This window comes from Giraffa tippelskirchi, chromosome 8, assembly GCF_054371585.1.
Source record: "Giraffa tippelskirchi isolate mGirTip1 chromosome 8, T2T-mGirTip1v1.2.pri, whole genome shotgun sequence".
In the NCBI taxonomy this organism is placed as follows: Eukaryota; Metazoa; Chordata; class Mammalia; order Artiodactyla; family Giraffidae; genus Giraffa; species Giraffa tippelskirchi.
The window spans coordinates 154,855,898-155,000,076 of NC_137282.1; the positions used below are offsets into that span (position 1 = coordinate 154,855,898).

A 144,179-nucleotide genomic window follows, 5' to 3' on the forward strand; every position below is an offset into this window, starting at 1 on the left:
AAATGAATTGGGATATAGAAACTGAACATATCAATAGCTTCATTTATAAATATTTAAAAAATCATTATTTGAAATATGCTTTTTGAGGCATTGAGTTCATCTTTAGGCCAGAAAGTAGGTATCCCCTCTCTCTTGTTTTTATATATGAGGTTAAAACAGGACTAACCTTGAGACAATTTGCATTTGGGCAGAAGTAAAATGACAGATTATTTTGTCAGTAGTAAGCTGTTAACATTGAATTCAGTAGATATTTAAAAGGAATTCACTAGAGTGTCTCTATGAAACACTACCTGAGTTTCACAGAATCAACTCAGAGACCATTTCATAATAAGCCCTTTTTACAACCTCAATACGTAAACACCTTTGGATGATGTGCAAGATACCTTCTTACAGAAAATCCCACCCTTTCAGGAACACTAATATAGTGAAGATTGAGTAAAGTTAAGAATTTCTCTTGCAATAACACAATTCTAGGGATATTTATAATGTCCAAAAATAAGAAAAGATTTATTCCACATTATATACTTTGGTTGTAGCCTGGAACTCTTGTCACAAGAAATCGGAACCAAGCATATCCTAGTTTCAAACATAATTTGGCATTATTTTATTATATGTGGTTCCAATTTCTTGGACTGAAATAAGCCCATCTTGTTTCCCATAAATCCATTCAGAGTTATCTTTCCCAAGGAGTTTGGCATTAGGGAGAAGGTTGAGGAAAACATGAGGCTGGGGGTATGTAAAGGGGGGATTGGTCATTAGTACCGACTTCATGACAGTGGATATAGAGGAGTTGCAAGTCATTTTCATTACAACCCAATTGCAGGTTTTTTTAACTTTGTGAAAACTACTTGTTCAGGTGTCTAAAAGGTATAAATCTAAAAGCAAGACCTAAAATAATTACCCCCTCCCCCCCATTTTTTGATGTCAGCATAAAATATGAATGGTAGGAACATTTGGGAAAACTCCTATTAAGCAGAGTCTTCTTATGAGGAATAGACAAAGATGCACTTTTACCAAATGTCAAAATTACATGGTCAGATTTGATATGCAATGCCACAAAATGAATCTATTGCATAGATTTCCATGGTAGCGGTTCTCTGTGGGAAGGAGTATATATTTGGTTAGAGAAATAGTTTGCAATCCAAGTATTATTGCTTTGGGGGCAAGGAAGATGTCATTCAGAATAATATAGCAGCAAAACATGCTGATAAATTTTTAGATACTTACCTCACTGTTAATAGAAAGTTATGTGTGTTAGAGTATCAACCATAATTAGCATCCTGTTAGAAACTTCAGCTTTAGACTCATGGAACTGGAGGGAAATGTAAGAATTGAGCAGGACCAAAGCAAAATCATAGATTCATGGATCTTCTGTAAAATTAGCATTACCCATAGTGTCTGAGTTTTAGTTACCAGAGATGAACCAGCAACAATGAAAACTACTTTTCCACTCTGGTTAAAACCTCTGATCTTTTAGTCTTAGGCATCCTTTACCAGACTATCAAAGCTAGGGTAACCCAAATCCCACCACCAACCTCTGGTTAGCATTTCTATTTGCTTTCCATAACTTTGTGCCAAGATCATGGACTCTGAACTGAACGGAGCCGGCTTTAAACCCTAGCTCTCCCGCTTACTACCTGGATTGTTTTAGACAAGCCACTTGATCTTTCCAAGCCTCAGTTTTTTCATCTGTAGAAGGGGGATACTCGCTCTTACCTTTTACAATTATAATATTAATTATTTATAATATTTATTATTATAATATTTATTATGTATTTATTTATATTTATTATAAATTATTAATAATTTATTTATTATAATATTTAATATTATTGTTATAATATTTATTATTTATTTATTTGGCTACTCTGGATCTTAGTTGTGGCATGTGGCCTCTTAGTTGTGGCATATGAGATCTACTTACCTGATCAGGGGTTGAACCTGGGCCCCCTGAGTTGGAAGCTCAGAGTCTTAGCCACTAAACCACAAGGAAGTCCCACTTTTTACATGCTATTATTGAAAAATTTCATGACACATTGTTCAGCAGGTTCTCAATGAATAGTAGTTGTTGTTGTGGTGATAGTTATTTGCTTTTCCTCTTAGGGTGATGGTGGCCATTTTTTGCAAATGGCCTGGGAGTGAGTATGAATTTGGGGAACTGAGTTTTGTCATGAAGACCAGATGTTTTGACATTCCATCTTTCACTGCTCCTAGAATCCCTATGGGGCTGCCCTATTTCTTTCTGCTTTCCTCACCAACAACCCTTGTGAGGTTGCATGTCCAGAACCAGGAGAAAAAGTTGTAGCTACAACTACACAGGGGTGAGGAGCTTTTATAGAAGCTTCGTTTAGAGAGGACACCAGGACTTCTATTTAAAACAGTAAAATACTCCTCTGTGGGGCGGTGAACAGCAGCCACCTCAAATCCCCCGAATGACCCCCTTTCCTGCTGCCTCCATGCCCACTGGTTTGTCTCATATGTCACCTTGGTTAGGCTGTTGTTAGTATCAGTTACTCAATCAAACATTCGTCTGGGTGTTGCTGTGGGGCATTCTGTAGGCTCACATCTACTCTCAGTTGACTTTAGGGAAGGAGATTTCCCTTGATAATGTGAGCGGGCTCATCTCATCAGCTGACAGCCTTAAGAGTGAAAATAGACTTTCCGGAGAAGAAACTCTGCCTCAAGGCTGCAGCCTCAAATCCAGCCTGGCCTGCTGGCCCGTCTGACAGATTTCAGACAAGTCAGCTGCTTGAAACTGCAGTCTCTCTGTCTCCATCTCATTGTCTCTCTCTTCCTTTCTGTCTGTCTCTGTCTTTGTCTGTCTCTCTCCATATGTACACAGGCATACCTTAGAGATATTGTGGGTTTTGTTCCAGACCACCGCACCAGAGCAAGTATTGCGATAAAGTTACACAAATTTTTGGTTTCCCAGTGCATATAAAAGTTACATTCACATTGCACTGTAGTCTGTTAAGTGTTAATAGCATTATATCTAAAAATGTACATACCTTAATTAAAAAATACTTTATTGCCAACCATCATCTGACTATGTAAGGCTGCCTTCAGTTTGTTAAAAAAAATACACTATCTGTGAAGCACAGCAAAGTAAAGCATAATAAAATGTGGTATGCCTGTATATGCTTGTATATGAGTGTATATACCGATATATATGTATATCTTGTTCTGTTTTTCTGGAGAACCCTGCATAACACACCACCTGCTATGCCTTCCTAAAAACCCTCTCTCCTCCATCCAGAAGTGAAAGAGTTAAAGCCGGCCCAACAGCAATGCAGCCAGGGACCTTTTCTGTTCTGATTGGTCAGTGTCCGGCTGCAGTGGTTGTTACACATTTTGAAAGTGCTCTTGGCTAGACTCAGAGTGCCTTGCCCAGCTAGGGTCATGCAGCGCAGAGCCTGTAGAAAGGTTCTCTTCTCTTTCCCTTAAGCTTTTTTTGGTGTCTGTCTATCATCCTAGCTCTGGTGTTCTTTTCCTTTCTATGTCAAGGGGGTTTCAATTTCTTGCAAAAGAAATTGCACTGCTGATAAACATTAGTTATGGAAAGGTTTTCTTTCAAACCCGAGGGAAGGAACAAGATAATTTCCCCTGGTTCAGGAAAGTCAGAGTAGAATAAAAGCTTCTTGAAATATGAGCTTGATAAAAATAATATTGTCAGTATGAAATAAAAATGAGGACTTGGAGACAGTTTCATTCAAACTCACTTGATCATATATAATAAAGCCAAAAGCCAAGAGAAACTGGGTATTGTGTGGGGGAGGGATTTTTAACATCCTGAATTGAATCAAGCTGAGCTCTTAGCTTGTAAATTTAGCTTTCCCCGGCAGAATGTTGGAAGGGTCACTTGGGCAAGCCCTGTTTTGTTGATCTCAGGGGTCCGGGTGGACAAAGGAAACTGTTGAGTTCCTTCTCTGAGTTCAGCTTAACTTTGCTCGCTCCCATTCCCCCAAACAAAACATTTCTAATCTGTTTTATTAGAGTTGGTCCCTGCAACATAGGACATTTATACAGATAAAGTCTGTGGTAGCCAGAAGAACCTACTTAACTAGTTTAGAAAATAAAATAAGGTCACACTTCTTGTAATGGTCTATCCACAGTCACTGTGAAAGCTCTATTATATCCAGAAGCAAGAAGTTCAGTGACTCTTGCAGGGTTCCTCTTATAGACTGTGGGTATCCCCAGTGACTGCCAGCTTGTTCCACAAATTCTCCTGATGGGATCTTGTCACTTAAACCTGACACATGAATCAACCCTTGTTGGTTCTGCTGCCCTGCTCTATTGGTCTCTCTCTCTCTATCATAAAGTTTTTCATACCTGTGGAGGGGTCTTGGGGCCCTTTTAGTGGGCCTTCTGCCCTGGGGAGCAGAGATGGTCCTCCCCCCGGCAAGGACCCCACCACTTTGACCAAACTTTAGTCAGGCTCGTTTGAACACTTTTCTGGATTAAGCCCTGTCCTTGGCCTGCTGAGCCCAGTTTAGTGAGAATCCCCCTACCCTTGATATCTAATCAAGTTCCTCTTAGTGACTTTCTAACCACTGACTCCCTCACTCTGCCCACTGGCTATAAATCCCTAGCTGTCTTTGCTGTATTCAGAGTTTAGCTGACTTCTACACTGAAATCTCTTTCCTCTACTGCAATAGCTCAAATAAAATCTGTCTTGCCATTTTAAATTGATGTTGGGTGAAGTTTCTCTTTATACCTTTATAACTTCCCCAAGTCCAAAACCTCTCATTTTCTCTTTATGGCCCAACATGGTTGATAACAATGAATGACAACATTCATTTGCTTAAGAAGAAAGTGCCACTTTCACCCACAAGATGAGTCTGGCTTCCAAGGTCAAGAAACCAACTTAGTAATAACATTTGGATCCCCAGCAACTCAGTCAAGTCGTTCTTCAGAACCCAGTGGGAGGGACTATGTGATCCACCTTATTGTCCCTTGCAGTGTCTAATCCAATGCCTGGCACACACCATCTTCACTCCCCTCCCCCTTTCCTTTATACTGCAGGACCCAGTTCAGGCTCTCATCAGCCTTTGTCTATCCTATTACAATGGCACCCAGGCTTGTTGCCCTTAGTTTACCCTCTGCAGAGTCATCTCTCCGAGCTAAAGGACTCAAGACTCCCTTCCTTTACTCCATAATGACTCCGCATTTCTTTTTCTTTGGCTGTGCTGAGTCTTTGTTGCTTTAGGGGCTTTCTCTAGTGGTGAGCAGGGGTTTCTCTTCCTTGCATTGTGTGGGCTTCTCATTGCAGTGGCTTCTCATTGGAGAGCACAGGCCCTAGGGAGCTTAGGTTTCAGTAATTGCGGCATGCAGGCTCAGTAGTTGCGTTACAGGAGCTTAGTTGCTCCAAGGCATGTGGGATCTTCCCCGATTAGGAATCAAACCCGTGTTTCCTGCATTGGTAGGCGGATCCTTAACCACTGAAATGCCAGGGAAGTCCAGACTCCCCACTGCTTACAGAATTAAGCCTCTTAAGTGACTTGTATGGCTCCTCTCCAACCAGCTCCTTTTAGCTTTACAATCAGAATAACAATCCTGAACTGCTTGTCTCCCCCTCCGTCCTCATAGTGCCTTGAATACCTACTATGAACCTACCCTTTATTAAAAAGCAAGAAAGTTTGCAAAAGAATAAGAGACCTTCTTTCCTTACCATGGAGGTTCAAAATGTGTGTATTTTTGTGTGGATGGAATGACAGTTGAATAAAGAGGAAGATGGCCTTTTGGCCACTGGGTTTATGCTTGAAATCCCCAAATCAGCCCAAGGCGGGTCTTCCTAAGAGAAGTAAGATTGGCCAGTATGCAGCTTGGAATTTAGCCCCTTGCATTTATAGTTTATTACTCTGAATTCTGATGTCACTTCAGAACAGCTCATTTGGATTGTGGATATTACCTGAACACTCTGCAAACTATCTTCTTTAGAGAGGAAAAAGATGAGCTAGTCAGTATTTTTCTTCCAACTATTTCAGGTTTCTTCATAAAGTGGATTTGATGAGAAATCAACTGGTGAACAGTTAGTTACAATTTTAGACGTCTTGGTGCTAGGGCCAAAGCATTTGGGGCTAGATGAGGCTGTGAACGTTTACATGATTTCTGATTCCTGACAGTCTTATGAGTCTCTATTTCCTGACGTTAGGAAACTTTGATCCTATAAGAAGAGATAGGCATTTTGTCTTTTTATTTCGATTTCTTCTCTTTACTCACTCCCCAGCCCAGTGCTTACGGTGTCAGGCTCCTAGTTCCACTAGAATATTTCTGGAGGTCTTGCCCATTACCACGATCCTCTTTCCTTCTGAGGTTGCAGCTTTAGGATATGCGTATTTCATTTCCCCTGAGTCCTCCTTCTTTTCTGGTTCGTCCCAACCTCTGGTTGTTGTTGTTCAGGCACTGAGTTGTGTCCGACTCTGTGACTGCATGGACTGCAGTATGCCAGGCTTCCCTGTCCTTCACTATCTCAGTTAGTTACCATAGTTAGAAACTCCGTCTTTTCATTCCTTTACCTACAGACAATTTTATTAAGCTTTCATTATGCTGTGTGGTGGAGATAAAGATAAATGAGACGAAGTTCTCATTCCTGAATCAAACAATGGTGAAAAAAAAAATCCAGAAAATGAGATAATAGAAATTTGAACAAAAGGCACAAAGGAAAAGAAGCAATTCCCTCCAGCCGGGCTTTAGGAGAGCCCTCTCAGAGGAGGCAACTTTTAGCCTGTTTTATGATTTAGGATCATCCTAATGGAGCCATCAAGAGGCCAGTCCACCCTCAACACCATCCCAAGCCAGATTCTGGCAGCATGCATGGGGTTGGGATTTTCTTTCTCGCACGTGATCTCAAGGCAGAGCAGGGGATTCCAGTTCAAGTTTCAAGCGTGTCCATCCTCTGGGCCTCCTGCCCTCTCCTTCCCCTAGGACCTCTCCTGGACTGACCCTGGCCCGTGATCTTTGGATGGGACCCTTCTCCTTTCCTTGACTCTTGGCAGCCATGTCCATTTGTGCTTCTTGGCATGGAGACCCCATGTGTCTCTTTGGCCTGAAGGGATTGGTCAGGAAAAGTTTCCAAGGAGCCTTTCCATTCTGCCCGGACCATGACCTATAAAATGCAACCAATGCCTCGTTAATTTTAAATGAAGCTCCCCATGTAACCACTCATCTCTGACGGCCACAATTAACCTCTCCTCCACACTCCTCTCCTTTTATTTTGGCTGGCTGGTTCCTTGCCCATTTGCCTTTTCTTAACTTGAACCCTGGGAGGTTGCAGACTGTTCAGTAAAACTCCAGGAGGTACTCTCAAGTTTATGGCCCATTCTCTTTCAGCAGCCCTTCAGACCGCCCTCCCCACCACCTTCATTCTGCTCCTGTTCCTTCCAGACCATCTAAGAATTCTTTAAACGTGTCAGGTCATCAGACTTCCCTAGGTGGTCACTTTGACCTTGCAATTTCCTCTCATACCTTCCTCCTCTGACTCTCAGGCTGGTGTCTTCCGCTCTGTGATGTGTGGGGGTAATCGGTGATGGGATGGGATTCATTAATGATGCATTCCCACAGCAGGAAGGAGGAAATTCAAGAGTTGGTCTTTTCTTCACAGCTAACAAGCAACCGTGTTGTTTGCTGCTGGGACCCCTGGGTTTCTTTGTCCTGTACTACTCCTGGGTTCAGCTTCCCAGGCCTATGTTTATTGAAGCGGGGAGGTCTGAACATGCCACAAAGAGTGGGACATTTCCCTGTGGCCTAGAGAACTGAAGGCTGGGGTTTTTCAAATCAACCTTGTCCACGATGTATTCGTTTGTACTTTGCTCTTGCAAGGGTCCAAGGCCGTCTCCTGTTTGTCCATCAGCCCAGGACTATGGACCCTCGAGAGAAGGCCTCATTGCTCTGATATTATTTTCTTCGCCTCCCACACCCTCCTCAGCTTAGCCTGCACGCCAGGCTTGGGGAGAGAGGAACTGCTGCTGACAGTTTGCAAATGTGGTGTGTACCTTGGATGATGGGAGGACCAGCCCAGGACCTGATGATGTTGTGGTGGTAGTAGTGTGTGTGTGTGTGTGTGTGTGTGTGTGTTACGTATATCCTCAGGTGGGAAGAGACATAGCAATTAGGGTAAATGCAATAAGGTGTCTAGAGAAAAGCAATCATCTGAGTGCGGAAACCCCAGCTTCTTGCTGTGGAACCTAAGCTGCGTCCCGGTTCCCTGGGATGCTTAGTGATGCTGCAATGATGATGAAACCTGGTCCTTAACTCCCTGCCTGCTGGAAAGGACTCATGGAAGACAGACTCTCCACTCCTTAGGCACTGGATTCTGCCTGGGAATGGTGGTGGTGGTGGTGGGGGTCGCAGCATTCTGGAGTCAATGTGTGCAAAGTGGATGGGGGGCTCCCTGAACTTCTCTTTTTCTGACTTTCCAAACAATTTTTGGATCTCTTTCCAAATTGTTTTGGTGGACTGGATGATCAGGGTTGCCGGATTTAGCAAATAAAAATGCAGGATGCATAGGGATATTTGAATTTCAGATAAACAGCAAATACATTTTTCGTATAAATATATTAGGGATATGTGCTTCCCCAGTGGCTCAGCAGTAAAGAATCTGCCTGCCAATGCAGGAGACACAGGTTTGATTCCTGGGTTGGGAAGATTCCCTGGAGAAGGAAATGGCAACCCAGTCTAGTATTCTTGCCTGGGAAATCCCATGGAGCCTGGCAGGCTACAGTCCCTGGGGTTGCAAAAGTGTCAGGTACAACTTAGTGACTAAACAACAACAACAAATATTTGGCATATACTTATACTAAAAACTATTCCTTGTTTACCTGTAATTCAAAGGTACCTAGGCGTCCTGTACATTGGCGACTCCCTGCATAGTCAGGACCCACTGCTGGTGTGCCAGTAGGCTGTCAGCTATCACCCCCTCTCATTATATCATCTAGCCTTCTTGACCAGGGACAACCTACTTCTTTTTCTTAGCTATTTTATTTTCTTCTCATTCTTAACTTCAGCACAGTCAGTATAGCCAATGGATTCTCAGCCCTATTGACCCCACATGTCAGGGTTTGGGGGGATCAACTCAGGCCATGCAGTACAGGAGTGACCCCCATGAATTGAGTCCCAATTCAGTGGCGGCCTTATGCCAGGCACTTTGGATAAAGGGCCTCCTGTCAGGTGCACAGCAAGTCCTGGATATAGTTATTCCAACCCTATTTATCCTTTTTTTTTTTTTGGCACACTGTGAGTCATGTGGGATCTTAATTCCCTGACCAGGGATTGAACCTGCATCCCCTGCATTGGAAGGTGGAATCTTAACCCCTGGACCACCTGGGACATCCTCCAATCCCATTTAACAGGTCAGACACAGAGTTTAAGTTACTTGCTTAAAGACAGACTGCATTTGAACCCTATGTTTCATTTTTTTTCTGGATTCCACACCTCTTCACCCTGTGGTTATATACACTCATGTCTGCTAAAGAAACTGTAAAGAAAACCGTTATCTACACTCGTGCATGAGTGCTAAGCAGCTTGAGTCATGTCCAACCCTTTATGACCTTATGGACTGTAGCCCACCAGGCTCCTCTGTCCATGGGATTTCCCAGGCAAGAATCCTGGAATGGGTTGCCATTTCCTTCTCCAGGGGACCTTCCCGACCCAAGGATTGAACCCACATCTCTTATGTCTCCTGCATTGGCAGGCAGATTTTTTACCACTCTCGGCACCTGGGAAGCCCATCTACACTCATTTCTCTCTTAATATCCAGCCATGTCCGGAGTCCTAAAATGCGCTAACTCCCAAAAGATTAATCCTGTTTGGAGACCATGTCTGTCTTAGGAGGAAAAGGAGTCCTGTGCCCCTGCATTGGGGGTATCTGTTTTGGTTGGAAGAACTAAGGCAAACCTGTTAGAAGCTCTCCAGGTTTGGGGAGAAGGCTCAGAGGGTTCCTGCTCCAGTACCCTCTGAGAATCTCTCCTGGGGTGGAGACTGTGGGGAGGAAGCATAGAGTTCCTTTCTAGGCAGTTCCTCTGAAAGTCTGCTCACCAGGCAAGTTTCTCTCTCTTCCAGACGCCTTTTCTATCTTTCTATTCTTTTATTTCCCAGATCCTCCCGCAATCTCTTGGAACTACACTCTCTCCGGGTAATGTCAGGAAAGTGTCCTCTTAGACGCCGGCTTATCTTACAGTGTTGTTTTAGCTGTAATGCTCGACAGCTCCCTCAGATAGAAGAACTTAATACTATTTTACATCGTCTGTCTCCAGCAAGGTTAGGTCATGGCGTTCTGTGACTCAAAATTATATTAGCATTTTCCTCTTTTGTGCCAGAGGTATCTTCCTGTAAGCTGTAAATGCCGGGCTCAAGATCTCAATGGATATGAAACTACTTAAGAGAAAAAAAGAAAGTGTTCAGTCTTTGTCCTTATCATGGTGAAAGTTTGTTTTCCTAATGGGGAATTTTCCAAGAGCTCTCAGCGCTGTGACTTTATGGAATCAATGTGGTGGAAAAGGGCACACTTCTCGTGCCGAATATCCTTTTTACTCTCTTCTGCTCCTCTGAGCTTTGCTTCTGAATACACAAAACCAGTATTTGTGGCTGCCAGGAGGCCTTCTACTGTGAGAGAGAATGCATTGTAAATCACTCTTTCACAGCCAGTTAACAGGCAGTGTCTTTCTCACCAATAATTATGGTTTTGCTTTGAGTTGAGAAGGTTGTTTTTGGGGCAATAAATTGTGATGTCAGTTATCCTTCACTCTCTTTGCATGTGATTCATCAGTCGGAAATTGGTGTTCTTAACAGTTGAACCTCTGGGGTCTCCAAGGCTTTGCAGCTGAAAATCTTGGAGTCCTCTGCTTTGGAAAGAAGAAAGAGAGAGAGAGAGAGAAAGCCTTTTTGCCTTTGATAGGAGATTTGAAAGCAGGGCAAGGGGACTTGGTTCCTTTTATTAAAACTATCTCATGTTAGAGAATTTTAACAAGGCTTTAAATTAATAAGAAAAGTGGTTTTTGGTTTTTTTTATAATTTAAAAACTGAGTGTGTCAAGGTCATGACCACCTGATAACTTCCAGTGATATATTCTTCTGTGTCAGGGCTTTTGTAGAGACAAATTTCTTCTAAGAAGCACCCCCACGAATACATTTGGATCATCACTGGATCACAGTGTAAATGTTGATGAGCCAGAAAATTCCCAGTCAAGTAAGAGAATCAAACCTCTCCAACTCATGGAAATTTTTAGTGGAAACCTTCCTTCCCAACCTCACATTTTAATTTACTGAGTGGCAGGTGATGATAAAATTATTTGAACATGTAAAAACATACGGTTTTGTGAGTCTCCTCTAGGACTGTTTTACCACGTTGTCATTCATTCTGATCTCTGTAAGTCATCAGCTGTGAGGAAATGTTTTGTTGCTGCCTCAAGAGAGAAGAACCATTCACCTATAGAGTTTAGGCAATCCTGGGGAATAGGTCATGCCTGCTGTGGCTGGGGCCAAGAGCTTGTCCATGGCTATGAGTCTTTTCACATCAAGGGCACTGTGCTCCTTCAACAACCTGCTGAACAGATGTGGCATTTGGCTATTTCTATTTTATGTGTGGATAGGGCAGGTTAGAGTTGGGACAGTTTGACCCATGAAATTTCTGACTTAGAAAGCTCAGAGGTTTTTTTTTTTTTTTTTAATTTTTAATAATTTTTAAATTTTTTGGCCATACTGCTTAGCATGTAGGATTTTAGTTCCCTGACCAGGAATCAAACCCGCACTCTCTTCATTGGAAGGGCAGAGCCTTAACAACTGTACCACCAGGGAAGTCCCAGCTCAGAGGTTTTATCAGGCAGTAGGTCAGCGTACTCAGTAGATGCTGAAGCTGAAGCTCCAATACTTTGGCTACCTGATGTGAAGAACTGACTCATTGGAAAAGATCCTGATGCTGGGAAAGATTGAAGGCAGGAGGAGAAGGGGACAACAGAGGATGAGACAGTTGGATGGCATCACTGACTTGATGGACATGAGTTTGAGCAAGGTTTGGGAGTTGTGATGGACAGGGAAGACTGGAATGCTGCAGTCCATGGGGTTGCAAAGAGACACAACCGAGTGACTGAACTGAACTGAGGCCAGCGTGGTGAAGAGGACAAGCTCTTGAAGTCAAACCTGCATTGAATTCTGACTCCAGGTGTACCAGCTATATCATCTTGGGCAGGTTATTCTACCTTTGGTTTCCTCATTTGTGAAACAGGCATAATCATGCTAACAGTAATAAGTCTCTCTCTGCTTTCCAGATATTTCTGGAAGCTTTCTGTTTCTTACCATGTACTCAGCTGCCACCTTGGTCCAAGTCACCATCTATTATTATTATTACCTTAGTTTCCTAACTAGTCCCTCCTTACCCCACCATATGGTAGACAGAGTGATTCTTTAAAGAGCTGAGCTCAAAACTCTTCCTGCCTTCCCAGCTCAGGAAGCCAATGTCCTTGTCATGGATTAGAAGGTCCTACTTGATTTGACTTCCCAGGTGGCTCAGTGGTAAAGAATCTGCCTGCCAATGCAGGAGACGCAACAGATCCAGGTTCAATCCCTGGGTCGGGAGGATCCCCTGGAGTAGAAAATGCCAACCTGCTCCAGAAGGTCTCTCATCATTCAGTAAGTAGTCTAGCCTAAGCTTCTTTACTTGATGGCTGGTTTCCAAGAGAGCAAATAGAAGCAGCAGTGGCTCTTAAGGTCTAGACCTGTAATTCACCAAATGCTACTTTGTTGCATTTTATTGGTTAAAGCAAGTCATAAGGGGAGGGAAGCATTGTCTGCCTCTTGCTGTGAGCAGTAGGGTGCACATGTGTGGATGGAGTTGAGAGGGTGGTTTGCTGCCATCTTTGTAGATGACCCACTGTCCTTCTAAACTTACACCAAATGATGCCTCTTGTTTTGGATCCCCATCAATCTTTACTACCTATGGGGGAGCTGGACTTCACAGCCCTAATGCTGCAAGACCAACGGCCTCAGCATCCAGACCTACACAGAAGATCCTTACACTTGTTGTGGAGGGCACCGTTTTTCTCTCTGCTTAAACGAGGAGATTGTTAATTATGGATTAAAAGTCAGTGGCTTGGGAGTTGTTTGCCCTGTGGTCGAGATTTAGTTTTTAGATTTCACAAGCATTTATCAAGCCCCATCCAACATATCAGACACTGGTCAGACACTTTAATGTATTTATATCATTAAATCCTCACAGCAACCCCAGTGGGGATTTTGGATGATTCCAATGGAAATAATTCACCCTACTTTTTTGAATACAGGATGTCATTTATTCAGGACTATGTGGCTAAAAAAGGGCAGAGATGAGAGGTAACTTCTCATACAGCACATTGCACGCACATTCCATGACACACTCTGCCTCTCTTTTATTTGGGTAAAGAAAGTCACAAAAGAACAAGGATGGGGAAAGACAATAATAAATACTATCGTGGTCTATTTTGTTGACATGAGCCATGGATCCATTTAGTATGCAAAAAAAGGTGGGGATGGTATGTACATGGAATTTGGAAGCAAAGCTGTGTATATGTATACTGGGCAGAGTTTTGTTTTGGAAATTTTGGATTGAGTTATAAGTTTTGATTCTCAAGTTGGTGTATCAGTTAGGAGCATAACAGAAAACCTCAAATAAAAATGACTTAAATAGTTATCTGTACTCTCTTATGAAATGAACTCTGGAGTCAGGTATTGCAAGATTAGTGTGTCTGTTCTACAAAAATCAAGGGCCAGGTTCCCCATCCTCACACGTGCTTCCACTCATGGGCCAGCAGGTTTGTAGGGTCCAAGTTATTCATCTACATTTAATTATCAGGAATAAAGAGAAAGAAAGGCACTCCTTCCTTTTGGATACTTCTCAGAAGATGCACATGACATTTCTGCTTAGATCCTATTGGGCAGACGTGGTCATGGCCATGTCTAGCTGAAAGGCAGAGTGGGCAATGGCCAGATAAAAATTGGGGGTTCACCTGTTAAAGAAGGGAATGCACACTGGGGGATCATTAGCTGTTTCTGATATGGCAGATGTGGTCTACAGAGTGATACTTCAATTGATATGTGAAATAATAAAAATTTGGATTAAGATGAATAAAAAAGATACTGTTTTCATAGGTACTTCGTTTTCTCTAATAGTAAACTACACCAGTCCTGTCTTTTTTTTAAAATTCCTTTATTTATTTTTGGCTGTGTTGGGTCTTCGTTGTTGCTTGGGCTTTTCTCTAGTTGCAGCGACTGGGGGCTACTCTTCATTGTGGTGCTTGAGCTTCTCATTGCGATAACTTCTCTTGTGGCGGAGCACAGGCTCTTGGGCCCATGGGCTTTAGTAGTTGTGGCACATGGACTCAGTCGTTGCAGTCCCGGGCTCTAGGACACAGGCTCAATAGCTGTGGCACAGAGGCTAAGTTGCTCCGAGGCATGTGGGATCTTCCTGGACCAGGAATCAAACCTGTTTCCCCTAGATTGGCAGGTGGATTCTTATTCACTGTGCCACCAGGGAAGTTCCCAGGGTTGTCTTTTAAACATAGTGTTTGATGTAATGTTACTAGATATTTACAATTAGATGCTTTAACAAAGAGCTCTATTTTGTAAAATAGGAAAAGTCTGCTTATCACTATTTCAGATAAACTACGTTGATGGCAAAGCCATCCACTTAAGCCGCACAGTTAAGTGTGACACACTGCACTCGCTAATGACCGCTTACCCTAATCTCAAGAAGTAGGGGAAACAAATAGGTCTATTTAGCACTGAATTTGTCAACCTAAACTTATGAAATGAAAACTTTAATGTATCATGATAGACTTTATGATCACTGTAAGCAATATTTGAGGAAAAACTGTGCCCTTCATTTTGCTTGTTGCTCTGATAATCAAGACAAAAGGATGCATAAATTAAATATATTTATTAAATTCATTGACTAAATATATTTATTAAATAAGTTGTTTATTGCCATTTTTGGTTTGGCTTTGGACTCTGTATGTCTGCCTTAGATTTGAGGGGATTTATAAGACTAAAGATACTTTCCTGGTTTTCTGTGCATTAATAATAGTGATACAAGTGAGACAAGATGAGAGTTTAGCTAGACTTTGAAATAGGAATAAAATTTTGATAGAAGAGATGTGGTCCACGTAGGAGACCAACAGCCTGGTTGGAGATAGATGGGCTGTGTAGAGTCACATGGAAGACCTCAAAGGCTAGGATAATAAATTGGTGTTTTGTCCTATTTGCAGTGAGGATCAATGGGTTACTTCAGAGAAGGTGAATGATGAGAAAAGTACAAGGTTGAGGAATAATATGAGGCTTGGGAATGGATGGTCCTCCTGTTCCCACCTTTGGAAGAGGGGACTTATAAAGAAGTCAGAAGGGAAACACCCAGAGGGTTACACACAGGAGGGCAGAGTGTCGCAGAAATCAAAATGGGGGACACCTGAGAAGTAGCGTGGAGGTGGTGGTTACCAAACTCTGCCTGTTTCAGAGAATTAAAGGTGAATGAGAAATGAGAAAAGGTTGTTGTTAGATGTGGTCTAGGATTACTGCTGACATTTGAGAGCTCATGGTTTCAGGGGTGCCTTGTGGTGTGGGCCAGACTGCCTAGGGTAAGGAAGAAATGAGTGCTAAAGAAACGTAAGGAAGGAGAGATTACTTGAGCTGAAGTTTGGCTGAGGAGGGAGGTGAAGCAGTTCAAAGGGAACTCCCCATGCTCATACCCTGGGAGGTATGAGGTATGATACCTTTTAGGGCAAAAAGGCAGCAACTGTAGAAAAGGCCAGAATAAAGGTATGGAGAAAGAATGGTCGTGGATGTGAAGTCCTTTGGGTGTTAGAGGGCTAAAGCATAAGAGGAGGGGTTGTTGTCTTAGAGTGGAGGAAATCTGTACTTCTTGGGCCGGAGAGACACAAGACAAGAGGGACACAAGACAAGATTGGTATGCTCAGCAGAGAGAAAAACAGGCTGGAGCAGGAGGCAAGGGTAAAATGTGTGGAAGGAGCTTTGGAGCCCTCGGGGGGATGTGTGGGGTGTGGGGTTGGGGGGAGGTGGGCAGGAATCAAGGATTGTAAGGCAGCAGAGAGGTGTTTTTTGTTGTTGTTGTTGAGTGTGAATTTTGCATTGGGAGCAGAGCTGCGCGTGACTATTTCTCCCTTAGGGCCCTCTGACTTCTGTTGGAGCCGAGCAGATAAGCCCTGGTGATGGGCTTCCAGTGGTGACTGGAAGCTGGACTTGGCAGTAACCTGGAGGCAAAAAGGTCTCTTGGAGATGTGGAGGTTCCCATCCCCATCTCTTCTTTAGAAAGAACTTCATGATGCATTTTTAGCCATCTTTTAGTAGATGTTTCTGGGCGACCATTTTATTTCCCAAGAACAGATGGTGAAAGAAAGGTTTCCTTTGGTCGCTGGGCTCCTGCGTTTTATGATACATGTTAAGAACTAAAGAAATTCTGAAGTACTAAATGTGGAGGTGGGGGGCGATAAATTGCTTGCTCTAACTGTAATAATGTCCCTTATGATCTGTGTGTTTGAGGGGTAACTGGAGCCTCTGTTCTTTCTTTGCATTCCATTTGAGACCTTGACTTGCAGCAGCTCATGGGCATTTTTACTTGGTCGAGGTGTTACCGGCTTCAGGCAAAAACAATGCTCATTGATACAGGAGCCGCCATTTAAAAGCAGCACGGTTCTTAGCACTTCCGGTCCTGCCGGGAAAGAGCTGGGCACCCAACATCGTGAGGGGCGGGGCTCTGGATACCGGGCCTCTTGTTGACTGTGAGGAGGAACCTCTACACAGAGCCGGCACGGCACGGAGAAAACGCTAGAGGGCGGGCTCTCCAGGTGAGTGCAGATACCTGCCATCACCCCTGGCCCTTCCTGCCCTCTCTCAGCTGTTCTCTTGACAGGAGAGAATCGGAATGTTTGTGGGCCCTTATTAAATAGTTACTGGGCAGCCACCCAGGGCAAACCTTCCCCGGGGAGTGGTGGGGGGGTGGGCAGGTAGGTTAGAGTTCATAGGCTAAGTCAGAGTTCATGGACTGGTCAGAGTTCAAGGGCAAGTCAGTTAGTTCAGGGGCTGGTCAGAATTCAAGGTCAGGTCAGAATTCATGGGCAGGTCAGTCAGAGTTCACGGGCTGGTAAATGAGAGTTCAAGGGCAAGTCAGAGTTCACAGAATTGGGGGGGCTGGTCAGAATTCAAGGTCAGGTCAGAGTTCATGGGCAGGTCAAACTTCACAGGACTAGTAAAAGTTAGAGTTCAAGGGCAGGTCAGTCAGTTCACAGCTTGCCTGGGACAGTTCCTCCCACCGTCCCACTGGGTAGCAGTCCGGCCTGTCTCCCTTTCCTTGCACTGAGCCATCCTCTTCTGGGCAGAACTTCACTTGGTTTGGGTTTTTGCAGGGCATCCTGGTCATAAACAGAGCGGGGAGTGCTGGAGGGGCGCTCCTCCTAACCTCCCCATTAAGCCCCCAGGGTGCCAAGGGGCTCTTTGGAGCAAAGCACCGATCCCCTTCTCTGGAGACTTGCTCCCTGAGATCTGAAGTTACCCCAAAGCCGAGTGATGACAGCATCTCGGACTCCTTAGAAGCGTGTAGCTTTCTGGTTTCTATTGCGTGTTCAATTCATGTTGTCTCTGGGAATCTGGAGTTAGTTTATTCCATGCAGCTAGAAGGTGGGATGTTGGAAACCTAAGTGATTAGGTTTGGAAAATATGATCTTTCCCCCTTAAACCCTGTGTTAGGTCCTCTGAGACCTCTGGGTTGGTCCCACAAAGGATGACCTTGAACACTCTTGGAAAAGAACTCTTTTCGTGCTATTTCCCTGGAAGCAGCAGGTTGAGTTGAAGAGAGCCGTGATAGATAAGACACAAGGTTAGGGGTGAGTATCACCTAAGGCTTGGCCTCCATCTGCTGGGTGACCTTGAGTAAATCCTTCTCCCACACACCCTGGGGTTGGAATGTGGGCTGCTAATACAGTCTGGCTGCTGGTGGGGCTCACTGAGGTATGCGAGAGGCTGATGGAGGTCACTTCTGGAAAGGGCTGTGGGCTCCTTGGGCAGGAAAGCATAATAAATGATGCCCAGTGGTGAATACAGAGTGGTGCAGTTGTTTTTTTAGTCTTATGCCTCACAGCACCTGAACTCCAGTCACGGTACCGAGCTGCACCCCAGACGGCCCCCTCCCCACACCCACAGAGGCTGTATAGTCGCTCCTAGGATCACACAGGCTCTGAGTTTTGTGTCAGTGGACATTTAATTTGATTTATCTTGGTCTGGCATAGGCCGGATGAAGTCAACTAGCCAACAAATCTGCAATTGTTTCTGAGGAGCAGAGGCTCAATGGCAGCTCTCTAACCACTTAATTACCCTCAGTTGCAGGAAAAGCGAAGCTGGGTTTGAATAGGGTATTTGCATATCTGCACAGCTTTCCTTCTGTTCACTTTCTCCCCACACCCTGCGACAGCTCTCACTGCACAGCTCGTTGGATTTCAGGAGCCTCCCCCCAACCCAGCACCCCCCTACCCCTTGCTTTGGCTCTAAAAGAATGGTTATTAAGAAACCCAAACTTTGTCTATTTTTGTTTTAGTTATGTTCTGTGTTAAGTAATTGTTGGGTCTGTGCTGCTATTTTCTTGAATTTTGTTTCTGTCTCTCATATGCACATTCTTTTTTTTTTTTTTAAAGCATCTGATGTTTCAGATATCAACTGCTATTAATAGTATTCAATGTTGACTCAGAAAAAGATTAGGTTAAATAACTTTTATTAAATAACTTTTATTGCACTGAGGTCCTCTCACATCTGTGCAAGTAAAGGTCTATCTGGAGCAGGTATCTGGGAGACTCTATCTTCCCCATGCTGGTGCTGCTGCTGCTGCTAAGTCGCTTCAGTCGTGTCCAACTCTGTGCGACCCCATTTACGGCAGCCCACCAGGCTCCCCCGTCCCTGGGATTCTCCAGGCAAGAACACTGGAGTAGATTGCCATTTCCTTCTCCAATGCATGAAAGTGAAAAGTGAAAATGAAGTTGCTCAGTCGTGTCTGACTCTTAGCGACCCCATGGACTGCAGCCCACCAGGCTGCTCCGTCCATGGGATTTTCCAGGCAAGAGTACTGGAGTGGTGTGTCATTGCCTTCCCCGTAGAGGAGGAGAATTCCTTTTATGGTCGTTTCTATAATCAGCTGTCCATAAAGAGTGGAAATCATGGGCTAACTCCACAGTCAGCCCATTATCTGTTTTATTCCAAACGATAGTTATTTTTTCAGAAGAAAAGAATCCCCCGGCATTGACTTGCCTCTTTTTCCCTGCAATTCTGCCTCTGAGGCTGTACAGATCTTCACGATCTGCCTACACTAGTAAAAACAGTGCTAATAACTCCGTGTCCGGATTTACTGCCCTTTGTTCATGTTGCGGGGACTACTCCAGCAGTGATTTAGCCTCGTTCCTAACGTTACTTTTTGGGTCACAAGGAGAGGGCATGTCCTATTTCTATATCCCCTGGACATTTCTTCTCCTTCGTGCTACTCCAAGCCTTTTCATCCTTTTGGCCACAAAAACATCTGAGAAGAGGAGCCTATAACCATACTCTTCCTCTTCTCTTCTTTCATTCGTTTGTCACTGAATTTTCACTCTGGCTTTTACCCCCTCACTTGCCTGAAACGGCTAAGGCAAAGGTCAGCTAGGACCTCATTGCCAATTCAGTGACTTGGTTGAAGTCTATCAATTTTGGTTGGGAAAATACTAACCATTAGCTGAAATTTAGCGTTTCTTTCAAAGATGAGTATAGGCCACAAACCACAGAAGTATTAATACTATCCCTAGGTATTTCAGTCTCACATTACATTTGTGGTAGATATCATGAAGTACTGTTTTTTTTTTTTCATTGAGAAGTTGCAGTGGTTGTTGGACCTACTGCTGGATCTTGTTACTTAATGCATTAATAAAGAAGCATATATATGACCATGGTGTAATGTTTTAATATTTCAATAACTGTATTCCAATATAAGTAATTTATCATATGTAATGTATTTTATATATCTAACTGTATTATTTTGAGAAGGGGCCCATAGGTTTTACCATACTGCCAAGGAGGTCCATGGGACATAGAAAGGGCAAAGAACCTAGTTTTAAATCATTAGTTACCTGATTTCACTAGAGTGTTTCTCGTACAATAAGAAGGGCCAGGGACTTCCCTGGTGGCCCAGTGGGTAAGACTCTGCACTCTCAGTACAGAGGACCCGGTTCTATCCCTGGTTGGGAAACTGATCCCACATGCCACAATGAAGAAGCCCAGATCTCCAGAAGATCCTGCAACTAAGACAAGTGCAGCCAAAATAAGTAAATATTAAAAAAGAGAAGAGTCTCTTACTGAAAGTTCTCTTTTCCTTTACTTTCATGTCATCAGTCTTTCTACCCATCTTTCTTATTACTTTTTCCTCGACTCTTAGTTCTTCTTTAGTTTACGTCTTACATTTGAAATTTCTCTAGGGTCCTATCTTCCTTTCCTCTCACCCTCCCTCCTTTCTCTCTTCTACAAATATTTATTGAGTGCTTACCCTTAAGTAGAGGATTCCCAGGTAACTCAGTGGTAAAAAACCCATCTGCCAAAGCAGGAGATGCAGCAGACACGGGTTTGATCCCTGGGTTGGGAAGATCCCCTGGAGGAGGAAATGGCAACCCACTCCAGTATTCATGCCTGGAAAATCCCATGGACAGAGGAGCCTGGTGCGTTAACAATCCAGAGGTTCGCAGAGAGTTGGGCATGACTGAATGACTTACTAACTGACAGTCCTGTGCTTGTGTGTGTGGGTGGGGGGGTACAAACATCACAACACAGCAGTCTGATGTGTGCTACAGGGCACTCAGGGACACTTGAGAAAAAGCTAAACCAGCCTTGGGAGTGAAGAAAGACATCTTGCTGGGGGCACCCTTTAACATGAAGAATGGATCGGAGGGGGGACGTCTAGGGTTGGGGAATAGGAGGCTGAGAAACGCTAACCTTGCTTTTACTTGAATGCATCACATGTGTCCATCTCGTGGGCACACTTCCCTCCTTTAGAAGATGCTCTTCTATGGTACCCAGTGCTCCTGGAGAAGCACGTGTGCTCTACCTTTCAGGCAACATCCTCTCCTTAGAGCTTCTTGACTCCCTTGCCCCATTCTTGGAAGACCTTCAGAGTTATTTTTTAATGTATTTTTCCTTCCTCTTCTTTGAGTTACATGAGGACAAGAACTGCGCCTTGCTCACCTATATATCTCTAGCACTTAACATTGCTGGGCCTCTAGTAGATTTCTAAATTGAGCCAAATTAAGGAATAGAAATTTAGAGAATTTGTCCACGTTATATAGCAGAAAGAGCCTATGAAATCCTTCAGAAAAATCCATAGAATCATGAAACTTCAGAGTGAGAAGGTCATGCAGCTGTCCTTTAGCTTTTTAAATGTAAGCACTTTTTTTTCCAGAGGAGGAAGCTGCTAGGATTATACCTCCTGTGACACTCTCTGCCACCACCAGCCCATTAGTGGGTGTTGCCAAAATTCAAAAGTGCTGTAACAGGACTTGAGTTTTTTTTTACTTTTGGTAAAATGGATTTAATGATCTTCCTTTGTTTTCAGTGTAAAAGAGAGGTTTTTCCCTAGCATGACACAGTAGCAAGTACCTAAATAAAGTGGGCTAATCTCAACCAAGGGAAATTGTAAGTTGAAAACCAGAATATCCAAAATCCTGACCCTGTGGTAAAAGGTATTTGTGTGTGGCCCACTCTCTTGGGTGAGGGTGGAATGCAACAGCAGCTTTAATTGTAGAAATTTCCCCATGAAACTGGACAAAGCCCTTAGCTGCCTCAGTAGTTGGCAGAGATTACCCCTCACATAGTTTGCACCTTGGATTTCAGGTTCTTGATGGAGGTTCTAGGGACAAACAGGGCACAGACTATATGTATTTTTTTTTTTTTCCTGCAGGCACTTGCTCTGTATCCCAGTTTTCCCCCATGATCAAAATGGAAAAAATGTTAATGGTTTAGGTTCATTGCTCTTTATGCAGGCAACAGCCAGACACCAGGGAAACCCAGTTAGTTGGAAAGAACATCATAAAGATTTCAGGTCACTTTTTAAACTTACTGTGTCTGCAGGTCAAGTGGAGAAGGAGCTGCTCATTGGCAGGGAGGATCTTGTAATGGGCTGTTATTCCCTGGCAAGGAGAATGTTGATCAGTATCAGATCCAGGCTTCTTTCCATTCCTTCCAAAAGCAGGAATAAATTGAAGTTAACCACTGAAGAGACAAAATAAGAACTTCTCCTAAAGGCTCTAAAAATAAAACAGATACTCCTGATGATGAATTAGGGAACCCCACTTTACATTTGACAAATACTTCAATAAGGTTTTTGTATAAACCTTAGGCAATATCTTGCCTTAGTGAGAATTTGGCAGGGAAAATCCATCCAGTTCTTGTCGGGACCCATTGGTATTGGGAGTTTTGTCAAGTAAGTTGCTGAACTTTGTGGATCAGAAAAATTGAAAGGTACCTCAAAATTTTGAGGTAAAGAGAAAGGGATAAAAGAAGTTGTGCTTTAAGAAAATCTTGGAATCAGATTGGACACCTGCAATGGACAGAATGTTTATGTCCTATCTCTCCCTCTCTACCCAAATTTGTATGTTGAAACCCTAATCCCTAGTGGGATGGTATTTGGAGGTGGGCCTTTGGGAGATGATTAGGTCATGAGGGTGGATACCTCATAAGTGGCATTAGCGCCCCTGTAAGAAAAGACTGCAGAGCGCTCTCTCACTCCACCACATGAAGACAATATGAGAAGTGGGCCATCTGCAGCCTGGGAGAGAGCTCTCAGCACCTGTGCTAACACTCTGATTTTGAACTTCCAGCCTCTGAAACTGTGAGAATTACATTTTTGTTGTTTACAAGTCACCCCGACTGTGGGACTTTGTTTAGCAGCCTGAGTGGACTAAGGCAGCACTGCATTCCTTTCTTATAATAGCTGTTGAAAACCCAGCTTTGCGAAGATATGACTTCATTGAAAGGAATGTGGCTCTTTCTAATGATGACGCTGCAAGCCAGTTGTTGTGTGTAAACTATCGGATAGATGTTGAGCTAGTATTCATTTGCATAGGTAGACAAATACTGAGTATGGTGTGGTTCTTCAAATTTAAAATATTCTGTAGCATTCCTTGAGTTTGTTAGGGCACCTTGGATTACCTCCCTGCCCGGTTTGGAATTTAGCATTAGAATGGGTATGGCAGACTAAAGACATGGTGGAAACTAGAGAAGAGAAAGTCAGTGCAGTCCAAGGTAATCAGTGAGGGCAAAACCTTCAACACCTGTCCACATCTGCTAGCTTCATAAAACAGAAGCTCTTGAAGGCAGTGACCTGTGGAACCAAAAAGTATTAGGGCTTAAAGGAGGGAAGGAAAGGTCTGAAGCTGTGTGTAGCTGCTAGCCATGTGTGCCTGTTTAAATTAATTGAAATGAAGTAAGACTAACAATCCAATTCTCCTATCACCCTAGCCACATTGCAAGTGTTCCATAGCCACGGTGCAGATAGAAAATGTCTCCATCATCACAGAAAGTTCTGTTGGGCGGCACTGATCTGATCTAAAGAAGGGTCAGCACACTACACCCCAACGGCCAAATCCAGTCTCTGCCTGTTTTTGTACAGCCCGTGAACTAAAAATGGTTTTTACATTTTCAAACGGTTGAAAAAAGTTGTGGACATTAACTTGCTTTCATGTTATAACAAGTACCTACAAATATCCTTGGTTTTGCCTCTTGACACATTAAGGCTAAAATATTTACGATCTGGATCTTTCTAGAAATATCTGCCAACCTCTGGCCTACAACATCTAACTCCAGTTGAGGAAACTGAAGCCTGGAGACAGAATGTCACTTGGGGCAGATCACACAGCCCAGAAGGACAGTCTGAACCGTGGCTTTGGTTTAACCTGCTTCTTTACTCTGTCTGGGCCTCTTTCCTTCCTAGGGCCTCTGTTGCTCTTCATCCAGAAGATAAAACAATAGCTTTCTTTAACTGCATTGTGGACTAGAGAGGGAATAATGGACTCCTTGAAGAGACCTGGATCATATTCAGTTATGAGCCCATCATGGGGAGCATTGGGAAAATCACGTGCTGGAGCCACATGTTCACCAAGGAGTTCAAATATAGACATTGGACTCTCTCCAGATGAGGTTACAGACACAGAAAGATCCAGATGAAGTAAAAGATGATTGACATATAACTCTAAAAACTTGCATTTCTCCTCCAGACCATACTACCTGTGATGATCTATGAATTGATATTAAAAAATTATCTTATGATTAATGCCAGTTGCATTGCATTATATCCATGTTGTGAGTTTTAAAAGGCTTTAATTTGTCAAACAAAACCATTTAAAATAGACTACATTAAAAAAATAACCCTGTTGATCATTTCTTCATTTTTGTTTTTGTTTTAAAGAATATTTTAATACTAAAATTCCCTCCCCCAAGTGAAAGTGGCTTGAATGACTCTGAAGATGAACTTAAGTGGTGATATGTTTAAACATATAGCCAAGATTCCCTGTAAAATAGCTGGGTTACTGGTAAGGGTTACAGTACAACCTACAGTTGATCCTCGTTATTCACAGATTTGTATCTGTGAATTCACCTACTGGCTAAAATTTATAACCACCAAATCAGTAATTACAGTACTTTTACAGTCATTTGTGGACATGTACAGAGTGGTGAAAAATTTGAGTTGCACAATGCACAGATTTCTAGCTGAGGCCCTGCTCTGCCTTCTGGTTTCGGCTCTCATGTTGTGAACAAGTGTCCTTCTCGTGGTCTGTTTAGTGCCACATTTCCCACAGTTTGGTGCTCTTTTTGTTGTTGATTTCACTATTTAAAATGGCCCCCTTGTGTAGTGTTGATATGATGTCTAGTGTTCTGAGTGCAAGAAGGCTGTGATTGTGATTTACATATGTCTATTAGAGAACCTCATTCAGGCATGAGTAATAGGGCTGTTGGTTAAGAGTTCAGAGTTAACAAATCAGCACTGTATATTAAGGACTTCCCTTGTAGCTCAGCTGGCAAAGAATCTGCCTGCAACGTGGGAGCCCTGGGTTTGATCTCTGGGTTGGGAAGATCCCCTGGAGAAGCGAATGGATACCCACTCCAGTATTCTGGCCTGGAGACTTGCATGGACTCTTCCATGGGGTTGCAGAGAGTTGGACACTACTGAGTGACTTTCACTCAATATATATTTAATGAGGTGTCTTTGAGCAGAAACTCACATAAAGCAAAGTTCTATATTGATTGGTTGAAGACTGGTTGATGTTGGGACCAGAGGCTCTCTGGAACCTACCTTTGCATTTCCCCTAGGAGCAGTGGTTCAGTAACTTATAGACTGCAACTACCACAAATAATGAAGATCAAGTAATATTTGTAACACACAAGATCTTGTAAACCCTTCACTGTCCCACTTTCTGGGCATCTCACCTGGTCTGGCATTAGGGTCCAGTAATACCTGTATAGATTGCTCTCTTCACAGGATGGCTAGAACTCACTTCTCAAAATAACAAGGAACCCTGGCCATGATAATTGGGAATTCTTATCTCACAACAAATTTGCTGTACCATTTCGTGGAACTTGCTTATTCTCCCCGAGCCCCAGCCAGGTACTAAAATGAGACTAATAGGATAGACTTAATTTATAGGCAGATCTGGTGAAAGATCAAGGTGATCATGAAGATCCCTTTGGTGATGCTACAACCATATAGGTTTGGATCTTTTCCTGGGTTGGCAAATCTGGTGTGCTCCAGATAAGAGTGGATTCACTGAATCTGGGGCAGATTAACTGATGTGAAGGTTTAGTAAGAATTGCTTGGTTCTTAGGAAAGCCAGGGTTATAAGAAAATTATCTGAAGGGGAGGAGGTCATAAGGCAGTCTGTCTATTGATTCTTCAGGATTTCTTTAGAATTCAACAGGTAGATGTCTGGTTGGATCATCACTGTTTGTTTTAGATTGAGCAACGGAGCAGGGACTAAGGCTTTGATGATATGTGCTAAGGAGGTTTCTTTTTTAAAAAATCATTATTTCTTTTCTTCTTTAAAGGGAGAAAGGGTTCCTTAAGGTTACTGAGAGCACTGAGTTTTCTTTCTGAGCTGTTTGGAACACATAGGAGACATGGAGCTTGAACATTTCTCCCTGTTTGGAAGTCTCGCTGGAGTCTGCTTTGTCATAACCAGCTCATCAGTGTCATAACCACTTTGTAATTGTGCACTGCTCTCTGTAGCACCTTCTGCATTAGTATCAGGTTTTCCTCAAATGTGGAAATGTTCTTATCGGAGAGATGCCATCCGAAAGTTTGTGGAGGGTGTATATGTGTGTGTCTGTGTTTGCATGCGGCTGTAGAAGAACACCCCGTGCCATCCCAGGTTAGTAGAGGTCCAGCTCTCCAGGACAGATCTCCTGCCTGCCTGAGCTTTAGAACTCTAGGACCCACTCTGGATCACTCCGTCACACTATCTGTCATGGCAAAAGCAACATTCACCCTGTGAAATTCATTATTTCCTTGCCCCAGCCTGGAGTCCTTAGTGTTCTATCATTGTAGTCGAACAACCATCTCCCCAGTTACCCAAACCAGAACGATGGAAGTTATTTTAAACTTTTGTTCTCTCATCATTCACATCTAGCAGTCTCTTCAATTTTGTCTGAAGATAACCTACCTCCCAAATATCCCCATTACTCACGCGTCCCCTCTAACCCCCTGCCAGTGTCTTCATCCCAACCCCTCACATCTTCCTACTTGTCCATCTCCAAACTCTTTGAACCTGTTTTTCCCAGATCCCAGGAGGCCTGGGTTTGATCCCTGGTCAGAGAATTAGATCCCACATGCTGTAACTTAGAGTCCACGTGCTGCAGTTAAAGATTCTGCATGCCGCAACTAAGACTTGGCACAGCCAGGTAAATACACATTTTTTTTTTTTAAACAGCCTTTCTGTGCTTGGGTTTCTTATAGTCCAGTCATACAGCATTTTTTTTTCTTCTTCTTAAATTTAACTGGATTTCCTGGTGGCTCAGACATTAAAGAGTCTGCCTGCAGTACAGGAGACCTGAGTTCAATTCCTGGGTTGGGAAGATCCCCTGGAGAAGGAAATGACAACCCACTCCAGTATTCTTGCCTGGAAAATCCCATGGACGGAGGAGCCTGGCGGGCTACAGTCTATAGAGTCGCAGAGCAGACACTACTGAGTGACTTCACTTTCACTTTCTATAAGACTATGAGCTCCTTGGATGGTGGGACCAGCCCTTGCATGTCAGCATCTCTGGTACCTGCCTGGTACTGGGTGCATAGTATGCTCCGTCAGTCTTTTTTTGAATGAGGGTGTCTGGCAGGGATCCCCAGTGTCTGGACTCAAGGATCAGAATGTCAAGGTATTAAAATGGTTCAAGGGACTGATTGTCATGGGATGAAGGGTTTCCAGCAAGAGGTGTTACGTAACAATGTTTATTTATAACAGAATAACCCAGAGAAGCAGTTCATTTGTCTTCTCTGTACCTTCTAAATCAGCTTTTTCCCCCTTCTTACAGTTCTTTTTTGAATGGAATAATGTCACCCACTCATTGGCTTTATATAGCTCCTATTGAATAGAACCCAACAGAAATTGTGCTTATTAATGAAAAACACAGAATGTGGGCAGTTTTTGAACTGCTGATTAAAACTCTTACCAGTCAGGTTACTTTAGCAGTCTTAAACCATTTTTCTTTTCCTAAACCTGGAGCTTAGCTTGCCAGAGAAAATGATTTTTTCTAAGAAAGACAGTAGCCAAGAATGATAGTGTCTTGTCCCCAGCACTGTTTCCTGACTCTCCAGTGAAATCATACGGTCGGGTATCTTCCCGGTGCTTTGGAAGCTGTGAGAGGGTCAAAGTCGTGAGGGGCTGGAGAGGACACAAGTGGCCTCCCAGGCCACTCCCTGCTGCGCTCCAGTGATGGCTCCAGCCTTGGGTCTGTAGATAGCACAGCTGGTAGGGAAGGGCCTGAAAACACTTTCCTCCTTGAGCTGGTCAAGAAGAAAAATATCAATTTCTAGGAGCTGCTGGGCAGCTCTGGCCTCTGAGGTTCAGCTCCTCCACTGCTGAGCATCACAGCTACCTGCAGTGAACTGAATTAATTCCAGGAGGGCAGAAGGATCATGAGACTCAGGAAGCGCTCCCTGGTTTGCCTCCTTTCAGGGACTGGAATTCTCTGCCGTGCCCATCAGTGCTGGTCCTGGTGGAAGAGGTGTCTCCCTGGGCGTGGTGCCAAGGAGCTCACACAGAACTCCCTGTTCAGCCCCAAACTGCGTCCTGTGCTAGCGCTGGGGAGGGGGTCTGCCCTCGAGGCTGGAGTTCAAGGTCACATGGGCTGCCTCGAGGTGGGTGTGGCGAGGGGCATGTGGCTGCTGCCACAAGTGGCCCCATTGTATCCTGAGCTGGGAGGCTGCAGAGAGGGGCTCTGTGATGGCTGCTGAGAGGTGGGAGGACCCCGGGCGTGTCTGCAGGGTTTGATTCCACTGAACCAAGGGGGCAGCCATGTGGTGAGCATGTGCTTGGGGCCACATTTGGGTCCAAGGACTGGCAATATGCTTTGAGTTTGGGCTTCCTTTCTTTTTCAGAAGGTAGTTGATTCATGCAAAATGCTTAACCATGCCTGCAATGCACAGAGCAGGGATCAGATCCCCCTTTGATGTGCAGGGTCTTTTTGGAGGTTCCAAAAAAATAGTTCAAAGGTTTAATTTGGACACCACACCTCCAGCACATGTCAAAGTCAAGGCCTGGCTCCCCAGGCAGCGTGCTGGAGCAAACATCTTGTGCTGGCTTCTTCCTCCCTCTGTTTTGTCTTGCGCTGAGCACAGATTTCCAGACTTCACAGTGTCCTGGTGGCAAAAAGGGGAGCTGGAGCAAAGGCAAATAAACAGCTCTGAGGTTTTCGAGAGTCCGGAGAGGCGAGGGTGCACCGGGGGCTCCCAGCTCTGCTGGAACTGGGTGTGAGAGTGAGGCTGGGGTTCGTATGCGGTGACAGGCGCTCTCACTGCCTTGAAGCCTGGGGCTCTCTGAGGGAACTGTGTTCCCAGGCAGAAAAAGAGCCATCTGGCCGCCCCACGGGGGTCAGAGCGTGGTTCGCCTGGGTTTGTTTTAGCTTGCTTGCTGTGGTGCTGTCTTACCTCATCTCTTCTCCTTGTGGGATTTGAGGACAGACTCCGGGAGGATGAGGTGTGAGATGCTGGGTCGGGGCAGGACTGGAGGCACATGAGAGGGAAGGACGGGTGTGTCCACCTGGAGACCGTCTGGTGGGGAAACCATGCATCACACTTCAGTGTGCTGAGAATTGCCCTGTGTCCCCAGGGCCTGGGTATGGGGAAGGTGTCCCCAGCTTTGTTCACAAGCTGGACACTGGTGGGGTGAATGGGGGAGGATTTCCGCCCCCGCCTCTTGAGAGAAAGCAAAGTAGAACCATGCCTTATGGTGGACATGGCCATGACCTTGAACTCAGGGTTTCTGGGAAGGATTTTCTTCTTTCTCTTCCTCTCTAGTTATCGGGAACTCTTGAGTCCCTTGATGGAGCCACTTCTCTGTTCTGTGGGCTATTTACCCATCAGCCAGAGGTGGGTGTTTTCACTATGATCTACTGCTGTGTACGGCTGTCCCAGTCCTTCACTCTGTTCGAAAACAGGGTTTAAAATGCACAAATCAAATGACATCACAGGATCAGGGTATGCCTGGAGACCAGAATCTGGAGTGTCACTGAAGAAGCGTGAGACCTGTAGGGGCTCCCAGGGCCTTACTCTTGTGCCCTTGGAATTAGTGTTTCTTTCTCTCCTCATACAAGTTAAGGCCTCAGCAGCTCCAGCCCCTCGCCTAAGCTGGTACCTCTGAAATAACACACACGTTCAGTCAGTGTCCAGAATGATTTACCACACCATATGGAAATCGCCTGGGGTCAAGTCTACAGCAGTTTGGCAAATTGCAGGAATATAGAATCTTATATTATTTTTAATGCAATTAATGTAGGCTTTTATCTCTCTCTCCAAGTTCCCTTTATAGGGTTTCCTTTTGCTTCTTTTCAACCTTGATCGCTGGGGAAATTCCACAAGGCCCCTCCCTCATTTGTGGTTGAAAATAACAGTTTCTGTTGGGGTCAGACTGCTCTGATCTCCTGCTCATAGAAAACTTCAGTGAATTATTCTTTTTCTTCCTTGGGTTCATGTCCTTGGAGATCCCCTCTGGTTTCAGAGCATTCCTACACATTTCTCTGTCACTTCATGCTGTGTCTTTGCCATTTTCCTCATGTTTTCTGAAGTCTTTCCATTTCAGAGGATATTGCTTTCCTCCCACAAATCAGTTTTTTAGTTTTTACATATCATTTCCTGGCAGCCCTTCCTTCCATAGCACTCTAAGTTCTTACTTTCATCTTAAGACAAATGTTAGCATTTTTTGAATGTCCAGTTCGGCTTGAGCTAAACCTAATAATTAGTTCTTCTGGGTCAGACTGTGTGTTAGGCTTTTTCATTTATCAATAACTTTAATAGAAACTCTGCATTGCCGTCCCATTTCACACATGACGTACAGTTGATAAGCTAGACTTGTATTAAGTGTTCAAGCAGCTCTTCTAACACAGAATAAATTCTCTGTGTTTCAAATGGTTTCCCTCAAAGCTAGATGGAGATGCTCTCAAATTCACCTAACATTGAGAAACTTGTCTGGTTCCCCCATGTAACTAGCTTGTGGATGTAATTAATCATAAGTCATAGATGAAACTTCATTTTACGTGTGTATTTTAATGTTGGTCAATATTGTGAACAGATGTTAATCTTGCCTTTAGTGAACAATGAGAATATTTGACTAATTTAAAAAAACAGTTCTAGACTCATTTACCAATAGCATATAATGAAAGTCAATCTATATTCCTCCTCATTTCGTTAGTCTGTCTCCTGATTTTGTTCAGGCCTAATTATTTTTTTCTTTTCTAGTTTTGGTGCCCAAGCACCCAGGACAATTTGCACAGCCACTTTTCTCCAGCTGCTGGAAAGCAGTCATTCAGCGAGTGGCAACTCATTGGCCAATACAGCAGTGCAAGGTTTGCTGTTTGGTAGCAGGCAGAGAGATGCTGAGCAATTATCTTCAACATTAACAGTGCATGGCCTAAAAACAAAACATGTGGTCGCCTGGGCCCACTTCCTTGTGCCTTTGGACAGAGAGAAAGAGGCATATTGGAGCAGTTGGGAAACCTCGAGTTGTAAAGGGGTGAAAATATGGGTAGTTACACCGGGGACTGTTTTAAAATTGGAAAATTTGAGGTGGAGGAAAATTAAGTGATCTGTAAAAGGGAAAATGGATTCGGACACCACACTCTTACTTCAAATGGGGAGGCCTCTTAGGCCGACTAGAACAGAGCGGTACTAGCGCAGGTGGAAGAAGTGTGGCTCTGTGCTCACCATTGGTGCCACTTGTGTGGAGGTTAACAATGTACAGTGACCCTTTGTAGTATTTTTGTGTCTGTATGGTCTTGGTGGCTAGATGATGAACTTCTTAAGGGCCAGATAATGTCATATCTCTGGTGCCAAGCAGAACGCTTTGAATGGAACACATACTCAGAGAATATTAACTGATTAGTAAGTTGATTAGCATAAAATTGAAAGCTCACTTGAACAAGAGAACCCAGTAAATCACAATTTAGACATATGCCCTGCTAGGTACTGTAAAATGAAGGTTCTGAGCTCCTGTAATTAATAATGTTAGAGCACAGGGTAACGTATTAAAACAGAAAGATCCCAAAATGTAGTGACATAGATGGGATTGAACTTTCTTTTTCTCTTATGTAACAGTCCAGAGGTCAGTGGGCTGGGGCTGGAGGCAAGGCAGCAGCTACAGCTGCAGTCAGCAGGAGAGAGGAAAAGAGCCAGGAGAGTGTCCAGGAAGTGGCATCTATCCTTCTGCTCATGTCCCTTTGGCTACAGCATGATCACATGGCCATATCGAGCTGCAAGGGAGGCTGGGAAATGTAGTCTCCAGCTGAGGGGCTCTGCCTAGGTACAACTTAGGAATTGCATTATTAAAATGGAGAGAAGTCTTCCCCAGTGGTCCAGTGGTTAGGAATCTGCTTTGCAATGCAAGGATACTGGTTCCATCCCTAGTCCAGAAAGATCCCACATGCCGAGGGGCAACTGAGCTTGTGTCCCACAACTAATGAGCCTGTGAGCTGCAACTACTGAGCCCACATGCCACAACTACCAAAGCCTATGCACCCTAGAGCCTGTGCTCTGCAACAAGAGAAACCAGTGCAGTTAGAAGCCCTCACACCACAAGTAGAGTAGCCCTTGCTCACTGCAACTAGAAAAGGCCCACATAGCAATGAAGACCCAGCACAGCCAAAAATAAATAAACTTTAAAAAATGTTGTTGTTTTGTTTTGTCATTGCTTAGTCGTGAAGTCATATCCAACTCTTTGTGACCCCATGGACTGTAGCCCACCAGACTCCTCTGTCAATGAGATCTCCAGGCAGGAATACTGGAGTGGGTTACCGTGTCCTTCAGAATAAAACAGAGAGAGTGAGTATCGATGGACAAGTAGCCTCTGATATAGTACCTAAGCTAAATTTTTCCTAAGAGGCTTCCTTTCCCTTCCCTTTTCCAAGGAGGTTATAGAAACAGAAGCAGCAGTTGCCAAATCCTATTTGCCAACCACCTGTAATCCAACAGATGTTGACACTATAGAGCTCTTCCCAGAATCTGACGTCTCCTCCTCTGGAGGCATATTAGAGACAGAGATGGAGTGAGATGATGAAACCCCTTATGGGGTGCAGACACAAACTGTTGGGAGAGTCAAGAGATTTTTGCCCCAGAGAACAAAAGTAATTTTGGTTGGTCATTGGGAAAACATTAAAAATGGGCATGGTATTGTGCACAGTGTTAAAGCTTAGGGAGAATGGCTGAATACATCATGTTTAGGACTTCATCCTCTTGTTTTTTATGATGCTGTTTTACCCATTTAGAAATTACTACATGTACAATTTCAAAAATATAGAATTGCTCTTTATTCAACTTATGATTTCCTGATATGTATTGTAATTGCCCTGGCACTGCTGAGATTTACGTGGCAAAACAAAAGGAGCTTTAGATTTTGATTCAGAAGACTTGAGTATGAGTCCTACTTTTCAGCTCTTTTGGCCATGGTGTTAATTTATGAAAGGGAGATAATAGTGGCCAATTTATAGAGGTGGTGGGATGAAATATGCTAGATGTGAAAGCTCTAGATTCACTCTCAAGCATGGTATAGATGCTAGATTGTATTATGGCTATTATTGTTACAAATTGTCAGTTTACTTTTAAATAACTTTGAGTGGCCTGCTATCAATCCAGGCATTCTAAAGCTCAACTACTAATTGTATAAAACTAAAAAATTATTGTAATGGTTGAACTGAGGCTTGAAAAATCTCTGCCTAGTCTCCTTTTAAGATAGCACAAGTTTTCTAAGGTGTTTGAAAGCATTCTTTAGATGTTTCCATGGTTCAATTTTTTCCTTAAGATATAAGACTTAAATAATTGACTGGTAATAAAATAAATTTTATAACTGGAATGAAAAAAAAATCTCTTCCCAGTGATGGTGAAAGTACCAGGGAAGATTCCTGGCCTACAAACAGTACCTGTGTGTGACTTTTTCCTTCTGCCTCCACAAGAAGCCACCTTAAAGTCTAGTATCTGAATGACAGTGTTTCAAATAAGATTATCATGTTATCTAGGTTTACTTACTTGAAGGAGGTGCCCAGAGCACCATTATGTTATCTATAGAATGATTCTAAGATGAAAGGAAATCCGTGATCTGTGCAAAAGTCTGTTCCTTTGAACTGTTCTTAGGGCTGTCACCCAGAGCTGGTAATGCAGAACAAAAAGTCTGAAAGCCAGAAGTATGTGTCTGGACACATGTGATCTGGACAAATGGCCCGTCTCTTCTCTGTGGTAGGTTCTTTATTTGTTGAATGGGAAGCCTACTGCTGGACTCCTACCTCACAAGGCTGCTCTGTGGGTGTGCTACAAGACATTTGAGGGTAGAAATTGTTTAAAACTATCTGGTCTTGGTTTAGTACACTCTGTTGACTGAAAGAGATGTACTCAAACACTGGAATGTATAAGAGAGTTCCTTTGCAAAAGAGTTCCTTTGCCACCCACACCTGCTAGGAAGTGATATGGACTGAAAATCAGTCATCCATATCCTACTAGGTAGAAGGCTATGCCCTGGGAGCCAGAGGAGGACTCTATTAAAGTACTGTTTCTTACCTTACAGAATACCAAGTTTTTTTTCCAGAGAGCTGACCCAGTAAGTAAAATAAAATCAGCTCTATTGTCTTTATGATGTCTGATGACAACAGACAATGATAGAGAGTGATTGCTATGAGCTATAGATGTTCTAGTTATTGTAGACACAGGACTATGGTTTTCATGGAACTGCTCAATGAAAGCATCATTCTCTTTGTAGAGTCTGTCAGTTCTACTTCTATTGACTGCTGCAGATTACAGTTTAAACAGTTGGGACCCTGAATACTCCACTGGTAGATTGCCAGAGAAGACCTGCTGTGTTCTGAATTGCAACATGGGGGAGAAAGCAGAGGATACCAGAGACAGGACTGAGGATGTGATCCATTCCTGTTTGTGGCACCAGCCCCCCTGGTAGAAAGTGGAGGCTGTATAACTGGAGTCAGGTTAGCATCAGGCTAGTCACAGGTCAGATATTTGGTTTCTGATCTGCTTGTTGAAACAAACCATTTGCTGTTAGTTCCAAGAAAACCAACCACTAAACTGGGAACCAACCGCAGGTGAAACCAACCGAATGTTGCACAGGGTCTAGTGGGATTGACCTAATTTTGCCTCTTTACTTCCTGCCTTGCTTCTTTGGCTTCTGCTCTGTCTCTCACTCTGGTACAAGGACAAATAATATCCTCTGGCTTTGAGGTCACCCCACCCATGGTTTGACACGGTCACGTCTAGTACTTGAAAATGCAAAGCACTTGTGAAAAAACATGGCAGAGGGGCACCAGTACCATCAACCCCAGGCCCACAAAGCATGGTTCCTGTTGCCTGTTTGCCAATAACTGTCCGCCTCTGCCACCTCCACCCAGAGGATGCTTGTAGAATATCAGCTCTGAAGGGAACTTAGGGACTTAGGGCCATTTTCTAGGTCACCTTCTTCACTTTTAAAGATGAGAAGAGAGAGGCCCAAGAGGTAAAGTGACTTGCTAAGGTCATGGCTGGTCAGTGGCCGAGTCGTCAGAGGAACTCGCGTCTTCTGTGGACCACGGTCCCAGAGTGCAGTGTGCGTGGTTCCCCCAGGGTCATGTTACAACCCCTAGTCTACTGCCCTTTCAAGGCTATGCCTCTGGAATTGTGGCCTCGGTCCCCTTTGTTTTGTGGGGGGGAATCATCACCTAATGTCATGGAGCCTGTTTCCACAAACCCTCAAAATAAGAATCCCTCACAAATGTATGAGGTTGGCTCATGTTCATATGAACTAAAGGATGGAAAAATGTTTGTAATTCTAAAGCAATCTGCTGACATAAGATGTGATTATATAACTATCTGCTATATAACATCACCCATCCATTCTGCCCCCCCCCCACCTTTTTTTTTGGCCTGGAGCACCTTAATCCTTTGGTTGGCCTTAATTAATTTCAGGTGTATGATTAATATGTTAATGAACCCCATTCAGCCTTCAGCACTTAATTTTTCTACAATTTCTCTGACTCCAGTTGTCCTCTCTCCTCTCAAGCTCTGTAGGCCTTTTGTGGAGAGGGTGTATCTTTGAGACATTTTGAAAATTCCCTTTCCAGTGAAAGATCAACCAAAGGATTGATCATTACTGTTGTAAAGCATTTCCAGAGAACTATTAATAGAAAGCTCTGCTACACAGACCTGTATAGAGACTGGATCCAATTATAAAAATTCAGACAAACATGCAACTTCCTAGCATTCCAACTGTTGTTTGAAATCAGGAGAAGCATGATTTTAACCTCATTACGTGGGGAATCTTAGGAATGAACGAGGGTGGGCAGTGGTACCTTGACCTGGGTAGGGGAAGCGTTCACAGTGGCCTTAGATAAGGGTAAGGACCAAGTGTGATGTTTGGCAAACAGAATATTTTCTTGTTTTATGTCCCTAGATATGTTCCAGTGTCTCCTAGTTTACAGTCTATGGGAACTTGAATAGTATTTGTATCCTACTGTTGTGTGAAAATTGCATAAATCTTAATTATGTTGAATTGGTTCACAGTGCTTTTCAGGTCTGCTATATCCTTCTACCTCTCTGTATACTCATTCTATTAATTTTTGAGAGTTTGGTATTGAAATGCCAACTAAAAATCAGTTCGGGTAATTGGGCTTCCATTGCCTAGTCCAGTCTCTTCCTTTCCTTCACGTCTCTTCTTCCTGTCAACTCCATGGCTGAGTGGAGTGGCGCGCTGTGTCTGCAGCGATTTGCCAGGGCATCTACAGGCAAAAGCAAATAAGAACATAAATAAACGTTCTTGTTTCAAGAGGTTCTTTCAGAATGTAGCCCCAAATGTCTGCTGTTGTCTTCTTTGTTTTGCTGGGTGGATTTTCTGTCTCTGCATGTCTGGCTTGATGGATAATCTTTCCAGTGTGGAAAAACAGTTCAGACTGGAAACAACAGGATCATAAGCATTAGAAAAGCTTGAAGAATTTATTTTTCATACCTGCTGCAATGTGTTAATGACCAGAGGTTACACAAAACACCCAGTATGTGAATCTCCTGATACGGAAAGTTAGCAAAAATGCTTCATGCCATTTTCCATTGCTATTCCAAGACCACATCTGTTTGGAACTGAACCGTAGCATGTGTGCTGGGGAACCTGTATGAAATTAACTTTTATAGCTGCCTTTACAAGCAGGATCTTTTATTGTCTACAACTTGGCTGGGATTCAGGAAGTTCCCAAAATGATTTATTGTCATGTGTGCCTATTCTATGGCGGCTGATGAAACTGATATATTATTGAACATATGCAGTCATTCTGGCTAGAGACAACAGATCATCTAAGCCTTTTATCCAAAAAGATCGAAGAATTCACATTGTGGAAGAGGAAAAAAAAAGTTGAGCATTTTGTTTTAAGTGAAATAATTATTTGCAGGAGCAAAACATTTGTTACTAATCCTATATTTCTGTTTGTCAACGTAGTGAAAACATTATAATCTAGAATATTTTAATTAACTAAATATTAATGTAATATTTCCCCAATAAATGTTGGATCACATTCTTACAGTATCTGGGATAGTTAGTTCTGTTTATTCGACCATGATATTAATAACAAAAGATCATGAATTTAAACCTCTTTCATGTTACTTAATGAAAAAAACCCACTCAAACTCTCTCTTCTAGTTTAACAGAGGGGCCTCTTTGTCCAACCAGTGATCTTTCATATGGTTACAAGAGGAATTTGGTGGAATGGTGGATGATAACAACAGAATCTCTCTTTTCTAATTGAAAACCTCAAGAGCATGTTTTTCTGTGGATGAATCAGAACTTATATACGTGAAAGACAGCACCATTAGCTAATCAACAACAAGAACAACACTGCACTTGATTACATTCGAATATAGGAAAGAAAAAGATTGAATATAATTCTACGATCTGCATTTATAGCATATAAAATATTTAATCCTGTGGCAAAATCTGGAGTTTCTGGATTCAGTATATACTCTCTCAGCCAGATAGCTAACTGACACATTCATATTTCAATTGGAAATGGATAGTCAAAGATCTGGGAGTTTCAGATGGATTTGGAAATGAAGCCACATGACTGTGGATCATATAAGGCTGTGTTAACCAGTGAGAAGATTTAGATGCAGTTTTCTAGTTACAGTGTCAGTTGGAAACATTTGATTTACAGTGTCGGTGGAAAACAAACAAATCCCTAGGTATTATATAAACACTGTCTACAGAGTCATTTATAAGACAAAGGTGGGGGTTGTTGCTCCAGATGGAATGAGAGACAGCTGTTTCTTTTCCTCTTGACAATGTGGATGCCCACTTTTTTGGAATGGAATTTGGATGCTGGTTTTGGGACTTCGGTCAACCAACATTAATCCTCTTTCTTCCCAGAGCATTTATTTTTCCTTTTAAATGGAAGCGATTCATGTAGTTACCACCTTACTCATCATCATAAAAAATATAGCTATCAACAGATGTCATTAACTTTCTACAAGTAGAAAAACAGACACTGAATTTAAGGGACCTAGCAGCATTGATTACAAAACTAATCCCTAAAATTCTGACATGATGTTTCTGTGTGCAAGCTGACCATGGAACCAGAATGAGTGCTAGTTGAGTTTAAGAGCCTTGATTATATTCAATTTGCTTTCCCTCACTTTAATCTGTTAGGCTTGATAGTTTGACAGTTACACATTAAAAATTTATTTCCAAAACAGGTTAGTTAACTTCACATAGTGAAATGATCTTTCATAATTGTGGACAGTTGCTGAGTGTCACGGAGAAGGCAATGGCACCTCACTCCAGTACTCTTGCCTGGAAAATCCCATGGACGGAGGATCCTGGTAGGCTATAGTCCACGGGGTCACTACGAGTTGGACACGACTGAGCGACTTCACTTTCACTTTTCACTTTCATGCATTGGAGAAGGAAATGGCAATCCACTCCAGTGTTCTTGCCTGGAGAATCCCAGGGACAGGGGAGTCTGGAGGGCTGCCGTCTATGGGGTTGCACAGAGTCGGACACAACTGAAGCGACTTAGCAGCAGCAGCTAAGTGTAAGAACAATAGGATCTTTTACCAAAATGGACCATACACTGCATACTCTTGAGCAAACAGCACAGTGCTCATCTTATTTTCGGTCACATCGTCTTGCTTCTGAACAAGGACAGCACATTTTCAAGGGACTTGGAAGCAGTTGAATGTGGGTAATGTTAATTTGGTGTAAAACTTCAAGTGGCATATTACTAATGCCAAAGAACAAAGCAATTGAGGATCTGGTAACTAATTACTAACAGCACTGTCACTATTTTATGTACGTGCGAACAAGAATCATATGTTTCTGATAGTTCATCCTTGATGTACTCAGTGTTACTGGTAAAAGTGTGATAATGAGCAGCTAGTTGATTGCTGAGAATTGCAATAGACTCCTGATAGCAGTATTTTGTACCCATGCCCAAAGGCCCCGGGGCAGTGGACATTCTTTAAATAAGCAGAACAATTTAGTAGTTGTTGTGATTTAAAGGCACTATGACAGACTTGAATTAGGAGACCTTGCCATAATCATCTGTAGCTAGTGACACTGATTTGGTGTTGCAGGAAGCTGCGGAGACTACCAAATGGAGTTGTCTAGACTCCACAATGTGGCTCTGCTTTCCCTGGGAGCTCTAGGTCCTGCAGTAGAAAGAGAAGAAATAGATATTGTTAAGTGTGGGCAACTGCATTAATTCAGGGGTTCCAGGAAAAGCCGGGTATGTTAATACTTATTCAAGATCTATCAGCAGCTGTGGATACTTGGTTTGCTTGCTTGTTTGTTTAAAAGGCTTTTATTAGAGAATCTTGAGATGATTTATCTAATACTCATGTTGGGACAAAAAGGACCCACTTCCCAAACTAAATGATTATGGATTGAAAGACACTCAGATCGGGGGCTAGGGTTAACAAATAAGGGATGCTGAAGATATAAAGGCAGAGTAATTGGAAGGAAAGAACTTAGACTCACAGAATCTTAAAGAGTGGAGCTAGAAGGGGTCTAAAGGTCTTTTCTCCTCCCTTTTAGTGAATGATGAAACTGAAGCCCAATGACAGTAAGATCTCATCGTGGGAGAGTAAGATTTAGAATCAGCCTCCTAGCTCCCAGTTCAGAATTCTCTCTAGTGCATCATTTCCTAAACAAAATCTAACTCTTCATCCTCTAAGCCCACTCTTATCTAGGAAGCATCCAACTATAATTTAATCATTGGGTAGATCTCTCTCTGGGGCTTCTCAGGTGGCTCAGAGGTAAAGAATCCATGTGCCAACGAAGGAGACGGGGGTTTATCCCTCGGTCAAGAAGATCCCCTGGAGAAGGAAATGGCAACCCACTCCAGTATTCTTGCCTGGGAAATCCCATGGACAGAGGAGCCTGGCAGGCTACAGTCCATGGGCTTGCAAAAGAGTCGGACATGACTTAGTGACTAAAACAACAACACAGATCTCTCTCTGGATAACTGGTCTTGTGCCAGACACATGTCACCCCTCATTGCAAACTGGTAAACTTACACTTGGGTAGGAATCTGTTTCATGCTCCTCTGGGAAGCTTGAGCCACTTCCTAGGGACACTGGACTGGGGATCAGGAAATCTTGGCTCCTGTGTTGTTTCTCTCAAGTCAGTTAACTTCTCAGGTCCTTTCTCTCATTTGTAAAGTTAGAAGAATGATTGAGGGATCTCTAAAGCCATCTCAGCTCCAAATTGCTAAGCCTCTAAACATTGTCTCTATTGAAGAAGAGACAATGAGGGCTATTTCCTGGACAGGATGATGGCTGTCTTTTTATATGCAAATACATATTGTGAGTTCCAAAAGGGAGGGTGGATGTGAACTGCTGGTGGAAGAGTGTGGGCCCAGGTGGCTTGACAACACCAGCAAGCAAGGTTGGGAAAGACCTAAGACGTTTAATATGAAAGTGAAAGTGAAGTCGCTCAGTCGTGTCTGACTCTTAGCGACCCCATGGACTGTAGCCTACCAGGCTCCTCCGTCCATGGGATTCTCCAGGCAAGAATACTGGAGTGGGTTGCCATTTCCTTCTCCATTAATATGAAAGGAATGACCAATAAAGCTAGAAAACAGAATCTAAGCTCATTGAGAGTCCATTGATTGAGGAATTGCTGATTTTAGAAACCAGCTCTTTGAGCTTCTCTAAGTGTTGTTTTCTAATAATGTCATAGGAACAACATTATTCTGTGATCCACCTAAGTTTTAAAAATATTGGGGCAGCAAAATTAATTTGGTTTCTTTATGGAGACCTCTCAGAGCTTTTAACATGACACAGTTCAGTTCAGTTGCTCAGTTGTGTCCGACTCTTTGTGACCCCATGGACTGCAGCACGCCAGGCCTCCTTGTCCATCACCAACTCCCAGAGTTTACTCAAACTCATGTCCATTGAGTCGGTGATGCCATCCAACCATCTTATCCTCTGTTGTCCCCTTCTCCTCCAGCCTTCAATCTTTCCCAGCATCAGGGTCTTTTCAAACGAGTCAGTTCTTCGCATCAGGTGGCCAAAGTATTAGAGTTTCAGCTTCAACATCAGTCCTTCCAATGAATATTCAGGACTGATTTCCTTTAGGATGGACTGGTTGGATCTCCTTGCAGTCCAAGGGACTCTCAAGAGTCTTCTCCAACACCACAGTTCAAAAGCATCAATTCTTTGGCACTCAGCTTTCTTTATAGTCCAACTCTTACATCTATACATGACCACTGGAAAAACCATAGCCTTGACTAGACGGACCTTTGTTGGCAAAGTAATGTCTCTGCTTTTTAATATGCTGTCTAGGTTGGTTACAACTTTTCTTCCAAATAGTAAGCATCTTTTAATTTCATGGCTGTAGTCACCATCTGCAGTGATTTTGGAGCCCCCCAAAATAAAGTCTGTCTCTGTTTCCACTGTTTCCCCATCTATTTGCCATGAACTGATGGGACCAGATGCCATGATCTTAGTTTTATGAATGTTGAGCTTTCAGCCAACTTTCTCACTCTCACTTTCATTAACGGGCTCTTTAGTTCTTCTTCACTTTCTGTCATAAGGGTGATGTCATCTGCATATCTGAGGTTATTGATATTTCTTCTGGCAGTCTTGATTCCATCCTTGTCCATCACCAACTCCCAGAGTTTACTCAAACTCATGTCCATTGAGTCGGTGATGCCATCCAACCATCTTATCCTCTGTTGTCCCCTTCTCCTCCAGCCTTCAATCTTTCCCAGCATCAGGGTCTTTTCAAATGAGTCAGTTCTTCGCATCAGGTGGCCAAAGTATTAGAGTTTCAGCTTCAACATCAGTCCTTCCAATGAATATTCAGGACTGATTTTCTGGACTGATTTCAGGACTGTGTTTCTTCCAGCCCAGCATTTCTCATGATGTACTTTGCATATAAGTTAAATAAGCAGGGTGACAATATATAGCCTTGATGTACTCCTTTTCCTATTTGGAACCAGTCTGTTGTTCCATGTCCAGTTCTAACTGTTGCTTCCTGACCTGCATACAGATTTCTCATGAGGTAGGTCAGGTGGTCTGATATTCCCATCTCTTTAAGAATTTTCCACAGTTTGTGGTGATCCACACAGTCAAAAGGCTTTGGTGTATTTAATAAAGCAAAAACAGATGTTTTTCTGGAACTCTCTTGCTTTTTCGATGGTCCATTGGATGTTGGCAATTTGATCTCTGGGTCCTCTGCCTTTTCTAAAACCAACTTGAACATCTGGAAGTTCACAGTTCACGTACTGTTGAAGCCTGGCTTGGAGAATTTTGAGCATTACTTTACTAGTGTGTGAGATGAGTGCAATTGTGGGGTAGTTTGAGCATTCTTTGGCATTGCCTTTCTTTGGGATTAGAATGAAAACTGACCTTTGCCTGTCCTGTGGCCACTGCTGAGTTTTCCAAATTTGCTGGCATATTGAGTGCAGCACTGTCACAGCATCATCTTTCAGGATTTGAAATAGCTCAACTGGAATTCCATCACCTCCACTAACTTTGTTCGTAGTGATGCTTCCTAAGGCCCACTTGACTTCACATTCCAGGATGTCTGGCTCTAGGTGAGTGATCACACCATTGTGATTATCTGGGTCGTGAAGAACTTTTTTGTACAGTTCTTCTGTGTATTCTTGCCACCTCTTCCTAATATCTTCTGCTTCTGTTAGGTCCATACAATTTCTGTCCTTTATTGACACAATGCTTTGCGAATGTCCAGGGTGCAGAATTTCCCAGATTCATTTGGCCACAGAAGACGCATTTCCAGGGGAAATACTGTCCTAGAACACACCTGGAGAGAAGGGAGAAGACAGTTCAGGGTGTGGTTTAGACCCGCTTGAGGGAAGTGGGGGAGAGTTGAAAGGTGAGAACCCAGCACACAAGCAGTACCACAGCTGGCTGAGAGCAGGTGTGAGACTGCAGCTGCGAACTGTAAGGTGGTGGGAGTCTGCCAGAGAAATCAAGACCTTGAAGAGACGGCCCAGGATAAAGTCCATGGCTTCTAAAAGGAGGGAGTGAGCACATAAGAACTCCCAGGAAATCTGATGCTTTCAAGTAGACCAAACCAGTTGTAATACTTGGGCTTCCCTGGTGGCTCAGACAGTAAAGAATCTGCTTGCAATGCAGGAGACTGAGGAGACTCGGGTTCGATTCCTGGGTGGCAAAGAGAAGGGAATGACTACTCCCTGGAGAAGGGAATGACTACCCACTCTAGTATTCTTGCCTGGAGAATTCTACAGACTGGAATTCTGGAGGGCTACGGTCCATGGGGTCACAAAGAGTTGGACACGACTGAGCAACTAACACTTTCACTTCACTTTCAGTTGTGCTACTTACACGACTTCTGGTTATATCCAGTCTTATGAATGCTATACACAACAGAATACCCTCATTCTGAAGCAAAGATTAATTTAGAAAAAAAATTTTAAATTTATTTATTCGTTTATTTATTTGGGGCTGTACTGGGTCTTTGTTGCTGTGCATGGGCTTTCTCTGGTTTTGGAGAGCAGGAGCTACTCTCTAGCTGCGGTGCTTGGGCTTCTCATTGTGATGGCTTCTCTTGTGGCAGAGCATGGGCTCTAGGGAGGGCTTCAGTAGTTGCAGCACATCGACTCAGTAGTTATAGCACATGGGCTTAGTTGCTCTGAGGCATGTGGGATCTTCCCAGACCAGGGATTGAACCTGTGTCCCTTGCATTGCAAGGCAGATTCTTAACCACTGGAGCACCAGGGAAGCCCAAAGATTATTTTTTATACAATTTTTTGGGGGCAGAGATTAATTTAGCAGTGAACAGTAAGTAAAAGAGCAGGTTAGATCCAAGAACAGGTCTTGGATAAAGAACGTAGAATCTCACTGCTGTAAAGATCTGGAGTGTTTTCACTGGAGGTCCATGGACAGGTATCAGAGGATCAGTGGATGCATGTGCACTGTTTTGTGGGATGTGTACACCTGCTATTTGGGGAACAGTGTGAATAGCATGCATGCTCAGTAGTATCGACTCTTTGCAATCCCACGGACACAGTGGGATTTTCCCAGCAGAAATACTGGAGTGGGTTGCCATTTCCTCCTTCAGGGGATCTTCCTGACCCAGGGATCCAACCTGAGTCTCCTAAGTCTCCTGCATTGCAGACGGATTCTTTACCACTGAGCCACGTGGGAAGCCTCAGTGGGAATGGCTTTCATCAAATTCTCAAATCAGTCTCTAATGTCAAAAGCAGTTAGCAGTGCCTCCCTGAGGCCCGTTTTACAGGAGAGGAAACTGAGGCATAGAGAGGTGAAATAGTTTGCTGGATATCAGCATATTGTTTTTATCTTTGATTCTGGCAGTGAGGTTCCCTGAGAGCTGGTAATCTGTAGCTGCTGCTGCTACTGCTGGGGCTGCTAAGTCACTTCAGTCGTGTCCGACTCTGTGCAACCCCATAGACGAGACGGCAGCCCACCAAGCTCCGCTGTCCCTGGGATTCTCCAGGCAAGAACACTGGAGTGGGTTGCCATTTCCTTCTCCAATGCATGAAAGTGAAAAGTGAAAGTGAAGTCGCTCAGTCGTGTCCTACTCTTCGTGACCCCATGAACTGCAGCCTACCAGGCTCCTCCGTCCGTGGGATTTTCCAGGCAAGAGCACTGGAGTGAGGTGCCATCGCCTTCTCCAGGTAAGCTGTAGGTGGAAGGGAAAATGCACTGGGGGAAACTTAACCACTAGCTTGGGGGTTGCCGTGGCCCCAGCCCAAAGTAGGCTTTGAAATACTTGTTACATTTCCCATTTTACAGGCAGAACACAGACAATACAAATTGTTAAGAGTGACCTACAACTTGAACATTTGCATTAGAAACCTTGACTCTTGACTCCCATAAGAAATTACTCGTAATTAATTTGTTACATCTAAAAAGCACCCCCAAAACAAAAATGAATTTTGGTTTTAAACATGCGATAATCATGAAAGATTTTCTCTGTGTTCAGTATCACACTGTTTTTGCCTTGAATATCACAAAGATTTTGAAATCAAAAGGGTTTTAATTTTACCTTTTAGAAACATGGTATAATTTATCTGCATGATTGCATTTTAATTAGCACTCCCATTGCCTATTTAAACATGCAAAGATATAAAAACGAGCCAACCAAATAGGAAGACATATAGCCAAGGTGTTTGCTACAGTCTGTTATGAGCACTGCCTTGGGATAAACCCCGTACCAGACTCAAGTTTAATAGTGTGAACTGGTTCAAAATAAACCCATTTGTATGCATCGAATTTTACATAAGGGTTAAGCTGCCTTAGCAATTGTTAATAATTATGGATCCTTGCATAGCTCTGAGAATCGCCAAACATTCTTTGGGAGTAAATCAGCCAGTCCCACAATTTCAAAACAAATGTGTAAAGGATTTTATAGAGGGCATTTTCTACACAAGTCTTGGGTGGTCAGGTGATGACCCTTGAAAACCTAAAACCACATCAGAGTTCTGTCTGTGTGCATGATGTTGTGGGCCGGAAGGGCAGGGTGAAGGATGCAAACCGCAGGAATGGGCTTAATTTTGAAGGGAGGTTTTAATTCTCTTTATAAAACAATACAGGACTTCCCTGGTGGCTCAGCAGTAAAGAATCTGCCTGCCAATGCAAAAGACGCAGTTTTTATCCCTGGGTTGGGAAGTTTTCCTGGAGGAGGAAATGGCAACCCACTCCAGTGTTCTTGCCTGGGAAAATCCCATGGAGAGAGGACCCTGGCGGGCTGCAGTCCCTGTGGTTGCAAAAGAGTCGAAGACAGCATAGAGACTAGAACAACACCAGCACAATATGAGGCTGGTTCATTGTGGTGTCTGCTGCTGTCTGGGAGCCTCAATGTTCCAAATTCTGAACTAGGCTGTTAAAATCAGAAATAAAGATGAAGTAAAGAGAGTTTCACTTTCTGGAGCGAACCTTGGAATCCCTAGCTTCCAACATGTAGGACCTTTTTGTGTTGAGCAAATTGGTCCTGATTCCTTCACCCTTTTCAGCAGTAGCCATAGGAGGCCAGGTGAACTGTAGCTCAGGCTAGTGGTCATATCCCTATAATTATCCACCAGCAATCAGCTTTCAAAATTAGATTGACAATTGGTTTTTCTCGATGATAAAATGAAATATTTATTGTTGCATGGCTTGCTCAGCTTCTAGCTAGTCAGCTAAAACTAGAATCCATTTGGAATGAAACACTTAAATCCTCCTCTTAAGTCACATTGTGACTAGAAACCTCTGAAGAAAAAATTTTGAAAGAAAAATTTTCTTTGAAAGAAAACCAAAAGCAAACTTAGAACTTGGAGCTTTAAAGTAACACCAGTTCTTCAGCAGTGCTGGGATCATTCTCTTGTGACATTTCATTGAATAGAATTGTTCATGGGACAGAACTATTGTTTTTGGTGGAATTCAAAATTGTGCTTCTCGCAGAACATGTTTCCATCTTTGTAATAATAATTTTATGAGTTTATAATAATTTTATGAGTTCCACTGGAAATAATCTGGTAATGATATTTCAGTTAAGAGTTTTAGATATCCCGAGCATTCTGGGCTAGAGGTGTAATAAACAGAAAGACTTGACCTCTGAACTCCTAATGCCTAAACAATGCACCTCCAACTCAATAACTGACACCGCTGATGGCAAGGGCCCCCAGTGATGGCTTACTTTCCTGTTCCATCAAATTCCTTATAAGACGAAGGAGGGTCCGTGGACAACAAAACCAGGGTAACAAACCAGAATCTTTATCCGTCTGGACTCTTCACCACGAGGCTGACAAATGAGAGTGAAAGCACAGACTTCCTGCCCTTTTTCTCTAAGCCCATTAAGCCTTCTCTGGTCAACAGGCCTGCAGTAGCTCTTTTTGTATAGTTCTGCCCCCCCCCCCCACTGCCCTCCCCCTCCCACACCATTTGTTGAGCTCGGCAAGTCCTACAACGGCTCTGGCCATCATTCTCCCCGAAAATGCCTGTACAATGGCAGGGGCACAATGGGGAGGGAGGCTGGCGCTGATTCCTTTGTGCCTCGAAGGCCTTCAGAGACACAGGAGGCCGTCCTCTTGTAGGCACTGGAGGCCAACAGGTGGAGCAGACTCTTCTGAGCTCATCTGCAGGAACACATTTTCATCTTGTCCCAGTGTCAGCCAGCATGGGTTGAGGAGGCCCTGCCAGAGTCCTCCTCAGTTCCCACAGTTCTGACTTGCCCACCGTGCGGAGTGCTCGGAGACAGAGTGCCAAGTATGACCTGCAATCTGACTTGTGGGGACCCCTAGGACTTTGTCGATGCTCAGTCTCTGCCTCCCCTTTCTTTCTTGCTGGTGAACCCCCAGGACCCCAAAACTTGGTGGTGCTTTTGGATGAAGGGTGAAGAAAGTAGTTTGTAAGACCCAGACAAGATGTCTCATACACACACACACACACACACACACACACAGATGTCTCATACATACCTATGAGCCACTAATTGAGATGGCCTTCATTTAAAAATCTTTGTAGTTCTTTTTGTTGTTGTTCAGTTGCTCAGTCATATCTGACTCTTTGCAACCCCGTGGATTGCAGCACACCAGGCTCCCCCGTCCTTCACTATCTCCTGGAGTTTGCTCAAACTCATGTCCATTGATTGAGTCAGTGATACCATCCAACCATCCCATCCTCTGTCGCCCCCTTCTGCTCCAGCCCTCAGTCTTTCCCAGCACTAGGGTCTTTTCCAGTGAGTCAACTCTTTGCATTAGATGGCCAAAGTATTGGAGCTTCAGCATCAGTCCTTCCAATGAATATTCAAGGTTGATTTCCTTTCAGATTGACTGGTTTGATCTTTCCTTTATAGTGCTTTGCTTCCCATTTACTATATTCTTTTAAAATCTGGGCTGGGTCGACAAGAATTTGTGTGATCTTACTTAAGATGCTTGCTGTGAGATAACAGAAAAAAACATATATATGTATTAGTCTCTGCCCCCAGTTCCTGGTACAGAGTTTCTAAAACGCTCTTGTCTTTTCCTGAGTGGTAAGAGGACTGGGAGCATCTTTTGTTCTCATATTTGGTCTTTGACTCCGGTTCTCGGCACAGAGTTCCTAAGTCTCTTGGAGTTTCCTGGGTGTTCACAGTATTTTTTTGTTCTAATGGAGGAGTCTTGGTGGGCTGTTGAATATGGACTAGTCACCAGAAAGACAAGGCCTTGATTAGAAGCTGCAAATTTTCAGCCCCATGCTCTCATTCTCCAGAGAGCAGAGAGGAGCTGGAAATGGAGCTAATGATTGATCATGCCTATATGAGGAAGCCTCCATAAAATTCCTCAGAGTGTGGGGTTCAGAGAACTTCCAGCTTGGTGAACATGTGAAGGTATTGTGTGTGTGTGTTGGGGTGTGTGTGTGTGTGTGTATGTTTGCTATGCTCAGGGAAAAGGATGGAAACTTGGTGGCCGTTCCTGAATATTTTGCTCTATGCATCTCTTTCATCTGGATGTTCATTCCTGTCCTTTATCATCCTTTCATCATAAACTGGTAAAGTAGGGTCTTGAATTCTGGGAGCTGCACTAGTCAATTAATCAAATCTGAAGAGGGGATTGTGGGAACCTCTGATTTATATCTAGTGGGTCAGAAGCACAAGTGACATTGCGATTGGCACTGGAAGGGGGGTAGGGAGAACCAGTTGTGTGGGACTGAGCCCTTCACCTGTGGCATCTGACAGTGTGAGAGTGAAGTTGCAGGACAAGTGTTGCAGAGTTGCTTGGTGTGGGAAAAAAACTGCACACATCTGGTGTCAGAGTGTTGTGAGCGTGGTAGTCGTGTGAGAGTAAAGGAGAAGCACAAGAGGAGAAGTATAGGTTTGCTTTCCCCCTACATTCTCTGAGTTTCAGTTTCTTCATCAGTAAAATTAGAATAGTTCAGTGGTTCTCAGATGTGGTCACCAGACCAGCAGCATCAGCTTGTCTGGGAACGCGTTAGAAATGCAAATTCTCAAACCCCAACTGAGACTGAACCAGTGCCCTGGGTGGGGCCCAGGCGTCTGCATGGTTTCAATGAGGCCTGCAAAAGACTCTGGTGCACATTCAACCCCTGGATGGTGTTTCTAGCATGGGCATTTGTATACTTCTTCAATTCAGCTCATCAAGCCAGTACAAACCCAAAGCCCTATAGACACATGATAACATTTCCAGAGTGAGGCTTGTCAAGTGTATCAGCTGCCAGCGTCCTTGCTGATATATGAATGAAGAATTATAATCATGCGATGAAAGGAAAACTCTAGAAAGGTGAACTAGCTTGGCAGATTGAAAGCCTTTCTGTTCAGAATTCTCTCTCTTGCTTCAGTGGAATTGAGACGGTTTCACAGGATAGTGATAAGCATTCATCTCCTGGTGGACGGCTCTGGGCAAAATCAACTTGGGTGTGCACATTTGCTTGCTCCTAAAAAGAGAACTGAAAGTTTTTTTGTTTTTTTTTCTCCTTAGCCAAGCATCAGTTCTTTGTTTGATAAAGAGGCCTTGAGAACACTAATAAATGCTGTGGGGCTTCGTCTGTTTAAACAACTGCGATGTTATGTCTTAAGGCTGGGAAGACAGGCCCTTCTGAAGTGAAGTTCTGACTCCAGGCCCCGGAGCATATGTGATTTCTGCTGTCTCTTATGCGCCCCCTCCCTCCCTCCTCCTTGCTTGTATAACTCTGACTTATCTTCTGGGACTCAGTCAGTCTCTTCTGGGGCGTCTTCCTGAACTTCCACAATTGTGTTAGGAGCCCCTCTTCACTGACCCCAGGCCTGATCTTTATCGTAGCCGTCAGCACAGCGTCAGCACAGCGTCATCACTGCTATTGACCCATCTATTTCCCCAGCTCAACAATACTGCAGGAGGACAGGACTGTCTCACTCCTTATTCATTTTGTTCCCAGGATCTAGCATGGTGCCTGGCGTGTCGAGAGCATCAGTCATCTTTATTTACGGAGAGTGGCTCCATGTCTCCTGGACACCCTCCATTAGATTGTCTGTGTCTTTTATTCCCCCATTTGTTTATACATCTATCAGTCAACTATCTATTGTCCAAAGAGCAGACGTGCCCCAAAGATAAGACATGGGGCTGGTTGCCGTCGGGGATTAGAAAGGGAGCCCAATGCACATTGTCTCCAAGGGCCTGAGACCCTGGTGGCATCCCTGCCCCCTTTTTGTTTGTTTCTGCAGCTCAGGTGCTGAGGCGCGGTCACAGCACACTATAGTCTCTTCTAGAAGGCCCATCTCTTGATTGATGGGATGTTTTCATTTTTCCCATTCCCCACCCCCATTTTTGTCCTCTCCATAGGCCATCCGTTTAATGTGTTTATATGTCTTTGCTTTATTTGCGTGTATTCTTGTAAAACATGTATTTCTGTTTTGTGAACATGTGTTCTACGTTTATATAAATGGCACATAAGAAACCTCACTCTGCTTCTTATTTTTTCTGTTTGGCATGTTAACAGGCAACCTCCTTGCTCTGGGCATCATCCCTGTTTCACTCATCTGTTCCCCCAGTGACTGCCTCCCACTCCCCAGTACCACCAACACCCTGGTGAAAAACACATCTCCTTGTTGACTAAGAGGAGAATCCCCGAGAATCTGTGACACAGATGCTCTAGGACTCAAGAGCAGGTTTGCTGGGTCGCAGCGTATATATATATATGTCCTTGCATTGTTTGAGTACTGCCAGATTCTCTCCAGAATGACTACCTGGATTTGCAGGTTGGCTGGAGTTAATGATATATATATTCTAGATCATCGTCCCTTGTTGGTTTTAACATTGCAAATATCTTCTTTCAAAAAGTTGTTTGTTACCTTTGTCCATGGCATCCTTTGCTTTAAAAAAAATCACTTTTTTCTTCTCCAAAATGTATTACAAAGACTAGTTTTGAATAGCCCTAAACGATCCTTTAATTATGAACAAAAGTGGGTAGCTTTTCACCCTAACATAAACTTTGCTATGTTTTCAGATGTAGCCATGGATAGCATTACCTAGATGTGGACCTTAGCATGCCTGAACGAGGTACTCAGTTGAGGCTTAATGCAGAGAAGTCCCAAAGTATTAACCATAAAATTACCTAAATGTTAGCTCCACATGTTTTGCCTTGGATGGCAGGTAGCTCATTAGAGTTAGTAATGATTCCGGGGGATGGTGGTGGTGTATATTTAATAAAAATCAGAATTCCTTTGTACATATTAAGAGCCTTTATGATATACCTCCAATAGTTTCAATCTCATCCACTCCTTCTAACCTCTTCCCACTTCTATTTGATGGTAAGTCACATCAAATTCATGCTGTAGGTCTCCTAAGCATGCTACCTGTGTGCACAGGCTGTGTCCTGATGGACTTCTACCTGTACCCAAGCTATGAGTCATCCATGAAACTCCATACTAAACCCTGTCCAGTCCCAGGTGCTTTTATTGTATCGAGTATGAACCTTAATTATTGCTTGTAGAGTGATGTCTCGTACTTGTTATGTACATGTCTGCCTGCTCTGGCTTCTTAAGGAAGGAACAGGCCATGTTCATTATGTATCAGCAATAGAATCTCAGACAAATGGTGGAGACTCAGTAATTCTCTCCAAGATGAGGGAAGTCTGCTTTCTCGCCCACTATAGATTACCATCTAATAGCTCGGATCCTCAAGCTTTTAAAAGATCAGGCAACTAATCTGAAGAGTAAATGCGTACTACTGTGTTACTGGTTTAGTGTGTAAAACCTTCCACACGCTATTTACACCTTATGAGATGATTCCTGGAAACAGAGGACTCGTAATATATAGGAATAATGATGATGATGGAATTTTCCAGTAGCAACATGCTAGTTAGAAAGGGTGGGGGATATTTGGGGTCAGCCAGTCCTTTCAGTGTCACTCAAATGACTGCGTTTCTATAAATATCAGCATTTAGGGATATGTTTGGTATGTTCACCCAAAAGTTGGCTTTTTCTTCTACACTTTCTATTTGTAGGTTTCTCAGTAAAAGTGTATTAAGTGTATTGCACATAGAACTTCTGAGTAGTTATGCTGATATGGGTTAAATTTCATCATGTCAGTGATACACTGATACTTTCACTCAGAGTAAGATGTATATGATGATACATTTTGTTGCCATAAGTTCAGTGTTAAAGAAGGTGGAAATAATAGAGGATGCAAAGGAATGTTTCTCCCAGGATGATACCCTTCTTGAGATCCTCAGTGGGATTTCCTTTCCTGCTCTCTCTTCCTTGCCATGAACATTAGTGAATGGATGCTCACTCCAGATTCAGAAATCACCTGGACAGGATGGCCCCAGAGGCAAGATGCTATGGGCCATTGGGCATCCAGGCAGCAATTTTCATACGTCTTGCTTTTCCATTTCTTTGTGTGTGCTTGCTTTATTTTTCTTCTTTCAGTAAGATGATTTCACTATTGCCTCAGTCCACATGGTGGAGAACAAAGACACACCCTGGTGTCTACCACTGAATCCCTATTCCAAAGTCCTGGGATCTGTAATTCGAGATTCTCACTGTTCTGGAATGGGTCTGGTTCTTTCTGTTGCCCCAGTCAGCTTGACTTGGGCTAAAGGACCATATTGAACAGACATGGCAATTGGGAACTCCCTGTGACCAGGGCAGGAGATTGGAGGGCAGTTCCAGAAAAAAGACTGGCACATATATTCTAATAGGTGTCTTTGATCACAGTCATCTTTATATGAGGAGAGGTTTCCTAGGCGCAGTTGGTAAAGAATCCACCTGCCAGTGCAGAAGATGCAAGAGATGTGGGTTCAATCCCTGGGTCAGGAAGATTTCCTGGAGAAGAGAATGGCCACCCACTCCAGTATTCCTGCCTGGAAAATTCCATGGAAAGAGGAGCCTGCTGGGCTACAGTCCATGAGGTCTCAAAGAGTCTAACACGACTGAGCACACACTATACTACTTCTGAGGCTCTAACCTAAGGCCCACTTTTAAGAAATAGACAATTTTTTTTCATCCCAACACAAGAAAGAAAAAAAAGAAAAGAAAGAAAAAAAAAGGACAGTACGTGATATGTGTTATGAATTCTGGTACTGTTATAACACACACACACACACATGTCTGTCGCACGTGGTACGTACATGTGTGCCCATATACAGAAATGCATACTATAATGCAAACATATGCTCTTTTGAGGATCCAGCATATGAGCTTTTCAACACATACCCCCCACACAAAAGTGTCCCAAGGAAAGCAAATAATTTCAGGTTGCAGGACAGAGCGGAGATCTGTCATGAAAATAGTGTGCAACAAGTGTAGCATTCTGCCCTCCAAGCAGCGCCTTGTGGGGAAAAGGTGCTAAAGTGGCTTGATTGGGATTTTAATGAAAAGTATTCTCCCCTTCTCCACCCTCTTCCCACCCCACCTTATTTGGTTATTTTCTCCAGCGGTTCTGTTGGAGCCCTGTGCCGGACACGGTGGAGAGAATGTTAACAATTCAACTCTCTCAATTAATTGCCAGTGCTTTCTCCATCCGGCCCAGCAGGGCCTCTTCCTCACAGGCTGCTGAAGACAGAACAATGTGCCTGTCATGTGAACATGGAATGGTTTGTTCATCAGGGGGCTTAAAAATCCTCCGGGCTATGATATCCCTCCTTGGACACCAGTAATAGAGGCTGGAGCATGTCTCCCCTACACACTGGATGTGAGTAAATCCTTATGTGACAGGAGAACGTGTTAACAGGACTCCCCACTTCAAAGAGAAAAGGTGAAACCCAGGGGATTCAGGAAACATACAGTGCACTGACTTAACTACACATACAAACACTCCCTCTGTCTCTAGTTCTTCCCCGCCCGTGAATGAAACAGCTCACCCAAGAAACTGGGTTTGAGTGGAAGGGTTGCCACCATATCCCGGATGCGCATGGAAGCTTTAGAAATTGACTGGGCCCGTTAGTCGGACATGTTTTGAGAACTCCTGAGGCTGGACCTCTGTGTGGGGAATGAGTGAAGTCACTCAGTTATGTCTGACTCTTTGAGGCCCCATGGACTGTAGCCCACCAGGTTCATCCATCCATGGAATTTTCTAGGCAAGAGTACTGGAGTGGGTTGCCATTTCCTTCTCCAGGGGATCTTCCTGACCCAGGGATTGAACCCAGGTCTCCTGCATTGCAGGTAGAGGCTTTACTGTCTGAGCCACCAGGGAATGTGTGGGGTGAGACCAGAAGAAATCAAACATATATGCATCCTCCACATGGAGCTCACTGTGGAGTTGTAGACGTAAGTGCGGAGGTGACCACAGGTGATGCGATTGGTAAAGAGTCCATGTGCCAGTGCAGGAGACACAAGAGACATGGTTTCAATCCCTGAATCTGGAAGATCTCCTGGAGGAGAAAATGGCAACACACTCCCGTATTCTTGCCTGGAAAATTCCATGGATCGAGGAGCCTTGAGGGCTACAGTCCATGGGGTCGCAGAATGGGACACAACTGAGCAGCAGAGGTGAAGTGTGAGCAGGTTTAAGGGAAGCTGTGAGGCCGAGGATAATTAAGCACCAAAATGCTATGTTGAGCCACAGTTCAGTGTAAGAGAGGAAAGAAGGAGAAGAGAATTGGGTTCCTTGAGATTCCTGGCTTTGCCTAATTGGGTATGATGGGTGTGTTTGCCCAAGGGCAGCACCAAATGATTTAGGACAGGAAGTGGTGAATTCTGTTGTGAAAACAGAGGCATATAAAGGGCCCTGAAGGGGTTGGCTTTTAAAATCCTGTTGAAATTCACTGTAAACTTTACAATTTGAAGTTTTGTCTCTTATTCAGTGGTTCTCAAACCAGTGGTGATTTCGAAGGCTGTTAAGAGCCTGATTCAAGGAAGGGAAAACAGGGAGAATGGTCTGATTGAAGGCGCAAGAGCACTGAACAGCTATGGGAATGAATGGAGCTAATGCCTTCAGCAAGGGGAATGTTCTTCAGGTTTAGAATGATCCCGGCTTACATGGTTGGATGGCATCATCGACTCAATGGACATGAGTTTGAGCAAACTCCGGGAGACAGTGAAGGACAGGGAAGCGTGGTATGTTGCAGCCCATGTGGGTCACAAAGAGTCGGACACAACTGAGTGACTGAACAACAACAACCTGGGAATTTGGTAAAACTGTGAACGATCAAGTTCCCTTGCAACTGAGCTGCATTAATGTTTCGTATTCTCACCATTGTCCCCTTGAAGCCTGTAGAAATTTATCTACAGGATGTAGTCTTTTCTAGGTTGATCTTGGAATGGCAGGGAGAAAGGAAGTCTTGGATCCCATTGTGTCCATAGCATTGCTAGGGTCAGGGGAGAGATTCTGGAAGGTTAACCTCTCCCTGCTCCTTAACAGGAGAAGGCAATGGCACCCCACTCCAGTACTCTTGCCTGGAAAATCCCATGGACGGAGGAGCCTGGTAGGCTACAGTCCACAGGGTCGCTAAGAGTCGGACACGACTGAAGTGACTTAGCAGCAGCTCCTTAACACTCAGCCCACCTAGCAGAGGGCTCTTGAGCATCAAAACAAAACAAACCAGAAACTTACTCAGAGCTAGTGCTGTCCACTGAGGATGATGGAAAGAGCCATTTATAGCTGCTGCAATGACTGTTGCAGCACATGTGGGCCCAGGAAAGAGGAACAGGTCCCCCTCCCGCCCCCGCGTTATTTTGCAAAGGGCAAGGTCACAGTCACATTACTGTGAGAATGCCCTTTCTTCACATCAAATAACACTGTGATGTCTCCAGTGTTGTCTTGTCTAGGTGTTTTTCTTTTTGCAATTACTAAGGAAACCAGCTGGGGGTTAGCCAGAGTGCTTCTTGGTGGTGATTAAGATATTAAACCGGAACTGGGCACCCAATTTTTTCCCCTTCCCAGAACTGGAGCTCATTCCTTGCCACACTCATGCCCTCCTCATGCCCTCACACTCCACTTCTATCAGCTGAAGTTGAGCTTCTGCAAGAAGCAAGAGTACAAGGGCACTTTGTAGAAGTCCTCGGCTTATTGAAAGGAGTGGACTTTTCAGAGAGAAGGAGCGAATGTTCCTTTTGGGAGACTTGAAGAAGAGGACTATGGAAAAGAAGGGGGATTGAAGAGAGAGTGAGAAATGTGGGAAGTGAAGCTTCAAGATGGGATGTTCCCTTGCTTCAGGATGACCTCCTCCCCTTCTCAGCAAGAAGGAATAACTCAGTTAGACAAAGAAGTTCTTGTTTCAGTTCCTGCTATGGCTATCCTGGTCTTTTCACAGTTAACTCATCCAGAAAATTTGTTAAAAAAGTAAGATGCCATTCCAATAGTAACAAAAACAACATAATATTTAGGAATTGATTTAGCCAAGATTACATCAGACCTCCATGGGGAAAAGCTTTAATACTCTAATAAAAGACAGAGAAAATTATATCAATAAATATCATGTTCTTGGATGAACAATTTAATATTATAAAGGTTGTAATTCTCCCCAAATTAATTTATAATCTCAATGCACTTTCAATCAGCAGTCTAGCTGGAATTTTTTGGGGGGATCTTAATAAGTTTATAAAAGAAGAAAGATTCACAAATAGCTAAGGGAATAATAAAAAAGAAATACAAAAGTAAAAAGGAGTACTTATGTATTCAGATATTGAAACATTCAACAAAGCCATAGTAAGACAAATAGTATTTACAAGCGGACATATAGACCAAATGGAACAGAAGACTCGAAGGTGGACACAGACTCAAGTGGAAGAAGATATCTGCAATGTTTCAAAATGACAAAGGATGTAGCATATACAATGTAGGTCTGCAAATCAACTCCAATGCAAAAACAAACAAAAATTATGAACAGGCATTTTAGGAAGGAGAAAAACCTAAAAGGAAATAAACATAGAGAAACACTCACATATATTAATGAGCAGAAAAATGCAAATAAGGACAATGAGATTTTTGCTTTCATGAACTTAGACTGGAAAACATTAGGAAAATAATGGCTGATGTCAGCTGATGATGGAGAATGGGAGTTGGGTTATCTAGGATTTCTCATGCACCTCTGATTGAGTGTAGATTGACTGGTAGCCATTTTAATGAGTAATTTGGCACTGCTTAGGTAAATTAAACATCTACATAAACTGTAACCCAGATATTCTGTGAATAGGTATATGCCTCCAGACTTCCCAGGGGTGCTAATGGTAAAGAACCTGCCTGCCAATACAGGAATGTAAGAGATGTGCGTTCCATCCCTGGGTTGAGAAGATGGCATGGAGGAGGGCATAGCAACCCACTTCAGTGTTCTTGACTGGAGAATCCCATGGACAGAGGAGCATGGCGGGCAACAGTCCATAGGGTTGCAAAGAGTCAGACATGACTAAAGCAACTTAGCAGGTGTGCACGCAGGTATATATCCCAGAGACATTTCCCCACTGCTCTGGACAGGGAAACAGAGTTAGAGACTGTCTCTCTGTCCCCGGGAGAATTATCAGGTAAAACATGGTAGACCTACATCATCTAAAAATACCATGCAGTGATTAGAAGCAAATCTTTACCAGCTAAGCTACCAGGTAAGCCCCAATATAAACACAGATTCTCCTAAAAACATATTGTTGGTTGAAAAAAGTAAGAAACAGATAAAAGGCTCAGTACAAATCAATTCTGTAAGTTACAAATATACTTACACCAAAGAGCAATAAGCACTGTGCTAGAGAGCACATGGACAGAAAGATGGATATTAAACACATTGGAATAATCGCCTGTGGGGAGGAGTTAATGGGGATAATAGTGACAAAGGCAAAAGACAAAAACAGAAAGATAAGAGAAAGGCCCCATATGGACCAAAGATGAAATTGTGCCCAGAACTATCAAGCATGATGATATCCATCAGCATTCCACATCTAAGGTTAGAAAAGGTTTTCCTGACCCACCAGTCAGGAATTCTTTTGCAAGCATCCGTCAGAGTTGGGTGATGACAACCCTGGGGACAGATGACCACCATTACAGTCGTCTTCAGAGGCAAAGAGAAACGCCTCTGGAGACCACTCAGGTTATCTTGGGGGCAGAAACAAGGCCACTCTTGCATACTAAAAAAATCAGAATATAGAGGAAAGAATAGGGAAATGGGGGGGGGGGCGGGAGTGAGGGGCACAGAGAAGAAAGAATTGAGAGCACCGAAGAACCATAGGCTTACGAAGGCTGGACATGGTGCTGTAGATACAGGACAAGCAGGGCATAGTCCCTGCTCTAGAGTGCCTGTCCTCCTTTTACTTTTCTGTCACACAGGATGTGAGCATTTCCCAGTAGATCTGACCTGATAAAGCCATCCTTATTGGATGCTCTTGAGTCCTGTCTAGACAGCAGGACATAGCCTGTGGGGGCCCATGTTCCAAGACAGAACCATTTAGAAGATGCAGCAAATATTCCCATGTCTGTGGAATTAGGTCTTCTCCTTCACACCCTCCTGCGACCATTTCAGAAACTTCTGAGGGCCTAGTCCACTTAGGGTTATATTTAATCTTCCCTTAGGCTCTCCATCTGTCTACATAGCAAGTCTTCTCTTTTCTTTCCCTGGAGGTCTGGGGCCTACACACACCTCACATTCTTTAGCACTTCCCTCTTCTCTAAAATTCTCTCAACATTTTTCTCCAGACCACACCTCCTCCTCCTCATACCTCCATGTTCTTCTGCAGCATGAGGGGGCCATGGCAACTGTGGTTTCCTTGTAACAGCATCCTTCACGATGCTTTTGACCTTGGGAAAGCTTAATACCTGGGGTAGCCTAGAGATACAACTCCAGGTAGTGTGGCAATGGGCCCTATTTAGGGACAGGTAGGGGGGAAGTAGTATGGACACTACATCTCAGTTTGGACCCTGTCCTTCTCACTGAACTAATTGTTGAAATGTAACTGCATTGTCAAGTGCAAGAGTTCTGTGTTGCCTGGATGCACCCAGACTGTGTATTTTCCGTGGCTCCATGTTCCCAAAACATTTCACTTCTGTAACAAAGAAGCTTGTTGTGGCTGGGAGGTTTCAAAAGTAGATCAGTGATGGAGACAAGCCCAACCAAATGCCCTCTTGTCTCTGCTGATGTGAATCAGGATGACCTTTCACCCTCTTCAAGAGGATATTTATAAGAACCAGACAGGCACACATGTTAGAAAGATAACTCCAGAGGAGGCCAAGCACATAGGGCCTATGTCCCTCTGTCTGGAATGATGTTCGGGGCAACCTGCCTGTGGCTGTTCTGTTTCTCTAGCTGGTTTTTGAAAGAGAGGCTGTTCTTTGCCTCACGTACCCACACACATACACACACACACACAGTTTTGGAAAGAGGGTGTTCTTTGTCTCATGTACACACACACACACACACACACATACACAGACACACACTTACTTTCTGTTTCTGTGTTTCCCTCCCAGAAGCCAGAAGCTCAATCCCATGATCTTCAGTGGGAAGGAAGTAGAGGTCGGTTGGGTGTGATTGAGGCAGGGATTATATTCAGCAGCGGAGGAAGGTGACCTCCTGCGGCAGCTGAATGACTGTAGCGGGAGGAACGTGTCTTAGCTCAGGCCGCTGCAGCAGTCCCACAGATGGGGCTTAAACAGCAGATGTTTCTCTCTCATGATTCTGGAGGCTGAAAGTCCAGAATCACGATGTTGGCAGATCTGGTTTCTGGTGGCTTTGTAGACAGCCACCTTCTAACTGTGTCCTCACATGGCCTTTTCTTGGTGGTTAAGGAGTGAGGGCAGGGAGGGAGAGACAGGCAGAATCTGTCTTCCTTTTCTTATAAAACCACGAATCCCACCCTCATTGCCTCCCAAATGCCCCACCTCCAAATACCGTCTCTCTGGGGGGTTAGGGTTTCAATGGATGAGCCTCAGGGCGCACACACATTCAGCTCACGTTGCCCTGGTAGAACGGGGAGTTCTCTGTGCCCAGCTTGCTCCCGCTGGGTCGGCTCCAGCCTCCAGAAATCTGGGGCCTTGTGGACTCCCCTTCCTGGTGAGGCCAGCACCCTGGGGAGGGAGATTGGAGCCGGTTGGAGATGGAGGCTGAAGTACTTTATGAGCAGTCTATCTCTATTGTTCTAAAACAAAGTGGTGGCCTTTAACTTGGAAACGGACAGCAGGAATTGGAGCTTTCCAGTTGACCAACTTCCCCCTCCCCCCCAACAAACAAAAAAGTCCCTGCACTTAAGCATTTTAAAAATGAAACTTAAAAATTATATTAACTTAAAAGTTAGATTTTAAGTCTAGTTATGATGTAATGTGATATGGACTTAAAACTTTCATTTCATTTCGAGTTTCAGAATGTAACATTCTAATTTCATCAAGGTGTTCCCCTTGACACCATCTGGGAAACTTCCCTGCCCATTTAAGCAATCCCTCTGTCTCTTTTGTTTCTTCCCCTTCTCTGTTAGCTCGGGGTACAATGCCGTCGTTGTATGGGATTGGTGTTCCTTTCACAAGGGCCATTTTGTTGCAGGAGATTTCATTTTCAGTTTCTCTTTAGAACTATATTTGGAAACAACTGGACTGTGCTTGTAGCAGGTGTTGCTTCGCTTACCTTTGAGCTCTGGCGATGAGGAGGAGGGGAAGGGGGGTCTTCTGCTGGGGAATTAGCCAGGGAGCACGGGATGTGGTGATGGAGGTGGTATGGCTCTTTTGGTGACTTGAGCCCCATGGCAGTGGCACATCTTTAGCTTGATTACCTCTCCACTTGGGAAGCTCACCCCACTGACACCAGCTAATGTGAGGAGAGGGAGGCCAGGAGCAGAGCCAGGTCATATTTTAGCAGCTGGAGAAAAAAAATCTCTTTGCTTTTTTTCTTCCTTTTATTTGGGTTCATATAAAAGTTTCAAGTCGTTTGTGACTGAGTGTCCACCGTAACCTCTTTCCATGTCCCAGTAGCTTGAACTTGGAGCCCAAACCTCACCATTTCAGAAGATACTATAGCCACGTGACAGAAGCCATCCACGCTCCTTCCACTTGAGGCCATTCTGTGCCTCGGGCCCAGACCTTACTGGCTTTAAGCAGAGACAGGGACACTTGTGGTTTTTGAGAACACATTCAGTTCACACCCTTTTCTTTGAGAGGGGATGTCCTTTTAGCCCCTTCAAAAGTTGTTCACCCCCTTTCTAACAGATTCTTACGTACAGTCTGCTGGGGAGTGCTCCCCCCAGCCCTGTCCACACTGAAAGAAGTTATAAAAATAAGCCCTTTTCTCTTCACATATTCAAACTTTACAGGAGGAAAGTGCTAAATCGTTTTCCAGAATGTTGTAAGACCCGATTTGACCGCAAATTGTACTGTGAGAAGAAACAGATGGGGAAGTAAAAGATGTCCTTTTTCAAAGGAATCCTCTCTTCTCTCCAGAGGCTTCTACAGTAGACTGTCCCCTTGTTCCCAGGAATGAGAGGTGTCCAGGAAAGCCTCACCCAGCTTGTTGGTGTAAGCAGTCCAGTGGCGGTCAGTGGGTGCTGCCCGTGCACTGGGCTGTAATTGGTTCTGAAAACACCTCTGCACAGTGGCAATGAGCCAAGCACCCCCTTCCTGGGTGACTTTCCATTTCAGAGGACTTATTCCTTACTTAAAGTAGTTTTCCTCCCTGTGTCCCCTAGACATCTTGTGAAGAGACAAAATACCCTTAGGTGTTTAGAACTGGGCCCTGGCCACAGTCAACCTGCGCATTATGAAAAGAAGACGTCAAGCTCAGGTTCGCTGGTTTTTATAGCAGGATGGAACTGACTTAGCAATTTACTTGCGTTGCCTGGAGCCAGCTCGGATATGAAACAGATTAGAACTGCTTCAGACTTTCAGTGTTGCAGTGGTGGATTCAAAATTAAAAAAAAAAACAAAACAAAACAGAGCAAAGTAAAGTTTGAAGGCACAGGAAACCTGTGCAGGCATGAGTGTGTGTGTGTTTGTGTGTGTGCCTCCTGTTACGGTGTCACTGAAGGGAGTGAAGCGGTAACTTTCGGGTTTTGTTTCCATTCTAAGGCTTTCTTTTCCCCCTGAGTATTTCTAATTCAGAAGCCAAGCTTAACGTCTCCATGTGACAAGGGGGAATCCAACGTGGAAGAGAGATTCACTTTCAGTCTTGGTGGCTGAAACTGTTGTGCTGGTTCAGACGTGGCACCATGTGTGGGCGCGGGAGAGTTTTAGTATGGCAGTGGTCTGTGGATGTGTGTGTGTGTGTGTGTGTGATAGAAAGAAGGGAAAGCAACAGAATTCAGATTCTCCGGAGTAGAAGTTTTGTCCTTTGTTGTAGATTTTGTGTTATGAAGAGTTGCACGCAGCTATAAATATGAACGTGATTGGCAAAGTCTGCAGATTAAATAAAATCTGTGAAGGGTGTAGAATATACACATCGCACATTGGCAGTATATTCATAGGATGCACGTTCTAGAATTTGTTCTCTTTCTCTCCCTCTCTCTTTGAAGCTTACTCATTCTACTTTTATGTGTATTCTTCTCCTCATCTGTCATATTTCAGAAATCTTATTTTGAGCAGCCTAACTGGAAATGTGTAAGCAAGGTAACTCTCACGATCATATCTACTTAGATCAAAGGGCAAGGCTATTTTATTCTCAAATGTTGGCAAAGGGATCATTTAACAAGAAATCCTTGTCAGTTTCAACGTGACACATGGGATGACATCACACTTGGGAAAAAGAAAGATGTAAGTCAGTATTCTCTCACAAGCTTCAAAGATGGAAATGCTTTCACATAAGATGCTTCTTATTTCTTATCTGTTGCTCCCTGATGGGAAGTGACATCTGAAAATTTTCTCCTGTTAATTTTTTATTGCTTTTACAACAAGGCTGCTCATTGGAAAACCTTGCCTACAAGGTTGCCTCCTCTAAGCAGTGGAAGCATCTACTTCTTCCCACGTGGTACCACCCGAGTCCTCCCTTTTCAGCAAGGTTTGGAAAGAGATTTGTTTTGCCACAGAATTTGGCAAGTTCAAACAATATTTGAATCCTACCTGCTGTTTATACTTTTTTGATTCAGGAGTGGCTGGAAATATTGGAAATCTACATTCCCTTTGGATTCTGCAAAACCCAACCTGTTACAGGAATTCTTGAGAGCTGGTCATAGAAGACAACCAGCCTGAGGACAAAGGGTCAAACCACAAGTGCCATGGGGTGAACTATGGAGAAATGAATGTAGCCGTTCTTGAGCAGGTCCCAGGATGGATTTTACCATTTGAAAGACTCTAAATCTGGGCTTCCCTGGGGGCCCAGTGGTAAAGAATCCTCCTGCCAGTGCAGGAGATGTGGGTTCCATCCCTCGTCTGGGGAGATCCCATGTGCTGCAGAGCAACTAAGCCCATGTACCACAACTACTGAGCCTGTGCTTTAGAGTCTGGGAGCCGCAACAGCTGAAGCCCATGTGCCCCAGAGCCCGTGCTCCACAACAAGAGAAACCACTGCAATGAGAAGTCTGCGCACCACAGCTAGAGAGAAGCGCCCCCTGCCAACCCGCCACAACTAGAGAAAAGCCCAAGCAGCAACGAAGACCCAGCACAGCCATAAATAAATAAATCAAAATTTTAAAGAAGACTGTAAATCTTACTCAGTCTTTACCATCTTCCTCCCTGGGCCTGGAAGAAACTTTGTGACTGAAGGAGGCATACTTGTGAAGAATATTTCCAGTGTTTTCCATGTCATTGCTTCTCAAACTTGAAAGTCCCCATGAATCACTTGAGCATCTCCTTAAAATGTAGATTCTGGGCCCTTTGGTTTGGGGTGGGGCCGGAGATGCTGCAGTTTTGCCAGTTTCAGAGGGTGCCCGTGAAGCCACAGTCGGAGGCCTACGTGATTGGACCTCCTTCCTAATGGGCAGTGGAGGGCACAGTTGGGGGTGGGCATGGAGCCGCCATAGTACAGAAGTCCTGGGAATTTGTTCTGACGGCTCCCAGCCCTGCCAGCAGCTGCCCTTGTGCAGGGCTTCTTCAGAAGGATATTTAAAAGGAATGGAATAACGCCATGCTCTTTCAGGAGCCAGCGTGTGGGAGACAGAATAGAGACAGGTTACAGCAGAGAATGGGATCAGGCAGATGCAGAGAAAGATAGAGACGCATGGGGCGGAAGGAGAGTCCTGTAATTTCTGTCACTCTCTATCTTCATCCTTTTCTCTGTTTCAGTTTCTTTTTTTTCCCCATCTTGGTTCCCTCATTGCTTTTCTGTTTGTTCTAAGATAACAGAATCATTTCACTCAAGTTCCGAGGTACACGGAGGCTTGCGAGAACAGTGGACTGGCTGGGAGCCAGGATGGCAACATGTGAGCCCAGCTCTGCCGCCGGAGGCAGCGGGGCCACTAACTTGGGGTTTCTGGGCCTCAGTTTACTTTTCTATAACATGAGTAAGTTTGGTTAGATCAGGGCTTCGCAACCTCCAGGATCTAATGCCTCACAGTCTGAGGTGGAGCTGATGTAGTAATAACAGAAATGAAGTGCACAATAAACGTAATGTGCTCGAATCATCCTCAAACCATTCCTTCCCACCCTGGTCCGTAGAAAAATTGTCTTCCACAAAATTGGTCCCTGGTGCCAAAATGGTTGGGGACCCCTGGAGATGATCTCTAGACTCTTCCCAGTTCTGCAGTCCTATGATATACAATCCAAGTTAATATGTTTTTCTGTTACTTGGGGCAAATGTGTTCAACTTTCGATGCAAATGAGTCAACTGTATGTCGCCAGGGTTACCAGTGTGTGTAATTCCCATTTCCACCAGGCATGTAAATATGTGCTCGGGGAAACTCTGGTGTGAGAACTGCACTGCGCCCCCCGCCCCCGCAACCTCCCTGCAACCTGCCCCTGCCGCCCCCAGCATCATTGGAGCATGCATGTGTGAGGCTACTTCAACCAACCACCCTCTGAATTTCTCAGAATTAAATATGTCTTCTTCTCCAGGGCTTTAACAGCCTTTGTCATTCTAGCAAATTTAAAAAGATTACCATTATTATTATTCATATCATTGGAGGGGCAGATTTTTATCTTACATCCCTCGGCCCCCCTGCCCCTCGCCCCAAGAGTTAAAAAAAAAGGCTTTAAAGGTTAAAAAAAAAAGTTAAAAAAAAAGGCTTGAAAGGCTTTAAAGCTTGACACAGTGGAAGCTGTTTTGTAAATAAGGCCAGTGTTATTTCTTGGGGAAGGAGGAGGGAAGAGGAGAAGGGGGTCTGTTAGCAAAGGAGATGGAGCTGGTGGCCGTGGTGGACGGAAGGGCGGTCGACCCATTAACTTGTTTTTGTTTTGCCTTGAAGTTGTTTGATTTATAAACGTAATAACCAGCAAGTAATCAGATACTGAAAACCAAGCAGAAGAGAAAACAAAGGGAAGCCATTCAGCATTGCGGAGGATACGGCCTGTCCTCAGCTCAGCGGGGGGCTGTGCTGGACGCACCAGGGTGTAAAAACAAGAGTCTGTCACCTCCAGGAATAGCGTTCATTGGCTTCTGCTCAGTTGGAAGAGAAGTTGGAGTTATTCTGAACTGTTTAATAATGATGCAGAGAATAGGGTACCCCTAAGCTGGGTAAGTTGCTTTTTATCTTTTGATAACATGATTATCGGTTATTTCTTAGGGAAGGGCAGCCAACATTTAGGGTCTTCACGGACCCGGTATTGTCAGATTCACAGGTTGGCACTGACCCACTCCCTTAGCCAGCGACGGCCCCTTGGCCAGGCCGCTCGTTGTAAAGAACATATGAGAGATGGAGCAGCTTAAGCTGGAAAGGCCTGAAACCCGTTGCCTTCTGATGGCCTGAGCGCTGCCTGATGAAGGAGACAGTCCTCTACTAACTCTGCAAAGCATTCCTGTGAGAACGGACATCAGAATCATCACTTGCCTTTGCTGGACTCTAACCTTGACCTTTGTACCTCAGATTGCACCCACAAGTGAGTGGCTGACCAAAGTAAACATGCCAATTGGGAAATCAGTTTCCCAGAACTGGTGCTTCAGAGAATTTTCAGTACATTCGTGGCAGTGGGAGATACATGTGAGGGGAGAAAACTGGTCTGGGAGGGTGCGCGCCATTGTTCGGGTGTAGTTTTGTGGTGATTTTCTCTTATTTATTTTTCCAGGAGATAAGAGGGTTTTCTGTGAGCTCCTCTGAGCGAGCTGGCCTTGCTGATAATGACTCTAATGGTCTCCAAATCCTTATCCAGATGGAGTCTATGTTTATTCATCTGATAACATGGTTTCTAGTGGGAAGGCTTGGAGATCTATTGGTTAAAGGCACTCTCCTGATTTATTTTCTTGTCCATCTGCCTTTTCTACCATCCATTTAATGCAGTGTTGAGTTGCTGTTTCTTTACTTTAAATGTGGAAGGAGACAGCAAGTCAGTTTGAGCAAAGGAACGACTCAGTATATCCGTCTCTGCCACCATGTCTCTACTCAGAGCCCAGTCTTGATTGCTGTTTGCAGTGGCTTCTTGCCTGGTCTGCCTGTTTCCACTTTTGCCCTGTTCCCAGGAAGCCTCCTCAGTGCATCCAGAGAGATTGTTTGAATTGCAAATCAGACCATGTCATCCTCTGTTATAAATTGTTTTAATGGCTTCTCATTGCAATTAAATTTTTAAAAAATATTATAAATACCTATGAATCCACTGCCCACAGAAAAATGGAACATTAACAAGAACGTTCATCTACTTATGCATTGAGCTCCATCTGATAATGCTGCCAGCTCACTCTTCTGAGCCTTGTATTTAATTATTCCCCTGCTTTATTTAACTATGGTTTTATTACCTAAATATATTCCTTAAAAGTGCCCTGTTAAATTTTAGTTACCTTAAATGTTATGAAAAGTTTATCATTCTATGTGTTATTTTCTGGGACTTGCTTTTTCCATTTAATAACACATTGCTAAGATTCACCTACAGTGTTGCACATAGGTGTAGTAGATTTAAGTCCTTTATAATATAATATTTTGTCTTATGAATATGCCATAATTTATCTGATTTACAGGAGATGGGTCTTTTGGTTGCTTCTAGAGTTTTGTTATCAGGAACAGTGCTGCTAAGAATATTCTTGTATAATTTCCCATTGTTCTTAGGGTAAAGAACACTGTTCTTAGGGTAAAATGTTCTTTAGGTAAGCAATCCTAAAGGAAATCAGTCCTGAATATTCATTGGAAGGACTGATGCTGAAGCTGGAACTCCAGTACTTTGGCCACCTGATGCGAAGAACTGACTCCTTGGAGAAGACCATGATGCTGGGAAAGATTGAAGGCAGGAGGAGAAGGGGACAACAGAGGATGAGATGGTTGGATGGCATCACTGACTCGATGGACATGAGTTTGAGCAAGCTCTGGGAGATGATGATGGACAAGGAAGCCTGGCAGGCTGCAGTCCATGGGGTCGAAACATACACAACTGAGCGACTGAACTGAACCGAACTGAACTAAACTTAGGGTAAAGACAGAATCCTTCAGAGGGCCTCAAAATGTCTGTATCACCTGGCCCTTCCCATCTCTGCATCCTCTCCCTTCCTCACTCCCCTGAATTTCTGTGTTCCACCCCAGGCAGAGGTACAGTAAAGGGCTGAGGAGAGTTAAAAGGGTGGTGTGTTCAGAAAATGGAAGTAGGGGATTTTTCTTTTTCCTGTCTCATTGTTACCATCAACATTTCCTCCACATCCCAAATGAATCATTAATCTATACTTAGCTGTGTCGTACTTGCTGTCTCAGAACAGGAGGCCAGTTCACCTATTTTCTGTAAGAGCTCCATTTACCTCCTGTCTAGAACATCTTCAGGCCATTGCATCGACACCTGCCCTCTACTGGACTCTGCGCTCTGAGAGCACAGACTGTCTGCTATTGTTCCCAATTGTACCCCCTGGACCTAGCTCAGTGCCCGGCACATAGTAGAAGCTCAATATGTATTTTCAAAGGAAAAAGCAAAACAGTAATTCACACAGAGTTAGGAGAGTGATTGAAAATATAGGGTGACCACATACTAGGATTCAGTGGGTTTCTTCCTCAAAGAAAACTTAAAAGTGGATCTTGTGACAGGTTAGGTTGCCATCCTAAAACAGCCATGTCTTCACCCCAAATTGCATAATAAAGAAACTATATGCCCTCTCACCTGGCTGTGCTCTTCGGGGTGATTTCTTTGGCCTGAATGAGGCACTGATTGCTAACATTTGCTGACACTGTTACAATGATCCGTCCAAGTCCTTATCTGGTCTCTGCATGAAGGCCGATGGTCCTCTGGTTCCCGTTTACCTGGGTGGACTTGTCCTCACTGAACAGAGGTTCTCCAGATGGTCAGGAGTCCATGTCCTGCTGCCATTCCCTTAGAAGCCACATCTAGCTAAATGCTGGGATCAGGACCCCTCTCTCAAGCCAGCATCATCTCTGGCCTGGGTTTCTGTGCTAACCAGTGTCCCTGCTTCTCCTCCTATTCCAAATAAATCACTCTCCATGTATAAACTCATGTGATCTTTTGAAAGCAGAAATCAGATCACATCACTCACTTGCTTAAAAATCCTCCAAGGGGTTACATTTAGAATAAAATCCAAATTCACTACCCTGTGTTATGGGTTGAACTGTGTCCTTCCCAAAAGGTGCCCCAGCCAGGCTGATAGAACATAGTTCATCTGCCTTTGTATGGATACAGGTGTGGGTTCACCAATATTACCGTGAAACCATGAAAACAAAGCAAAACGAAACAAAGGTTTCTGTCTTGCAGCGTTTGTTAACATAAAGCCATGTTGACACACTTTTTAATCTGTCAGCAGACAAACCTTGGAAGGTAGCCCACACTGTCCGTGAGTTAACTTGCTTTTGTTCACTGAAGTGGAGCTATTAATTCATTGGAAGGGATGTGTATCAGCACAGCTTTGAAAAGACAGTGGCGGTGTGTGGCCTTGGCAGGTACCATCGTGGACCTGAGAGTGGAATGGGGGGACGAGGAGACACGGGTGCCATTGCCTGCTCATGGCCTGGATGTCTGAAGGTGGCAGATGTAGGTCCTTGACCTGTAATGTAGAAATTGCTAGTACTGTGTACAGTTGGAAGAATGCTCAAATTACCTTTGAATTTTGCCCTTTGCACTCAGAAACCTGTCCAAGTCATTTTCTGGTCTCTACATGGGAGTTGATGGTCTTCAGACTCCTGTTGACCTCTTGGGGTGGACTGTCCCCAAAGAGCTTTCCGTTAGCAAGCAAAGGTTCTCCAGAGAGAAGTTTCTTTTTTTTTTTTTTTAATAAATTTATTTATTTTAGTTGGGGGCTAATTACTTTACAATATTGTAATAGTTTTTGCCATACATTGACATGAATCAGCCATGGGTTTACATGTGTTCCCCTTCCTGGACTCCCCATCCACCTCCCTCCCCATCCCATCCCTCTGGGTCATCCCATTGCCCCGGCCCTGAGCCCTTGTCTCATGCATCGAACATGGAATGGTGTTCTGTTTCACATATGATAATATACATGTTTCAATGCTATTCTCCCAGAACGTCCCACCCTCACCTTCTCCCTCAGAGTCCATAAAATTGTTCTATGCATCTGTGTCTCTTATTCTGTCTCGCATATAGGGTTATCGTTACCATCTTTCAAATTCCATATATATGCATTAGTATACTGTATTGTTGTTTTTCTTTCTGGCTTACTTCACTCTGTATAATGGGCTCCAGTTTCATCCATCTCAGTAGAACCGATTCAAATGTATTTTTTTTAATGGCTGAGTAATATTCCATTGTGTATATGTACCACAGCTTCCTTATCCATTCGTCTGCTGATGGACATCTAGGTTGCTTCCATGTCCTGGCTATTGTAAACAGTGCTGCGATGAACATTGGGGTACACGCGTCTCTTTCAATTCTGGTTTCCTCGGTGTATATGCCCAGCAGTGGGATTGCTGGGTCATATGGCAGTTCTATTCCCAGTTTTTTAAGGAATCTCCACACTGTTCTCCATAGTGGCTGTACTAGTTTGCATTCCCACCAACAGTGTAAGAGGGTTCCCTTTTCTCCACACCCTCTCCAGCATTTATTGCTTGTAGACTTTTGGATAGCAGCCATTCTGACTGGTGTGAAATGATACCTCATTGTGGTTTTGATTTGCATTTCTCTAATAATGAGTGATGTTGAGCATCTTTTCATGTGTTTGTTAGCCATCTGTATGTCTTCTTTGGAGAAATGTCTGTTTAGTTCTTTGGCCCATTTTTTGATTGGGTCGTTTATTTTTCTGGAATTCAGCTGCAGAAGTTGCTTGTGTATTTTTGAGATTAATTGTTTGTCTGTTGCTTCGTTTGCTATTATTTTCTCCCATTCTGAAGGCTGTCTTTTCACCTTGCTTATAGTTTCCTTTGTTGTGCAAAAGCTTTTAATTTTAATTAGGTCCCATTTGTTTATTTTTGCTTTTATTTCCAATATTCTGGGAGGTGGGTCATGGAGGATCCTGCTGTGATTTATGTCGGAGAATGTTTTGCCTATGTTTTCCTCTAGGAGTTTTATAGTTTCTGGTCTTACATTTAGATCTTTAATCCATTTTGAGTTTATTTTTGTGTACGGTGTTAGGAAGTGTTCTAGTTTCATTCTTTTACAAGTGGTTGACCAGTTTTCCCAGCACCACTTGTTAAAGAGATTGTCTTTTCTCCATTGTATATTCTTGCCTCCTTTGTCGAAGATAAGATGTCCATATGTGCGTGGGTTTATCTCTGGGCTTTCTATTTTGTTCCATTGATCTATATTTCTATCTTTGTGCCAGTACCATACTGTCTTGATGACTGTGGCTTTGTAGTAGAGCCTGAAGTCAGGCAGGTTGATTCCTCCAGTTCCATTCTTCTTCCTCAAGATTGCTTTGGCTATTCGAGGTTTCTTATATTTCCATACAAATTGTGAGATGATTTGTTCTAGTTCTGTGAAAAATACCATTGGTAGCTTGATAGGGATTGCATTGAATCTATAGATTGCTTTGGGTAGTATACTCATTTTCACTATATTAATTCTTCCAATCCATGAACACGGTATATTTCTCCATCTGTTTGTGTCCTCTTTGATTTCTTTCATCAGTGTTTTATAGTTTTCTATATATAAGTCTTTTGTTTCTTTAGGTAGATATATGCCTAAGTATTTTATTCTTTTTGTTGCAATGGCGAATGGTATTGTTTCCTTAATTTCTCTTTCTGTTTTCTCATTCTTGGAGTATAGGAATGCAAGGGATTTCTGTGTGTTAATTTTATATCCTGCAACTTTACTATATTCACTGATTAGTAATTTTCTAGTAGAGTCTTTAGGGTTTTCTATGTAGAGGATCATGTCATCTGCAAACAGTGAGAGTTTTACTTCTTCTTTTCCTATCTGTATTCCTTTTATTTCTTTTTCAGCTCTGATTGCTGTGGCCAAAACTTCCAAAACTATGTTGAATAGTAGTGGTGAAAGTGGGCATCCTTGCCTTGTTCCTGACTTTAGGGGAAATGCTTTCAATTTTTCACCATTGAGGATAATGTTTGCTGTGGGTTTGTCATATATAGCTTTTATTATGTTGAGATATGTTCCTTCTATTCCTGCTTTCTGGAGGGTTTTTATCATAAATGGATGCTGAATTTTGTCAAAGGCTTTTTCTGCATCTATTGAGATAACCATATGTTTTTTTTCTTTCAATTTGTTAATGTGGTGTATTACATTGATTGATTTGCGGATGTTAAAAAAACCTTGCATTCCTGGGATAAAGCCCACTTGGTCATGATGTATGATCTTTTTAATCTGATGTTGGATTCTGTTTGCTAGAATTTTATTAAGGATTTTTGCATCTATGTTCATCAGTGATATTGGCCTGTAGTTTTCCTTTTTTGTGACATCTTTGTCTGGTTTTGGAATTAGGGTGATGGTGGCCTCATAGAATGAGTTTGGAAGTTTACCATCTTCTGCAATTTTCTGGAAGAGTTTGAGTAGGATAGGTGTTAGCTCTTCTCTAAATTTTTGGTAGAATTCCACTGTGAAGCCGTCTGGTCCTGGGCTTTTGTTTGCTGGAAGATTTCTGATTACAGTTTCGATTTCCGTGCTTGTGATGGGTCTGTTAAGATCTTCTATTTCTTCCTGGTTCAGTTTTGGAAAGTTATACTTTTCTAAGAATTTGTCCATTTCTTCCAAGTTGTCCATTTTATTGGCATATAGCTGTTGGTAGTAGTCTCTTATGATCCTTTGTATTTCTGTGGAGTCTGTTGTGATCTCTCCATTTTCATTTCTAATTTTGTTGATCTGATTCTTCTCCCTTTGTTTCTTGATGAGTCTGGCTAATGGCTTGTCAATTTTGTTTATCTTCTCGAAAAACCAGCTTTTAGTTTTGTTGATTTTTGCTATGGTCTCTTTTGTTTCTTTTGCATTTATTTCTGCCCTAATTTTTAAGATTTCTTTCCTTCTACTGACCCTGGGGTTCTTCATTTCTTCCTTCTCTAGTTGCTTTAGGTGTATAGTTAGTTGATTTATTTGATTTTTTTCTTGTTTCTTGAGGTATGCCTGTATTGCTATGAACCTTCCCCTTAGTATTGCTTTTACAGTGTCCGATAGGTTTTGGGTTGTTGTGTTTTCATTTTCATTCGTTTCTGTGCATAATTTTATTTCTTTTTTGATTTCTTCTGTGATTTGTTGGTTATTCAGAAGCGTGTTGTTTAGCCTCCATATGTTGGAATTTTTAATAGTTTTTTTCCTGTAATTGAGGTCTAATCTTACTGCATTGTGGTCAGAGAAGATGGCTGGGATGATTTCAATTTTTTTGAATTTACCAAGGCTAGATTTATGGCCCAGGATATGATCTATCCTGGAGAAAGTTCCATGTGCACTTGAGAAAAAGGTAAAATTGATTGTTTTGGGGTGGAAAGTCCTGTAAATATCAATTAAATCTAATTTGTCTATTGTATCATTTAAAGTTTGTGTTTCCTTGTTAATTTTCTGTTTAGTTGATCTATCCATATGCGTGAGTGGAGTATTAAAGTCTCCCACTATTATTGTGTTATTGTTAATTTCCCCTTTCATGCTTGTTAGTATTTGCCTTATATATTGTGGTGCTCCTATGTTGGGTGCATATATATTTATGATTGTTACGTCTTCTTCTTGGATTGATCCTTTGATCTTTATGTAGTGTCCTTCTTTGTCCCTTTTCACATCCTTTATTTTAAAGTCTATTTTATCTGAAATGAGTATTGCGACTCCTGCTTTCTTTTGGTCTCCGTTTGCATGAAATATGTTTTTCCATCCCTTCACTTTCAGCCTGTGTGTGTCCCTAGTTTTGAGGTGGGTCTCTTGTAGACAGCATATATAGGGGTCTTGTTTTTGTATCGATTCAGCAAGCCTTTGTCTTTTGGTTGGGGCATTCAACCCATTTACATTTAAGGTAATTATTGATAAGTATGATCCCGTTGCCATTTACTTTGTTGTTTTGAGTTCGTGTTGAAACATCCTTTCTGTGTTTCCTGTTTAGAGAAGATCCTTTAGCATTTGTTGGAGAGCTGGTTTGGTGGTGCTGAATTCCCTCAGCTCTTGCTTGTCTGTAAAGCTTTTGAATTCTCCTTCATATCTGAATGAGATCCTTGCTGGGTACAGTAATCTGGGTTGTAGATTATTCTCTTTCATTACTTTAAGTATGTCCTACCATTCCCTTCTAGCCTGAAGGGTTTCTATTGAAAGATCAGCTGTTATCCTTATGGGGATCCCCTTGTGTGTTATTTGTTGTTTTTCCCTTGCTGCTTTTAATATTTGTTCTTTGTGTTTGATCTTTGTTAATTTGATTAATATGTGTCTTGGGGTGTTTCGCCTTGGGTTTATCCTGTTTGGAACTCTCTGGGTTTCTTGGACTTCTGTGACTATTTCTTTCCTCATTTTAGGGAAATTTTCAACTATTATCTCCTCGAGTATTTTTTCATGGCCTTTCCTTTTATCTTCTTCTTCTGGGACTCCTATGATTCGAATGTTGGGGCGTTTCATATTGTCCCAGAGGTCCCTGAGGTTTTCCTCATTTCTTTTGATTCTTTTTTCTTTTTTCCTCTCTGCTTCGTTTATTTCCATCATTCTATCTTCTACCTCACTTATCCTATCTTCTGCCTCCGTTATTCTACTGTTGGTTCCCTCCAGAGTGTCTTTTATCTCCTTTATTTCATTATTCATTCTATATTGACTCCTTTTTATTTCTTCTAAGTCCTTGATAAACATTTCTTGCATCTTCTCAATCTTTGTCTTCAGGCTATTTATCTGTAACTCCATTTTGCTTTCAAGATTTTGGATCATTTTTATTATCATTATTCTAAATTCTTTTTCAGATAGATTCCCTATCTCCTCCTCTTTTGTTTGGTTTTGTGGGCATTTCTCATTTTCCTTTACTTGCTGAGTATTTCTCTGCCTTTTCATCTTGTTTAGATTGCTGTGTTAGGCGTGGCCCTTCTGTATTCTGGTAGTATGAAGTTCCTCTTTATTGTGGAGGTTCCTCACTGTGGTTGGGGTTGGACAGGTGGCTTGTCAAGGCTTCCTGGTTGGGGGAGCTTGTGTCGGTGTTCTGGTGGGTGGAGCTGGATTTCTGCTCTCTAGAGTGCAATGGAGTGACCAGTATTAATTTTTGAGATGTCTATGGATTTGGTGTGTCTCTGGGCAGCCTGTATATTGATGCTCAGGTCTATGTTCCTGCATTGCTGGAGAATTTGCGTGGTATGTCTTGCTCTGGAACTTATTGGCTCTTGCGTGGAGCTTGGTTTCAGTGTATATATGGATGCTATTGGATGGTCTCTTATTAATTAATGTTTCCCCTGGCTTTCAGTCTTATTCTTGCAGTAGCCTCAAGACTTCTCCTTCCATACAGCCTCAATAATAAAACTTTTAGGTTAATGGTGAAAAGATTCTCCACAGTGAGGGATACCCAGAAAGGTTCACTGAGTTACATGGAGAGATGAGGTGGGGGGGGTTGAGGTGACCAGGAGGGGAAGAGGGGAATTCAAATGTGGAGAGAGCAATCTAGCCAGTAAGCACTTCCCTCTGTGCTTTCCACAGTTTGGAACCCTCAGAGTGGTTCACAGAGATACATAGAGAGGGGGGAGGAAGGTAATAGAGGTGAGCATGAGTAGAAAGGGAGGAATCAAGAGGGGAGAGAGAGATCTGGGCAGTATCCTCTTCCTGAAGTGTTCTCCGGTAGCCAGATCACCCTCAGAGATTCACAGAATTGGGTTGAGAAGAGAAGGAGGAGGGTGGGAGATAGAGGTTCCCTGGAGGAGAAGAAAGAGCATCAATAGGGAGAGAGAGTAATCAGGCCAGTGATCACACTCCTGAGTAAAAATGGGTCCTAAAGATTGGGTTCTTAAATGTACAAAATTGATATCAAATATGTAAAACAAAGATTAAAAATCTAGAGTAGAGGTTAGACTCTTATAAAACTTACAATATAAAAAAAAAAGAAAAAAAGGAAACAGTGTATAAAGAAAAAAAAACAGTAAAACAGTAAAAAAAAAAGTAAAACAGGAAAAAAACATTAAAAAAAGAAAACACAAAAGGTATAAGATATATGTATGTAGTTTGCTTCAAAAATAGGGTTTTTTTTTTTTGCAAGTTAATAGTGGGTTATGAAAATGAAAGTTAAAGGTGTAATAGAGGACTTGAAGAAAAAGGAAAGAAGAGAAAAAAAAATTTTTTTAATTTAAAAAAAAAATTAAAAAAAAAATAATAATAATAGTAAAAAAATATATATCCCGGACTTTCTCTGGAGCTGTTGTGAGCAGTGTGGGATCTGCTCAGTTTCAGATAGATCCTTATTCCTGCTTATACTTTTCAAGATCTGTAGGTCCTTTTCAATGCAGTCGGTATTAACTACAGGGATTTTAATCTGTTGGCCTGTCCCTTCCAAAGCGCTTCCCTCTGTTTATTCAGAGAGAAGTTTCTATTGCCTCAGTTCATTGAGAGGCCACACCTGGCTAAACGCTGTAGAGACCTGACCAACTGCAAGAATCGAGACACCTCTTCCAAGCCAGCATCATCTCTGGCCAGGATTTCTGTGCTAACTTGTATCCCACTTCCCCTCCTGTCCAGGGTAAGCTTCTCTCCACATATAAACCCATGTGGTCTTTTGCAAACAGAACTCAGATCTCATCACTCAGTTTCACTTGATGAAAGTGAAAGAGGAGAGTGAAAAAGTTGGCTTAAAGCTCAACATTCAGAAAACTAAGATCATGGCATCCAGTCCCATCACTTCATGGGAAATAGACGGAGAAACAGTGGAAACAGTGGCTGACTTTTTTTGGAGGGCTCCAAAATCACTGCATATGGTGATTGCAGCCATGAAATTAAAAGACGCTTACTCCTTGGAAGGAAAGTTTTGACCAACCTAGACAGCACATTAAAAAGCAGCGACATTACTTTGTCCACAAAGGCTAGTCAAGGCTGTGGTTTTTCCAGTAGTCATGTATGGATGTGAGAGTTGGACTATAAAGAAAGCTGAATGCCGAAGAATTGATGCTTTTGAACTATGGTGTTGGAGAAGACTCTTGAGAGTCCCTTGGACTGCAAAGAGATCCAACCAGTCCATCCTAAAGCAGATCAGTCCTGGGTGTTCATTGGAAGGACTGATGTTGAAGCTGAAACTCCAGTACTTTGGCCACCTGATGCAAAGAGCTGACTCATTGGAAAAGACCCTGATGCTGGGAAGGATTGAAGGCAGGAGGAGAAGGGGACAACAGAGGATGAGATGGTTGGATGGCATCACCGACTCAATGGAAATGGGTTTGGGTATACTCCGGCAGTTGGTGATGGACAGGGAGGCCTGGCGTGCTGCGGTTCATGGGGTCACAAAGAGTCGGACATGACTGAGTGACTGAACTGAACTAAAGGAGTTGCATTTAGAATAAAATCCAGAGTCTTTACCATGTGTTACGGGTCAAACTGTGCCCTCCCCAGAAGATATTGAAGTCCTGAGTTTCTGTGAATGTGAACTTATTCAAAATAGCGTCTTTGCAGATAAGCAAGTTAAAATGGGATAATTAAAAGGAGACTGGTGTCCTTATGAAAAGGGGAATTCAGGTACAGAAACGTACATGCATAGAGGGAAGGTGACATGAAGATGTACGGCAAAAGCCAGCGGCGAGCTCAGGAATGTCTGAGGCCCTAGAAGCAGGAGAGAGGCCTGGAAGACATTCCCCCTCATGGCCTCAGGAGGGACCAACTGTGAGACCCTTGAGCTTAGATTTCCAGCCTTTAGAGCTGTGAGACAGTTAAGTGTCTCTTCTTTAAGCCACATGGTTTGCAGTGCATTAAGGCAGTCCCCGGAAACTAATATGCCTGCTTACAAAGCCTGTGTGGTCTGCACTCTCCTTCCTGTAGGGCCCCCCATTTGAATTATGCTCATTGCTAAGTCACTGTGCTTCTTGACTGGGCAACATTGTGGCTGCCCAAATGACAACGGGAAAAGTGGGTGGGAGTGGTGGTGGTTAGAATCAGGGGCTTTATTGACATTTAATGGGAGGGGAGGCCAGGGATATTAGAAATTTCCAAATGCATGGAAAAGCTCCCCACAATATAGCCACTGATGGCCACATCATCAGAATTCCTGCACCACACTGGCCTTGAGTCCATTCTGTGAAACTGTCCCCATTCCCCCTAGCTCTCCTGGGGCCTCTGCCTAGAATGTTCCCCACTGCTCTTTTATGTGGGTTAAATTGGAACTCAAATGTGATCTCAGAGAGGCTTTCTAGATGGTAAAGAATCCACTTGTTCACTCACTGTCACATCAGTCTTTAAAAAATACCCCTGCACAAATAGCATTACTGCTATTTGATTTTTAAAAACCTGTTAGTTTATCTGTTTGTCTCCTCCCATTAGAACATGAGTTTGATGGGAGCAGGACTGTGTGGTAAGCCTGGGATCTACAGCAGAGCCTCCTGTCCTGATAGCCTCCTATCCTGGAAGCCTCCTGGGCTTCCCCGATAGCTCAGTTGGTAAAGAATCCGCCTTCAATGCAGGAGACCCCAGTTCAATTCCTGGGTCGGGAAAATCCACTGGAGTGGGTAGTCTATCCCTTCTTGGGGCTTCCTTGGTGGCTCAGCTGGTAAAGAATCCGCCTGCAGTATGGGAGACCTGGGTTTGATCCCTGGGTTAGGAAGATCCCCTAGAGAAGGGAAAGGCTACCCACTCCAGTATTCTGGCCTGGAGAATTCCACGGACTGTATAGTCCATGGAGTTGCAAAGAGTCGGACATGACTGACCGACTTTCACTTTCACTTTCAAAGCAGAGCCTGGCACAGAATAGGTTGGATAAATGAATCCTAACCCCAAAACTGGAAACTGTGAAAAGCCTGGGGTCAGGAAGAGAAGGAAGGCAGGGAGACAGGGCAGGGAGAAGGCAGAGCTGATGAAATGTGGTGGGAGAGGTGACAGGGCACTGGTAGGGCCGTGACTTTAACAGCATTTGGACTTTCCAGACTGTTCTCAGCCAACGAAACAGGAGAGGACAGGATTCCTGAAGTGCTTTTGGGGAAGCCCCCTTTCTTCATACAGTGAAGAGTAGAGTGTGGAATTCATTAAACCCAGATCAGCAGAGACTCGAAAAGAGAACTAGCTTTCCCACGGTTTAAGAGGAGCTTGTGCCTGACGGGTGGCAGGTTGCCTTTTACTGAATTATTGGATAATGGGGAGCCGAGAAGGGAAAACGCAACTGTAAAGTTGATATTAAGAAGGACAAGCCCATCTTCCATGAAGTGCCCTTGTTGTCCCCATGAGAACCAGCCACTGGGCTGCATGGGACGTGGACTTCCCCTTTCCTTGCTTTTTAGAGGACTGTCTTTTCTTTAGAAAGATACAGAACAAATGTTATGCTAGCTTCTACATGGACCCTGAAACTGAGTCATTTCAAAGGACACATAAGTATTAAAAACAGAATTTGTTGTTGTTCAGTTGCTCAGTCATGTCTGATTCTTTGCGACCCCATGGACTGCAGCACGCCAAGCTTCCCTGTCCTTCAATATCTCCTGGAGCTTGCTGAAACTCATGTCTATTGAGTCGGTGATGCCATCCAACCATCTCATCCCTGCCATCCCCTTCTCCTCCTGCCTTCAATCTTTGCCAGCATCAGGGTCTTTTCTAATGAGTCAGCTCTTCACATCAAAGAAGTGACCAAAGTATTGGAGCTTCAGCTTCAGCATCAGTCCTTCCAATGAATATTCAAAAAAGCGGAGTTAGGTTTTTCAAAACAATTGCAACCTTTATTTTTTCCTTAAAAAATTAACAGACGTCCTCTGTTTTACTTAGCTTGCTTTATATGAAGTTTCATTTTCCATCTTGGTGCAAAATTGGAACTTTGGAGGCAAGAGGCACTGTTCTCCACTGGCTGAGAGATGGCCTTCGTTGTGATTCTACCTCTGCTGCTAATTTGCTGGATGACCTTTCGTGTTTTACTTAACCTTGTAAGGGCTTCAATTATTCTACAGAAAATTCAACGGGAATACATTACACCACAGGGGACTGACTATAGTGAAAAAATGAAACAATATATGGGAAAGCACATCAAGGGACTTTCTGTCTGCCTTTCTCTACCTTCGTTTTGTTATTTCAGCTCTTTGCCTGAGGCCCCTCCCTCCAGGCAGGCCCTCATCTTTCTTGTCATTTTCCCTCCTACAGGTTTCCCAAACTTTAGTCATTCACGTACCAAATTCGCAATTTGTGGTGTATTTGAATACCAATCGCACTATTATTTGGTTAATATTTTCTTTATTGACTTACTTTTAAAATTTAAATTGGTTTACTTGAAAAGAAAAAATGTGCATTGTTATATATGACAATGAGGTCATAAGTCGGTCAAGTATATTTTCTCCAGTATATGTTTTATTACTATATGATCATTAAAATTAAAAAAATAAAAACACGGCATCTGGACTTAAGTGCCCATTCCTCCATGACACAGTCACTAGCGCCCCAGACTTAAGTCTGTTCCCCTGCCATATTGTCTGGCTTTCTCTCATAACACTCATAATAATCATACCCCATTTGTCATTATCCCCTCATATCTACCTCTTCCACAAGAATATAATCTCTATAAGGTCAGGAGCAGTGCTTATATATCCAGGGGATAGCTTCGTACTTAGAACATAAAAGATATTCAAAAAATTTTGGTGAGATTAGATAAAAAATTCATTTGTGTACTGACCTCAGACTATCTCGAGACCACCAGTGGAAAATTTCAGTGTACGACACCCTCTCTTTCTTTTTCTTCTATCCCAGGGCTTTCCAATGTGGGGACATTTGGAGTCCTGTGAGCAGTCAGGTCACAATTGACTTGTAGAAAGCTGTGGGTTACATAGATAGGAGTCCAGGCACTTCGTTGTTTATTGATCCAAATTTTAAGAATTGGTATGTGCAGGGAGTAAAGAACTGACAGCTGTGGAGTTTTCAAAGCTATGAATTCTTGGGATGTATAATTAATGACAACTCATTCTTATATCCCAACAGACTTCTTCCCTCATAAGATATATTGATTTATTCCCCCCAGGAGTGTTGTGTTGTTGAGGATGCCTGGGCAATACTTAAATCTCCATGAAGTCCCCAAAGGAGGCCCTGAATGTTATTTGTACCTGTGTTTGTTTGACCTCTCACCTCTGCTTCTAAGTTTCCACAAGTTTCTGAGCATCTGAGAAAGCGACCGTGCAGACATGGTGGATGTCTTGGCAGGTGTCTGGTCCTGCCTGGGTACTGAGTCCTTGACAGTGGTTTTCTAGAAAAATGATGCGCTCCTTATCTATTTGCTAATTCCTTCCACATATCACAAGACTTTTCTGTAAATTCCCATCAGTCTTGACAAAGTTATCTTGTAGACTTATGTAGTGATTTTGATGGCTGCACAGAGCTGTTTGTCTTGTTCAGAACTAAATTAATAACACCATGATGGCACCTACTTTAGCACCAAACTTCTTAAACTCTCCTAATATACTAATCAGCATGTCAGTGAAATTTTTTTTTTCTGGATAAAGACAAGCCTGGTGAAATGGATTAGACATTCACATGGCATTGCATAATTCAGCATGCCAGTACGGTGCATATGATTTGCATTAATAGCCTGCACTGGAAGCTGCTGCTCATAGGTTTCTCTCATTAGGTCAAATATGGAAGATTCCAGACTGTCAATCAATTACAGTTATTTCCTTTTCCATATTTATTCCATCACCATCATTGACAGCTACCATTAAGCGACATTAATACAATACAATATCATCTTGCATTTCTACTGAGCATCTCACGGTGCCTAACACTTCCTCTCCAGCCAAGAAATCACATTACCAAAGAAAATGTGTCCTTATCCTCTAGGTAGAAAATAGGCTGCCCACTCTCTGGGATGCTGTGGGAGTTGCCCAGAATCTCTGGAGATGCTCTTGACTTCTGGTCATGAGTGTTCACTTTTCTGTTGTCTAAAAATACCTGAGGCTATGACTCTAGGGAGTGGGGTGTGTTAGTGGATGGTGATGACTTTCCAGGGAGCCACTGGACCACACCAGTCCCCTTGACTCCACATTGATTTAGGACATGTTTATAAGGCAGAGATGGTAGGAAATCTTATGGAAGAAATCACTTACTTTGTGACTGTAGTGGTTCTACAGAACTGCCCTACTGTAGAAGGGCAGCAGCTGCTGAATGTCACTTTTCCGCAGTCATTTCTGCCTCCACGCCTCCCTGCCCAACCCATCTTGCACCATCACATAAAATACCATTGGTCACCTTGACTCAGTAGAGCGGGACAAAGCGCCCCCTTTCCTGTATGCCAGATTATTCCTGTATGCCAAGTTACCAGAGAACTCTGGTATATCCTCTCCCCCTCCTGTCTTTCCTGGAGTCAGGGGTTACGAATCTTGCAGCACAGAAGCCATCCTGTTGTCCAGCTGTCACTGACTTTATGTATAGACTGCTCCCTTGCTCAGTTTTGGGTGACACATCAGTAGGGTTTCTAGACCAAATATAGGATGCCCAGTTCAGTTTGAATTTCAGATGTGCAATGAACTGTTTGGTATAAATATGCTCCAAATATTGCATGGAACATATAAAAATTTCCATTGTGTATCTGAAATCCAAATCAAACTGGGCATTCTGTATTTTTATTTGCCAAGTGTGGCATCTGTACCCATCAAGTGTATCAAAAGCCTAAGAACCAAGCCAATCAAGTTGAGATCCTAGGAGAAATCAAATCAAGACACTGTGCCTACAAGCATTTGCAAGGCATCATGCTCACAACTGTGAGGGACGCAAAACAGCGTCAGACCTGGTGAAAAAAACAGGACAGGAGGGGAATGGCCACAAGCCAGTGAGAGACTGTGATGCTAGAGTGAAAAGCTTGGCTCCAGAACTACAGAAAAGCAGCAGAGTATTATAAAACTGCTTCTTGTGGCTTTCTTTATCCACAGCTTTTTATGATGGCTTCTTTCAGTCAAGGACTCCTCCTGCACACTGAGGAGAAGTCTGGAGAGACTGGAAAAGGGAGCTTTCTGACAAGCATGGAGGCTTGTGGGCATAGCACTTGCCTTGATCTTTTATTGTTGGGGTAAAGGCAGCATCATCTTGACTGATGATTGAGGAAGCGCCTGAGAGAATCAATAGGTATTTGTGGAGTGGATGACTGACAAATTTTTGAGCAGAGAATGCGTGATGAAAGATACTTTACCAAGAGGATATTGGAGGTGTTGTGTGGGAGAACAAGGAGAATAAGGTGCCTTCAATAACTAGAAAATAACCAACTCTCTGCTCTGATGGGGTCGCCCCTGCCTCAGTATCCACACTAGGTAACTCCTGACCCTGCCATCCCTCCCACTCAGCAGCCAAGCATCCCCTAACTTCAGGGCATCTCCAGCACTCGTGATGATTGTATTAATATTAAATGATTGTAGCTCTGTTTCTTCTGAGAACAGGGAGAATAATTATATCCTGGAGGAGGGAAATACAGAGAAATCAAGATGCAGAATTGTGGCAGAGAGAAGACAACATTAAAAAAAGAGTGACTTAGAGAAATCGTAGACGCGCTGGGAGAGCAGAGTGTCATAGATTGCTTTTCTTGTCAATTAATATTTGTGTGGTTGGTGATAAGGAACTTCGTGCCTTGCATTTTTGTTTCAGATTGTAATCAGATGATAACCCGCAGGAAAAAGAAGCAACAGAACAACAGAAGTATGTGTAATCTTTTTGAAGACATCTAGATTTGTTTCTGAGGAGGTTGACAAGGCTTTTGAGATGCTGGTAAGGGGAAAGGATAACAGAGCTGACAAGGATCTTTGTCATACCTGAAGCTGCTTAAGGATTTGGAGAGAATGATTGAGAACCTTGGGCGACCACATCTTTCTCCTAGAACCTGGTTGGAAACCGAGTGCCTCCAGAATTAAAAAGTTCGGGAAAAGAAGAAAGTGCTCAACACCAATCTCTTCTTTTTCTTTCCCCCTGCTTTGCTTCCTCTGGTCCATCATATCTTAAATAATGTGCTGTGCTCAGTAACTCAGTCCTGTCCTACTCTTTGCGACCCCATGGACTGTAGCTTGCCAGGCTCCTCTGTCCATGGGGGTTCTCCAGGCAAGAATACTGGAGTGGGTTGCCATACCCTCCTCCAGGGGATCTTCCCAACCCAGGGACTGAACCCAGGTCTCCCGCATTGCAGGCAGATTCTTTACCATCTGAGGCACCAGGGAAGCCCCATCTTAAATAATAGTTAATAAATAAGTAACTGCTGCAGACTATGTTTTTGCCCTTGTGCTAACCTTGAAGCAGACTTCTATTCTTCTTCACATTCCTCTCAATGAAAATTCACTCCTGAAGTCTGAGAATATAGATTTTACTAAAGATTTTATAAGGAAGACGATGAGGGGGATTTACATCTCACAGTGCTCAGACTTCATGCCCCAAACTGCCGTTAGTTATCTCTTCCCAAGTCTATTCTCTGCTGTTGGCCTTTGTGGCTTTTAAACTTCCTACCAAACAGCTTCTCAAATTCTCCAGTTGAGAGAATTCTTCCCCTCATTCACCCTTGACTCTGCAGAAACATTTAGCCATTCCTCACTTCTCTCAGTCCTTGGCACCAGCCACCCACAGGCCCTGAGCACCTAGCCTTAGATCAGGTTTATCAATGCATTCCTCCTAAAAATGCATGTCTCTGCTTCTTGCAAGGAATTCATGTAAAACTGCTAAGAAGAATGAGATTTTCTTTGCATTGCCACAGGAACATAATTTATCAGGGAATAATATCTGGCAACATTTACCAAATGCTTTACTTCTTAATTTTTATATTATTTGCTGACCTCTTATCTGGGGCCAGAGGTTGGGCTTGGAGGCAGTGGAGAGATACGGATTCCTGTCCAACCGCATTTTCAGGAGGCCACCAATTCTTTGCCCACTGTTGAGTGAGTGAGCCCAAAGAATTCTGAGTTGACATTTACCCAGAAGGTTGGAGAGAAACCAGTATTTTGTTTTTTAGCTTCTCCATCCATGGAGAGTGGCCAGCCATCTTCTTCCTTCTCTCTCCTCAGGGGCTGCCCTCCTTGGAATTTCCCACTGTCTTTTGCAGCAATCAGAAACTTCACTTTTCCCCATTGCTGCGAACTCCTTTATGACCACAATAAATCTCAAAGATCTAAGAATTACTATACAAGTTTCTTGATTTTAATGTTATCTTGCTTATGCTCTTGGGTACACTGAGGTTTAGTAATGCTCTTTCATAGCCCTGGGAGACTCCAAGATGTTTGCCCAAGAGATGGCTTGTAAACTCTTTCCTTGGTACAGAATTCACCCTCCTACAGTTTTGTGTTACTTTTACATGAACTGTACTCATTAAGGTCATGTTTTCTGAAATGAAAATCAGGCTTGATATATATTTGATATGAATTAGGCTGTCGAAGAAAGAGATTTGTTAAGTAAATCTGGAAAAATCAAGGTGTGTTGTTGTTGGCTTTGAAACTCATGTAGGAAGCACCTTTGTGGAGGTCATTGTGTTTTGTTGTTCATCATTTGTCTTCCTGTTTTCTGTCATTTTCCCAGGACTGAGTATGTTCTTTTCTCCTGCTTCACCTGCCTGTTATATTCTTTGATCACCTCCTCATTATTTGATCAGTAATTCTGCTCGAGCCTCTTCTTCCTCAATCTACTGATTTCTATGGCGCATCTTCCTTCTCAGTATTTCTTTCTAGATCAGACATTGTCCCCAGTCGTCCTTTTTCTCTCATTTGAGATGTGTCATATCCTAAGGACTATCAGTCTCTACCCCCCACCCCCAACCTCCCCCCTTCTCGCTTCCCCCGGGACCTTCCTGTGGCTCCTGCTGCTACAGTTACTCTGTGTCTTCTTGCTCACCGTGCTTCATTTTTATCCTTGTCATTCAAGGGTAACAGTTCAACGATCTTTCCCTTCTCTGCCCACTGAGTTCATTTACAATTTACAATCCTAACAGTTTCTGGTTGTCAGCTTGCCTGACTGTAACTTCTAATATTTACTCTTACCGTCCTCCCTCCAAGTCTTCCCTGTCACCTTTCATCTCTGACGTTGTCAGTATTCACCCTCAGTTGCTTCTTTTCCTTTTTCTCTCCTACTTCCTTCCTTGTTCCTTTTGATGCTCTCTTTATTTTTTTATGTTGAATAATTATAGATTTGTAAAAAGTTGTGATGATAGCAAAGAAAGCACAGAGTGTTCCTGTATACATTTTACCCAACGTCGCCCAAGGTGGCCAAGCACGGAGTGTTCCTGTATCCGTTTTACCCAGTGTTGCACAAGGTGGCCTCTTAGGTAATTGTAGTACTGTATCAACACTGGGAAACTGACATTGGTACAGTGTGTGCAGAGTTCTGTGCCTTTCTGTCACTCCCGTGTAGATTCCTGTAATCATCAAGAAACAGAATGATTTCATCACCATGGAGATCTCCCTCGTGCTACCTGTTTATAACCATACTCACCATCTTTAATCTATGATAACCACTACTGCTACTGCTAAGTCACATCAGTCATGTCCAACTCTGATTCTGTAATTTTGAAAATACTATACAAAGAACATTATACAGTATGCAACCTATTGAGACTGGCTTTTTTTTTTTTCACTCAGCGTAATGCCCTTGAAGTCCATCCAAGTTGTTGTGTGTATTGATAGTCAATTTCTATTTATTACCAAGTAGTATTCCGAACATTTACCTATTGAAAACCATTTTGGTTGCTTCCAGGTTTTTGGTTTGCAAAGAATCTTCGCTCTCTTTTCCTTTTTTTCTTCTACGTTACTGCTTTCTAGCACATGTTTGCTGGAGAAGGAAATGGCAACCCACTCCAGTGTTCTTGCCTGGAGAATCCCATGGACAGAGGAACCTGGTCGTCTACAGTCCATGGGGTCGCAAAGAGTCGGACGCGACTGAGCGACTAAGCACAGCACAGCACATGTTTGCTGGGAAAGAAAATCTTTGGGAAGAGGAATCATGCTTTGGTTCTTTTACCTAACCGAGGCTTAGGTTCATCCCAGAGGGATTGACAAGGTAGATAAGCCTCTCTTTTCAGAAACAGTCTTTTTTTTGGCATCTGAATTTAAACCTCCTCTTCCAATTCTTGTTTGTCAGTAAACGCCCTGCCTGGGGTGAATGCACTAGATTTCACCTCCATGGAGATGTTCCAATATAAATTTTGGGCACACACAAAAATCAGGTTTAGTTATTTTAAGTTAGGCTGTTAATTTAAAATGACTACATCATTACAAGGGCTTTAGTGCCTGTTCAGAAGTGCCTTCAAGTTATTTCTGGCAAAATGCATTGAAACTAGTGGCCTTTACAACTCAGTACTCAAGGGAAACAAGAAAAGCTGAGTTTCAGCTGTTTGACTTGAAGGCGGGGTCAGCCAGTGGCATTTGCTAAAGAAAAAAATTCACAAGCTCATTTTCCAAATGAGTTTAAGGTTCAATATTTTGCTAGCAGTGCACGTGTTTGAGAGGGAAGTCCTGAGCGCTGGTGGGCTAGTTTTGTCTTGGTTTTAGTAAGTTAGTGCATTTGCCTAACATTTTTGGCATGTGGTAATGAAAGCTGACACAGGGTTTCCCTTCAGTGAGTAACTTGGCTTCTCTTTGTGTTTGAAATTTCACATATTTGCATTGAGCCCAAGTTGATATGATTATATGGCAAAGAAATAAACATGTAAATATTAAAATATTGCTGGATACTTGAGTCTTTTAGGAAGAAAAGAATTGAACATATATGACAGAGACATTTGGACTAGCTCATCAAGATTTCTTAAAGTTTGCAGGAAATTTAGAAATTTGATACTTAAAGCAATTATCAGAATCTTCTCCATTTTATGAAGTTTCTGGGTTTTGGCTTTGTCTGGGCCTTTGGTTTAGTTAGCACTTTTGTGAAAGAAAGATCCTACCTGCTATCCTCCCCACCCTCCTTACTTAACACCTGGGAGATGACAAGGCCTTATGTTTACTTAACTTGGAACTGGAAAACTGAAACCACTTTATATACTTGATCCAGCAAATCTCTACTTTCCCTGCAGGGAGGCAGAGGAAGATGAGATACAGTGGGTCTTGGTGTGACAAGCGCTGAGTCACCAGAGTGTCATTGGCAAGATGGGGAAGCCGCTTTCCACCTAGGCTGGTGTCCCCAGACCAGTGTCTTCAGCACTTGTTTCCACAGTACCCCAAGGGCTCTTCAAGTGTTGTATGAGAGTACTCTAAGGTTCCCATGTCAAATTCAAGTGAATTTTAACCAAAAAACCAAAAGGACAAAAACCTTCCCATTTTGTGAAGGTTTCTTAGGATGCATTATCATACACAGTATGGGCTATTCTAGAATGGTGTAACTCAGGGAAGTTTGAGACATCCTTCTAAATGAGGATTTATTCAACTTCTGATGGGCCAAAATCCCAGAACTAAGACATTCAGGGTGAAGTGAGGGGAAATTCAGAGGATTCTTTTTCAAAAGAGATTACTGGCTAGAGTCTCACACTTCTTCTTTAGTGGTACTGCAAACGTTACAGTCATCAGAATTCTTTATTAATCAGTCTTTCTGCACATCTGCAATGCGAGGACTGATACTGGCAATGATGACTCAGGTGTAAACATCTTGAACTAGCTGTGAATGATCAGAAACAAAGTTTTCTGAGCTTCTAATGGTGGTGTTCATGCTATCCCACCATATCTGAGTGCCTTAAAGAGCAAGAATCTCTGTGACTAGCCGTGCTGGCACTCAAATAAGAAAGGTGGCTCGTTTGCTGCTGTTTTTGGGTCATGGAGTTCCATCCTTCAAGGTGGTGAGGCTTCTGAGCACTCAACTATCTGGCGGCCTGCTGGGACCCAGTTCCTGGCACATAAAGCATATCAGAAATAGTGGTGGGGATCTGGGTGGGAGAGTGCTCAAGTCTGAGCAGCAAGCCAATGGGACAGGAGAGGACACTTACCCAGGGCCCTGCGTGTGGTAAGTTCCCTGCTAGGGGCTTTAACCCATGTTGTCTTGTTGTCACCGAGCAATGACAACTGCTGGAAGCATCACCAGAAGGGTCTAAGTAATCAGGAGACACCTGGATGGGTTAGGGTACTTACATTGGCAGTTAATAGAAAAAGTGAAAGTGGCTGAAGTGGTAAGGACATCTAGAGACTCCAGAAAGGCTGAGTCAGTGGTTCAGTGCTAAGTGTAAGAACTCACACTATGTCCGTCTCTGTGTGTGCAGTGCTGACTTGATCCTCAGGCTGGCTCTCCTTACGTGCACAAGAGGATTGCCAATAGCACTAGCGCTGGTGCTCCCTTATCGTGACCAGAGGGTGTAAGTCAGAGGGAGCTAGTTTCTAGTACTTCCAGCAGAAAAGCAACGAACCTCCTTTCTCAGGAAGCTTTTAGCTCTTCCATCTTGCTAGCCAGAATTGAGTCACATGGCTGATCTTCAACTGTAACAAGGATGGAATTATGCTTAGATGTTTCGACTAATGAGGATTGGGACAAGTTGGATTCAAATTGAAAACTTGCTTTTGGTAAGAAGAAGCAAGTCTTGAGCTATATAGAAGGGAAATTAGATTCTATGTATGATTTATAAATGAATGGCATGTAGAGATGAGTACGTGTGCGTGTGTAGTTGCTCAGTCTGACTTTTGTGACCCCCTGGACTGTTGCCTGCCAGGCTCCTCTGTCCATGGGATTCTCCAGGCAAGAATACTGGAGTGGGTTGCTATTCCCTTCTCCAGGGGATCTTCCTGACCCAGGGGCTGAACCCTCATCTACGTCTCCCGCACTGGCAGGTGGCTTCTTCACCATTGAGCCACTTTAAAAAGAGATACATCCCAAAAAAAGGACAATTTTTGCTTTTACGGAGGAAAACAGTTATCTGAAATGTTCTCTTAAACTTCACTCTTAAGCTCAGACATATATATTTTGTTTTCGGGTTGGTTTTGGTTTTGAACGTATTTTGTCTTCTAGGTACTAGTGACTTCATAAAAATTGGAGTATAATAGCTTACATTGTTGTGTTGGTTTCTGCTGTATGATGAAGTGAATCAGCTCCACATATGTCCCCTTCTTCCTGAACCTCCCTCCAGCCCCCACCCCTCCCATGGAGGTCACCAAACACTGGCTGCATCCCTCGACTGATACAACTCCTGTCAGACGGCCTTCTCCACACAACTCTGTCCTCCAAATTTGTGTTTCTACCCTCACCCTTCAGGCCTAAGGATGGCAATAGGACCCCATGTGGTTTCCCTACACCCCACCCACACCTTTGAACGTAATCCCTTTGTAAATACTTCTTAAATGACTGAATTCAGTGTGCTGGATGTTTCTTGCCTGGACCATAATTAATATAACCATGCTCATCAATGGCTCTGTCCTGCCCAGAAAACAAGCCTTCAGCCTTGTCATTTCTCAACACACTCTTGCACTCTCTCACCCTGATGGACTTGCCATTTCCTGGACATGTTGTGTCCTTTTGCTTCTTGGGGGTTTTGTGAGTAATGCTTCCTTTTCTGACTTAGCTGCCTGGACATTGTCTTTTACATCTTTCAAGACTCTGCTCAAGCATCACTTGTTTACTTTTGCTGACTTTCCGCGAGCAGGTTCTTTGCCTGCTCCTCTGCACCCCCACATCCTGCTACATACAATAAAGTGCTTCTCATGGCCAGAGGTACTGTTTTCCAACTCCTCTCTGAACCCCTTGACTGCCTGAACTGTATTCTGCTTTTCTTGGTTTGCCAAGTGTCTGCTGTTATCCCTGGTGGGATTAATAAATTTTTTGAATGAACACATTTTCTTTATGGACTGTATTATTTCTTGCACTGTTCATATGAATGAGGTTACTGCAATAAAATATAGTCAGCCCTCTGTATTTGCAGATGTGGAACCATGGATATAGAGAGTTGACTGGACACCCCATTTCATATAATGGACTTAAACATCCTCAGAGTTTGGTATCCACGGGGAGTCCAGGAACCGACTGTACCGACTTCATCAAGGCAAGTGTGTGCATTGTTTTCTATTTTGATGTGTATTACTTGGTTTTAGAGCTCATAATTCTGAGAGATGGGTGAATAGGAGGCAGATTCCTCTGTCACTTGGATTGTCAGTGGCAGAACATGGCCAAGACTCTAGACCTCTTGATACAAGTTTGGTGCTTTTTCAATTAGAGCACTCTGCCTCCTGAAATGCCAGATTAAAAAACCACAAAGCCAGGGGCAGACTGCATGTGTGAGCGCTACCCTAAGGACCACTTCAGATGGAAGGCAACTCAAGTGCCATAGAGATAACTCCAAGTGATTATAAACACATGTTAGAAAGGCTGTTTAGAGAGAGCTTGTTGTCAGAAGGGTTCTAATGAACGGAACTGGTCACATTACCGGAACCCAACCTCCGTTGCCCAAGAATTATGTCTGATGTAAGCTCCAGGGACCATCAACAAAACATGACAGTGGGATTACAATTAGGATACGAGCATCACAAAGAAGTATTCTGTAACCCTGGGGAGGGGGTAGATTGTTTCTGTAATTCAAACCATACCCCACAAGAAAGTAATTTATAGGCAGCAGCACACAAATAAAGATAAATCTGAGAGCATTTGAGAAATTTCTGTTATGTCAATAGAAGGCTTAAATGTTCTTCCTTCTGTCTGCCTTTGGAAAAGGATCATCATGTTAAAAGCACTGCTAATAATGTAGCTCACTTGTAAGGAACATTCAGAGATACAATCAGAGAATTTCAGCAGGAAAAAGAACCTTAAAGGTCATCCAGTGGGGGGGGCTTTGGACCTTCAGATTTTTTTCCAACAGGAAGGAAAACATGAACTCTGAATACTCCAATTGGTTGAGGGTCAGGACAGATTAAATTTTAGATCCCATGGGATCTCTGCAACCTCAAGAGTGTCAGAGCATGAATGTGATCCCTGTGGGTTCCTGTCATAACCTCATAATCATGATGAACCTTCCATTAACTGAAACACTCATTAGTGGCTTAGATCTCCTTATCCTTCACTGAAGACAAATAAGTGAGTTAACAGAACATAAAGGAAATAAACAATATAAATTTCTATGCGTCCATCTTTATCTTTTAAACCTGCTATATTGGTGCTCTTAATCTTAAAATGTTCATATCTTTTAACCCAATGATTTCGTTTTTTGGGGAAAATTTATCTTAGGTATATAATAAGAGTTGTAGATAAAGATCTGGAAAGAAACCAAACTGTCTAACGATAAGGAAAGCATTAGTTAAACCCAATTAATAGAATTCTATGTCATTATTTAGATCACATGTTTGGAAAAAAATTTAATGATGTGAAGGTGTTTATGGTATAAATCAGAAGAGCAAGATATAGAACTGTAGCTATGGTATAATTTGTCTGATGTTTTGAAAACCTTTTTCTCTTTGCCTAGATACATATAGCTATAAATAGTAAAAAAAAAAATACCAGAAGGAAAACCATCAAAATCTTAATTATGGTTATTTCTGGGTGGTGGGATTATGGGTATATTTTATTTTATCCTTTGTACTTAGCTCTGTTTCCAAACTTTGTGAGTATAAACCTGAAAACAACTTTGTAAGCCATATTGAAAACCCTTTGCTGGCTTCTCCCTATTTTCAAGGCAAAATCCAGACTCTTCAGCGTGGCCAGTGGGGCTCCGTATGACCTGGCTACCCACCGTCCTGGCTCACGTCTCCCACTCCTCTCTGTGTCTGTGGCTTGGAGAGCCCTGAGGAGGAGCCCTCAGGTGGTCCCTCCCTTGCTCCCAAAGTGCAAGCCTCTCCTCTGGCCCCTGACTGGCCCCTGTTTGTGTCTCCGTCGGCACTCATCCCATCGTACTGTAACGGAACACAGTGCCCCCTGCCTGAGCGGAACCGCCCTGCGGGGAGCAGGGAGAGTCCTTTTCCTCTGTGTGCACAGCGCCTGTCACAGCGTCTGGTGCCTAGCTGTGTTGAATGAAAGCACGTGAAAGGGAAGCGGAAAGCGGAGAGAAGAACAGGTGGAGAAACTGAATGAGTCCCTATTGACAAAAGCAAACAGTGCGGGTCCCTCTATACCCTTCCAACTGAAGTTGCATTTCCTACTGAGCCTTCCTGCGTATCTACCAGTGAACAAAGTTCTGACTTCGAGGTCCCTGTAGCTCCTTTCAGGGGAACCTTGGGAAATGCCAATTCTCCCCCCCCCCTTTTTAATTCCTGTCTTGTATTTGCAAGGCTAACCTTTCTTTCTTCCCTCCTTCCTCAGCCCTACTTCCTTCTTCATTTTTCTGTTCATTTCTCCCCAGGCTATTCCACATTTATCCCATATTTCAAGAAAAAAAATGACTATTTTCTCTTAATATGAGCCCATCTCAGTGCCTCTGGGAAATAGAACTGAGTTATTTGGGGACCCTCTCTCATTTTGTCTCCCATCTTTCACAGGTAGCAAGGCAAGTGCCATAGTCCCAGTGTATAATTAGGGACAGAGCCACTTAATGCCAGGACTTGACACCTAACTTCGGGGTCTGCACTTAACACCAGTCCATGCTGAGGGCAGTCCCTTACTTGGGAGATTTTCTCTATTAATACATTTGTTCCCCTTGGAGTTAAAAAAGTTGTCATAAATTCTAAAACTAAAAAATATGACCACAGCATTGGTAGCCATGTGTGCATGCGTGTGTGTGCATACAAGTGCATGTGTGTATGTGTGAGAGAGAAAGACTTCCAACCTGCAGAGACTTGGTCCTGCTTGTTGTAGGTGTGACATAGGAATGTTTATTCTCCACTCGTCTTGTTTCCAGGGGAATGTGCTTCCAGTGAGCAAACCCCTGGGCCTCTTCCCATCCTCTCCTTCACCTCACTGGAGGGAGAGGAAAATGATTAGTCTGGGAGAATCAGTTGAAGATGTGTGTCTCACTGTCTCCTCCCTCTGTGTGGGAATTGACTGGAGAAGGTGAACGTTTTCTGTTCCTTTAACTCTCAAGTTTTAAGGGGCAGCTGCTCATGTGGCCAAGTTTCCTGTCTTCCAGCATTGCCTGATGCTGGGGATTTCATTTCAGTGGTACAGTATTAACAAGTCCACAGACCTAAAGTCGTGGTCTCTAATCAAGACTTTGTCAATTTGAAAAAAAGAAAAAAGATGCCATTTTTACCCCTGTCTTATACTTGTGCCTCTTAACTGACCCACAGCTTGGTCAGGAAAGAAGGGTCCTGTTTATCCGATTCCCTAAAACCTCAGCATCAGAGAGAGCTCCTCTGCTTGGCCTTCAACAACTGCCTGGTGGGGATATAGGTCTTCTCTTAATGGGCAGCCAAAAATTTGTGGCAGAGATTTGGAACAGAAACGTGGAGGCCAACTGGCCGAGTTCATCCCATCTACAGTCTGAGTGACTCAGGGAAGGTCTACTCATTTGGAGCTTCTGAAGAGAAAAGAGGGGGCTTCCCAATAAGTCACCCTCCTCTAAGTGACAAAGTAGTCATGGAACAAACAGGTTTCCTGCTAGGGCTCCTTCCTGTTTCCCCAGACTTCCAAGATTAAGTAATCATGTGATCAAGGGGACTCACTTACTGTAATAATTCCTTTCTGAATACTGAGGTCCAGTTCATATCTGATCACCCCAGTCAAAAGTAATCTCTCTCCTCCAGACTTCTACACTCATTGCTTAGAACTTACACTTCCTGACTGTTTTGATTACTTGCTTAGTAATAAAGTAATCGCTTGCTTGTCTGTTGTGGTAGATGTTCTTGTTCTCTGTGCATTTTATCTCAAATCCAAGGTTTTAAAAGTTTGTGAAGTATAAAGACCGTGTCTTACACCTCCTTGTAGTTTTCCCTACCTGCCAAGAGTCTTCTTAGGGTTTATTTGCATTTGTTAATGTGGAAATAAATGAAGACCACGCAAATAAGAACGAGCAAAGGTGTTTATTTAGAACTTGATCTAGCAAGGGGATTAGCCACCGTCACGTTTTGGCAGAGACTCAAAGGCAAGCGAAAGAATGGGAAAGATTAATAGTGGAAAAAAGAAAAGGCTTCATGCGTGTCTTAATTGTAGACTGTTGGCTTGGGGAACCTGGAGGCAGGTAACTAGAAGCAAGGCATCCTGTGGAATCAGTTTGGGGTGTGTATTTGATTTTCTTTGGTCCTAAGTTGGAAGGGTGTGGACAAAAATAAGAAAAGCTGCCAGTTTTTAAGTCTGGTCATTTTGGATTGTTACTACTGGTAGTAGTCTGACTTTCTATAAGCCTAACACAGCAGGCTGACTTCCTGGACTGGTTACTGTAGAAAATGAGTTGTTTTCCTGGGCTGGTTACTGCAGGTTGTAGGTCAGAACTCTACTTTTTATGTATGATGTGGCCATTGTTCATTTGTATGTTCTGTCTCTCATTAGGCATCAATACATGTGGCTGATTAACTGATAGCTCTATGGTTTGAAACATCTCCTTTGAATTGATATCCTTTCTCTTTCCTCTTGCAACTTACTAAACCGTTTATTCAAGAAATATTTTTCACTTAATTTTTGTAACAAGACCTTAAAAAGAGCACAAGAGAGAAAGAAACATCACATTTTTGCTCCCTTTCTCATTTATCTTCTTGGAGTCTAAAACACTGAGGGAGAAAAATAGAGGTTATGGTCTTCAGTGATTCAGACTAGAAATGGCTATAGTTCAAGTCCTTCATTTTGTAATAAAGAGATGAAGGCCTACAGACTTGCCCAAGGTCATTATGATAAGTTAAGAAGAAGTCACCACTGAAAACAGGTAGATAATCTGTCTCCAGCTGTGATCTACTGAGTGTGCAACATGTTGGCATGAGAGGGTGGAAGACCAGTAAAGGTTTTTAAAAATTGGAAAAAAGCCAAGTTCCTGAAAGTGGAGGCCTTTGGAAGAGTATTGTTTAGAAGCCATGGAGCAGAAGAACATGGGGAGTAAGTCTTGTGGGTTTCACCACAGCATGCTGTGTGCCGTTTTAGTTTCCTATGGCTGCCATGCAAAGTAGGAAGTCAAGAGATACCTGGAATAACAGGCAAAGTTGGCCTTGGAGTACAAAATGAAGCAGGGCAAAGGCTAACAGAGTTTTGCCAAGAGAATGCACTGGTCATAGCAAACACCCTCTTCCAACAACACAAGAGACGACTCTACACATGGACATCACCAGATGGTCAATACCAAAATCAAATTGTTATATTCTTTGCAGCCAAAGATGGAGAAGCTCTATACAGTCAGTGAAAAGAAGACCAGAAGCTGACTGTGGATCAGATCATGAACTTCTTATTGCAAATTCAGACTTAATTTGAAGAAAGTAGGGAAAACCACTTGACCATTCAAGTATAACCTAAATCAAATCCCTTGTGATTATACAATGGAAATGACAAATAGATTCAAGGGATTAGATCTGATAGAGTGCCTGCAGAACTATGGATGAAGGTTCCTAACATTGTACAGGAAGAGGTGATCAAAACCATCCCCAAAAGAAGAAATGAAAAAAGGCAAATGGTTATCTGAAGAGGCCTTACAAATAGCTGAGAAAAGAAGTGAAGTGAAAGGCAAAGGAGAAAAGGAAAGATAAATCCATCTGAATGCAGAGTTTCAAAGAATAGCAAGGCGAGATAAGAAAGCCTTCCTCGGTGATCAATGCAAAGAAATAGAGGAAAGCAATAGAATGGGAAAGACTAGAGATCTCTTCAAGAAAATTAGAGATACCAAGGGAACATTTCATGCAAAGATGGGCACAATAAAGGACAGAAATGGTATGGACCTAACAGAAGCAGAGGATATTAAGAAGAAGTGGCAAGAATATACAGAAGAACTATATGAAAAAAATCTTAATGACCCAGATAGCCACAATGATGTGATCACTCACCTAAACCCAGACATCCTGGAGTGTGATGTCAAGTAGATTTCAGGAAGCATCACTATAAACAAAGCTAGTGGAGGTGATGGAATTCCAGCTGAACTATTTAAAATCCTAAAAATGATGCTATGAAAGTGCTGCACTCAATATGCCAGCAAATTTGGAAAACTCAGCAGTGGCCACAGAAGTGGAAAAGGTCAGTTTTCATTCCAATCCCAAAGAAAGACAATGCCAAAGAATGTTCAAACTACTGCACAATTGCACTCATCTCACACGCTAGCGAAGTAATGCTCAAAATTCTCCAAGCTAGGCTTCAACAGTATGTGAACTGAGAACTTTCATATGTTCAAGCTGAATTTAGAAAAGGCAGAGGAACCAGAGATCAAATTGCCAATATCCACTGGATCATAGAAAAATCAAGAGAATTCCTGAAAAACATCTACTTCTGCTTTATTGACTATGCTAAAGCCTTTGACTGTGTGGATTGCAACAAACTGTGGGAAATTCTTAAAGAGATGGGAATACCAGACCACCTGACCTGCCTCCTGAGAAATCTGTATGCAGGTCAAGAAGCAACAGTTAGAACTGGATACGGAACAACAGACTGGTTCCAAATTGGGAAAGGAGTACGTCAAGGCTGTATATTGCTTATTTAACTTATATGCAGAGCACATCATGCAAAATGCTGAGCTGGATGAAGCACAAGCTGGAATCAAGATTGCTGGGAGAAATATCAATAACCTCAGATAGGCAGATGAGACCACCCTTATGGCAGAAAGCGAAGAGGAACTAAAGAGCCTCTTGATGAAGGTGAAAGACAAGAGTGAAAAAGATAGTTTAAAACTCCACATTCAAAAAACTAAGATCATGGCATCCGGTCCCATGACTTCATGGCAAATAGATGGGAAACAATGGAAACAGTGACAGACATTATTTTCTTCAGCTCCAAAATCACTGCAGATGGTGACTGCAGTCATGAAATTAAAAGATGCTTGCTCCTTGAAAGAAAAGCTATGACCAACCTAGACAGCATGTTAAAAGGCAGAGATGTTACTTTACCGACAAGGTCTGTATAGTCAAAGCTAAAGCTATGGTTTTTCCAGTGGTCATGTATAGATGTGAGAGTTGGACTGTAAAGAAAGCTGAGTGCTGAAGAATTGATGCTTTTGAACTGTGGTGTTGGAGAAGACCCTTGAGAGTCCGTTGGATTGCAAGGAGACCAACCAGTCAATCCTAAGGGAATTCAATCCTGAATATTCATTGGACAGACTGATGCTGAAGCTGAAGCTCCAATACTTTGGCCACCTGATGTGAGGAACTGACTCATTTGAAAAGACCCTGATGCTAGGAAAGATTGGAGGCTGGAGGAGAAGAGGACGACAGAGGATGAGATGGTTGGATGGCATCACCGACTGGATGGGCACAAGTTTGAGCTCTTGGAGTTGGTAATGGACAGGGAAGCCTGGCGTGCTGCAGCCCATGGGGTCCCGAAGAGTCGGATACGACTGAACTGAACTGAACTGATTACTGCCACGTAACAGAGTACCACCAAACGGATGTCTTAAATAACAGAAAGTGATTCCCTCACAGTTCTGGGGGGTGGAGGTCTGAAATCAAGGTGTCGGCAGACATCTGAGCCCGGTAGGAGAGAATCCTTCCTTGCCTCCCCTAGCTTTTGGTATTTGCTGGCAATTCTTGGAATTCCTTGGCTCTGCTTCTATCATCTCATCACATTCTCCATGTATATCTCTGTTTTTGTGCTCAGATTTATCCTTTTAAGGACCCCAGCCATATTAGATTAAGGGCCCACCCTACTGTAGTGTGACCTCATGTTAACTAATTAAATCTGCAATGATCTTTTTGCCAAATAAGGTCCCATTCAGAGATATTGAGGGCTAGGACTTCAACACATGTTTTTGGGAGGCACAAATCAACTCACAACTCATGCCATCATGACAGCTACATCTTTCCCATGGAACTCCATAGTCGTGAGCTGGTGGCCTTCTCTTCACTTCCGGGCCACTGCCAGCACATGGCTCATGACTAAACAGTGCTGCTCCAGGAGCCCTGGTGACTAGCAGTGCTGCAGGAGGCAGTGATGAATAAGAAGGTGTCATTTAAGTAAAGCCACCCAGTTTCTTTGTAAATATATGTCACAGGGTATTTAGAACCATCATACCCAACCCACGGCTGCACGTTGGTGGAACTGTTAAGTAAATCACACACACATCTTTTTTTGGGAACCTCTTATTCATCGTTCCTCCCCCCGTCCAAGCCTTGTTTCCCCGAGGGATTGTGCTTACCCGGCGCGTTTCATCATCTAACCTTGCCTGTTTCTAAAGTTCGAGCTGTCCTAAAGTTCTCTGCATCAATGCTGTCACTGCTGTTAGTCATCTCCTGCCACTTTTCTTTTTTCACTCTTTCATGAAGTAATGTTTTCACTCAGGTAACAGAGTCGTAGGAAGAGTGTTCTGCCCGTTGGATGATTCATTTCTCTGCTCTTTGCTGTTTCTAAATGTAATGGGGGGAAAGGCCCTTTTGTTCTGGGCTTTGGTGAATGGGCACGGTCAATGAGGGTGAGAATATGCAGTCATAAAACACTTTCACCTTAGAGCGGAAGTAATCTCGTTTATTGGTCTTCCTGACTCTTTTGAGAGGTGGCATTGTGATTCTCACGGCCCCTGGAATCCACGAGATGGACTCTCCTACCTTCAAACAACATGCCCATCTGTTTTACTTCCTTCATGTTTTGTTGTGAGTAAATCATGGCAAGAGTGATGCCATATGCCTACTCAACTCACTTTATTTGTGGATCCAGACCACAGGCTCAGAGTCTGTCTGAGTCTAGATAGAGCTGAACTTATTTAGTTGAGTCCCTCAAAGGATCATAGGGGTAGAATTGCATCCCCCTACAAGTTCTAACCCCCAGTACCCAAGAATGTATTTGGAGATTGAGTCTTTAAAGAAATAATCGGGTTAAAATGAAGTCATTAAGACAGACCCTAATCCAATATGACTGGTGTCCTTATAAGAAGATGAGCTTAGGGCCAGACACATAAAGAGAGAAAACCATGTAAAGGCACAGAAGATGGCGGATTACAAGCCAAGGAGAGAGGCCTCAGCAGAAATCAGCCCTACCAACACCTTGATCTTGGACTTCTAGCCTCCAGAGCTAGGAGGCAATACATTTCTGTTGTTTAAGTTGCTCAGTTTGTAGGACTTTGTTACAGCAGCCCCATCAAACTGATACAAAGGAGGACAGGTTACAGACATGTAAAGTGAGCCTCAAAAGGTACAGTGTGCCCCCATAGTCCCCCCAGCCCAGGCCCCAAAGATCCTAACTGCTGGTCCAGCCCTCAGCGCATTTCATGATGAGATGTTGTGTTTGTTATGAAAAATATCACAGTAGGCTACTACTTTTATGAATTCAGTTCAGCTGGCATCTCAGTGGTGGTGTCAATTCTTTTGCCATCTTCTGCATTACTGAGGGAAATTTTCTCTAAGCTAATTTTTTTTAGCTGCAAAGATGACAAATGCTATCAACGATATCCAACCAAAGTATATTTTCATCCCTTTTCTTCCCATCAAGATAAGCCAAAAGTATTTGTTGCCAGAAATGGAAAACAGCTTGCTCATCAGCCAGATGATCACAGTGTTCAGAAGTTCCTCTCATTTGCCGTGTGTGTGAAAAGTTAAGAATTGAAAACAGACAGGCTTACTCTGCTTAAACTGTGGGCTCTGTGAAGCAAGAAAAAGAGATTGGAGATTGGAAGAAGAGTTGTAGAGATGGTTTTGAAGGCAAAGTGAGTAGGGTCTTTTCAGATGGCTCTGAGGTGAGACACCCTCAGTTGGTTTATTAATAATAGTGGATATAGCTCTTCATCAGTGAGTTGAAAGGTGAGCCTCAAATCACCAACCCCTGTAGCCTACCTTTGTGTTCTAGAACAAATCCCACAAAACAGGGCTTTTGTGAACTTTTACTGTGTTACGTATAACAAAAATTTCTAGGCAATTCAGTTAGCCCTTTCCCTGATTACCTTGATGGCAATATCTCCCTGATTTCTTAGGAGAAGTCAGAGGTACACAGTGGGCTTGGGGCTTCATGAGAAACAGTGAGCCTTCAGGTGATAGGCTTGAATTATTTCACCATGTTTCCGCTCATGAGGAAACCAGGGATACTTGTTGAATTTCTGTGAGATTGAGTTAAATTACCCAGTTACCACCCCATCATTATGTTATAAGGCTGTATGTTCACTGAGTGATTTCTGATCATTTTTATTAGCCTCTCTTTGCAAATGCTTAAGGGACTTTCTGACAATGGAGAGAACCTTTGAAGGTCTAGAAATGCAAGCTTACAGAAGTCAAATGATTACCCCAAGCTTGACCAAAAAAAAATACTGAGGAAAACTCAGGGTTCACACTCAAGGCTGTAATTACCATTGCAAAGGTTTCTGGAAGCTCTTATAATCACATTATACTTTATGCCATTAGAAATAAATTTGCCTTTCAACACTTAGATTTCCTCCTGTCCTGGTTCTTGAGGCCTTGGAAGTTAACTGGAAGTCAAGGATTTGGCTACCTAAAAGAGGGGGAAAAATAAAAACCCCAGACACCTGCCCTGGTTCTTCTGTATTAAGGTCAGCTCACAGTAGGGCAAAATAAGTAAGTTCTCACGGAAAGACAATGCTGCATTGAGTGCCGCTTCCTATCAGTCCATTCCTGACGGCCAGCTTGTTTTAAGGGTGGGTGATTTTAGCAGCAGGGAATTCTGGCTCCTGGAGACAAGAGAATAAAACAGAGAGTTGGGCAGTGGGGGTCGGGGTGGGAATAGGGAGACCCACTTTCAGGTGCACAAAACGTGCTGCTTTCAGTCAGTCCACTGTCTCCCTCCCGTTTGAGTCAGCCCGGTCCCACCCCACCCACCCCTGGCCTTTCCCTGGGTTCTGGGTCCCGAGTTGACTGAGGCCCCCACGCTTGCTCAGATGAAAGGACAAATCAGAAGGTACCTATCACAAGTCTGTGAGCAGAGAAACAAAGGCCCCCGCCACTGCTGACACCCTCCCACTAACTTGGGTCTTAATGGTAGGTTTAATTTCCTCACGCTGGGTGAAAGGAGGGAAAAAACCTCAGTGGAAAGAGCCAGGGTGTGGGCAGTGGCGGCGGTGGGGAAGCGACAGCTGTCGTATTCATGGTTAATCAGGTGTGTCTGTCTTTGTGTCGCATCTGTCTGCTACTGTTGCCGGGCCACATGTGAAAGGGAGCCGAGGGGAAGGGGCCATTCATGTTCAAAGGCGGCAGCACTGACCTCTGCTTCGTTCTCCTCGGGGTAGGAGAGCTTGTCTATTTAACTTTCCCCATTATAGGAAGCTGTAATTCTACTCTATTAGCCCACCCTCACCATTTTGGCCTGACAGACGCAAGCTGCATCCAGAATGCCATAAATCTGCGGGGAGAAGGAGGCCTCTTCTCCCCTCCCATGCTTGTCCTTTGGGATTCGGTTTGATTTGTCAAACAAGAAAAAACCAGAAAGAGAGAGAAACAGGAGAGCCGAGGGCATCTCAGGTCCCCTTCTGCTTCAGAATGACCCGGATGCTAAATGCGCGTTTCCTCTGATGAGCTTCGGGGGGCTGCCGGGCTTCCCTGCCCCACGAACAGAACACCCGTCCGTCTCATGAGTCCTACACATGCATAGTGTTCTCATCAGACTTCAGTCATCCCCCTGGTACCAAACCCTGCCCCTGTTTCCCTCCACCTGCTTCCTTCCTCTCTGCCCAGGCACAGAGGGGCAAGGGCAGAGGCTGGGGGAGTCTCCCAGCTTCTCTTGGAGCCAGGTCTGCTTGTTAGATATGACAGTCCAGCCCTGCCAGACAGGACTCTGCTCTCCAGCACCCAGAGAAACAGCAGAAAGAGAAACTACCCCGCCACCCACCTCCCAGTGCATGAGGATGTGTTAAGACTTAGCGGCTTAGAGTCCAGAGGACTCCAGCTGGAGACTCAAACTGACCCCTTCTTACCAGTGCTTCTGGGGGCTCCATCTTACCCTTTCAGTGTCCTTTGCATCTAGCCAGTCTTCTTCGGGGCCAGCCCTTGTGTTTCTTGGAGTAAATGGTAGTCATCAGCATTTTCAAGATCAAGGAACTCTCACTCAAACTGATTTTCCTTGAGAATCAGCCATCATGGACTTACCATATTGTTTAGGAGAGCCTGGCACTTGCAGATCTATTTTGGTTTAAGCTACTTCTCAATATAGGTACTACCAGTTAACAACAGAAAAATGTTAATTTTTCTTGTGGGAAGGCTGGAGTCAGACTCTACTGACACTGCACTTTTACTGTGTATGTGTGTGTGTGTACACATGTGTATGTATGTATCTTTTTCTTAATCACAATTGTTACCTTCCCAAGGTGTGGGTTGTCATCAGCATAGCTGACTTCCCTCTATGAGCCTGTTTGGATTGCTGTGGCTCTTCTATTAACCTGCAACTTTGGGATCAGGAAGGTTTTGTTTCCCTGATGCTGAATGAGTTTGAAAAACCATTCTACTGCCTCAGGCCCTGCCTCTTCCCTTGGATACGCCTGGGATCTCCAGACTTCAGCGAAGTCAGTAGGCAAATATGAAGCTCTGAATAGAAGCCTAGTACTCTGTTGGGCTCTTGTGAGGCCTTCAAGGACATTTCATCTTTCCAGAGACCAAGGATCATGTGAATAAAACAAGCAGTAACAAAGTAGGGCTGAAATTTTGTTAAAAACTTTAAAGAAATAAAGAAAATACGTACACAAAGAAGAATGTACAATCCTAAGGATACAGCTTGATGAAGTATTGAAGATGTGTTCAGACTCATGTGTGCAGACTCATGTGTGTTCCCAGATCAAGAAACAGTACATCATTGCAGTTTCTTAAAGTCCTACCCATGTGGGGACCTCGTTACATCTGAAGCTATCCTTCTACAACACAGTTTGGGGCTGAGATTTCGTTTGTTACCTGGTTAGAGAAGTTCAGTGATGGAAAGGTTCCCATTGGCTGGAAGGGATTTTGGTCATGTCAGGATCTGAGTGTGAGCTGGGTTGGCCTTCTGAGGTTGGGCTTTATGGAGCTGGATTTATGGCGCTCATGAATCCAGGGGAGGATATAGAAGATTCTGGCCTCTTTTTTTAAAAACAAAACAAAACACTATGGCAAAATATACATATTATAATATTTACCATCTTAACCACTTTTCAAAATTAAACTTTTTTATTATTTAGTTATTATTTTTGGCTGCTCTGGGTCTTCGTCACTGCGCGGGGCCTCTCTCTAGTTGTGCCAAGTGGGGGCTACCCTCTGTTGCAGCGCATGGGCTTCTCATTGCAGTGGCTTCTCTTGTTGCTGAGCTCAGGCTCTAGACTCATGGGCTTCAGTAGTAGTGACACACAGGTGAGTTGCTCTGGGGCTGTGCAGTCTTCCCAGACCAGGGATTGAACTGGTGTCTCCTGCATTGCAAGGTGGATTTTTAACCATTGGACCATCAGGGAAGTCCCATCTTAGTCATTTTTGAGTGTATGGCTCAGTAGTGTTAAATACATTCAGATAGTTTTGTAACCCGTCTCCAGAACTCTTTTCATCTTGCAAACTGAAGCTCTATATTCATTAAACAATAACCCCTACTTCGCCGTCCCCCATCCCCTGGCAACCACCATTCTACTTTCTGTCCCTCTGAGCTGACTGCTCTAGGTACCTCATACAAGCAGAGTCATACAGCATTTGTCATCTTGTGACTGGCTCATTTCCACTCGGCATTATGTCCTTATGGTTCAGCCACGCAGCAGATGTCAGAGTGTCCTACCTTTTTCAGGCTGAATAATATCCATTGTATGTATAAACCACATTGTGATTATCCACTCATCTGTCAATGGACACTTGAGTTCTTCTACCTTTTTTCTATAGTAATAATTCTGCTATGAGCATGGGTATACAAATATCATTTCAAGACCCGTTTTCACTCATTTGGGGTATATACTCAAAAGTAGAATTGCTACATCATCTGGTAGTATTGTTTTTATTTTCTGAGGAACCGCCGTTCAGTTTTTGATAGCAGTATCTCCATTCTGACATCATTTTCACCTGAACTGTTTCCTCCTGAGCCGCCTCCTTGGTGACCTTGGGGGAGGAGGAGATGGATCGAGGTGGTGGCTGTTGTTAGGATGGTGCTCTGGACTCTCTAGGTGCCTGTCCTGGGGGCTTTAGAGCCTAAAAGGCAACAGAAGCTGGAGCCGTGGCTGTTCACGGTGGACACTGGAGACTGCGGTAAAGACAGCGAGAGTAGCTTATTTTGCACAAAGATGAATGAGTTTGCATTATTTGTAGGAGAATGGAGGGCAAAGGGGTCCTTGATTACTACGTATTATTCAGAGGTGTAACACCTGTTCAGCGTATCACCTCCAAATTTTCCATGGGGCTTTAGTTAAAAGTGTTGGGGTATTTATAGAACAGACAGTGAAGAAGACAGAGGGAAGGAGAAGCATTCTTTGACACAATTGTGGTGGCCACACACTGCTTTCCAGTAGCATCTGTGCAGATAGAGGTGCTGCCTGCTTAGAAAGGTGGTCCTCGGAAACATGGGTGCTGCTGGCCCCAAATACCAGAAAACCCTCATGTTGAATATTCAGGGGCTTCTTCAAGTGATTTTAAGTGTTTCTGTTTCCTAACTCCTGTTGCTCTCTTGCAGGGGCCAGCCTACCATTAACGTGCATTTGAAGTGGGCGTTGTGTGGGTCACGTGGCTGGGGACCTTCAGGACTGTAGATATGGGGACTTGTTATTATCCCTGAAAGAACAGAAATAAGGAATTTGCTATTTCTAAATCCCTTCTCTTAAAAACCCTCAGTCGTGGTAGTAATAAATACTGTTTCCTTTTCTCCCAGGACATTCTGTATACTTTAAGCACAAACTTATCTGCATAGACACACATATAAACACTTGAGGTGGCACAGTTTAGTTTCTGCTACTTAGAGCCCAAACATTACCAACTAATACAGACATACAGATAATATATTTATGCAACTCTTTACCATTATAAACTGCTTCAACATGCTATTGAATCTCATCAAAATTATTAAGTTGGTATTATTTTCATTTAGCAGAAAAGAGGCTGAAGAGATTAAGACACTTGTTCAAATTTACACTATATGTTGGAAATGGAATTAGGACAAGAATCCACGTCACTGAAGTAAACTCTAGATCCACCAGTCTTTCTCCTCCACCACAGGATCTGTAGTGACCATTTGCAGTCAGAGATTACCTTGCAGAAAGATTCAGTTCATTAACTCAAAGGTAAAGAATCCAGTTGCAATGTAGGAGATGTGGGTTCCATCGCTGGGTAGGGAAGAGCCCCTGGAGGAAGGCATGGCAGCCCACTCCAGCATTCTTGCCTGGAGAATCCCATGGACAGAGGAGCCTGGTGGGCTACAGTCCATGGGGTTGCAAAGAGTTGGACACGACTGAAGCAACTAAGCATGCACCAATTCACTATCTTCATAAAACTTAATAATCTTGATCTTTCCATGGTATCAGTTTAGAAATGTCTTTATCTCATACTTGGGGATGCACTGAACTCCTTTAAATATAGATAAAATAAAATAAGAATTGAGGTTATTGCAATAGGCATAACTCCAATTGAATCTTAGGGAAGATAACTGTTAGTGTGGAAAATATTTTTAGTATTCATGATACATATACAGCAGCTTATTTCTAATGTTGTTTTGATAGTATACATGACTTAAATTTCTACTCTGGGGATTTATAAGAAATAAAATGAAATAATCTTGCTCAAATGAGTTTTAGGTCAGATGGCAAAGATGTCTTGATCTACCTGTTTGATACAGAATAATAACTGTTTTTTCCTGCCAAGTTTATTTTTAAAGTATATTAGTTAATTAAGAACCATTTACCTAGAGATATGTTCTCTCCCTTATCAGGTACACACTGCAAACATGGCCATAGATATTATGTAGCAATGGGAAATGCTTCTGCAATTTTGGAGGTGAATTCTTTTAATTTTATCTCACAACAGTTGTTCAGGGAATTGTTGATGTTCATGTTTTATTTCCTTTTGTTATAAAATCTTCATAGTTTGCAAAAATAAAAGTTATGAGCTATGTGTCCTTTATTTCCTACTCCCTGTGAGAAAGGTTAAGATAGAGAAAGAACATTCAGTGATGGCCATTGTTGGTGGAGAGAATGATACTGGAAACTGGTAGATAGGAATGGGGAGGAAAAAAAATTATTTTTCTATATTCAGCTTAATGAGAAACAGGAATATAATAGCGGCATAGAAAAGATAAAATTTATTACTGTTTGCATAAAAGATGTTCAGAGTTGGCAGTCCATAGCTGGTACAGTTCTTCTATGAGAATTTCAGATATTCAGGTTTCTTCTAGTTCATTAGTCTGCCGTTCTTAGAATGTAGCTTTTGTCTTTATGGTCCAAGATGGCTGCTAGGGCTCCGGCCATCATATCTGTCTTCCTTTTAAAGAGGAGGAACTTCCTAGAAATTCCACACAATTCTTCTGCTCCTATCTTATGATCTAAAACTTAATTGTATGGCCAAACTTAGCTGCAGGGTAGGCTGGGGAATATAGTATTTTTTGTGGATGGCAATTAGCTAGAATGAAAATTGAGAGTCCCGTATTTAAAAGGGAAGAAATGGATATTAGAAGAAAATTGCATTCTTTGACACAGGTTAACCATTTTGTTTCCCAAATACCCATGCACACCTGTCTTCCACTTTCTTGCTACCTGGATTGCAAGTATAGGATGTGGAACTTCAGAGCCATCTTGGACCAATCTGTAAACTTGGGAATGAAAGCCATACACAGCTGAACAGTAAGTAAGTAAGATTCAAGGCATATGAGTACCTGGCAAGGTGAAGCTGTAGATAGACCACCCCTAGACTTCTGTGTAAGAGACAAATACACATTCGTTTTGATTAAGCCATTTTTGTTAGCATTTTGATAGTGCATCTGAGCTTAATCTCAACTGATATAAGTATAATATAAACTTATAAAATAGCTTTCATTTTAAGATTGTATCTTATTTTCCCTGTCAGTGCAGGTGGACTGACCATCTACCCCTGATCCTGGCCCACTGTGTGCCAAATATCAGATACATAAAGATGACTAAGATGTAGATCTTACCTGTAGGAGCTTGCATTGCAGTGAGGGGCAAACAAACCAATGCAGTGAAAGCGTTTCAGTTGCTTTAGTAGAAAGAAATTTGTATACAGTAGAGTGGAGCCCAGGGATATTTGTAATATTCTCTGCTGCCATCTTTAGACTGAACAAAATCCCAAGCCCCTTATAAGTAAATTTGGGGTGTTGACTATACCATATTTTTCTTTATCATTAACATTATAATCATGTTAATCACCTATAATTATTTCTTGAACATAGAAAATTTGTTTGTTGTTTGTTTGTTTTGCTTATATTGGGAGGATGATGTTATCAGATTAAACAGTAATTTTCCCTTGAGAAGTTTTCAGGATAATTGGAGCAGACTATTTTTACTTAAAACCAAAGATAGATTGGCTACGTATAACCTGCTCAAGTAGTGAGCATTTTAGGTGAGAAGAAATGTACTTTTCCTTTTAGGTTTTAGAGTAAAGCTGAATCCTTATTTTCTTGCTATTACTGTCATTACAATGAATCACCACAGTACTTACGTGTTCCAAAGAGTTCTTAGTTGATTTCTTACTACAACTTGTATTTTATAGATGAGAAAATTGAAGTTCATTAGCATCTAGGCAAGTCCTGACGAGGGTCACGCCACTGGTAAACAGTGGAAGCAGGATTTGAATTTAGGTCTGGACTCTTTTTGTATTCTGTCTGTGTGTCGGTTACAACCTTACTGTGGAGACTCAGCCGTGAAAGCAGAAGGAGGTAGAAGGTTAGCGGAAGCTAGAGAGGAAAAAAGGTGAAGCTCTTTTGAAGTTTTCCTGCTCAGCTAGGAAAACATGGCTGCAGTTATCAGGTAATTGAAGTGTCAGCGTGATGCTGTCAGAAGGGCTGGATGAATTTGTTCCTGTTGGCCTATACGTGGTGGCTGAGTGAGCTGCACAATCGCAGTTTGCAGGTGAAGAAACTCTGGCCGTCAAGGGAGTTCCTCTTTAGAAGCAACTCTACAAACATGCAAAATCAGTGTCTTGAAGTCTTGCTTATGGTACTGCCTCCGATACCGTTGGATACTCACATAAAAGGGGAGTTTGTCATTTGACAGGACTGAGACTGTGAGATTATGGGGGCTCCCCCCAGCTCTGTTGCACAAATGTCTGGAAACTCGGTTCCCCCGGTGTGTTTTCTTTCATTACAAACTCTTTGTCACCCTGAGGCCTCCCCTGTCCTTTGACTTTTGTGAGTGACCATTCCTGTTCTTGATGAATTTGAAGGGCAGACCTAGATCATCTTCCCAGTGTTGGTAACAAGGAATGCTGCTCTTGTCTTCATTTTTATCTCTAGTCTCCTTTTTTCTTTCTCTTGATTCTTATTCTTCTTCCTAGAGTGACCACGTGCCTCCATGTAACTGTATCCCCATTTCCTGCTACCCTCCTCCCTCTACCTAGCTACCACTCAACCTCAAAGCTCACATCCTCTAGCACAAGAAATGGTGAGTTCTATGGAAAAGGCATTCAGTGGTCCTTAGGCTTGTTGGCATCTGAATCACCTGATTGCCTGCCCAGACAGTGGGGAGGAAATAGCCTGAGCCTTTGTTTTCTCAGTGACCAGACAGGTTTTGGTATTGGTTAGTGGCATATGTACCTTTGATTAGCTTTCATTGGCAATCCTGGGACATGCTTTTTCTAGAAGCTTGGGCCTTTCACTCATAGGAACTCAGCCGTAGGTGACTTGTACACATGTATTGAAATAGTGGGTCCTCCAGGTCATGTCTCATGTTGTAGACACTTAGAAGGAGGTGTCTTGTTTCTTGAGAGCTGGGAGTGTTGTTATAATATCCATTACACTGGGAGGCAGTCAAGAAATCTTTTTGTAAAAAGTGATTGATCTTTTGCCCCCCACCCCCACTTTGGAGATATTTTTAAATGCCCCCTCTTCTCCTTGCCCTGTAAAATCTCTTCGAATCACATGAGCTTCCATTCCTACTGCTGAAAATATTTCTGTTTTTTACATAACATGTTAAGCAATATTCCATTAAAAAGGTAATGGATGTTTATTTTAAGGGGATTAGGAAGTTTCTGTTGTTCTTGTTGTTTAGTTGCTAGGTCAAGTCTGACTCTTTGTGATCCGGTGGACTGTAACCCACCAGGCTCCTCTGTCCATGGGATTCTGCAGGCAAGAATACTGGAGTGGGTTGCCATTTTCTCCTCCAGGGTATCTTCCCAACCCAGGGATCGAACCCGTGTCTCCTGCATTACAGGTGAATTCTTTACCGCTGAGCCACCAGGGAAGCCCAGGAAGTATACAAGACCACAAAAAATAAACATCGTCCTTAATGATGATAAGGCTGTCATGCTTTATCTTATTTCCTTTGTTTCAAGGGTGATAGAGCCTTTATTGGGAAATCCGACACTTGTTATCATCATTGGAGAGTATATCGTTTTTGTGAACGTGTTCTGAGAAAGGGACAGGTGTCTTGATTCCCTCTAAAGTGCTGGGATCTTCCATGAGTCAGTTAATAGTAGCATTTATTCTCTTTTCTCTGTAGTCAGATGCCAGCAGTTCTAGCAGTAGGCAGCTTTGGAGTCTGAGAAGTCAGTGTCCTCAGCCCACGGTGTCCACACAGGATGTGGGAAGGAATATGTTAACTAATAATTGTTGAAATATCAAAGTTTTGAATAACTTACTCTCTTGATAAATTGCAATGCATTTTAGACTGACTGAGTCCCCTTAAAAATACTGCTCTTTAGATTCTTGTGTTCTAACATCCTTCCCTGATTGGGAGAGGAAGGGGTGGTGTCCATCTGGCCTGCAGGCATGCCTGTGGGGCATGTATTGGTGTGAACAATATCTTACTGTTATTATAACATACCCCTTATCATCTGGGTTGTGAGCTTGGTCAAAAGAAACGCCGAGTTCTGCTGTGAGAGGCTGCGTCTGCACAACTTGCCTTGGGAGGATGGGGTTGGTTTCCACTGGACAGTGGCCACTGGACCTCTCTAGTTAATGGGGGGGGAGGATGGAGGCTGGTGGTGGAGAATGGGTCTACACACTTTAATCCCACCATAATCTGAATTTCTGAAGCTGAGACTCAGTTGAGATTAGTATTATTATGTATATGAATGCCATGTGGCATGAACCTACATAAACTATATACACACATCAGCTATCAAGTCATAAATTTTCAAGAAAACACAGAAGAAAGGTCTCCTTCAGAAAAAAATAGCTGAAGTCTGTTCCTTTGATACATTTCTGACTGAAGGTAAAAGGCTGGCCCTGATTCTTTGGCATCAGCCCATTCCATAGTAAGGGTCACCCTTATAGGCGGTAGGGTTTCTTGATCTTCCTATATAGCTTTCGGTGATCCATTTTCTCCCTTTCTGAGTTTTGCAGAATCAACTCCTCCATAGATTTTTTTTTTTTTTTTTGGTAGAGAATGGCCTTCGTAGAAGTAGAAAACTCCTGGTGCTTCCCTGGTGGCTCAATGGTAAAGAATCCGCCTGCAATGCAGGAGACCTGGGTTCGAGCCCTGGGTTGGGAAGATCCCCTGGAGGGGGGCATGGCAACCCACTCCAGTATTCTTGCCTGGAGAATTCCATGAACTGAGGAGCCTGGCGGGCTACAGTCCATGGGGTTGCAAAGGGTCAGACACGACTGAGTGACTAACACACACACACAGAAAATTCCTAGTTTTTGTACTTGAGGTTAAGGACAGCTTGCTCATCCTAGAGTTCATCCTCACACCGGAGACCCCAGTTGGCCCCCACGTCTCCAGTTTGCTGCTGCAGTAATGGGACGGCTCCCCAAGTGTGAGGGTGAAGGAATCGCAGCTTGCATTCCTACAGCTTTCCTTCCGTGGGCACCGGTTGATATTCTAGTTTAAACTACCCCTTGCAGTTTGCTTGTCAACCTGGAGGAGGAAGGTTGAAGGTCTTATATTCAGGGGTGTATTTTTATACAGTGTTTATTTTCGCCTCAGGGCATATGAGGAATCGTAGGAAATTAGGGTCGCACCCCCAGGCGTACTGTAGAGGGCTGGATGGAAGGAAACCAAACTCTGAGAGGCAGCTCTGTGCTGGAGGCCGTGAATTCAGCTTGTGTATCTGACCTGGAAGCCAAGCCTGCTCCCAGGGCGGGGCAGGGGTGGGCAGACGGGGAGCAAGTGCTTATTTTGTGTGTAGCAGGGGCCCCGGACCCCCGGGTTTAGGTTGTCAGGGGCGGAGACGTCCTTGGGGTGCCGAGGAGATGAGGATTTGTTGCCTGCTCACCTGGGGAAGGAAGCAAGCCCAGGACATGGAGTCAACGGCAGGGAAAGGGGGGCCTCCTTCATTCCAAAGGGCCTGGCCTGGTCTCACGCGGCCAACTCTCTCCTTTCCTGCTTTGGCCTCCACTCCCGACTGCAGCCTCTCCTGTGTCTCCTTCCACTCCTCACGGGTTTTCTTCTTCAGGCCTCAAGGCTTCCTTGGTGTCTGTCTGCTTGCCACCTCTCCCAGGCGTGCCTCCAGGCTGGCTTGCTGCTCCCCGAGCTCCTTCAGCGGCAGCCCGCCTCGGCTGTGACTGAGCCCGCAACCCAGCTTCCTGGGAGACCCGATGTGACCAGATGGGTCACAGCCTGGCACCAGTTCCCTCTGGGCAGAGCTTCTGTTTGACCCGGGGGTGCCCCTCAGTCAGAGGATGGTGGAGGCAGGATCCTGGGCGGTGGAGGCGGCCTTTGTGTAAGGAACTGCCGGAGAGGGGGCTCCTTCATCACAGACAGGCCTCGGTCTATTGTACGAGGGAGACCTTTGTGTTGGGCTTTGTCTGCAGGCTTTTCCTCAGCTCCTCTCCAGAGAGGAGGGAGGAAGATTCAAGTTTCTGGGGGAAATCCTGGAGAGAGCTGGATGCTGGGCCAGAGGAGGGCAGAGAAAGAGGAACCCCCCCAACCCTGCCATATCTTTTTGTCTTTTCATAATGTTCATGGGGTTCTGAACCCCCAGGTCAAACAGTCCCTTGAACGGCAAAGAGATCAAATCAGTCAGTCCTAAAGGAAATCAATCCTGAACGTTCATTGGAAGGACTGATGCTGAAGCTGAAACTCCAAATGCTTTGGCTACCTGATGCAAAGAGCCAACTCCTTTGAAAAGACCTTGATGCTGGGAAAGATTGAAGGCAGGAGGAGAAGGGGACGACAGAGGATGAGATGGTTGGATGGCATCACTGACTCAATGGACATGAGTTTGGGCAAGCTCCGGGAGTTGGTAATGGACAGAGAAGTCTGGCGTGCTGCAGTCCATGGGGTAACAAAGAGTCGGACATGACTGAGCAACTGAACAACAACACCCAACCCTGCCATCTGTGCCCAGATTGTGGAGTCGCCAAGAGGGATTTGGGAACACATCATGGATTCTTCATTTGTGCCTGATAATAGACCTTCCCTCTGCTCCCCTCTCTTTGGTACTGACCGTTTTGTAGGAGTGGGATTGAATAGAGGGCTCAATAGAATGCAGCCCAGAAGCAGTATGTGCCAGTGTGGGGATCACAGGCAGTGAGGCTGGCCCCTGAATTGCCTGAACTTGCAGGGAAGATTTTGGACATTCACTGGCCTAAAATGGGGTGGCCTCGAGGTTATAGGAAGGTTTCCTTAACCTCTGGATGTCATGTGAAAGGCAGGGTCTGGGCGTGAGATGAGGTCAGACACCAAGGTCCAAATGGCTGGATGAGAGGAAATTCCCAGCCTTGCTAAGGCCTTGAGAATGAACGCTAAGGAAGTAAGCTGCCAGTGAATTTTGGAGATAGCATCCGTGTTGGTCACCTGCCTCCTTTTGACTGCAATAGAAATCATGAGGCTTAAAAACCCTGACTGCTGATTTGAAAATCTACCCCATGCAGTGATTGATAATAGAAGCTTTCAGGAATGAGTGAAAAAAGAGGGGGAGGGGATGACACAGACGTGCTGGGGAAACACATGAGGATAAGGTTCCCTTGTTGAAAAGGAGGAGGGTTAAAACTCCTGGCAGTCCACCTTCCCACGCATGGTGCTCTGAGGTCCAGATCCCTGGGTCTGTGTTACAGGCAGGCGAGGAGGTTTTCACGCTCTCCAGTCCCTCTTGGTATCATTATTTACAGAAGTGCGGTGACCAGGGGCAGAAAAATGAGGCCTGGCCAATCACACAGGTCTGTCTCCAGCTCTGTGTCTGCCTGCACTTGTGGTGACCATTTGACCATTCCTCGGACAACATTGCTGTTGACAAAAAAAAAAGATGCTCTGTTCAGCAGCGGGATTCCCTGAAGAGAGATGGTACTGCCTCGTCTTTCCCTGTTTGCCTTTGAAGCAGCCTTGGCTCTCATTTGGAGTCTTTGGTGAGGTTAGAGACCCCTTCTAGGTCCTTGGCTTTATTAGAAATAAAGGAGCCGCCTGGGCTTCCCTGGTAGCTCAGACGGTAAAGAATCTGCCTGCAACGAGGGAGACCTGGGTTCGATCCCTGAGTCAGGAAGATCCCCTGGAGAAGGGAATGGCTACCCACTCCAGTATTCTTGCCTGTAGAACTCCATGGACAGAGCTAGTCCATGGGGTCGCAAAGAGTCAGACACAACTGAGCAACTAACACTTTAGGAGCCACCCAAAGGTTCCAATTTTAACAGAAGGATTTTAGGTGGCCCTTTGTTTATGCTGAGCTTGAGGCTGAGGTGAAGGCTGTCATCTGTCCTGTTCATTGTCGTCAAGGAAGGACTGATGGGCGAGGGGAAGGGAGGGAAAGAAACCATACCAAGTATTGTGCATGATACAGTCTTAGCGAAACAATCTTAAGGGTCATTGGTTTTAGCAGAGGGGATTTATAGTCTAGAACAGCAAATTCTAAAATACAGCTGCACAGTCAAAACACTTGAAGAACTTGAAATACTGATGTTTGGGCCCCCTTCCCAGAGATGCTGACTCCATTGGTGTATTAGCTTCCTGGGGCTGTTGTAGCAGAATTCCCCAGACTGGATGCCTTAAAAAACAGAGATTTATCGACTCACAGTTCTGCAGGCTAGAAGTCCAAGATCCAAGTGCTGGCCACCTGGGTTTCTCCTGAGGCCTCTCGCCTGGACTCGCAAATGGCTGTCTTCTCCCTGAGCCTCCATGTGGTCATCCCACTCTGTCCATGTCTGTGCCCTGATCTCCTCTTCTTATAATGACACCAGCCATACTGGGCAAGGGCCCATCCTAGTGACCTCATTTTACCTTGGTCACGTTTTAAAGTCCGCATCTCACACGAGTCGCACTCTGAGGGACTGGGGTTTAGGACACCATCATGTGAATCTGTCCAGCAGGCATCCCATAACAATTGGCCTGGGTGGAGCCGAGGCATCATCAGCACTTCAAAGTCTCCCCTGGAGACTCCACTTGCAGCTGAGGTCGAGAATCACGGTTCCAGATGGGTCTGCCCTAGCATCCAGGAACAGCTGTTTGGAATATCATCCCTGGACGGTTGAGCTTATTACATTGTGAAAGTGTTGGGAACTTGTGTGGGCAAAAGCTGTCGTAAGCAGAACCGCGTAAAGAGCGCTAATATCAGACAAGGTGACCGTGAAGACACTTTGTTAAAAGGTCCGTCACACCTTGGCAGGAGGGTGGGAGGTGGATGGGGTGGGGGGTGGGGGTGGAGGAAACCTCTGACTTCACAGCAGGGGTCGAGCAAGCAGGGTGCTCACTGCACTTGAGGAAAGTAGCCCCTGAGGACAGACAGCCTCTTTCACTCCACCACTGCTGCATTTTCTGAGCTTTGTCATCTGCTGTTTGGTTTCCTGAATTGACCTAGCCCCTAGGAGGGGAGCGCCCTGTGTAAGCAGCTGGTTGTGGTTCTTGGGCCAGGAATTCAGTAGAGCCTTACATAACCCTGCAGTTGAGCTCTTGGAAAGAAATGCCTGTCTCATGCGAGCATGGTTAATGAGAGGTGAGCAATTAGCGGGAGGTTGGGGCTCCGTTCCCAGGCAGTTCTGGAGCGTGCAGTGTCTGGTGTGTGGGGGCCGAGAGTCGTGATGCGGAGCTCAGCCTGACTCAACTGCAGCTCACCCGGCTGACGACAGGCACACGCTGACGTCTCAATAGTTCCTCCTGCGGCAAGGATTCTGTTTCTCTGTTGCTCTCGGCCTGCAAACTCGGTTTTGGCATTTTGCAGGCTTGCTTTTTTTTTTTTAAAGAGCATCCTTCTGTGACTCTGTCTTCCCTTCCTGTTCACATCCGATGGTCATCCCGGCCAGTCATTCACAAGTATGAGGAGCTGTTCCTCTACCTTCGTGCCCACATACATCAGGAGGTGCTCAAGTCCCCCTCTGCCCTCCTCTGTCCTTAGTTTTCTCACTGAGGGGGACAAAGTCGACTGCTACCTCCTCTTCCAGCTTGGGATTCATGTCAAGCGCCGGTAAGGGCTTCCCTCACTTTACTGCGTTGGATCCTCACATAGGACCGATGCGCTCTCATCTCATGTTATAGGTGAGGGAATCCAGGCTTCGATGGAGAGCTGCCCAGGAATATGAGTGGTGATGGAGTTGGGTTCAAGTCTGCATCAACCTGACTCCAAATCCTATTTCTAGCCTTCGTGTGCATCCTGAGCCATGCTGACACATCGCTGGTGATCTCATCCAGCTACACTCTGTGTGCATACTAAGTCGCTTCAGTCATGTCTGACTCTTTGTGACCCTATGGACTGTAGCCCACCAGGCTCCTCTCTCCAAGGGATTCTCCAGGCAAGAATACTGGAGTGGGTTGCCATGCCCTCCTCCAGGGGATCTTCCTGACCCAGGGATTGAACCTGCGTCTCTTATGTCTCTTGCTTTGGCAGGCAGGTTCTTTACCACGAGTGCCACCTGGGAAGCACCTCGTCTAGCCACGTGGCTCTGAAATCCATCCATACAGTGGTGACTCTCACTCCTACACCTCTAACCTAGACCCTCCCCTGAGCTCCAGGCTCGGGTATCCAATGGCTTCTCCACATCATCTCTGGATTTCTAGCCTGCCCCAAGCAGAGCCCCGGATCGCCCTCCCTTTTCCAAAGCGCGCTCCTGCTCAGTCTCCCCTCTCTCCGTAGCTGTGTCTCCTTTCAGTGACTCAGGCCAAAATGTGGGCGTCACCCTGACGCCTCTGCTTCTCTCCCAGCCCACATGCACGTCATCGGCAAATCCATCGGGACTAACAGTATCCCGAATCCAGCTGCCTCTGCCCCCTCCACTGTCACCGCCCTCTCATTGTCTGTCCTCATCACCCACCTCAGAGTGAGTCAGCCTCTCTCACCCTTTGCTCAGATCCTCCTTCGGTGCCTTCCTGTCCCATTCAGGTTGTCAGTTATTAAGCTGAAAGTAAAAGTGAAGAAGTAAGTAAAAAAAGTTGCTCAGTCGTATCTGACTCTGCGCGACCCTGTGGACTGTAGCCCACCAGGCTCCTCTGTCCATGGAATTCTCCAAGCAAGAACACTGGAATGAGTAGCCATCACTTTCCCTGGTGGCTCAGATGGTAAAGAATCTGCCTGCAATGCAGAACGACCAGGGTTTGATCCCTGGGTCAGGAAGATCCCTTGGAGAAGGGAATGGCTACCCACTCCAGTATTCTTGCCTGGAGAATCCCTGTGGACAGAGGAATCTGTCGGTTAACAAAGAGTCGGACACGAATGAGCAACTAGCGCGAACAGTTTCTAAGTTACTGCCCCTCAGCCCTGAACCCGTCCTTCTGCACTTGACTTCCTGTTGCCAAGGCTGGTCAGCTGGCTCCCTGTCGGGCTTGGTCAGCAGGAGGAGCTCGAGGGAGACAGCACCCAGGAGAAGGGAGAAGGGACTTGGTCCCTCCTGTTCGGTTGTCTGTAGGTTTCTGGTCAGCTTGCAACTCCTGTGAGCAGTACCCCGGCCCGGTTGCCTCAGCCCGGCAGAGGCAGTTCCTTCCTGTAGCAGCAGTTAAGTCCACTTTGCACTCATCTTGCCCTCAGGAACCGATCTGGCTGTGCCTCCTCCGGGACATCAGAGCCGGTGGCCAAGCCCCCTCTGCAGGGGCCTTGAGCTTCCAGGTTTTGATAGTTCACCTTCACTTGCCCAGCCCTAGGGGTGGAGACATCTTCCTGGACTTGCTGTCCTTTCCCCTTTGGGTTACCTGGTAAATGACTCTACCTCTAATTAATATTTGCTAAAATAACCAGTGTGATATGTGAAATAGATCGCCAGTCCAGGTTGGATGCATGAGACAGGGCACTCAGGGCTGGTGCACTAGGATGACCCTGAGGGATGGGAAGGGGAGGGAGGTGGGAGGGAGATTCAGGATGGGGAACACATGTACACCCATGGCTGATTCATGTCAATGTATGGCACAAACCACTACAATATTGTGAAGTAATTAGCCTCCAATTAAAAACAAAAACAAAAACCAGTATGGCTTCTATCTCCCAGCTAGGCCCCGACTGATAGGCTGAGTCCAAGCTCAGGCTCTGAATGTGGCTGCTGAAGGGTTAGGTGAGCTGGCTTCCGCCCACTCCGGTCTCCTCTCCTTTCACTGCTGGCCTGTTTCATTCTCTAGTCCCTGTGGCCCATGCTCTTCTGCAAACACACCAACCCTTCTGCAGTCTCAGGATCGCTTTGCCTAAAAAAAAACTCTCCCTGTGAGTCTGCATGGCTTCTTCATCTCCGCCCACCCCCAGCGTCTCTGTGAAATGTCACCTCTTCAGTGAGACCTTCCCTGACTGCCCTACATGGGCCACAGTCGCCCACCCCTGGGGAATCCCCATCTTCCTTCATCGCCTTGTTCCCCCCATAGCACCAGCTGATATTAATAGTTTATATATTGACTTGTTTGTCGATTGCCTCTCTCCTCTTGACTAGAATATAGGATCCAGGAGGGTGCAGACTTTTCCTTCTTTAGTGCCTGCATATCCCAGACTTCAGAGCACAAGCCTTACAGAGAGTGAATGGGCTTGGGTGTATGTACTTGTAAAGAGTAAGTTACATTTCCTCTCTCTTTTCTACCAATTGCTATTGCTTGACCTGGAAAAAACAAAACGAAAAACAACTAACAAAATTTGAGTTATGGTATCTCATTACATGCAGTCCGCTGAGTCTGTGGTATCTCCCCTTTACCTTCCCTCTCCACTCTGGCTTTTGAACTAATAGATGCCAAGGGGCTGCCTTCCTAGAATACTATCCTGATAATTTTCTGGAACATTCTAAGTGGTTTCCAGCTCCCATGGACTTTAATTCACAACAAAAGAACCTGAGAATGTTGGTTGTTGGCTTGTTATCATCTGTGGATAGAATTATCTCAAGGCTGAGGGGCTTGCTACACTTCGCTCCTAAGGTGAGGCCTAATTCTTAATGGGGAGCTTGGTGGGCTACAGTCCGTGGGGTCACAAAGAGTCAGACACACCTGAGTGATTAACACTTTGGCTTTCACTTAGCTTCTTAATTCAAGAGGGCTAACAATATTTTCAGGCCAGGAAGAGGCAAGAGAATTTCTTTACATTAGCAGTTAGTGGAGACCTACCTTCCCAGGGTGCAAGGCTGACTCAACCTGAAATCTAGCACATTATGGGGTACACCCTGCCCTGCTGGATCGTGGGGAACCTCCCTGGGTCACAGTGGCACATTACAGTTCTCACTGCCGCAGTTCATCTGTTCAGCCTTGTTTGCCTTGGATTTCAGCCACCCAGGCTTCAGAAGGTGCTGAGCTGGCCACTGTTCTTGGCCCCAGAACACAGGTGTGGTTCGTGCCATGTTGAACGCTAGTGGCAATTATGGTTGCTGATTGAAAAGGAAACTGAACACACTGGCTTTCATCAGGTCAGCTTTGCTTGGCTACATGCAACTTTCCACTTGGGCAAATGAGGGCTGCATTCTTGATTCAGACAGACTCTTTCAAGGTGTTGTATTTTGGGGCTCAAATAACTAAGCAAGACAACCCTGTGAAGCTGGGGGCTGTCTACAGCGTCACAAAGTTGGTGTCCCGTGGGAAAGCATTAAGCACATAAAACTTCTAACTTCAAGGGCTAAGATTTTTCTCAGTTTTGGCTCCGGATTTTGCTTTATTTAGAGCTGTTGTTGTTCAGTTGCTCAGTTGTGTCCGACTCTTTGCGACCCCATGGACTGCAGCACACCAGCCTTCCCTGTCCCCTACTCTCTCCCGGAGTTTGCTCAAACTCAAGTCCATTGAGTCCATAATGCCATCCAACCATCTCATCCTCTGTCACCCTCTTCTCCTCCTGCCCTCAATCTTTCCCAGCATTAAGGTCTTTTCCAATGAAAAGTAGTTTAGAGCTACTGCAGCCTTAGTTTACTGTGCCATATTTGAAACAAGAAATCTGAGCTACATTTTAATTTTTGAAATATAGGATGTATGTGGGTAGGAGGATATTGATAAGTACCCTCAGAGTACATAGCACTGTGCTGGATATTCTTGGGGAATCGGAAACCAAAGACTTGGTTACTGTCCTCAGAAAGCTCCCAACCTATTTAGAGAAATAGAAGCTACACTCACCTAGACATGGGCTTCCCTTGTGGCTTAGCTGGTAAAGAATCCACCTGCAATGTGGGAGACCCCGGTTTGATTCCTAGGTCAGGAAGATCCGCTGGAGAAGGGATAGGCTACCCACTCCAGTATTCTTGGGCTTCCCTTGTGGCTCAGCTGGTAAAGAATCCACCTGCAATGTGGGAGACCTGGGTTTGATCCCTGGGTTGGGAAGATTCCCTGGAGAAGGGAAAGGCTATCCACTCCAGTATTCTGGCCTGGAGAATTTCATGGACTGTACAGTCCATAGGATGGCAAAGAGTCAGACATGACTGAGCAACTTTCACTTTCATTTTTCATAGACACAGTAAAACAAGACTCTTGATAAGCATCACAATGTGTATAGTCAGGAGGGCTGTAGGAATTCGGAGAATAAGTAGATAACCATGGACCTGTGTTTGCTGAAAAAAGCTTCAGTGGAATTTAAAGTGGCCTGAGAAAAGAGTGTGGGTTTAGATTGATAAGAAAAGGAGAGGGCCCTCAGGCCAGGTCATCTGAGCAGGGGCTTGGTGGCATGAACATGTGCAGCACACACGGTGTTTCACAAGTGGATGAGCTCTCTCTGGGGGAGTCATTAGAGAGGGAGGTGAGCAGATGGGAAAGGACGGAGCGTTGGAGGACACCCAATCCAGTGGGGTAGACAGGATGTGTGCACATAGAAAGATAAGTCAGACTGTTGTTTGTGCAATTAAAAATATTAAAAGATGATTCAAAGGCAGAAAGATAAGAAGTACTTGGCAACTCTACCTTACAAGTCAGATAAGAGGTACAACAAGACGTGCTTCAGGACTTCAGGGGAGGATGGATAGAGGACTGCTGAAGGGCCATGGCCTTAGGAGAGGGAAGAGGAGGGGAAGCAGGCAGAAGAAAGGGATTATGGCAGGTGAAGCGGAGCTCAAGGGCAAGGCTGACTCTTGAAGATGTCTGACTCTTGGTGCAGAAGGAGATGGGCACTCTTGGTAAAGAAGGAGATGGGCATTAGACCAGGAAAAGGAGCCAGTGCGTGGATGAGGGGCAAATAGCAGGATTACTAAGCATGTGTCAGGGTCAAACTGTGTTGAGCCTGTTTTTAGCCTGGAGTGGGCCACGTCAGGGGTTATGGGCCCTTCCCCAGTTGTGTTTTTTGATTCAGGAGGTCAGGGTTGGTAGTTGGTGGGGCTGACTTGTAGGGAGGGATGAGAGGATGAAGTCTCGGGTGCTGATAAAGGCAGCATTTATACGGCTAAGCACAGGGTTCCACGGGCTCAGGTGGGTGGATTCTGAGGAATGAAGGAGAGCCTGCTGGGTTAGGAGAGCAGGGAGGTAGAGGCAATCTTGTATTGATGCGGTCCTGGGGAGACCTTGTTGGCCCACAAGCAATGAGCTGAGGGGAAGAAGTGTAAGGGAAGCTGGAAGGAAGTTAAGAAGAAAGCAAAGCACCCAGTGTTTGATATTTCTCTGTATGAAGGAAGCTAGGTTGAATTAGGTTGTCAACAGTAGCATGAATAACATCATGATGATGAGACTTAGAATATCTTGGCTCAAACCATTCTCTAAATTTCTTTACATTTTTTTCTATCCAAACTTATTTAACACTCGTAGCTTAATATTTCTGTTAGATTTTAGAGATTGGAAGAGCAGAGATTCAACTTAGTTTGAAAACTCAGCTCCATCATTTCCTAATTGTGAGATGTGGGGCAACTTAACCTAACTTTCTGCTCTTGATTTTCTCATCTGTAAAATGGGAATGACAGTATGTTTCCTTTGGGCTGTTATAGTGTAATCATTAGGTTTCAACAAGTGGGGACCCTTGTTATTTTAAAATCAGAATTTCAGAGGCGTTTGTGTTTTTCAGTGCAAGTTACTGTTCAGCCCTGGCAATTCCCCTCTGCCTCTGTCCTTTCTCACGCCTTGCTCACTTGTAAACACATCTACTTAGATTTGTGATTTGGAATGTGGAGTGCTGAGCTTAAGTAGCTGTAAGTCAGCCAGTGTGTTGTGTTTTTTTTGACATGTTACAAATTATGCCACGTTTACGCACAGGGACGAGGGAATTAACCTGTGAGAGGAGCTGTTTGGCAAGTCCCAGCAGTCTGCACAGGCCATTTGGGATCTTTCTCTCACACAGATGTGGATGACGCGCTCCTCCCACAGTGACTGAGTCAGGGGTCACTGTTTGCTGAGTCACCTGGCTCTTTGCTGGGAGGGAGGTGGGCAGTACTGACAGTGAATGACGTCGGTGCCGTGGGAATCATCGGAGGTGCTCATGAGCCCAGCACGTGGGTCAGAACCACGCAGTCCTGTGTTGTGTTTCCAAGTATAACTCACATCTGTGGAATAGATCAGGGGAGATTGAGTCCAAGCAGGAAACAAAGTTCAAATATATTTAGAAGATATTAAAAGAAGAGAAGAACTTCTCCAAGGGGTCTGATCTCCCCTTTCACTTTTCTAGAAACCGTTTTGGTTCTCTGGTTACATCTTTTTTTGAGGGATATTAGCAATACCATGTTCATTCAACCCCCATGAGCCCTCCCTTCTGGTCCTTCAAGTTCTTGATGAGTTCTACTTCCTTGGCATAGAGAGTCTGTAACAGTCATGGGTTTGGCCAGGGTTTTGTTCTCTCTAATTTAATTTGTCTAAAGCACAAGTGAAGACTTCGTGAGCTGAGGCCAAGAAATCATACTTCATCTTTGCCTAATATATTTTAACTGTGGACCTCAGATCATTGACAAAGCAGTTGAGAGAACACAGATTAAACCATATCTGTTCTCAGGTATTTCCATTGTGTGGATTTGACAGATAAACCTGCATCACTTGCGATGTCCTCCATTTCTTTTTTTCTATGACTCACCTCAGAAACTTCCTTACCTTAAGAAGCAACCAAAATGTGTAAAGTTTGGTTACAAGTAAGTACTGTGGGATAAAACTTTCAGAGATAGACATTGCAAAATTGCCCACCAGGGTAGACTTTTGGTGCTTTTGTGTGGAGAGGAGTAGGAAAAGGTTATTCATTCAGAGGTCAATATAGGTGTATGTTGCTACTTGACCTCTGGTCATCTAAATTTTCCCTCTTAGAACTTTGGAAGCAAGTTGATTCAGATAAAGCCATCGCTTTCTGAAATCTCAAGTCTTGTTTTCTGAAACTCAGAACCAAATAGATTGCCTTCTCTCCAAACTCACTGTCCAGAGACACACTGTCAGAACTTAGAAATCGAATAAATTTAGATAATGAAGGGTCTTTTTCCCACTTCTCACTTATTAGAAGCTACTAATCTGTGGTAGAAAATTAGGGAATCACAGAAAAGACTAAAGATGACAAAAATGACCCGCTGTCAGAGGTGTAGTTGTTCTTACTAATTTCCTGATATTGGCTTATATCAAGGAGTGAGGAATACCCTTCTTTTTTCTCTTACATCTTTTCCTCATCTGCCCCAGCTCAGAAACATTCAGAATCCATGAAAATCAAAAACAAATAAACAAAACCCCCACACAGTTTGTTGGTAGATCTGTATGTTGGCTTGGATGACAGTATCTGACCAGCATGTGATGTGTGTGAGATTTTCCTTGTTGCTAACCTTCTGCACTTGAATCTAGGTTAGGCCCCTGGGCCTTCTGTTGGTGACCAGCTGCTTGTTGCTCTCGGCACTAATGCTCTTGCCCGGGTACTGGAGGATAGTCTACTAGCCTGGTTTCTCAGGGTTAACATTTATAGCCACAGTATCCATGGAAGTCTGTGATCTATGCTTGTCTGTTTCCCTACTAATAGACAAACATGAAAATGCCTCATTGAAATACAGTTTGAGATCTAAGCATAAAGAGAGTCAGGAATGAGAATGATGCAGAACTGACGACACACGTTAACTTAAAGAAATACATTTTCCCCTAAGTGCGCAAAAGTAATCACTGCTGCTGCTTGGTGTCCAACCGAGTGTGTGGAGGAGCAAAGCCAGACACAGCCGGTTGACCTCCAGGCTTTCCGGTGCCCCGTCACCATAGCCAGCTTTCCTACTGCACCTACTTTTTCTACCTGAGCTTCCCTAGTTTTATCTGCTTGGCTTTTTGGAGCAGCAGCTGCAGGCAAAGGAGCATGGAGAACCTGCCCAAAGGCTGGGTGGTGGGGCCTTGGTGCCAAGATGGCTCTCAATCCAAGGTCTCTGCTTGTTTCCAGCCTTCTGACCACAAACGTTCATTGTGAACGTGACTCCCACCAGAGCAGCGTTGCTTGTATATGACTCCTTCTTCTGCTTTCTGCAAAATGACATCAACTCTGACCATTTCTCCATCCCCAGTCAGGTCTTGGGCCACTATCTGTTAGGTGTCTTTAAACCTTCATCCCTTTTCTCAGCCATGTGTGACTCTTTGCGACCCCATGGACTACAGCCCGCCAGACTCTTCTGTCCATGGAATTCTCCAGGCAAGAATACTCGAGTGGGTTGCCATTTCCTACTCCAGGAGAATCTTCCTGATCCAGGGATTGAACCCAGATCTCTGGCGTTGCAGGTGGACTTTTTACTGTCTGAGTCACCAGGGAAGCCTGGCTATCTGTAAGGGAATTTCGAAACATCAACCCCTTTGTCTGGGCCTGGAGACACAGAGCACCACGTGTGAAGATTAAGACCCCTTCCTCTAGTTGGATGAAGCCCTGCTCCAGGTGGAAAGAGGCTTGGCTTTTGCTCCTCCTGTGCCCTTTTGCATTTCAGACTACACAGTCATCCGTGGCAGCCCAGTTAGGGCGACAGAACGTGTAGGTGAATTTCTGATGATGCGCAGACACCTTTCTTGAGTGGCGCGCTGAGTGCCCTGCCTACCTTCTCACCTCACCGTTAGTCCCTGTGCACTCAGAGTAGAATGTTGGCTTCGTAGGCAGTCAAACAGAAGCCCAGTGAGAGAAATCAGCTACCTAGGGGACAATATAAGCTAGCGGTCCTGCCAAGACCAGAACCTCAGTCTTTTAAACTGGTTCTATAAGTCCCCCAGTGGGACTTGACTTAGATTTAATTTAGTTTTTAAGTCTTGGCAGACTGGATGCTATGTGTTTGTGTAGACTTGCACCATTTAAAAGGTTCTTGGAGTTGAGATCTTGCATGTAATTTGCTACATTAGCTTTGGGCAAAAATATTTGCTTTTTGATCCTTTGTGGTTTGAGTTCCTTCTCAGCATTAACCTGGCATGTTAGAGAGCACTGGACTGTGGAACGCAGCAAGGGGCCCAGAGTTCGGGGCAGGGGGAGTGAGGAGGGCGTGTTACTCATGGCAGCTTTTCAGACTGCAGGCGCTCATATAAGATTTTCCCAGATTGTTTGGTTGGTTGTTTATGTATTTTGGATATCACTCAGTTGAGATTAGGAAGCCGAAGCAGTTCAAATGAAGCCTTTTGGATTTGGGTTTAACGCTGGGAAAAACCTTCTCCTGATGCACTGGATTAAGTAAGAGCATCACTCCGATGTTTGTCACGCAAAGTGACATTCACTCTGTCATAATTGTCTCTACGTCTCAACGGTCAGCCCTCTCTGGGGGTTGAACCAGGATGGGTTTTTCTAGTGAAAATTTGGCTGTCTTCTTAGATTCTCCAGTGTGTTGAATACTTCAGCATCGGTGAACAGATGACCTAGTAATTAGATCTAATCACCAACCACTGTATTCTTTTGTGACAATAAACAAGGAGCGGATATTCTGCCCTGTTTCTTAGGAGGAGTAGCTGAGGCAGAGAGAAGGGAGTGACTGATTTAGTCACATGAGGAAACTCAAAACAGGAACAGGACATCCTGGGAACACCCTCTGAGGATAAACCCTGAGGCTATACTCATTTTCAGGAGTGCTCTTTACTACCTCCCCCCACCCCGCCGCTTCTCTTTCTGAAGCTAAGGCTAGCCATACTCTTGTTTTCTAGGTGGTGAAACTCCTTTTCCCCATTCTTACACCATTGGGCTTCCCAGGTGGTACAGTGGTAAAGAACCTGCCTGCCAATGCAGGAGACACAGGAGACACAGGTTCGATCCCTGGGTCAGAAAGATCCCCTGGAGAAGGAAATGGCAACCGACTCCAGTATTCTTGCTTGGAGAATTCCATGGATAGAGGAGCCTGGTGGGTGTCTATAGTCCATGGGGTCGCAAAAAGTCAGACACGACTGAGCACACACACACACCATTGCCAACCTTTCGACTGAATTTTCAATCCCAGTATACATAACACTGGGATCATGTCAGGTGAGAAGCTATTATATTTTAAAAAATTCAGTTATAATTTGCCCATTTTCGTGCAGCATACATAGTTTATAGCATTGGTATGTATAGTATATACGAATACACGTATATAGTTAAAGACTATGTACGAAACATTTAATCTTTCAGCGCCAAATCCTTAAACATTAGCATCTCAGCAAGAGGCTCCGAGAGATAAGCAGGAGCAAAGATTGATTTAGGGCAGAGTAGATTCACATCTCTCCTTTCCTGTGCTCTCCAGGGTATTCACACACTGAGAGAAAGGGTGGGTAGAATCACTCAACGTTATTGGAAAATTTTCCCTCCCCTCCTCTCTCTCCTTACTGCTGCCCTGTGTGTACCCCCTCCTGTTTCTTACACTGCTTTTTCCCCTTGAGTGGATATAGTGAATATGTACAAGTTAAACATGCATGTGATGTCACTTTACTGTAGGTTTCACAAATGCCAGCTATAAGTCAGTAAATGTCATTGTGAAATATAAGAAAAAGAAAAAAAGGAAAGCTTGCATCTTCCTAATTTTCATTAACAGAAAAACACGCCGATGGATTTTATGATTTTTGTTGGAAGGATCAGCCTATCATTGGAATACGGGATTACTGTTAATGTTAGATCAGTAGTTTGCATGAGGATGTTATATTGTTTAAGCCAATGAAATCCATGTCCTTTTGGAAAAACACAACTTGTGTTCTTTACTGGCATGCACTGTACTGGGAAAGCAACATGATTTTTATTTGTTAGCAACTCAAAAACATTTTTGCCCTCATGATAGAAAGGCTTTTAAATATCATTAAGCTTAATCAAGTTTTATAAATCCTGGTTGGGTTTCACATAATTTTAAGCCTAATTAAAACTGTAGAATTTGCTTTCTAGTTCTGCGTGTTTTTCTTCTAATGTCTTGCTAATCACCAAGATTCCATACCATCACTGGCTAATAGCTCAAGTCATAATGCAAGGTTCAGTGTTAATGATTGTAGGTGTTGGTCCCCATTGTAAACAAGTTTAAAAAAATAACGTTGAGGTCTTTTATTGGTTGACCTTTTGGAAATGACGGCTTCAATGTTGTTCACTTATGATGTGACTGCTGTAGAGTTTGTCAAAGTGTGAGAGCTGCGGGCTTTGCCATTTTCTCATGGTTTGCTTGGGCTGATGTTATTGGCAGTACTTTCAACCTGTGGCTTTTTTCTGTGAATCTTTTATATTTTTTTAATGATTTGAAGGTTAAATTAGTTTAAGTTACATATTGTGGTGCATACAGCTGCTTAACCAGGCACAGGGAAATAGCAAAATGTTCTAAAATGCTGAATGCAAACCAGGGGCTGAGGGGAAGCCTCACTCAATCTTGAATATTACACATAGGGTGAAAGCTCTAGGTCAATCTGGATAATACATGTTTGTTAAGCTTAATTAATTTATTCTTAAATAAAGATATGTAATGATAGCCTGATGGTCTAAATTCCTGCAGGGTTCCATTACTGTTAAATCATCAAAACTGTGTACCTTGTCCATTTCTTCATGATTTAGGCTTCTGGAGAAAAGTATGAAAGGAGGAGGGATAAAATTATTCAGATAGCATCCTTTCCTCTAGAAAAATCTGAGGTGTGACTTATAATCCTTGAAAAATTCTCCTGGAGTTCTTCTGGGCAGAATCGACTAAATTCTGCTCTAACTAAGAGGAGGGTATGTTTTATGTGCACAAATATTCATTATTTCTATATATTAGCGTTGAAGAACTCAAACATTTATAGGAAATTAAACCCTGTTTTCATTAAAACTCCCCTATTTGGAATCTTGAAAGTAGATAGCCCTTACATTTAAATCAGAACCCACTCCCTTCTTTATTCTGTTGACCAAAGTAGTACTAGGAAAATGTGGGAATTATCTGTTTACCAAAGTGATACCATCCTTCTCCAAGCATGCTAAACCAAATTCCAGAGCTTAGTGGATGAAATATCTGCCGTCTGTGTTAAGGCCACAAGGTTCAATTCCTGCTGGGATGGTAGCTTTTTCAATTAAATTTCCATTAACTTTTCGCCTCTGTGTCATTAGACACTAATTCTTACGTGTGGCAAAGATGAAAGCGTAAAAGGAAATATCTGATTCATGCATCATGTTGCTGACAAGTGCAATGTGACGATGACAACTTTTTAATGTGGGAGATAGGAAGCTGGCGAGGGGACAGGTCTCTTAGACGAGACACTGACCAGGGCAGAGGAGTGGTGGCAGCTGCAGCTCAGGGAGGCAATTTGAAAGATAGTGATCTCGCAGTGGGAGCATTCAGGATGATAAACGCTGGGATGTGGGGAAGAAGCCGGGTGGAGAGAACAGCCTGCAGGAAGCCAGGAAGCCTGACCCACGGGAGGAGGAAGCACCCGGAGGCACTTTGTTCAGGAGAGGAGATGGAAGGGTGCTTGTCATTTGGGTAAGCAAAGGGGGGAAAGACAAACCTCTTTCGCTGCAGAAAAGAAAAAACTGGGACCCTTAGAAGTGACCCACTCGGTTAATACCTGCGTTCTCAGAGGAGCTGAAGTTCAAGCAACAATAGTAAGAAGAGCATGATGCTAAGAGGTACAAAGGTCAGTATTTAAACTTAAAGACGGAAAGGGTTTCCAGGGCCATGGAAGACAGTGAGAACAGACGTTAACAGCAATTTTGCAAGAAGGGGAAAGATAAAAAGAGAAAATCCAATTAAACACAACCCCAAATATGTTTGCTAATGGGAATAGTGATAGCTGATGCTCAAAAGGGCTAGCCCAAGAAGACGTTTCAAGAAGTACCCATACTTTTTCAGGTTTTTCATGGAAATAAGAAGAAATGGTTTTTAGAGTTTCGTTACACAAATTTTAACCAAATGAACTTAGACACAGAACTCAAAAAAAAAAAAAAAGCAAAAGAGATTAAGGGCAGTTTGTTCATTATAGCTTAGTCTAGCTTTACACTAGGGTGAGGGAGGTTGGATAATCTGATTTTTACATTAATCCATGTTTTAGATGAGAATACAGAGTAAAACAAAAATAATTGTACATACACATGCGCACATACATATATGCATAGTCTGTGTATTTGTATATAAGAAATAGAATCAACTCTGGAACACTCATAATAATGCCTAATATTACCGAGTGCTTATTACTCCATATGCTTTTCAAACGTGGTACATCTCAGTAATTTATCACAATTACTCATTAAAAAGGATCTCTATTTCTCTCTTTTTTTACAGATGAGAAAACTAAGGCACAGAAGTTCAAATTTCAGTTCACAGAGTCCATCCATGGTAGAACTAGGGTTGGGAACTCGGCATTCCAATTCTAGAACCCATGTTTATTACCATGATTTAGTGGAATGGCAGTTAATAATAAAAAGAATTACATCTGGAATAGGTTTAACATTTATGTTGGAATATAGCTTTGCCTGTTGTTCTGAGAATATTTACTTCAAAATAGAATAGTGGAGTCCAAATTGAAGTTAAAAGGCTAAACTGATTTGAGAGGAATTATTCTTTTTTTTTTTTATAGCTGGAAAGAAACCACATTACTTTTTAGAAGGATGTGAAACATCAGTTTAAAGTAAAGTAGGCTTATTTCAGTAAGATTCTATTGAATTCTTGACGAAGAATTAGCTAGTGCTCAGCCCCTTGCACTGTGTGTGTGTGTCTGTGGAGTTCTGAACTTTACTTTTGAGTCAACCTTATTACTTCCATCTGTGCACTGACAGTTTGAAGGCATCTCATAACTGATTTTGATTCCTGGGTCAGGAAGATCCTCTGGAGAAGGAAATGGCAACCCAGTCCAGTATTCTTGCCTGGAGAATCCCATGGACAGAGGAGCCTGGCGGGCTACAGTCCATGGGGTCGCAAGAGACGGACACCACTTAGTGACTAAACCACCACATAACTGGTTTGTACACAGTTTTGCTTTTGCTTTGCCTGTATGGGCACTGACATATTGTAGGAACCTAGGCCCCCAAACCCTTGCATTGGGTAGGCATGCACTTGGCCCCAAGTAACAGGAAATCCAGCTCACAGTAGCTTAAACAAATACGGGTTTATTTTTTTCACATAGTAAGAAATCTGGAGCGAAGCAGCTGCCTGTATCGGTTTAGTTGCTCAGTGTTATTACAGTTGGCATCTCTGCATTGCTCCTAGCCTTTCCTTCGTGTTTGTGAGATGCAGTTGCAACTCCAAAACATACAAGGCAGGTAATGTGGGGAGCAAGCAGCACCAACCATTTGCTTCAGGAAAGCAAGTCTTCTTAGAAGACCTTGTGCTCTTCCCTTCCACCTCCACCTCCAGGTTCTTGGTTAGGACTGGCTCATCACTGGCTGCAAAGCAGGCTGGGAATGTATCTGGCTGCAAGGGAGAAGGTGGGTGTTGAGTAGCTAATCAATGAAGTTTGCCCTCACATCTCAATAGACCTTATAATTTAAGGAATAATCTGAATTCCAGAGTTGTGTAATAGATAATAAAAAAACTTTTAAAACTCAGGCGTTGTCAAATTAGACTAAACCATATATTTTTCTTTTATAACATGCAGCTTGATCTCTTAAATATTTGGCCCTAAAATCATATTTTAAAATGTTCATTTTCATTGTCATGAAGAAATTACTTCTTAAGCAAGAATAAACCTCAATTCAGATCTTTTACGAGTGATCTCAAATTCCAAATTATTGGATTCCAAACTAGTGAGATTTTACTACACTTCACTTATTTGAATAATGTTTATTTCTGCATCTATGCTCACTTGGATGAGATTTACAGAGCAGAACTCAAATAAAATTACCTTTTTCGTGGAACTTTTACAAAGTCAGCATTTACTAGTATCATGTTTCAGTTTTGCTCAGTAGCATGCCTTCTTGGAAATACAAAGTGCGTTTAAAACAAAATTAGGCAGTCTTACTTCAAATAGGAAAATCAACACATATGGGAGTTATGTTTCTACAAAAAGTCAATCTGTAGAATAAGAGAAAAAATTAAAATAAATTGTGGAAAACAAGCAGATAATGCTTTTTAAGGGTAGCTAATAATGAAGAAGAGCAGAGAGATGAAGAGCATGGCACCCAACTGCTGGTAGTGGTTCTTTTTGGGAGTTAGGATATTGGTTGAGGGGACATGTATCATCCATACTGAGACAGCTTAAATGTGGAAGGGACACTGTTCATAATTACTCCAGGTTGAGAGATGAAAACTGACATAACTTCAGGTAAGACAGAATGGATAGTCACCTTCATTGGACCTGGGTGTGACTACAAGCTCAAAAATTATAGAGTCATTAATTATGAGAAACTTTCATTATTTGTATTGTGTTTTTCTGAAATGTTTTATTTTGTTCAGTTTTGTATTACATGTGTAATTTGTGAGGAAGTCAACCAAGATTTTAAAAATATGGACAATCCTAGGCTTGTACTTTAAAAATATTCAGAAACTCAGTTTTTTTAATCATCGCTACCAGTTCATGTATCTACTTTCGTAGCTTATATTTAATCATTCATTCAATTTGAGTAATACTTATTAAACTATATTATATAACAGATATTACACTACTCTGTCCCTTAATTCTTATAATGACCCCATGAAGTAAGTATTCTTAGTCCAGTTAAAAAAAAAAACTGCTAAGGTAAATAACTTGCCCCAAAATCACATGGCTGCTAAGTGTTGGGGCTTAGAGTCAAACTCAAGTCCTTTTTCAAACCCAAGTGCTTTTTCCCTTATTGTATGGCTATTTTGAATATTGCTTAACACAAGTTATCTTTATTTTTTTTAAAAACATGTACTTAAAATATGTGTTGCATTTTTAAATGTGCTTTTGATTACATTTCAGGGCCAAATTATTTTCGTAGAAATGTTCCTCTAATTTTATAATGGTATCAGTGGGAAAATAAAAGAGGCTGTATAGAATTTGGCTTTACTGCCAACTTCATGGGAGAGAGATATAAGAATTATAAGCCTAGGACTTGAAGACAGAAAAAAGTTAGCAATGCTAAAGCACTATTGTTATCAATAAAAGATATTTTAAAGTAGGAAAGCAGCTTTATTTTTAACAAGATTTCTAAGAACCTAACCTTTCCCACAGTACAGTACGTTGTAAAATGCTGCTGCTGCTGCTGCTGCTGCTAAGTCGCTTCAGTCGTGTCCAACTCTGTGCGACCCCATAGACGGCAGCCCACCAGGCTCTGCCGTCCCTGGGATTCTCCAGGCAAGAACACTGGAGTGGGATGCCATTTCCTTCTCCAATACTTGAAAGTGAAAAGTGAAAGTGAAGTCGCTCAGTCGAGTCCGACTCTTTGCGACCCCATGGACTGCAGCCTACCAGGCTCCTCCGTCCATGGGATTCTCCAGGCAAGAGTACTGGAGTGGGGTGCCATTGCCTTCTCCGACATTGTAAAATAGAAGTGATTAAAACAAGACACTCTGTATCTTGCAGAGGAGTTTAGTTCATTACTCAAGTCACAGAGATATTGTTAAAAGTGATCTAACTTAGAAAGAATGCACAATGTGAAATATGACAATGATCTCGTCTTTTTCACGCCTTTAGATATAAAGTAATTTTTAACAAATTCCAGGTCAGTTCATCCAGTACTAAAATAAAGATGCCAGAAACAAGTAGCAGCTGTTTAACCGTGTACAACAACATTGCACAATTGCTCAGGACAGGAGGCACAGATCAGCTGTGCTGATAGGTTGTGAAGTGGCAACATTATTTGTGCTTTTTTTTTTTTTTCCATCAGTCTTGAGTTCTGTTACCCACCTCTTTTAAATGATCCTACTGAAAAATGCAAAATAGCTCAGTTCATTCATTTTCCTTAAATTCCCTTAAAATAAAACACGAGAACTGTAATTTGCTAATCATATTTCATCATTCATGACAATTGCGCACAGAGATATGGTTAGTGAAATGACTGTCTGCGTGGCTGTTATTGTATGAAGAAGCTCTGTTTTGGCAATGGAAAAATGTGTTGATCAAGAGCAATTCAGTGCATCTCAGATTCCACATAGGAATGTAGGTCTTGGGAGAGATTTATTTTTATCCTAGAGCAGCTCTCAATTTTCTGTGACAACAATGAAGGCTATTGACCTAGATGTTCAAAATAGTGGATTAATCCATCCAGTTGGGTGAAGGCCATGGAAGTTGGATAAAAAGGAAACTCTTCACTGTGAGGCTTCAGTTCCAGTGGAAAAGGCCTCTGTTGGTGACTTGGTAGTAATCCAACCAACTGGCATGCATGTTGAACAGTTAGGACTCTGTGATTCTTGACACATGACTAACCCATAATGCTAATGATGTGCTTGAATAGCATTGAGAGTCCATTCCCTTATTCAGAAGAGTAAGTAATATTTGTGAGCCATGCCAGTTTGCTAAATGCTTCAGAAATATATATTTCATTTGATCTCCCAACAAATTTAGGAGGTGGGCATTATTATTTCAGTATTATAAAGGAAGAAGCTAAACTATAAGGTTTAAGAGGTGAAAGACTCTTGCTAAAGTCATACAACTAATGAAAAGTGAAAGTGTTAGTCGCTCATCTGTATCTGACTCTTTGTGACCCCATGTACTGTAGCCTGCCAGGTTCCTCTGTTCATGGAATTCTCCAGGCAAGAATCCTGGAGTGGGTAGCCATTCCCTTCTTCAGACGATCTTCTTGATTCAGGGATCAAACCCAAGTTTCCTGCATTGCAGGTGGATTCTTTACTGTCTGAGCCACTAGGGAAGCCCAACAACTGATGAACAGCTCAACTAAGTTTGATCTCAGGTCACTGGCTTCCAAGTTCATTGTCATCTCCCTTAGATTACACTGCTTCTCAATAGCTGGGGACATACCGGAAAATCTTATCGATGAATGATGGGCTCAAAGGCAGCCAGCAAATGGAAGCCTAAATTAAATTAGCAGTCATGAGGGAGTAGAGGGTCCATAGTCCTTGGATCAACAAGCAGTCTGTATAAACAATCTGAGCTCTTGGTGGTAGTTTGTCCAAACCTTCTCTCTCTGGGGGTTCATGTTGGGCTTTCCCCAACTTCTACCAGCTCACTGATGCACCAAACCCCTTTGCCGCTGCTGTGTCATGGGAGACTCCCTTGTCAAATATGGAGCATGCGTTTCAGATCCTGACTTCATTGTGTAGACAGTCATATGGTTGGCTGGCTCAAAGTCTCCATTTTAGACCTTTCGTTTCTGCCTTCTTCCTCCTATGGCTGTTTTTTGTAGTAATAGAAATTGTGAACATAATGAATGAAAATATGAGCCTCCACTGACAGAGAAGTCCATTCTACAATATCTCTGGTGTGACATCCAGTTCTGTCCCATAGCACCTGAGTCTGTGTCTCATCTCTGTCCCTTATTATCCGAGGAACCTTAGCCCACTTCATCTCTCTAAGCCCTTGCTGAAAAATAGCCAGCCTTGTAGATGTCACATGAGAGCAATTTTGGATGGTATAGACGACAGCAGTCTGGAAACTATAAAATGCTCTAAAGATTTAAGATAACAGCTACCCTACAGATATTCATTCCCTACCGAATTACCTAAAATATATAAAGTAACAGAAGAATCTGAAACTATTTGAGGAGCTCTAATCCCAGTGGTAGTGAAAATTCTTTCCCTGGCAGGGTAGGGACTCTCTTCTCTGCTCCCACAGTATCTTGGGAGATACCCACTGAATTGTGTCTCTTTACACGTCTGCTTTCCCTACTCTAGAACAAGGATCAACCGTGGTCATCTTTCTAGCCATAGTGCTTACCATTCAGCGGGGCACACAACAAGCACTCAATAAATGTTAAATAGTGTGGGTGATGTTTCCCGAGTATTTACTCTAGGTCACTGTTTTGAGCACCTTATATACAGGAGTATGCAGGAAATATTGCAAGTTCAGTTCCAGACGACTGCAATAAGGCCAAGCACACAAATTCTTTCTGGTTTCCCATGCATATAAAAGTTATGTTCACACTGTTCTGTAGTCTCTTCAGTGTGTAAATTGCATTATGTCTGAAAAAACAACGTACACACACACCTTAATTAAAAAATACTCTGCTAAAAAAATGCTAACCATTACCTGAGCCTTCAGCAAGTTGTTATCTTTTTGCAATAGCTGCATCACAGATCACTGATCACAGATCACCATAACAAATATAATAATAATGAAAAAGTTTGAAATATTGCAAGAATTACCAAAATGTGACCCAAAGACATGAAGCGAGCAAATGCTGTTGGAAAAGTAGCACCAATTGACTTCTCGACACAGAGTTGACAGAAATTTTCAATTAGCAAAAAAAAAGAAAAATGCAATGTCTATAAAGCACAGTAAAGCAAAGTGTAATAAATGAAGTATGTCTGTATATTAATTCATTTAATCCTTCCAATAATAAAATTCTCTTCATTTTATCATTGAGAGAACTGAAGTCCAGGGAATTAAATAACCTGCTTAAAGTCATGTGGTCATTTAGTCATCACTTGAGACTGCTCCTAACCACTATGCTTTCCTGCCTTCAAGACATTAATACTCATTGCAGAAATCTAGACAGTAAAGGCAAAGATGGCTGTAAGAACAGTGTTATTTCCCTTATGATTTTCTGTATAATCATAATTCAGCCATCTAAATTAGAGGTAACTACACCTCATATGTCTCTGCATTCTGTAGGTGGTATTTCATATATTGAATTTATCCTATAAATAATTGTGTAGCTATTTTTAATTTTTATCATGTTCTAATCACTTTTAATGACAAAAACATCCTTGAATAAATGGGTGGATCATTGTTTAGCCACACTGTCTCCTGTAATTGGGCACTGTGTTTTTCCCCCCTGTTTTAAGTGATTCTGTAACAAATTTTTTTTGTGCGTACGTTTTTTGTGTGGACTGTATTTTTATGTGATTCATAGAAAAGGGTATTCTTGAGATTTTTGATACACCTGGCCAAATGACTTGCTACAAAGGTGGTATTAATTTATACCCCTACCAGTAGGATCTGAATGGGCCTTATACATTGGAGAGGTTTTTGAAAGAGAAAAGTGCAGAAACTTGAAGATTCTGAGTAAGGAGGAGACAGCCCAGGAAACAGTGAGTTGCCTACTTCCAAGTGTTAAGCATGGCTGACCTTTAACCCTCCTGCTCTTCACCCACTTAGAAGAAATGGAATTAAACAAAAGCTGCCCAAAGAGGAAGTGGAATTCTATTGTCTTAGGCTGCACCTCCATTGTTTAAGGATTGAATGGCTTGTTCTTGCTAAGTGTGGCAGGTCATTAGGCCTCAGTTTGTCAGCAGGATGATGACATGGCTTAAATTTCACTGAAGAATAATGAAACACATTTCACAGGCAAAGCCAGCCATCCAGAAAGTATTCTTAGAATTGTCTCTTGTCTTGTGTGTGCATGAACATGTGTGTGCTTGTTCATGTATGTATGTGGGATGGTGGTGGAGTGGTAGAGAGGAGGGGCGGTCAGCTTAAGAAGAGTTGCCAGTAAGAGAAACAACTGATCAAAGGATTCGACTTTGCCATTTTTGCGGGTTTTTCCGAGCTTATTTTGTTAGATTTGGCACACTGCAGCGAATTTAGAGCACCATGCTGAGGCCTTTTCATTAATACCTGGGAGGCTGTCTCTAGCCCATGGCGCTTCAGTAGAGGAATTAGAGATATATAATTTACCCAGTGTCTAACTTCGTATCTTGTAAGATCCCAGTTTTAATTATCTGAGAAAAGCATTTACTTTTCTCTGCCTCTATCTTGTGCTCTGAGTGGGTCTCTTTCTCCACCTTCTCCCTCCCTCCTCTTTCTCTTCTCTTTAACTCTCTAGCAATTATGTCTTGACTGCAGGGCAATCATCTTTCCATTCAGGGACTCCATTTTTATTGTTTGTCTTTGCAATAACTATATTCTCCTGTTTATATCTGTTGGCTTTTTTTTTAAATCCCAACGACTAAGTGTGCTTTGCTTACCTTGGGTAGCAAGAAGCAAATGATCTCTCTGTTTCAGAAAAACAGACCTACCCCCAATAGGAATGCCAGCCCTGGAAGCTACAGATTATTTATGCCCTTTGACACAAAGAATAAGAATCACCTGGAGAGAACTGGTGGCATTGTCCTTGGGCATGTGAGAACTTTAAGTTTGGCAAGGAGCTTTGTAATTAACCCTCTGGGTTTCAAAATCAGATAAACCTAAATCAGAGGACTGGCTCCAGTTAATAGCTTGTGAATTTGGCAATGATTTCTGAGTCTCAGTTGCTTCGTCTGTGGAAGAGGTATAAAGACATTTACCCACCATAGGGTGGCTGGAAGGATTAAATGAGATAAATTGGGTGGACCATTCAGTACAAGGTCTGGCCTGTGTGCTCCATAAATGGTGACTGCAATTATTTTGATAGCTGTACCATCACTATTTGTTTGACTCATAAAATTTTTCACTTGCTCTGTCCTATAGTAAGGACTCTTCTTTTCTTCCTAAATGTAGCCTTGATTTTTCTGATAACCTCAACAGATGAAAGGGAGGGGATATCCTTTCCCAGCAACCAACTAGGACTGTGATGAGAATGGCACATTTGATGTGTTTTTCCTCCTTTTGCAATTGTTTGAGAAACAGTTCTCTTGTTTCCATAGCTCACCCAATGGTGTTTGGTTTTGGGGTTAACTGATCCCTAAAAGGATAAGGAAGACCATGGAAACCCCAGAGAAAATATTTATGAAGAGGAGAGCATCTAAGCTATAAATATGTATCTAGCTTGTAATAGAATCGCTCAAACCAGTGCTTTGCCAGCCAGCTGCATGGCTGATACATTTTCACTCTTACATACTCTGTCCTAGGGTGCATAGTACAAAAACAATACAGTATTAAAAATAAAAAAGGACCTTCCTGAAGATGCCCATGTTACAACAAGTTGTAGGGCATTAACAGCAATTCTGTGAAATGTAATTTAAGGCATCTGTTTTCAAAAGAGCTTGCCCCAAATCTATGGCATGCTTGATTCAAATCGGCTGCTGTAGTCTCACGTGTCTCCTTGAATTTTTTCTTTCATTGCTCGGTTTGCTTGCACAATTTTTTTCTTTTCCTTTTCTTCATGATCAATTTCCTACTTGCACAAAGCATCAAATCTTTTGAAGCCTGGTTTCTCAGTACTTAGCAAAGCTTTCTCTTTTTATTCTGTAATTCTACAGGGTAGGGTGAAAGAGCAAGAATGCTTTAATGTCAACAAGTAATTTTCTTTCCTTTTATTTAATTTTTTTTGGGGGGTGGGGACCATATTGTGTGGCTTATGGGATCTTAGTTCCCTGACCAGGAATTGAACCTGGGCCCTTGGCAAGGAAGCGTAGAGTCCTAATAACTGGACCACCAGGGAATTCCCCAGGAAGTAATTTTTTGTTGGTCTCTTTATCCTTTATCAAGACCTTAGTTCTTAGTTCTTCTGGATGTTCCACTATTTTAATACATTGACTACCCACCCACTAGGTGGAATGAACTGATTACAGGAGAGTCAACTCACTTGATTATAGAACCCAGAGCCCTGGGTTAGGTATCTGATTTTTGTGTGGGTAACCCACCTTCCTGGCTCCTGCCATCACAGTCTACAGAAACGCTAGGTGGGGCAGGTGGAGAGTGGCTTGGGTCCCCTAAAGTCAGGCCTCCCCACGTGCCACCCACGCCCCCAAGAGGAAGGACTCAATATGCTTAACCTTATGTAATAGAGAAATGAGTCCTTTTTTATATGTGGCCTCTTAGTGGGATGGAAATAATTGCCATTTTTATAAATTTCTCTGCTGCTATGTTTTGAATACTTGGTGGTTGGGGTGGTGGGTGGATGGGAGGTACCCTTCCTCTTGTGGGTGAGAAATAACTCTGTGGAAAATGACTTGAGGGTCAGGCTGTGTGTAAAGAGAAGGCATTTCAGACTCAGGACTCAACTCAGCTTGTTCTGGAAGGAGACAGCACAAATGCTCTGCATAAAGAGAAAACGAGGTTGGGGAGATTAATTACTGCTCATTATTTGATGGTTGGAAGTGGGAAGTCTGGAGAGAGACTGTCAAAAATAGTAATATTATCTAATCTTTCCTGAGCAACTACTGTGTCTCAGGACCTGTTCTAAATACTTCCTGCGTGTTGACTCATTGAATGTTCACAGCCTTTATAGGTGTTATTATACTTGTATGTATATCTGTGTGTTGAGGTCAGATTCACAGAACACAAAATAAAGCATTTGAAAGTGAACAATGCAGTGACATTCACCATGTTATGCAACCACCCCCTCCACCTAGTTCTAGAACACTTTCACCACCTGGAAAGGAAACCCTGTACCCACTGTGTTCGCTTCTGAGAGCTGCGGTAGCAAAGTACCACAGACTAGGATGGCTTAAAACAACAGTCTGGGGCTCCTAAATCAATGTGTCTTCACGACTGGGCTCCCTCTAAGACTTTGTTTGTTTGTTTTTGATTGGAGGATAATTACTTTACAGTATTGTGATGGTTTTTGCCACACATCAGTATGAATTGGCCACAGGCATAGACGTGTCCCCTCCCTCCTGAACCCCCTTCCCACCTCCCTCCCCACCCCACCCCACCCCTCCAGGTTGTCACACAGCACTGGCTTTGGGTGCCCTGCCATACATCAAACTCCCACTGGCTGTTTTACATATGGTAATGTATGTGTTTCAACGCTATTCCTCAAATCATCCCACTCTCTCTAAGACTTTGAATGGAGGCCTTCCTTGCCTCTCTTAGCAGCTAGTGCAGCCAGAAACCCTTGGTGGTCCTTGGTTTCTGCTGCATCAGTCCAGTCTCTGCCTCCCTCTGCTCACGGTGTTCTTCTATGCATCTTCATGTTGTCTTTCTTCTACATGTCTGTCTCTATGTCCAAATTGCCCCTTTCTATATGGACACCAGTCGTATGCTGGATCAGGGCCACCCAAGTGAATTTGTTTGAACTTGATTTCCTCTATAAAAACTCTCTTTCCAAATCAGGTCATCTTCTGAGGTACTGGGGGTTAGGACTTCGATACATCTTTTCGAGGGCACACAATTCAATCTATAATACCTAGTAAGCAGTTATTCCTCATTCCCCTCTCCTCCAGCCCCCGGCAACCCCGTCTGCATCCTGTTTCTATGGATTTACCTACTCTGGGCATTTCTTATGAAGGAAATCAGACGGTATGTGACCTTCTGTGTCTGGCTTCTCTCACATAGCATGATGCTTCTGAAGTCCATCCACGTGTCGCCTGTATCAATACTTATTTCCCCTTATGGGTGAGTAATATTATACTTGTTTTTCAAATGAAAAAAACTGAGGCACATAAAGGCTATCTAATGCATCCAGGATGACACAAGGAGGAGATATCAGAGGTAGGATCTGGACCCAGAAGACCACCTGAAAAGCCTGTGTGTCCTTGAGAAGCATTGCCTCTAAGGAGTGCAGGGGGAATGAGCACAGGAAGGCAGCAGACCAGGAGTCAGGAGCAGCAGATGCCAAGGGCCTCTTAAGCATGGTGCCTAGTGTTCAATTTTAGGTGGTTTCCTAATCCACACTATGTACCCAGCTTCTCCATTCTTCCCAAACCTGCAGTAAATTCTTCCTCACTGTCCTCCTTGGTATTAAGTCTGCCTTGAGGAAATAATGAAGGGTGGTGTCCAGAGTGGAGACAGGAATTTGGACTAAACCTAAATGGGAAAAGAATTTGAAAAAAGAATAGATACTTGTATATGTACAACTGAATCACTTCGCTGTACGCCTAAAACGAACACAACAATCTTAATCAACTGTGCTACAATATAAAATTAAAAAAATTTAAAATAGCCTGGAAAACGTAAGCCCTGGATGTTTTAGAAATTCATGGATGTCTGACTAAGCTATTTTACTGAAGTATTACGGGAGAGTAGGACCTCGGGGGTGAGGGGGAGCTGCAGGGTTTAAGAGCAGGCCTATATTGGTTGGATGGCATCATTGACTCAATGGACATGAATTTGAGCAAGCTCCAGGAGATGGTGAAGAACAGGGAAGCCTGGCATGCTACATTTCATGGGGTCGCAAAGAGTCGGACACAACTGAGCGACCAAACAACAACTACATAGCTTTGTGTAATTATCTTGATGTCCCCCAGAATATTTGATGTGGCAAAACTAATCCTGTCACTCTCACCACCTAGACCCACCACATCCTCTTCACCTCTCCTTTGGGTGAGTGGACCCTAAAGTGGGACGTGCCACGAGAGAAGATGTACAAATTATTTCTATGCCAGGTCAGTTCCAGAACAGTCCAAAATCTTTAAAAATAAAAATTTTGACGGCCAGTTTGCCAAGCCAGAGAGCTGTGATTCTCAGCCTGCAAGCCAAGACTGGATCGAGTCCTTTTAGGGATGAAGGCAGCGTCCTGGTTTCCTGGGGCTGCAGCAGAAGTTCATTCTATCACTGTTCTGGGGGCCAAACAGGCAGTCAACAAGATCCATTCCTTCTGGAGGGCCTCGAGGAAGAGAGAGCCTGTTCCCCTCAGGCCTGAGTGGGTAGGGACTAGTGATCCCTCTAAGTATTCAGCGATGGGAGGATCATAGTCATCCCTCTGTATCCGCTGGGGGTTGGTTCCAGGACCCCAAGGACACCCAATCTACGGATGCTCCAGTCCCTTACGTAAAATGGGACTCAATTCAGTCCAGTCGTTCAGTCGTGTCCGACGCTTTTTGACCCCATGGACTGCAGCACGCCAGGCTTCCCTGTCCATCACCAACACCTGGAGCTTGCTCAAACCCATGTCCATTTCATCGGTGATTCCATCCAACCATCTCATCCTCTGTCGTCCCCTTCTCCTCCTGCCTTCAATCTTTCCCAGCATCAGGCTCTTAGTGTTGGTATATAACCTATGCACATCCTCACGCACACTTTAAATCATCTCTAGATTCCTTATAATACCTAATCCAATGTAAATACTATGTGAATAATCGTAAACACAATGCAACTGCTATGTAAATATTTATCAGAGTGTGACAAATTCAAGTTCTGCTTTCTGGAACTTTTTGGAATTTTTTAAAAAATATTTTTGATCCACGGATAGTGGATACATTGGTCTGACTGCATTTGACTGCCACTGCACCTGCTGACAACTTGGGCTATGAGCTTCAGCTCCGGGGAGACCCTGGGGCCACCAGGACATAGAGTCATTGCAGTCAGAAGGACCCATGAGGTGTGGGGGGTTGGGTGGATGTGAAACACTTGCTGGAAACAGAGTTTAGTGGTCGGTGCCACTGTGGAGTGTAGACAGAATGATCTGAATGCTCTTGTGGTTGCTACCTCAGTGGCTTGTCATCTATTACATTGTGTAAATCTATATGCTTTTATCTTGTGATAATACTGGGGAGTTTTTTGCAAAAGAAAAGAAAAGAAAACCCCCAAACCAAACTTTTCAGCAGCCTTGAGCTTTAGAAAATGTGCATGTTGAATGAAAAATTCAGTACTAGATATCCCTTGTTCAAGAATATTGATGGATGTGAAACTTGTTAACATTTGTCAGATGCTCTTGGGGCTGTAATAATAGCACTGACCACAGGTAAACTCAGAAGACAAAATGTCATGAAAAAGCATCACCATCTATTTAAAAAAAATTATTAACTTTTAAAGACAGTTATGCCTGGTGATTTCACTTGTGTACTAATGTTTTTATATCACTCTGAGAAGTTTGACTTTTCAGTTAGGTAAAATGATTATTCTTTGAAATTAATTTTGCTTAATTTTGACTTCATCTTTTCTTGTGCACATAGGAAAAGTAAAGGGAAATTTGTGAAATGGGCCCACTAGCTAAAACATGTCACAAAGAGTTAAATGATGCAGTTTTATATCAGTTTCTTCCAGAAAAAGTCAGTTAATTTAAATAATGGCTTGGTTATTATTATTTTTTAATCCAGTTCATGGACTCAAAGCTTTTGAAAGATCATTCTGTCAAAGATTAAAGCATCTGATATTATCATAGTTTATCACTTCACTTAAAAATAATTCAACAGTGAAGATGGTGGTGGTACTAAAAATACCAACTTCAGTGGAGCCCAGCATAATGGGAAAAAATAGTGTTATTACTAAATTAAGAAATCTGTGAAGCAGAAATGTATTTGGAATTAGCTGTAGTGCATTCAGAGATCAAAACTGCATCCAAACAAGCTGTGAGAGTCTACCAACAAAGTAGAAGCTATGGTTGACAGACATTGTAAATATTTTTATTTATACACAGAGAAACCGAACTACAAGATATTGGTGATAGAGCTGATGTAGAATTAAAAAGCGCTTCAGTCTGGCAGTATGTGGTTTTTTTTTTCTTTTCTGCATGTTCTTAGATTTTAGAAATGTTGGACCTTTTTAGTGCTGTTTTATAAATCAACTCAAGAATAATACAATACATAATGACTTTCTACTTGAATTTTTTTTTTAAACAAATGAGTCCTCAAAATTTTGTTTGCCTCTTACTTAAAATAAGTTGGTAATCTTTTATCAAGTATTCAAGGAATGGTGAGCCAAAAGACCAGCTCTGGAAACTTTTAGGAAACTAATTATTGAAAACAAGATTTGTACCTACAAAAACAAAGAAGGAATTGAAGCAATCAAATAATTTAAAATTTGAGAGTAAATACTTATGCTTTGAGATATCTTATTTATGGGAATTTATGGGAAGAATATTTGACTGGAGCTCTTATATTTAACAGGGCTTCCTTGATAGCTCAGTTGGTAAAGAATCTGCCTGCAATGCAGGAGACCTCGGTTCGATTCCTGGGTCAGGAAGATTCCCTGGAGAAGGGATAGGCTACCCACTCCAGTATTTTTGGGCTTCCCTTGTAGCTCAGCTGGTAAAGAATCCACCTGCAATGGGGGAGACCTGGGTTCGATCCTTGGGTTGGGAAGATCCCCTGGAGAAGGGAAAGGCTACTTACTCCAGTATTCTGGCCTTGGGGTGGAAAAGAGTTGGACATGACTGAGCAACTTTCACTTTCACTTCACTTATACTTAACTGGATGAGTTTATATTCTGTACTGGAATGGAATGAAATTGTGAAAGTCTGACTTTGTAGCATCTAA

General features: G+C 43.3%; 1 long non-coding RNA gene across 1 annotated transcript; it reads left to right on the forward strand.

Moving 5' to 3' along the window:
* The first annotated feature begins 32,486 nt into the window (after positions 1 to 32,486).
* LOC145516727 (uncharacterized) lies at positions 32,487 to 92,629 on the forward strand. Its single transcript, XR_014061704.1, has 5 exons — positions 32,487 to 32,550; positions 33,856 to 33,957; positions 83,175 to 83,294; positions 90,382 to 90,501; positions 92,122 to 92,629. It is a non-coding gene; the product is annotated as an uncharacterized LOC145516727 (long non-coding RNA).
* Positions 92,630 to 144,179: the final 51,550 nt, after the last annotated feature.